Source organism: Mya arenaria, chromosome 9 (genome assembly GCF_026914265.1).
Source record: "Mya arenaria isolate MELC-2E11 chromosome 9, ASM2691426v1".
Classification (NCBI taxonomy): Eukaryota; Metazoa; Mollusca; class Bivalvia; order Myida; family Myidae; genus Mya; species Mya arenaria.
The window spans coordinates 20,462,430-20,606,608 of record NC_069130.1 but is presented as its reverse complement, the minus strand read 5'-3'; the positions used below and the strand labels follow the sequence as shown (position 1 = coordinate 20,606,608).

At 33.5% G+C, this 144,179-nt stretch overlaps 2 protein-coding genes across 2 annotated transcripts; one reads left to right on the top strand and one right to left on the bottom strand.

Annotated features, from left to right (window-relative positions):
• Positions 1 to 51,659: 51,659 nt before the first annotated feature.
• LOC128245843 (putative nuclease HARBI1) lies at positions 51,660 to 53,225 on the bottom strand. Its single transcript, XM_052964067.1, has 2 exons — positions 52,912 to 53,225; positions 51,660 to 52,821 (listed from the first exon to the last, which is right to left on the bottom strand). Exons 1-2 carry the CDS (start codon positions 53,223 to 53,225, stop codon positions 51,660 to 51,662), a joined length of 1,476 nt encoding a protein of 491 aa, XP_052820027.1.
• A 15-nt stretch (positions 53,226 to 53,240) lies between these two features.
• Positions 53,241 to 113,900, top strand: LOC128245842 (calcitonin gene-related peptide type 1 receptor-like). The gene is made up of 14 exons (XM_052964066.1): positions 53,241 to 53,414; positions 93,496 to 93,949; positions 98,335 to 98,448; positions 99,360 to 99,461; positions 102,459 to 102,555; positions 102,921 to 103,047; positions 107,425 to 107,578; positions 109,063 to 109,129; positions 111,309 to 111,372; positions 111,555 to 111,634; positions 112,072 to 112,207; positions 112,884 to 112,925; positions 113,304 to 113,453; positions 113,787 to 113,900. The coding sequence occupies exons 1-14, from the start codon at positions 53,241 to 53,243 to the stop codon at positions 113,826 to 113,828; spliced, it is 1,803 nt and encodes a 600-aa protein (XP_052820026.1). The 3' UTR covers positions 113,829 to 113,900.
• The last annotated feature ends 30,279 nt before the right edge of the window (positions 113,901 to 144,179 follow it).

Sequence of the window (144,179 nt, the reverse complement as noted above, 5' to 3'; positions counted from 1 at the left end):
TTAAGCTGTGATGTGAAAATTGTAATTGGCCGAATAGGGGATGATGCTAAAATTGGCAATTATACATATTATTCGGAAGCCGGTAATAGTGTAATAGATTATGTTTTGATTTCCTCGGAATTATTTCCGGTTGTTAATAATTTTAATGTACACGATTTGCAACGTTTTTCAAGACATGTAGCTGTTGAACTTGTACTCTCAGTTGACATAAAACGTAAAATTACAGATTTTGTATCTAAAACAGTTGATATACTGTCGTGGAATCGTGACAGTATAGAATGTTATAAAAAAGCAATAGTTTCAAATTCCACTGAATTTTGCAATATTATAGACAATCTTGTTGAAAATAATTGTAATATTGATTCAGGATTCGATGATTTCGCTAAGTTATTATATGATAAAGCTTTTAAAGCTTGTGGTAGAACCTTAAACGTTGAACATAAAGCACCTAAATTTAAAAATCCATGGTTTAATCAGGAATGTGAAAAGTCTAGACGGGAATTTCGTTTGGCTAATAGAAATTTTAGAAATTCAAATGTGATGATAACTGTAGAATATTACTGTTAAAGCGCAACCACTATAGATATGTAACACGCAAATCAAAGAACATTTATAATGCTAATAGGAAAGATGTTTTACACAATTTAGCTAAATCATAGCCGCAGAAATTCTGGTCAGAAATTAAAAAACTTCGCAGTAGCAAATCAGGCATTTCAAAGTTGTCAAAAGACGATTTTTTTGACCATTTTAAGAATTTGTTTTGTGATAGCACGATGTTTAGCGATGATGAAGTTGAAAGATCTATTTTAGATAGTAATGATGTTGTTAATGTTGAGCAATTAGACAAAGAGTTTGATATTGAGGAAGTAGGTAAAGCTATTGCAATTCTTAAGCGAGGTAAAAGTAGTAGTACAGACAAGTTAACTGCCGAAATGTTTATCGAACGTATAGATATATTTGCTCCGATGTTAAGCAAATTATTGAATTATATGTATTTCAACTCTCTATATCCGACTAGCTGGACAAAAGGTATTATTGTTCCTGTACCTAAGAAAGGTAATCTAAACGATGTAAACAACTACAGAGGCATTACCCTCACAAGTATTTTTTCGAAATTATATTCAATTATTCTAGATAATAGGCTGCGGCTCTGGGCGGACAATAATAACTTACTGTCAGACTATCAATATGGCTTTAGAAGTAAACGATGTACTTCTGATTGCATATTTGTTTTATGGTCTATTATTAACAAAGTAATTAACAATGATAAACGAAAGTTGTATTGTGCATTTGTTGATTTCCGTAAGGCGTTTGATGTTGTTTATCGGAATGGTATTTGGCTTAAGCTTATTCGCTACGGGGTTTCTAGTAGGATGGTATCAATGCTTAGGAAAATATATGATGTCGTTGCTTCATGTGTCAGAGTAAATTCAGAGTATACGGATTTCTTTGAAAGTCATATGGGTGTAAAACAAGGGGAACCACTCTCTCTACTTTTATTTCTGTTTTTCATTAACGATATGCAACAGCATTTGGATAGCGATGACGTAGATGCTGTTACTATTGATGATATTCGTATATTTATGTTGTTATTTGCAGATGATACTGTGTTATTTTCATATTCTGCTGATAGTCTGCAAACATTGTTAAATAATCTGTATAATTATTGTAAGACATGGGGTATATCTGTCAATATTGAGAAAACTTGGGTTATGGTTTGTAAAAAAGGCAACCATTTAGAAAACGTAGATTTATATTTCGACGGCAAGAAATTAAATGTCGTTGATAAATTTACTTATCTTGGAGTAACGCTTTCTCGCAACGGTACTTTTTTGCAGGCTCAAAAGCATTTATCTCAACAAGCCTTAAAAGCACTTTTTTCTCTTTCTAAATTATTTGAGCCTGTTGTGCTTGATATAAGAGATAAGCTCAAATTGTTTGATGCATTTATTAGTCCAATACTTAATTATGGCTCGGAGATTTGGGGATTTCATAAATCGTCCGATATAGAACGTGTTCATCTTAAATATTTAAAACATATCCTATGTGTAAGACAACAAACTAGTAATGTCGCTGTATACGGCGAATTAGCAAGATTTCCAATGAATGTTTTGCGAAAAATACGTATTGTGAAATTCTGGTTTAAATTAAAGAGTAAACCTGATTCACTTGAATACATAGTTCATAATATGAAAAATGACCGCGGTCAGTATATTAATACATGGTCTTTATCTGTACAAAAATTGTTTAATGAACTCGGGTACTCGTTCTTATTTGCACTTGATGTTGTATCACAAGCCCAAGTTTATAGTGTTGTAAGACGAATATATGATGTATATTTACAAGATTGGGGTGATAGTATTAATTCATCACCAAAGTTAGATAGCTACAGAATTATCAAATCAGAATTTGTATTAGAACAGTATCTTTTATGTATTAAAAATGATAATAATAGAATGATGATGACGAGGTTAAGGTGTTCAGCACATACTTTATTGATAGAAGAAGGCAGATATAAAAATATTGAAAGGGAAAATAGAATATGTACTAAATGTAATATGAACTGTGTTGAAAATGAATACCACTTCTTACTTATATGTCCATTTTATCGTGATCTTAGAACATCCCACTTGCCTAAGTGTTATGCACGTTGGCCATGTTTGTCCAAATTTGTAACCTTATTGTCAACAACTAATGTAAATATTATCAACAAAACCGCAACTTATTTATATCAGGCTTTTAAACGACGAGGTTAATACTTTTTCATGTTAATACATGACTTAAATGATGATATGCTTAATTATGAAGATGATCTTATCAACCCATATAGTTTGCATATTTTTCTCCATAATATTATACTAAAATTATGCTGATTTATTTAAATTTCTCCACCATGCTTGTTTATTCAGTGTTGTGGCAATGTATTTAATGTATTTGCCAATAAAATATTGACTTGACTTGACTTGGTCCCGTACATCTTGAATATACGGGCGTGTTCGGACCCGTACACCCAACGTGTACGGGACCCGTACACAAATACGTATACGGAACACCACGTGTACGGACTTCCGTATATCCATCCCCGTACCCGTGGATATACTGAGTTATCAATGTATATAAAAAATGTTTTTTTTTTATTTCTTTCATGTATTTTTGAAAAAAATACTTATTATTAGCATAGCATTTTTGGGCAAAAATGGATGAACGGAGCCCGTACACGCGCATGTTCGGGATGGATATACGGACCCCGTACATGCACCGTGTACGGGATGAATATACGGACCCCGTTCATGTAACGTATACGGGATGGATATAAGGACCCCGTACATGCAATGTGTACGGGATGAATATACGCACCCCGTACATACAACGTGTACGGGATGAATATACGGACCCCGTACACGCAACGTGTACGGGATGGATATACGGACCCCGAACACGCAACGTGTACGGGATGAATATACGGACCCCGTACACGCAACGTGTACGGGATGGATATTGGACTCTGTACATGCAGCGTGTACGGGATGGAAATACGGACCCCGTACACGCAACGTGTGCGGGATGGATATACGGACCCGTACACGCAACATGTACGGGATTGGAATACGGAACCCGTACATGGATGAATGTACGGACCTTATACGGACCTAGGTAGGGTTTGACCTTGATAGACATGGATGATAAGAAATAACAAATACATGCTCTATTTGTTTTAAACGTTATTTATAGACAGCGGAAAAAACTACTATTTATATAAATTCGTAAGATTTAAAAATGGCATGTTTGAATTATCAATGTTAAATGTCATTCTAGGTCTGCCTTAACATAATCATTTCATTGTGGCATTTGCTCTAACAAAATGTTGTATGATTAAAATACCACTGTCTTGTCAAACAGCATTTTATACAGGGTGTTAAAACAAACATCAAGAAAACATTTCAAAACTAATATGAGTTCCATTCTGCGATTTCTTGGCTTCAGGCATTAGGTCAAATTGCGTACGGACATCAGGTCATTGAAAAAAGAAATTATACAGACACAACAAACTTATGGCTTACAGACATTTGAAATGCAGATTTGATATAATTCAGCAATATGGCAAATTCATCACCATGAAGTTAGAAAACCCCGTGATAGAAAAACCATTAGAAAATGTGACACAACCAATATAGGTCTAAGTCTAAACTTGTTAAAGATGCACTCTCAAAGCATTAAAAACTGTAATCTTTGGCAGTTTTTTAGCAATTTACTGTGATCTTTGTGCTTGAATTGAAGGAATTTATACAAAAGTTAGCTAAATCTGAGACAAAAATATTTTATGTCAAAACGGTATATCAGTGAGAGTGCAGCTCTAAACAATTCAACTAGTCCATTCCCAGATGTGATGATAATACATAAACATAAATCCGTGTTGTACATGACATTTTTATGAAATATTGTCAACGTATGCCAACTTATATTTAATCAAAGTAAATTCAATACATCACTTGTATTAATTCATAAAGGCATACATATTTATTATTTTGTTTCCCCTCAAAATTGTACCAGCGAGCCAAAAATTGTCTAATGTCAAAATGTCAAACCTTTTAGATTGCCATCTTTATTCTAATGTGTATTTATTCTACTTAAGAATTATTTTAAGCTCAAAATGCTGTACCTTTATTAAAATAACAAACCCACATTTCATCAGAATTAAAGTTTATCCGGTCGTTTAATTGTTCACGTTCGAATTATAAATTCCAATGCACGGTTGACAGACATAATAACTAACTAATACTCGCCCATTATATCTTATAATATGCTAGCTCGTAGTCTTACCTCATTATTGTTAGGTACTCTTCCTTGTTGCTATTTGGCTCATGTAGTGACACAGATGATATCTATTCCCGCGCTTTCTGCATCCCGCTGTTACGATTGGCTATTGATTTTACCCCCTTGATTGATTATTATCATTATTATTATTATTATTATTATTATTATTATTATTATTATTATTATTATTATTATTATTATAATTATTATTATTATTATAGTAAATTGATGATTATAGTCGCAGCTTTTCTCTGAAAGAAATTGTTGTAATGTTGATATATTTATATGCAAATTTATACAAAAAAACTGTATAATTTCCGTGTAATAATGTTCTCTTCAGTTCTTTTGAGTGTTCTGTTCTGTAACATACAAAATACTTGTATTAAAATATGTGTAACTATAATGCTGTTGTTTTGTATTGAAATAGGAACAGTGGCATTTTAAAAATGAGTAGAAGTCTACAAAATAATACAGTCTCAGTTTTGCAATTTATCCTACATGGTACATGTTATTCAAGTCTTTCGCGCACTCCATAAAGATAAATAAAACTCTAACGTACAGGCATGTGATATCTTTTATTAAATGCATACACTTGCATTTTGTGTATAAATGCTGCCAAAAATTTTATTTTCCAAGTGATCGCTTTGTGGGGAGTTTTCTTGAAGATGTTACTCTCCAGCCATCAGATGATAATGGGTCAGGGTACTCTTTAGATGGTCCATTTCCCCTATGAAAGTGCTTAAATATGCATAATAGTAAAATATAATTAGTGTGACAATACTTCACAATGCCAGTCAGTAACATATTATACAATAATACAGTAGTTTAAACTTGACACATTCATAACCTGATGGAAACTGTTTAAGGTTTCAACTAGCATGATCATGGAGGTCAATATTTAGGACACAAGAAAGTAAACGAAATGAACATTTGCAGAATTCAGAATTATAATTGAAATGATTGTATTTTGATCGTTTAACGATAAAACCAAATTTTAATTTACTAACCTTCGAGCAGACATCTTCGTGCTGGTTTATCCTGTTAACATTCAGTTTCTCGTGTGGCCGTCCACAGGCTTTAATCCAGCATTTGCACTTCTCAATGTCGGATTATAGGTCTGAGATCGTTTAAATCGACCTCCATTTAGTCCCTCCGGATACCTTTCATCCGCATAACATATTCCCCTTCCGCATCGTTTAACCATTTTCACAAATAAATCTTAAAACTTCAATAAAATGTCCGGTTGTAAACAGTTATCGCTGCTGTGTGTGTGGATAAAGATAGCGGACGGGACTCGGTGAATAATTTGCAGCTTTCTCATTGGTCAATAATGATTAGTTTGATTGACAGGTCGGATCGATGTTTACGTTTTTTTTTATTTATTTATTTATTTATTTATTTATTTATTTATTTATTTATTTATTTTTTATTTTTTTTTTTTTTTTTATTTTTTTTTTTTTTTATTTCATTTATTTATTTATATATTCATTCATTCATTCATTCATTCATTCATTCATTCATTCATTCATTCATTCATTCATTCATTCATTCATTCATTCATTCATTCATTCATTCATTCATTCATTCATTCATTCATTCATTCATTCATTCATCCCATCCGTCCGTCCGTCCGTCCGTCCGTCCGTCCGTCCGTCCGTCCGTCCGTCCGTCCGTCCGTCCGTCCGTCCATCCATCCATCCATCCATCCATCCGTCCATCTTATTTTACTTATTTTATTTATTTATTTATTTATTTATTTATTGATTGAGTGAGTGCGTGAGTGCGTGAGTGAGTGAGTGAGTGAGTGAGTGAGCGAGCGAGCGAGTGAGCGAGCGAGTGAGTGAGTGAGTGAGTGAGTGAGTGAGTGAGTGAGTGAGTGAGTGAGTGAGTGAGTGAGTGAGTGAGTGAGTGAGTGAGTGAGTGAGTGAGTGAGTGAGTGAGTGAGTGATTTTATTGATTGATTGATTTTATTGATTGATTTATTTATTCATTCATTCATTTATCATTATTCAATTCATGCATAATATGATAATAATATTTTCCGCAGTTTGTCGATTAAGATAATTAATAATTAATTAGTATTTTTGATAGTTTGTGTTTCGTAGATTTATTACCCACTGGCCATGTGGTTATAAAAACAAATGGTCTCCGCGCGACATGCACTAATTGGAAAGGCCAAACAAGTACCCGAGAAAAAGACAGTGATGACACTTCTTAAATATATTAGGTGCCACCTTTCAATATAAGAACAACATATATTAGTTATGCACCCCATTTCTTCGGTCACCCATAAATTGAAACAGTTGTCTGTGGACTTAACTGAAAATGTATTAGTTAATTCCTACGATTAACTAAAAGTGATATAGCCTTATGTGCTTATATATATAAGTCCTAACATTTAGGAGTGAACCCCTCCCCTCATAACGTATATACCCCATTGGTATATTCATCATATTCGGTTAAACTAAGCATTCCCGAACACTCAGTGTGTACGGGAAACACAACATTCCGTATTTCCATTTTGTACGGGTAATGTTACTTGTATATTTCCGAACATCCATAATATACGGGATTAGTACACGCCAGTATATTCATCATGTACGGGAAACTGAACATTCCCGTGCCCTAGCCGTGAATTTATCCACCCAACATTGTCGAATTCAATTATTTTGTATGATATATATGTCATTGTAATTTCTTCAACGGCTGTTAAAACATATAAAAGCGGTATAATCCCGTACACGATGAATATACGGAAGAACATTTTCCCGTATTTTCCACATGTAATGAGACCGTATATGCCCGTACACACAAGATTACGGAGATGTACGGTGCCGTACATCCATCAAAATAGCTAAGTACTAGTCGTTAGTCAATCAACTCAGTATTTATCTATTTGTTATCATTTAGACCTTTTTTATTTCATCAAAAGCTGTCGAAACCCATTAAAGCATTAAATTTTCTACAAAGGTGATTTTTACTGACACCATCCTGTTTTTCTACGTTACAGTGATTTTTTAAGTCAATGGTATAAATGTCGTTCATATCATATATGCTTTCAAATTAAACACCCAAAGACCTAAATTGATTACAGAATACATTTTTCTTTATTATAACACGGATGTACGGGTTAGTACACGCCCGTACATCGAATCCCGTATACTCAAGATGTGCGAGTTTTATGAATATAAGGGGCCGAACACACCCGTTTATTCAACATCCCGTACACTTACCGTACACGTTGGATGTACGGGTTTCAGTACATTCCCGTATATTAAACCATTTTCCACAGTGTCTATGGATTGTTATAATCTTATTATCAGTAATTAATAGTTTCCATAAATGCATTATTTAGGAAGTAGTTAAAGGGTTATAACTCAAAAGTTATGTTTGTAATAAATGTGCATGTATTGATTGTGAATAAGAGTGTCACTTTAACACTTGGTCCTTCAGGCGGTACAATATAACTACTGCTAGCAGAAACAAAGCAATCTGATACAAGGTAGCGGGTAAATAATTATATATGTCAAAAGTTTATATATTAAATTGATGTACAATCCAAAAAAGTAATCCCATAGCATATAGTTGTTTTTACAATTAAGCTAAAATTAGTGCAAACTCGACTTGTTATCTTATTATATCTGCATATGCGAAACCTTTCGATGCATGACAAGAGTAAATGTTCCCGTATGTTAATATGTTGCATATGCAAGTAGCTAACAAACAATCACTGAAGACCTTTCTAAAATACTTAGTGAAAACAGTAATTAACACTCTCATATGATCAAATTAATCATGTTCTCAAGCTTGATACATCGTCAATCATCAAAAAAAGCAAACACACACATCGGTGTTTAGAATTCTTAATTGAATGGTAACTTAACAATTGCCTTATTTGTATTTCTAAATAATTTACATTTATAAAAAAATGCAATTAATAAATCTTTAAGCCTTTATAAGATATGTATAATATTTATTTCCTCCGGTTTAATTAATAACTTGAAGACAATGACAACAAATAGTATACTGTTATTTTTGTGCACGGTTATTTAAACATGTATTCTGAAAATGGTTCAAAGACAAGTGAATTAAACGTTCGAAGTTGTAACACCACTACATTTGTCCTTATTGTACAATTTGAATTAGCTAACAAAGCACTGCAATGAAAAACTGTGTTCAATTTATAATATCTTAGTCACCTTTGACCAATTGTGGTTGTGAACTTTGTGGGTTTACACAATCTCTTGAATTCATCAATAATCTGCTGGAGCCGCGGATGAAACTCATTAATTTTCTTTTTTTCCTAAAGTTCGGCAGATACGTTTGTGATAATTGTTTGATGTGCAGCATACGAAGAAGTCACGTCCATTGTCGACATGGAGGCAGGTCATAGAATGACTCATCGGTGTCTGTCTGGTTTATTACCCTTAAATCTATGTCCGGAATCCCATAATTATCGAAAGATATCTTAGACATTTAAAAGGTTAAGTTATGTAAATGAATTTTAGACAACAGTCCTAGAAGAAATTTATGTCTGAACATCAGATGTTCTGTTTATTGCATGGCAATTATAGAGAAAAGTAATTTCGTCACGTTTCTTAAATAAGACAGAGGGGTATAAATCCAAATTATATCCAATTTAATTATGTCATTTATTTGTATAAGTCCTTCTAAATGATGCATGCGGCACAGAAGTTTAGTTGCATCCGATACAGTGATTTAAAATGTCAGATATCAAACTCACCCCGTATCTTTACTTTATGTGCGGTAAAAGAAGAAAATCATATTTCAGAAAACTATTACTAGCAAAACCAAATTATATGCTAACACTGTTAACGCGAGGTGTATTTTCTTTTCATGTTTTTATAGGTTATAAGTACTTCCTTACTCTACCAGCTTAAACATTATTTCATTTAGTTACATTAAGGTAACATTTGTATCTCTTTCTTCACAAGCATATTCATTAGCAAGATGCTCGTGTCGGTTTGATGCCAGCGCGAGTGGTGGTCTGGTTAATTGGGATCGATTTCACAGAATGAAGTATCAAATAACGGCACGACGGTAAGCTATCTTGCAACCCTCAGTAGGGTACTGCTGTCAAAACCGATACTACTGATCTTACGTGCATTAAAAGGTATTGTCATTGTAGTTTTCCTTTGAATTAATGATAAACACTTGAAGAAGATGAAGGGTTGTTCTTGGCAGTTGTCATTTTTATGGCCCCGAAGGTGGGCATATTAAAATCGCACCGGCCGTTCGTCCGTCTGTCCGTCCGTCCGTCCGTCCGTCCGGCTCTGTAACTTTCCGTTGTATGGACAGATTTTAAAATAACTTGCCACATGTGTTCCACATACCAAGACGATGTGTGGCGTGCAAGACTCGTGTCCCTACCTCAAAGGTCAAGGTCACACTTAGTGTTTATTCACAATGAATGGAGTGCTGCATATAAGGACATAGAGTATAGGTTGTCGTGTCCGGGCTGTAACTTTCTCTTGTATGGACAGATTTTAAAATAACTTGCCACATGTATACCACATACCAAGACGACGTGTTGCGTGCAAGACCCGTGTCCCTACCTCAAGGGTCAAGGTCACACTTAGTGTTTATTCACAATGGAGTGCTGCATATAAGGACATAGAGTATAGGTTGTCGTGTCCGGGCTGTAACTTTCTCTTGTATGGACAGATTTTGTAATAACTTGCCACATGTGTTCCACATACCAAGACGACGTGTCGCGTGCAAGACCCGTGTCCCTGCCTCAAAGGTCAAGGTCACATATGGTGTTTATTCACAATGGAGTGCTGCATTTAAGGACATAGAGTATAGGTTGTCGTGTCCGGGCTGTAACTTTCTCTTGTATGGACAGATTTTAAAATAACTTGCAACATGTGTTCCACATACCAAGTCGACGTGTCGCGTGCAAGACCCGTGTCCCTACCTCAAAGGTCAAGGTCACACTTAGTGGTTATTCACAATGGAGTGCTGCATATAAGGACATAGAGTATAGGTTGTCGTGTCCGGGCTGTAACTTTCTCTTGTATGTACAGATTTTAAAATAACTTGCCACATGTGTTTCACATACCATGACGACGTGTCGCGTGCAAGACCCGTGTCCCTATCTCAAAGGTCAAGATCACACTTAGTGGTTATTCACAATGGAGTGCTGCATATAAGGACATAGAGCATAGGTTGTCGTGTCCGGGTTGTAACTTTCTCTTGTATGGACAGATTTTAAAATAACTTGCCACATGTGTTCCACATACCAAGAAGACGTGTCGCGTGCAAGACCCGTGTCCCTGCCTCAAAGGTCAAGGTCACACATAGTGATTATTCACAATGGATTGCTGCATATAAGACCCATGTCCCTACCTCTAAGGTGAAAGATACACTAACTGTTTATTCACAAGGGAATTCTGAATATAAGGACATAACAGTGTAGGTTGTCAAGAATGGGTGGTATTATTTTATGTACAGAGGCAATTTAAAATAACTTGCCATATGTATTTGACACGTAAAGGCAAGATCAACTTTTCATGTACTGACCTTGTTTTTAGGTCAATGTCACATTCGGGGGCATTCGTCACATACTGTGACAGCTCTTGTTTCTTTCTAATGTGCTAGAAGCATAACATTTCATGTCGAATTCAATACAATTATAAAAAAATGTGCAGTGCCATGAAAAGTGTTGGTGTTCAAAAGAAATCAGACACACATTTTTTACCCTTGAGATCCTTGTTAACCCGTATTGTTTTGGAAGAATTTTGTATTACGGTTGTATTTCAATCATTTTACGAAAGCTATAAAGAAAAAAATTAAGTGAAATAGCAATTAAGTAGTTTCTCGCCAATTTCAGTGAAAACGAAGAGCAAGAAATATAAACTTTAGATTTCTTGTACTTTCGATATAAATTTAATGAAACGATCATGTCAGTATTTAAAGGCATAATGTTTATTTCACAAATTGTACACAGTATATATATTTTAGAGTTAAAACATACAAACTCAGAAAGAGACAACATTTCAACTCAAGTTCCAATATGAAATATTCCTGTATAGATAATGAATATTGCACGTGCTTGATTGTTTCGGATGAAGAATATTGGGTAGCTTCAACTCCAGAGAAACTCAGTAAAATATGACTGAATAATTTGGAATGACAGACGCCGTCGACACCATCAATAGATCACCCATACGGAAATACATTTGGCTAATATAATTTGTTTAAAACATCTCTTACTGTCATGGGAGTAGTTTACTGTTTGGTCGACTTACAATCAACATATGTACGCCTACAGAAGGCGTAACGCCTGTGTCAAAAAAGGTTGCAGAGAAGTAAACCAGTTAAGGTAAATATCTCGCAAAATGATTACAGAAGATGTTTGTTTATTTGTTATTATTGTAGTTCGGACCGCTCGGACACTGAAAAAACTGTTTTGTACATCGTTTCCAATGACAATGCTCCATAACTAGGGCGTAAATTAAAGTAAAAAGGTGCTTATTTATCCGAATGATAGTTATTTTACGCGTTTCGCAGTAACTTTTACAGTTAAGATAACTTCGCACGTCATGTTTTTGACACAAGCAAAAACATTATGAAATATCAATACATGTGTCACCAAAATGTCATACACACGATCAGCGTACTATGAAAGAAATACAGGGATTTTCTCAACAAAAGCGAAGCATTACTGACTTATTTTTATCTCATTACTATAACCGTTATCATTATCATAATTATCATAGTTTTCATCATAATGTATTTCTAAAGAAAGTAATTGATATTGATGTAAACGTTATAAGACCAATGCTTATCTCCGTCGCTACAGACTTATAATACTGCCAGAAGTTTTGGTACTTTCTTGGTCATAAAACGGCGTTAGAGCATCTGATTTTACCGGACTAAATCAGCAAGCGATCGTCGGCGTTCCCTACGCCGACGCATGGGTCCGCCATCTCGGACCGGCTCTCTGTTTTCCTCGTTTGAATCGTTAAGATGATATGCAACCATTGCTTCTCTCAAATCCAGAGTCGTGTACGAGGCAGCACGCACAGCAGCGGCATTCCTACGTGCAAGCTGGGCGGCATGCAGGGGGAGCGGCGTTCTGCTGGTTGACACGTAGCTGAGCGGCGTTTACGGGCGTATGCTGGACGGCACGTGTTGCAGCGGCGTTCAGGGGCGCAAGGTCGACGGCATGAGGTCGAGCGGCGTTCAGAGGCGCATGCTGGACTGCATGTGGTGGAGCGGCGTTTATGGGTGCAGGTTGGGTTGCACGCGGTGGAGCGGCGTTCATGGGCGCAAATTGGGCGGCATGCGGTTGAGCGGCGATCATGGGTGCAGGTTAGGCGGCACGTGGTGGAGCAAAATTCATGGATGCAGGTTGGGCGGCACGTGGTTTTTTTGGTATTTCGGTATCAACCATTGCAGATGAGTTGTTAAAGTAACTACCATTCTTAGAACATCTTTTAGGTCCTTTAGTTAAATGGCCGTCTTGAGATGAGTGGCGCTCTCGAATGGACCTTTGGGATTTATACCCAATAGTTGGAGCGATCGACAGCACAACGCACGCAATACAAAGACCAATGAATGAACAACAGCAAAACTATTTTTTGGACACCGCCAATATCATTGTCTACATTCACGAATCATCGTTGACAATCAAGGTCTGATTTGTATTGTGGAGTCTGGATTCATAGGGCATCTAAATGATGCCCAACAATTAAACTTAATGACCAGCCTCGGCGGGCCACTGCTGCCATTTCCCTATGAGTGTACCCTGATCGGAGACAAAATATATCGAAATAGGAAATCTAAAGTTATTCAATGTACGAGGGCACAACTGAACAACCGGAACGGGATAGAGAGAATGAAGTGTTTAAAATATAATACAATAGTGTGCTAGTGCAGGGTAACTGTTGAACATTCAATAGTTGAACTGAAGTGCTATGTGTGCTAGTGCAGGGTAACTGTTGAACATTCAATAGTTGAACTGAAGTGCTATAAAGCTGTGGCATCTGAAATGATACTTTAATATATATTGTATATACTAGTGCAAACAACGACACATCCTTCCACTAGTAGCTAAACAATTCTGCGGGTTAGTTCGACGGAGGAAGTCGCTCGGTTTGGTGTTTTGAGAAGCGTCTTATCTCTTCCATGTAACTGTGTTCGTTGGAAAGGTCTATTAATAAGCTATTCCATATGAATTTTCCCTGTTGTTTTCGTTGTATTGATAATGACGTTTATAACATTATAGGCTGTTATGGGTTATGATAAGGCCCTGATAAGGTGTTGAAACCAGCCGTTTAAAATGTGTTTAGTTGCCTTATTAATGATTATAGTATTTCTACTTTGTGTGAACTCTCTTCTCTCCACAAGAGCGGTGAGCAAAAGTTGAAGAAACTAGCGCAACTTATTGATTGTGTAATGATCCCCTGTAGGCGGCGGATGTGTGTTTATAGTATTATATCCCGTATATAACGGTTATAGACGGTTATAGGTTGTACGTTCAAAGTACGTATGTTTTCTTCGTTGGTAATATGCAAATTAGCAAAGCCCGAGATCCGTGTGGATTAGGATTTTACTGTATATAACGACCAATGGACCACTTTAGGGTCGAGTAATGCATTTTCTGAAGGGATCTGTTGTGTCTTTGACGTCGCACGTTACAAATGGTGGCACCGGTTGGATGTTGACAGCAACCAAATTGGAGTTGCCTTACCCACAGTTCCCCAGGCTAATACTCGGAGGAGAAAGTAATGTAACGGTCCGCTGTAGGCGGCGGATGTGCGTTCATAGTATAACATTCCGTTATAGACGGAAGTACCTTTATAGTACGTATGTTTACTTGGTTGGTAGTATGCATATAAGCAAAGCCCGGGCTACGTGTGGATTGAGAATTTACTGTATATAAAGGCCAATGGACCCCTACATGGTCGAGCATGCTTTTCTATGAAGCGATGTGTTGCGTCTTTGACGGCGCACGTTACACTGAAAACATGGCCATTTGTGTGACTCTATCCATTTAAGTGTGACTCTACCCATTTGTGTGACTCCACCCATTTGTGAGTCCTCCATCTACTAATGCCGACATCATGAAAGCCGTATGCTACAATAATCAGTTATAGATTTTAGACATTATCTCTGACTGAACCTTCTCACAATATTAATTAATGACAACGTCTTCACGAGTGATTATCTCTTTTCCCGTTCAAATATTTTTTGGTAATGTGCGAGCAAACTCTAAACGAAAACTGAGCATTAAGATCAAGAACAATTATCCAAATTTTGCATTAATCCTGGATTCCTCACCGTTAAGGCCTGAGCAGTAGGTTTATTCTGAGGTTTGAATTATTTAGAAACGCGCAGATTTACGATCGAACTGTCTTTTTCTATTCTAGTGAATGTCTTAGGAAGCCTAATTAAATTTGCGACTGCTAGTGTATTTTTATTATCAAGTTAACTCCAATCTATAGATCTAGATTTTGTGTGCTTGTAAAAACTGATTCGTGACAATATGTGACACTTTCGCCTGAAATGATACTTTTATATATATGGTATATACTAGTGCAGACAACGAAAGCTCATGGCATTTTTTCTGACCGTTTATTATACAAAGAGACGTAGCAAAATACATAATATATGCGCATGGAGCCTTAATGTGCCATGTATGTCGTTTTTACATTTCGCCGCTGTTTGTCGTACCACTTTTAATATTTCAACATTATTATTAAACAATCCACTGTTTTAACCACATAAAAAAGGCTCCATCACTAGCGTCATACTTTGTTAAGTGCTGTTTGTTATGTTTTTAACTTTAGTTTCGCTCTTTAACTTGTCTGAGGCTGGTTTAGTAAAAACCGAAGTCTTTTCATTCAGAATGTTACACTTTGTTTTATTGGTCGCCTTATTATTAATATTATTATTATTATTATTATTATTATTATTATTATTATTATTATTATTATTAATAATTATTATTATTATTATTATTATTATTATTATTATCTATTTGTAACAAAATTGTCAACTTGCCCTAACCCAAACTTTATGTTTAAACTTTTGGCCCCTCAGCTTGTTTCTGTTGTTTTTCACAGAAGTATTGCTTTAAAAATGTACGTTTATTATAAAATTTCGTTTCATACAAACATTAAGTTAGAAAAAAACTGTTCTTAGTAAACAAAATGATTGACTTGAATGAGAAGTACCGATTAAGGTATTTTATCTTTAGATTTAAAAAATCAAACATGTATGCGTCCAGTATGTTGCGAAAAACATAGTTTGGAATCGTAACTTAAAACGCAAAACAGTTATTGAACAGAGTGCCTTAGGAGACAATGTTTACAAATAAACGTGTTGATTTTATCCAAAATATTTTGTATTTTCTCGGCACATATGGAATATCTGTTCATGTTGCATATATTCCTCTTTTTCAAACTTGTTGGTTATAACTCGACAGTACGAGTTTCTCCAAAAGCGCACAATGTGCCAAGACAATAGTTCCTCTCGAAAGACCACATGAACCGAAGCAAGGGAATAAATTTACACGACAGTCGTGTAAATAAGGACAAAAGAAAACAATGAAAACGTAAAAAGGAAGGTCATTGGCCTCAAATAACGGTACACATCACTTACCATTGTGAAGTTCAAGTCTATTCCTGAAGTGAAAAGGTCGTTTGCCACAAATAATGGTACACATCACTTATCACTCTGAAAAACTCATGATCATTAGCATTTCTCAGAACTAAAAAAGTATCCCCTAAACACCTAACAGTGTTGCAGACGTTTGTTTGTATTGTACCAAAATGTGGGTTAATGCGCTTGAAATAATCAAAATGGCGGGGCAGGGATAAGGAACAAAGAAGAATGGTTAGGAAACGTGTACAGTCGAATTATAACCTTGAATTTTGGGAAATAGGAATAAATACATACAAGCCCATTGACAGCATACACAGATATACCATATTTGCCGAGAAAATATAAAACATTTTTGTTACACCTTTATTTGTAAACATTGCCTGCTTAGCAACATTCTGTTCATTAGCTGTTTTACCTTTAAAGTTATGATGCCAAACCAAGATGTTGATCAAACACATGGTACGTTCTCTTACCAGACAAAAGTTGGTACCTAAATCGGTATTTTACAATCTAAATCCAACAATTTGTCACGAAATATTTTTTTACTTAATGTTTGCATGGAACAAAATTAAATCCTCCGCCTAACACTGATGAAACAAAACGGTCTGGGGCATCTCAAACTAAATGTTGCATTCGTGTGATCACTAACTTTTCTTAAAGTTGACCAATATGTAGGATGCTGGCAAGACATCACCTATAAACAAATGAACCAAGCAAAAGCTACAGAAATAAAGTATACAGACGAACTTTGTCTTTTTAATGTTTTCTAGACTTATCGGATAAATATATCAACTTTAACCTATCCTATGTGAAGAAATAAAATTGTATCGCTTAGCCTAATGGATTGTAACACGGTGTAATAACGTTTTATTCTTAGTCTACAGAGATTTCAATTCGATTAAGTGCATCTCTTTTACTGCTAATGTCAGACGATTCAAGGGTATATTCTTCTTTAACACATTGATACAGAAAAATCTACTTAGTTTCTAGTTCCGCTTATTTCTTCTTATCAAATGGTTAATGAAATGAGAACATTCCTTGTATCATAATATTGACACATGTCCAGATAAATAAAAATAAAAATTCTACAGTGTTTATGGGTAAGTTCCTGAAACTCGATAGATATGATCAGCGTGGTTCATTGTCAAGTTATTCTTTGATAAATGTTTTTTTTTATCTGAATATTTATCTTATTGGTAAGTACAGTTATTGCCGTAATCACCTACAAATAAAAAGAAATTCGTTGAACAACTATACAAATTATCACCATGATTTTTTAAAGCATGTTACTTAGCGAATTGCGTGTATATTCCGATGGTCACCGTTTATTCATATCAGAGTATCAAGAGGCTAAAAACTTATGAATGTATTGACGTTTGGAGCAAAATACTAGGGTTTGAGCACTGATAACCTCATATTATTTTAAAATATAATCAGAAAATGATTAGCATTATATTTTCTATCGTTTTTAATATGTCCTATGTCACGACGGCTTAGAAATGCTGTGATAGCTCTTGCTAGTTTTATCTAAAGGATTTGTGTACTTGAACGGCACGAGAAACGGGACGTGGTTTGTAAACTAACAACACAACAGCGGCGGGTTAACTACAACGAATGTGTCAACAAACACTACCGCCAGATATCAGAGCAGGTACAATTATATTGTGTTTCTCCATAATTCAATACCTAATAATAATAATAATAATAATAATAATAATAATAATAATAATAATAATAATAATATTAATAATGTGAAGGTTTCAAAAAATAACAACATCAATGAATTAACATGAAACATTGTTGTGTTCTGTATGTTTGTAATTCCTAAATCTAAAACTTAAATAACTCCTCAAATAGTATATATGACTTTCATTACATTTCAATTGAATATGATGATAAATGAAATTATTTTCATTCCGCAAATAATACGAATGGCAATCATTACCTATCAACTAGATCTTGCCAATCTTGAATTACGCATACTTTCATCTATTAATTTCTATATGGTCAGCTAGTCGTTGATTGTCATAATTCCCTCGTATTTTTATTTGATTTCTTTGATATCTTCTTCCTTTGTTGAGATCCATCTAATGCATACTTGACACACAAAATATTACACTCAGAAACAGGGGATGCAGAGCAGTACGGAGGTAATAGCAAGGATAATTATTATTCAGATGTTGTCATGAACATTGCAGTTGGTTCAATTTAATCACATCTGCATTCCTTCCTTCTATCAATTTGAGTAATTTCTCTGGGAAGCCATATAATGTTAATTATAGAGCACTCAATCAATTAATTTTGACATAATTTTTCATTATGATGCATTTTACTTGAAATATCAATTTCAATTGGACGTATCGAAGTAGAATTGGATGTTAAATCATTTTGGTTAGTACAAGACTTTGTAAAAACATCACAGCTTATTTCATAAAATTAACCATTTCTGAATAACAATGCATATTTAAGATGTTATTTTTACTTTCAGTTTCACAGGCTATGACTGCTGCAGATCCAGTAACTTACTTCAATGTCTAAGTACATAAAACTGTATTTATTTGTTTAAGTAGTACACTGTGGATATTGTGAAGAATACGAAAATGAAAAATACGTTCAAAAAGAAGAAAACAAACAAGAAAAAACAACAACAAACAAACTTATTTCGTAATGCTAAAGCCTCTTTACAAAATGTGGCCAAATCTATATAAAATATGATGTTTGAAAACAAAGTCCTCCTGTCTTGCTCATTTGTAAATTTACTTTAGGTTAGTGTAATGTCATGCGTGATATTTATGTACGAACCCTGTTTATTCGCTATTCCAGATGACGTAAAATTCAACATAAGTTTTCCCCTTTGGAATTATTTTAGCTTAATGAAATATGTTTATGGCTTCCTATAATGCAACAGGCCATAGAGATTCTACATAGAATTATTTAAGGAATGAATTGCGGGGTTGATGTCATTATGTGGGTATGAACGCAATAGGGCTTGTCATATCCCAGATAATGACATCAAACCCACAATTCATTAGTTATATTTACCCCAATCGTTCATAATTTCATTCAAGGATTGTTAAAACAATACTTCATTTCAATTAAGTAAATCGTTCAGTTATCCTTTCTTACACATTCTGTAAATGGAACGATCCGACTGTGACCGGAAACATTTTATCAAATGACGTCACAATAACGCGGGAAAAGCTAAAATAACTTTTAAACGTAAATTAGAAACACTAACAACCACAATACATTTAACATATCATAAATTAACACTTTCTAAAATGTTGATTTATACTTTACGGGAGGTGCTGAGACAATACAAACAATAACAAGATAAACAATTTTCTTGTATACTTTTAATACGATAAACTGCGATCCGAACATATCCGAAGATGTTGCGTTCATCGGATGATAACCGCAATTGTCGGAAGGCAGTTCATTTAAGGAATGGAAGTTGAGTTATAAATATAGCACAATATACTTCACAATTTGACAAAGTCGCTATTATGTTACATCAATGTTATAAAGTTTCTCACCGATTCTCTCGAAATGTCTGCAATATACAAGAACAGTTTTTCCTATACCTTTTTTTTAAATTATAGTGACTATGTCTCCTAATCGAAAAACTCTTAAGTTATTTATTTAAATGTGTACTTGTTTTTAACCCTGTTATGTGTTATAACCGATAAGGTAAACTTCAACCAAATGTTTCCACTTCTGAAAGCATGTAATTTATTATTCAGCTCCGTGTTACTGTACAATATACTTCACTATTTCAATATCATGCAGCGTTCATTCTAGCAAATCCTGCAATATCCAGGAACAATTTAGCGCAAAGAGGATGATAATCTGCAATTATTTCATGTTTAAAGGTGATTTTTTAATATAACGTTGGGTAATATCTCAATAAAAGCTCCGTTTGAAACAGGGAGTCTATTTTATTATTAATCAACTTTTACGTATTTGACGAGATGCAGAGACAATTGCGGTATCAATACCAGACAATTGAAGACAATATATGACAGAATTCGCTCAATATCTACCAAACTCGGCCAATATCAACAAAACTCGCCTAATATGAGTTTCCTCCGTTTTGATTGGCTACAAAACTCGCCTAATATAGGATTTGAAAAATGGGCCATTTTCGTTGGCTGTCGAAACTCGCCTAGTATGAAAAATATGCTCGAAATTATTTTTAAAGGTAGCCATTTTGTTTTCCGTTTTCCGACTATTTTAATTTTTTTCTGCTTCGTATAACTGTATTTGGAATACTTGAACCTATTGAATGATTGCACCACTTTGTACGGTTTGATATAACAGTTGTATTTAACCCATCGGTGGATTTTACGACTATTGTGATTTTGTACGCCGACAAAATGGTGGACGAAGGTGAAACATTTGACGTTTTGGCAAACGATTTACAAAATTAAGAGGAATAGACATGCTACCTTACAATGTACAGTGCTTTATTCATAAGTATGTTCAATGTCACTATAAGGATGCATGTCAAAATCAGCAAAGTCAAGTCTAGAAAATCAGACACCATGAATGAATAAGGGATAAATACGGCTTCAATGTGAACTAAAGGTAAGTTATAAGAATGTTTTTAACCAAAACGGTAATAGTTAATTAATAAAATACTTATTAATTAGGTGATTTCATATTGGCCTAGTTATTTGTCCGAGGTTAGCTGTATTTGCCTGAGCCCGAAATATATCTTTACTGTTAACAAACCGCAATACAAAAAAGGAAAACGCAACTTTCCCTTTTCAGCATTGTTATATTTTAATCGAACAGAAACCGTTTGTACACTCGTCAAAGGGTTTATGTAGGACTTGAAATATTTCAAGGAATTTTACCAAGCTTTTCATATAACAGTATTAAAAGTAATATTGGGGTTTTCTGTATTTTTGGAAAAATCTGAAATTCACCTTGAATATATTGTCCAGGTTTTCTGGGAATATTACCAATTTGATCTTGAAATATTTGGTAACATCACCAAAACAATTTGGGAATATTACCAAACAATTCATAGTGAAGTATTGAAAGTTAAAGTGGGATTTTGAACATTTCTGTGTACATTCCCAAAACTATCGATATTAAGCCGAGGAATATTTTTTAAAAGATTCTAAAACTAGGAATAGTCAGAAATATTTAGTAATATTCCAATAATAAATTATGAACATTTTCTGCTAGCATTCTGAAATTCATCTTGGAATTAATGTTCAGGTTTTCTGGCAATATTACCTATTTGATCTTGCAATATTTGATAACATTATCAAAACATTTTAGGAATATTACCAGATGAATTAAAACAAAATAATCCGACAGAAAGCCAGTGAAAACTGCACAAACACTTTCTGAAGGACTTAAAATATTCTTGGGAATATTACCAAACATAGTATAGTATTGAAAGTTATAGCGGAGTTTTTCAACATTTCCTGACACATTATTCCATATCATGTCGAGAGATTTCCAGGTTTCTTGGAAAATTATCAACTGGATCTTGTAGTGTTGGTAGCATTACCAAAACATTTTGGGAATATTACCAGATGAATTGTAACAAAAATACAATTTTATACACATTTCACACATGCTGGTTAACGTTTATGTTTCGTACTCATATACTTTAGGATATATATATGCTATAATATGTCATATGCTTTGTTTACCAGGCTGTTTCTTAGTCTAGGGCCACAACTTTGCACGTTTTGGCCACAGCAACCCATGGATCCCAAGGTGCATTTCTACAATTGCTAGTTAACATTCCTGTGAAGAATTTTGACTCTGGCTCGTAGGCTTTTAGAGATATCCGCAACACAAAATTTTGTGACATATAAACAGACAGACGGACAGACTGAACGAGAGGTGCAAATCTAAACATGCTTGTAAACATTTCTATAAAGCTATACAACACTAGCTCATTAATTGTTGGAGATATGTGTAACAGATTATTTTGTGACAGATGAACGGACGGACGGACGGACAGACGGACCAATGCAAATATATATGCCACAACCTCTCAGAGTGGAGGCATTAAACTGTTTGTGCAGTATACAAAATTAGTATGAAACTAGATAATTAATGTTTTGTACAATTTATTTATTCACAACATATATGATAACCATTCATTTTATGCTCTAAGACCTACAGTATTCATTTCCAAATTAGTTACTATAATATCAATAAAATGACAATACTAAAATATATTATAAACAAGCAGCAGATTGACAAAAAGTTTGATTGCCTTGGCACAGTCAGCTATCAAGAGACGGGTCTATAAATCTGGTTTTAAGGTTTTTATTTTTAACAATGTTTTCATCATTTGGTCCCAGTTTTAGTACAATGAAGCTTTTTATTATAAAACTCTATGATCACACAATCTTAAACCTTTTATTTTCTAAGGTAGACTGTGTGTGATGCTTATAGTTTCAAACAATAACTGCATCGTATCTTTGAACAATTTTGGCATTAGGTGCTCTGAATTACATTCCTCCGTCTGCAGATAGAGTTGGGATCCCCTATCATTGAAGTACTTGGGGTTTACATATCAGTTAATTATTATTTGTATTTTTATTAAGTTTCTTTGAATCATCTAGCTTCAGTATTTATTGTTACTAAGAAATATTTTGCAAATTATCTTTAGTAAAATAATCATGGAAAATAAACAATATTAACTTAACACCTTTGATATATTCAATCATTATTTCCATATCTGATATAAGTTTATGATATGATAATCATATCATAAATATCTTTCCAACTTCTGAACATTAAATTTAAACTTATCTTTGTAGTTAACACTTTTTTATTTTGCTTCATAACAACGTCATGAATTCGTCTACCAAATATGGTCAGTTATCTTTGTGTCATTTTTTTATTTACTCCAGTTTTTAGTAGTATATCATGAGAAATATTTCTTGAGATATGCATATCTTACATAACCTAGCATTGTTTACTTGTTAACCGATTGACATTTTTACTTACAATTGTTGCATCTTTTAAACAACCAGCGATTCATGCAATTGATATTATAAAACATACAATTATATTTGGGTGATGTTAAGGAAGTAGACTTTTTTTATAAATTATTTTTTTTTTTTCGCAAAGAAAAGTCCCAAAGACTATCTTTAAAATAGATTATATATATATATATATATATATATATATATATATATATATATATATATATATAATACTTGACAATATTTAGCACAATATAACTAGTTTAAAATGATATATTGCAAACAAAATGACGAATAAAAATCAATCATGTTTGAATGATATCAGGCTGTGCTGGCATATCTTTCGAAAATCATTTGCTTCTAAAAATATACCTTGTCATTTGATGACCTTTTGCTATATAAGACCAAAGTGCTTATACTAAATGTTTAGACTGTACTTTCGTTGTATGCATATCTGATTACACAAATTGCAAGTGTTTGTTGAAATGAACATAAATATATTGAGGACCAAACCATCGTCAGAAACCCATGGTCGATTCATTCTGAAACGTCGTTTGTTTTGTTTTCCAATTAGTATTTGTCATATTGACAATACAATTTGCATTCAATATAAACTCATTGGGAAAACTCCTTAGATCCTTGATGTATGAACGTATTGCGTGATACTTCATACTTCAGCGAGCTCTTTTAGAACGTGCTTTAATTAAGAACACGAAATGTCAAACGTATTAACTGTATTTTAGCTCCTATGGTATCAAAATTCTTTTGAAAATTGTCTATGGGAATATGGGATATCATGGGAATATCAACCATTAGCGTTGTAAAAAGACGTTGCACAAATGGTTGGAGAAAGGGTTAGAAGAAATTATCTCACAATTGTTCATTTGTAAGAATTTTTTTAAAAGTTATTGAAAAAATCTTACTGAAATAAACTAATTCTTTGACGAATATAACCCTCTCACCAAGGATATATTTTGTACTGCTAAAGGATCTTTACTTTATTATGTTTCTCGAGCGCAGCTTGACTAGTTGAAGTGTTCAGTAGACTCGTGTTCTAGTGAATGTGGTAATTTCATCACTTGTCGGTAAAGCTATTTTGATGAGTGGTAAATCTGTTTCTATCTCCCTTCAAGCTTGACATGATCTTTCTCGGACAAACATTAAATGCTATCACCCAGGATGGTTTCGGAAATTCATATTATAAAATATCATAAAACATTATTCGATATATATACATATGCATTGGCATCAGTGTGTTTTAATAAACAATAAGTTACACCTCAACAACAACTGAACATACTTAAGCTAGTTCTGAAGTATTGCGATTTCTTTAGCGCATTGTTTTCATTTGTTCGAACCGTCATTTGAAATGTTTATGACGCTCAAAGTGAAAAAAACTATCACATTCAGACGGTTGTGCTTACGTAACCAGCGCTTTGTGTAATATTTCTATTCCTCAAATTGATATGGATTTAATAAAAAGGCTTGGAAATTCAGTTTGATTATTTTTTAAACAAATATGATTGTGTTTTTTTTTAATTCTACTGTTGTTGGTACTTTTAAATTTTAATACTTAGTCACATCACTGCATTAATGTCAAATGGCCAATGGGATCGCTGTTTGTTTCAGTTTCATGACCATTTTTAATAACGGCAACATTATTGTGACATTCCATTTGTGTTTGTTTGGCTTTAAGAGTTAAATGGTCGAGGTGATGTTGCAAAAGGGCATATACGCACATTGAATACGGCTGTAAAAAGTTTTAATATTATGAATGTGATAAATAACATATGCCAACCTGCCTTAATATAACAACATTTTTGGAAAACTCATATAGATATGCCAAAATAAGTAACACCAAAGGGGAGGATCAAGGGCTTGACGTAAGAAGCTTGAGACTTGCGCGCTTCCCTCCTAACCGAAATGTATTAAGTTTTAAGTGTTGGCAGAGGGGATGGGGGGATTTCTCTCCAAAGATTTCTTTCATAATTCATAGTCTGAAAGGGTGCATTTTGGGCTTTTTTGTTACTTTTTATTTTCCTTTATTAAAATGAAAACATAACTTTGCGCCCCATCCTGTATTCGTTAGTGCAAATAGCAAGTGTTTGTTAACATGAACACACACATACTGAATAAAACCATAGTCAGAAACCGACAGCCGATACTCAATAAATAGAATATAAAGGAATGTATCTCACTCGAGGACTTGAGTATCCGCTGATAGCATTTAACAATACATTTTACGAAATGTCAAGTAATGCGTGAAACTGTATAACTTTATTTATTTTGTTTTTCAATTTTTTTTGGTTATATTCACAATACAATTTGCATCAAAATGGAATATCACATATATTGGAAAGACTGCTCTGATCCCATTGTATTGTATTGCATTATGCTTTATACTTGAGCAGGTTTTTCAATACGGGTATTAATTAAAAGCACAAACTGTTCAAAGTTATTATCTGGTTTAACTCGTATCGTCTTAATATTCTATGAACAAATGTCTTTAGGGATACCATGGTAATATCGTCGGAACAGTTCGTCGGAAACGAATGATGCTGAAATGCATAAAGGGAAATCCTTGCATTAGGTGTCCTTCTACCTATTTCAAAGATTAAAATAACATTTTCATATTTTAACTATTTGTTAAAGGTCAGCGGGCACATTGCTTAAGCACAAATTCAACAACTTCGTTTCGGAAATGCCGTTACGTTGGCATACAATTTGGCGCGTTTTCTAGCGAGAATAGTAAAATATTTATGTAATTGCGTTTGCTGTTTTTGTCTCGTTTTTGATTGCTTCGTCTGAGTTTTATCTAGCTATACAATGTCACAAAATAGTAAGTGAAATTGCTGTTCTGTACAAATTACTTATGTAGTTGTTGTTTAGCAATGGGCTATGTATTTATCTTGTATCCCTAAAACTTCAATTCTATTAAGTGTTCTTCAATATAACAGCGATCCTCTTTTGTGTGATTGTTCCAATGTAACAGCCTTTCCATATGCCATCGAGTGATGCAAAACGTAATAATGTTCCTGAGTGAACTTGCTTATTAACTTGCTTTTCCACATTCAGTTTAAATCAAACAAAGTAACATAGAAGTAAAAATACTTGTATTTTCAAAAAAAAAATATGGCAATTAAATCGATCATGTCATAAAACGTCGGAGCAGCACAAAGCGAGCAAAAACCTGAATTGCTACCGTCTGTAAAACCATATAGTGTAAATACAGTGTATTTATTCAATATATATATAACACAAGGAACATCACTGCGGTAAGATGAAATAAATATATAACATGTAATAAAATGATAACCCTACTAGGAATACACATTTTATTATTATAGTATATTAGCATAGCAGTGTCATTTCATCAAGCTTTTTTAAATAATTAAGCGAATGAGTCAGTTGAATGTTCCATTTAAAAATGATTCTAAATATCATCAAAAGTATTGTAATTCAGTCCATGTCCATATCGCTTTTTCGAATGCCCTTAATTATATACATTTATAGCGTTCAAACTAAATACATCTGAATTACAAACAAGACTTGGGGAGAAACCTTTTATGTCGATTGCTGGAAAAAGCTTTCCACGAATTTTGGAAAAAATAGTGCTCAGGCGAAATTTCATTCTTTGAGAGTAAACAGTTTATATATTTTATAACGCAACTTTGACTGCTAGGCTCCCGAGATTTCATGTTAAAAGTAATAAGTTCGCTCTTATTATGGTACTTTATCATTTCATTTTTTGATTCAGAATATATTCATCATTAAAGGGACTATACACCAGATTGGCACCAAAACTGTTTTTCTTCAGGACAATTATTTAATAAAAGGTTTTTCCTTTTGATATCATAATTGTAAAATGAAATACCAAAATGTGAAACAAATCGAGAGGGAGACCGGGTTCGAACCGGTGTCGCCAAATTTGGAGTCCAGTGTTGTATCCATTGTGCTACGAAGGCTTTCCCTAGACCGTTGGAATATTAAAGCTATATACCTTACTTGGTAATATCACGTGATAACATCGACTAGCCAATCACGCGTAAGAATGAATTCTACTAGGTAGACATACCTAGTAGTCTTTTTTAATGGAAAAATACGAAAAAACTGCGAAAATAAATTAATTGTGAACTATGTGGTACTTCAATTAGTTAGTTTCAATGCATTGTACACATCGATACCAAGTTTCTGTCAGTTTTCGACAATTTTCTTTTTTTTTGTTCGCAATTTCATCATACGGTGTATAGCCCCTTTAAGTTCTTAATGAATTCAAATATTTTGTGTTACGACCGACTTAGTTGCCTTGATGTTTCATCTATTCTCCAAGAGGTCTCAATACTGTGTTAAACGATTGCCGATTGACTACCACTGTACACCCGAAAACAGCGCTGATCAGTGATGATGCGATTAGCAAACATCGCTTCATCGGTGACTGGTTGCCGATCAGTTGAAAAATGATTGTTGAGCGTGCGCTGGTGACTCGGTATTATTTTTGCAATTTTTTTCCCTTTGTTTTACAATATTTGTCTGCGCATAACATAATTTTTTGTTCACAAATTTTGACAGAATTTTTATGAACGCACATGTATTATAAGCCAACAAAATGCCATTGCATTTGGTTCCTAATTTCTATTTATCGTTCAAAATGACTTGCACAGAAATGGTCAATCGCAAACAACACGTAAGTACATAAAACTATCTAGCTGGATTCAATCGTAAAGGCAGCTAATCATTATATGAACCATGTTCAATTCGTGAGGTTAGAGAGGGAACGAGACATTGAAATCGTTTGATTATCGAACGTATAAAACACACTTGCAATACTGACCTTCTTGTAGGAGGAAAAAGAACCTAAAAAGTGGTTTAATATGTCATGGAGAGTCGTAAGTGATATATACTATGTATTTAAAACATGACAGATAGCGAAATACTTCGCACATAAAAGACTAATTGGAATTTTCAATCACGAATTAATGTAGACTGTAAACGGATAGTAACACTACGTACTTCGCTATCAAAGCCCTCGAAAACGTACACATTTTAAGGCACTTTTATATGTTCAATTCATTCATCGACACTATTTGCGATGGTGGGTAAACCAATCTTGGGTGCACAACATACCTTAATGTGTTTCACAACATTTACAATAATAAAGCAGCAATGCATATTTATATTACTACTAGCAACTGTCATGAATGGGTTTAAACACAAATACAGTAATATATTATTATTATTATCAACCCAAAATCCGGTGTTCAGGTATACCCATAATAATGTGGTTTATCGGTACTTACGTTTGTCGCATTGCGTTTGTTTTAAAAAGTTCATTGTCGACCAAAAGAGTGGTGTTTTAACTCTATTTTTCATGAGAGAATGGTGATAATTACATGTCAAAATAGGGTTGTAATATGTGAAGTGACAGACGCCGTCTTTATACATGTCCTAAACTGAAACAGATTGACTAATAAATGTTCTGCCGAATTACCATCAACAGATGAAGCCTAAACAGCCGAGTCTATAGGAGGTGCTTTTAACTAAATTAATCTGCGGCACAATGTCCAAATGTTTTTGTCATATCGGATTTCCTTAAGTTCAAGCTCCTCTTTCAATCTTCTTTATAACCGAATGAAATACTGGAAACAATCAAAACTACAAATTAACCAAAGTATGCTTAAATCTATAACGACCTATTAAGGGTGAACACTACTTCAGGCTGAGGCCAAACTGAATCTCTCTTTATTAGTATTTGATATAAATTAGTTATACATGTACTTATACCGGAATGATATACATGTATCAATATACAGGCCTCAATTTCGAATATCTACATACCTCTGTTCTTCATAATTTATTTCACAAAAAACTATTGTTTTTAAGTTTAGAATAAAATGAAATTTATTTAGACTTATGATAGGTAACAATAAATACTCATTGGAGTAAGAAAACCATATTTTAATAAAATAAAAAAATAACTGTAAGTGAAAGGATAATAGATAAAATGGCAAACAATTATTTACTACAAATATTAACTATGGTATCACAAATGCATTTGTTTAAAGTTACACATTGAATTACGACTTAAACGAGTGCATTCTTTTCTCTCGGACGTGTCAGATTTGCTCATGAAATTCTCGACTGCTCTTGTGTTTTCTTTATTGAACTATAACGTATAGTGGATAGGGCTTCTGTGCTCTTAAATAACGACCAATTCGTATTATTTCGTTGTGATCGTCATATCCAATAGAACCAAAGACATAAGACATTGTCAAACCATAAACTCTATAGAGGAAATATGTAAATCTTACTATATTGGCATTGACACATCATTGCAAGAGACAGTAAGTGATATTTGACGGCAGTAAAACATTTCTTCCGTATTTCGTACATATCTGTGTTATATCTGGTGATTCGAGAGCTATACTGTCTGTTAATGTTCAGAATACTGTTAAAGTGGTTTTGTTAAACAAATAAATACATGAAATGGATACGAATGTCATTTCCTTAAATGCCACATATAAAAACAAAGGAAAGGAAATGGAAACCGTACACGAACTAATCTAACACTATACATCTTCATTCACTGTTTTAGCCCTGAACAGAGATTGCACCGACCCAATTACCTTCCTGGTTAATGCATCTAAAGAGATGAAGTCAATTTCTCGGTAATCCTTTACAAAAAGGATTCAGGCAAGTGCAAGCAATTTATTTGCAGAATCGTGGAAGAGCAATCTTTTCATCACTTAATTTCGATATCGTTTGGTTTTTGTCTTGTACTTTGTGTGATTAGAATAACCTCTTTGACATACGGGTGGGTCAAATACATAAGCAACCAGTGCCTGTATTTAATAAAACTTTGTTATCTTCAACAGATATTAGGATTTAATTAACGTCAAGGGTTTTCGTAAGATTAAGTGTTGAAACAACACATTCAAAATGCTTAATAATATCTTACCAATGGTCAGCTTGAAAAAGCTTTTGCACTGTTTTACCTACATAGTTATTGTTTTACGGCATACAACTATCATTGAAGTTCCGTGAGCATAGGGTGATCATTAATATCATCTGGCACAGCTCATATGTCATAAAATGATGTACATGGTAAAATAAATGCACAAATTAAAATGTGTTATTTTTTTTTATTTTTTTTGCTGTTTGCAATTGCTAATTTGTAGGTTTAACCTCACAAAACATCAAAATATACTATTGTCATATGACACGTAGTAAATACAAATCAACTTCCAAAGTAGTAATGCATCTATAATTAAACGCATTGACATACGCCTATCTCTATCTCAAAAGTAACTGCATTTATTCCACACTGTAGGTACTTTAATGTTAATTGACATTCCAAATATTTTTGCAATGTTTAGTACTGTGGAAGGCAACTCAGTGAACTGTCCAAGTTTACAACAAGGTTTATATTTTACTTGTAACATCACTTAGTCCTTCTTGCTCTCTCAACCTTACCTTTTATATTTTTATGAAAAACTACAGAAACAAAGTCCGTAGCCAAAAGCTTTAACAAAAACCCCGTTTAATGGCGAGGGTAACAAGGTCACACTTGAGGGAAATGTGTAATTATTAACGAGAAATCATTAATATATAAAATACGGTACCATGTTCAAGGAATAACCATCACACCCAACTCACAATAACCAACCCTCTTGGTAAGCAACTAACTTTGTTATAGAATGAAACTGTGTATAGTTGGCACCAATGAGCTTGACGTATCTTTTTAATATATATTTCTTCCATTTAGTATAACCTTTTATTCTTTAAAGTACCATTTTGTATTCTAGACCGGTGATAATTTGACAACCCATCATATTTCAGCATATATATTTCCAAGACGCACGTAAGTCTTTCGTCAATGATCCTTTCCGTGGCCTAGTGGATAAGGCGTCCGCCTACGGAGCGGGAGGTAGTAGGTCGATCCCTGTGCGCGTCATATCAACAGACTTTAAACTTGGCGCTCGGCAATTAAAGGATAGTGCTTGGAAAAGTGGTGCAATCAGTACTGGTTTAACCCAGGAAAGTTGTACCCGTGTATCGGTGCTTAACAGAGCATGTTAAAGCACCAAAAGGGTCTCTTCGCAAAGAGCTAGGATATTGCACCCGGATTTCCTTGTATACCACCACTGTCTCTTCCGGGTGCTGTCCTTTCAGCAAAAACAAAGGACCCCATTGAAAATAAGTGCTTGCACTTTCATGAGTTATCCTTGACCGCAAAGTCTAAAGAAATACAAACAGACAATCTTCGGTTAAAACACAGTTTACAGATACTTTACATATCATAGTGTATCTAAATATTTCACTGTTTCACTACTAAAACTATATTTCGAGAAAGTTCAAATACAATGGCAGACATGAATTCATTTTTTTTAAATAATCTAGAACCATAAGTGGTTCCATTTTCTGATATTAGAGTCGTAATATTGCCTTATGACAATCATTTGACAGTGGGTTTTTTCCAATTATAAGGCCCTTGTTGTGAAGGAAATATTCCATCTAAAAACGGGAAATGGTTCTCAGGAATTGCAGTTGAGCATGGCCCATATAATTAAAGATGTCTTCACATTTGAGCTTGAAAGAATAACAATAATTTTCTAAGCTAAAATAGTTTGGTTTAGATAAACATATACGCGCAAGTCCTTTTCATAGCCTGACAAGCGATACGATCATATGTAATTACATTTCACATGCCAATAACCTAGACTTGGATTTCCTTAGCGCCTTTTTTATATTTGCAACATTGTCAGTCTAGCTTACACGCTTATACACAAACACAATACATTTTCTCAGGCTGAAAATAGTGTCGAAAAGTAATCGGATGTAATCATCGCCAAGGATGAAATCAATCTTTGCTCCATAGAGTTCTACATTAATTGAATTTAACAATTTCCGGCTAAAAATTATGTTTAAGAAAACTATGACTTATTTATGGAGATGCGTACACAATGAATTTGTCAATGCCTCATTATATTTTACTTATTTGACATTAATAATCGAAACAAAAAAATATTATAATTTGTTAACAGATACAAATATTAGCGATTTTTAGCGTTTTTTAAATAGTTAAACATGTGTTAATGCAGTATGAATTCATATCCATGAAGAGCGCTAGTGTTTCTTGGTAAATTTAAAAAATCGCGTTCATACTGCATAAACGGATGAAAAATATTATCAAATCTTATAATTTTATTTCCCCCTTTTCATAACTTCAGTTTCGAGGTCACGAAAGGTCGACCGGCTCAGGCAAAACAACGAAAAAGTAATCGCACAGAAAATCAGGTGTGAATATATATTAAGTTTTAAGTTGAAGAGTCAAATATCCCATAAAAAGGCAAACGCATTTAACTTGAATGTATAACTATACTATCTACATTACACCAATAAATAAAAGCAAAAACAGGATTCTTTATGTGCAAACCCGAAATTACGCTATTAGTGATCTCACATTCGCCATAAAGTTGTTAAGCTAAAAACCATGTCCTTGATTTTCATCACAATACAAGAAGTCCTAGACGTTAATCAAAGTACACCAGTACCTAGACGTTGACACAAAGTGTACAAGCAGTTCTTAGACGTTCATCACAATACCATGTGCACAGGTAACTATTTACTTATACACGTGTTCATTTATGATCTGTGGTTACTATATCAAAGTACTTGAATTGTATTATAAACAGGTCAAATAGAAACATACATACATAGAAGCATATAAAAGAAAGGTAATATTTATAATGCAAAATTGTACTCATTAATAGCAACTATAGCTATAGTAAAACCAAAACCTGCATTTTAGATCTTTTAGATTTTTAGTCTATCGTGCTTCTTTTCCTTTTGCTCTTGCCTGTTAAATTGTGATTGTAGTTTTTGCCTGTATTATTGACAATTTTGAAACGATTAGATATTCAAGTCTAAAACGCAGAATTGAATAAAATCTGAAACACCGACTGACAGAATATCCCACTGGTAATCAAACTCATGATAATGCTAGTTTCAGGAAAAATCGTTGTGTAATGCTCTATATAGTGAACATTTTGAACGCCGCACAGATGTGTGCGTAAATGGAGATAGCAAGCTAATAACTGATTTCATTCAAGCTCTGTTCCCAACATAGAAAATTTCTTTTGTATTAAATATTTATTTGCTTCTAGGTCAATTCCCCCCGTAGCAGTATCACACACAATCGTACGCATAAACTCTATCGTGTTATCAGTGTCACCCTCAAGTCACATCCTGTTCGAGCAAGACTTTCGGGATAAATATAAACACTCTTATACATGAATTGCCCGTCAACATGCATGAACTTGTTTCCCAATTGAATATTTCTTTTGAAATGGTATGACTTTTGTGTCGCTTTCTCTTCGAAAACCTAAATTTTCAGTCATTAATGTTTCAGAGGAACATATTACTGAATATATTTTTATTGAAAGCATTTATTTCATATGTTTCACAAATTACCTACCTTATTTTTCGCAGTACTGAATTATGAAGCCTGCGTCTGGGTGACGGGTTCTATGGTTGTGTATGTGGTACCGGGACCTCCAGACGCCCTCAGCTGCTTCGGCTCATCAGTTTGTGTTGGTTCAACTCTCTTCGTAACTGCTGGATTACCCTTTAGTTTAATCAAAACCTAGGGTAACATTTTGGAAAAATAATGATTGGCATATCCCTTGTTGTTTTAATGTGCAAATTCCTTTTGTCTATTTCGAAAAAAAAAGTTAAAATGTGTATGTGATAAGCTGAAAATGAACATGAACATTAAGGAAATTTATCTTGTTTATGCTATTTAGGCAGGCATCTTTCACGCTGTTATTTTCTCTATACTTTATCATTTTAAAGTATTTCATTTATACAACACACACACATATCTGCATATACAGGTGCTCATGTTAAGATAACGCAAAGTATGTTGTGTTGATAGCAACATATTGCAAATGTGTATAAACACGTACCTCTCCGTTACAGAAACAGTACATCGTTGAAACAAGCACTCTGAAAAACAAAGAAAATGGAAAGCTTAATAATTTAGAAAAACATTCAATCTTTAAGATGTCTATCAACTAATGCATATGACAAGGGCCTTAAATGGCCTGTCACGCCTGGCCGAATTGACTCACCGGAGCTATATCGGAGTAAGAAAATGGCGATTTTCGGGGATCGGAACTAGTACGGCAGCGCAAAGTAATCACATCGTTAAGAACGGTAGGGTTAACAACGCAAAGCGACATTTTTAATATGCTCAAACAATCATGTAGATGCACGACCAATCTGTATAAATATGAGGAACTACATTTTCCTCCGGAGCTCTTCCGATTTTCTCGTCTTAATTACTTTTAAGCCCCAGTTTAGGTGCAACGGTCGTTTGTGAAATGCCCTTAAACAGAAACAAGTCAATGGTAGCTGCATAAATGTTGGTAACGCTCGTTTGCCTAATATAAATTATCCATATTAAGACGACTTGAAAGAACATAATTATGTTACATTATATGTATATAATTTTCATCCTGCTTATACTTCGGATAGAAAATGGAATTTACCTGAAGAGATATTATGATAAAAAGGTGATATAGACTTTTGTCTTTTGAACATACAGGGACTTGTTGGGAAACGATACAATAAATTGCAATCGAGTGATTTGAAAACAATTTTTGATAAACATGATATAATCATATTAACAGAGACTTGGTCAAATGAATATTTCGATTATGAGATAGATGGTTTTAATTATTATTTGTTAAATAGATCGAAACGACCAAATGCAGTTCGAGACAGTGGCGGCCTTATCGCTTATATTTCACAGAAAATTGATAAATGTGTAACATTGGTAAAAACTGTAGATGACTGTATGATATGGTTTAAGATTGATGGTCAGTTAGTGTGTTTAAGTGGGGACTTGTATATTTGTCTTTGTTATAATTTTCCAACAGTAGTCGTGAAGGTATTGCTTATAATGATTTGTTCGATAATATTGTGAATGATATGATTATTTTTGAAAATGATGTTCAAAATATAAATTATATGATAGTAGGGGATCTGAACAGTAGGGTAGTGAAACTACATGATTTTGTTGAAAATGAGTTTTTACAGAATTTAGACCTTATGCCTGACGACTATTTTGCAGACCGAAACACTAAAGATTTAACGGTAAACGAAAACGGAAGGTTACTTATTAATTGTTGTAAGCTGACGGGTCAACGCATAATGAATGGCAGGGTAGGAAACGATAAAAATATTGGAAATTTTACCTGTATAAAAGGTCAGGGTCGTAGCGTTGTGGATTATGTATTGTGTAAACCGAATTTAATACTCCATTTCTCGTCATTTGAATTTAATGACCCGAATATTTTAAGCGATCATTGTGAAATATCGTTTTCTTTGTCAATAAAGGTATAAATAAATAATGATAATAATTTTGCTGAAAGTAATCACGAAAGTGGAACGGTAGATTTTATATACAAATGGAATGATGAAATGTTGGATACTTTTAAAAGCACTCTCATTGAAGACTCGTTTGTTTTAAATTAGATTCGTTAACAAATAATCTACAAAATGTTAATACTACAGAAAATCTAGAAGCCAACTTCGATATATTTCATGAGGAAATGGGGTGTTTCTGTAATCCGCTATTCAAAAGAAATATACTGCATGGTACTACCTCGACTATCAAAAGTAAAAATAAAAAAAACTAATGGTTTGATAGAGAGTGTACAGAAAAACGAAAGTATTTCTTTTCACAATGAAATAGCTACAGAAATAACGACTCAGATGAAAATAGATCACTTTTAACAAATTTGCGAACAGAATATAAAACTCTTTTAAGGACAAAACGATACCTACATGATAAAAATGCTACAGAAAAACTGGTTCAAGCAAGATACAAAAATGCAAAACTATATTGGAATATGCTCAAAAATAGGCAAAATAATAACAATAATAAGTCATCGGGCAATATATCAATCTCGCAGTTTGAGCAATATTTTAAATCCATCAATAATCCAGATTCGGTTTTCTATCAGGAAGATGAAAAAACCGAATATTTTAACAATAGATTCTTAAATGGGGAACTACAAGTCATGTTCTCAGAACTAGACATCGATATCTCAACTAAAGAAATAAAGACAGCATGCTCCCAACTAACCAGCGGTCGCTCTGGTGGACCTTATCTTATCTTAAACGAAATTCTTAAAGATGGATTTCCTCATTTATCGGGATATTTTAATGCTTTATTTAATAGTGTCCTAAAACTTGGTTATTTCCCTTCGCAATGGACAGAGGGCTATATTGTACCATTATTTAAAAAGGGGGACCCAAATCTGCCTGAAAACTATAGGGGTATAACTCTTTTAAGCACATAAGGCAAATTATTTACCCGTATAATTAATAATAGATTGAATACATGGGCAGAAAATTACTATGTTTACACCGAGTCACAAGCCGGTTTCAGAAAAAATATGGGTACGATTGACAATATATATGTCTTTAGTAATATCATTGAAAGTATTCTTAAACAAAACAACAAACTGTATGTATGTTTTGTTGACTTTACCAAAGCATTTGATTTATTATTAAGGGGTAATATATTTTACAAACTAATTAAATACAGCATACGTGGCAACATGATGAATACTATACAGTCGTTATATTGCAATGTAAAATCAAGCATAAAATTTCAAAATGAGCTAAGTGAGACATTTAAATGTTCAACAGGGACACGTCAGGGGGACTGCTTGTCTCCATTTATATTTTATATGTATATTATATATATGTATATATGACTTAGAAGAAGAATTCTTACTAAAAGGGTTCCAAGGTCTTAATATTAACACACTCAAACTACTGCTAATATTGTATGCCGATGATATCGTTATATTTTCAAATTCAGAGGAAGACCTACAAAATGGCTTGAATATTTTACAAAATTATTGTCAGAAATGAAAATTAGTTGTTAATATTGAAAAAAACAAAGATTATGGTGTTTCGGAAAGGGGGCAGATTAAGAAATAATTTAAAATTATTTTATGATAATAAAGAAATAGAAATAGTAAATCAGTTTACATACCTTGGAATAACTTTTTCCACTGGGGGCTCATTTGATAAAACGTTTGAAGCCCTTGGAGGTCAAGCGCTCAAAGCCATATTTAAACTTAAAAAATACTTATCAACATTTACAAATTTGAAAGTAAGCCACGTCTTATCATTATTCGATAAATTAATAACTCCAATACTTAATTATGGTTCAGAAATATGGGGTTTTTCGAAAGCAGATGGACTTGAAAAAATCCACCTCCATTTTTTAAAAACACTATTAGGCGTTAAACTTTCAACGCAAAACAACTTTATATATGGAGAATTAGGTAGAGTCCCATTGTATGTCCATAGATTGACATCAATCATCCGCTTTTGGTTGAAAATAACAATGACGGATGAAAGAAAATTCATCCGACTTACATATAACTCGATGTTAACTGATATACAAAACAACGCAACGGAAATAAATTGGGCAATTAAAGTTAAAAATCTGTTAGAATCTATGGGATTCGCTGAAGTTTGGCTTAACCAAGGGGTTGTAAATACAAAATATTTTATACACACCTTTAAGATGAGGGCTAGAGATTGTTTCATGCAAAAATGGAATGAAGAATTACGAGAGTCATCAAGAGCGTCAACATACATACTATTTGCAAATTTTAATTATCAGTCATATTTAGACACCATACAAAACAATAAATTCAGAACAGATTTAACTAAGGCTTTAACTTTACGACTAAGAGTAGCATCACACAGATTAGAAATAGAAATGGGCAGATGGCACAAGCCCCAAATAATTCCAAGAAATGAACGAAAATGCCAACTTTGTAATACACTTGAAGATGAATTCCATTTTCTCTTAGAATGTCCTTTATATCATGAATTAAGAATCTTATACACTTTAAGCGATATTATTGGCGCAATCCAAATATTCCTAAATTTATCGAACTGATTTCGAGCGAAAATGTAACTACTATTAGAAAACTATTTTGTTTTGTCTATAAGGGCTTTGGAATGCGTCAGTTTAGACATTGGACACTTTTCTCCACTTACTATTTTTCAGTATTTTAAGCAAATGTGATATAACTATACTTTGTTTATACATTATGATTGATTTTGAAAGTTGTTTTATCGGAAATGTTTATATACTGTACATGTTTATATTATATGTAACGGATGGGCTGTAAGCTTATAGTTAATAAAATCTTCTTTTTCTATTAGCAGCGCGACGGCTGTGTGGCCGAATAGGAAAGAGTAGATATTGTAAACCTAACTTGGGAACCAGGATTAGTGTAGCCCTCGTTGCTTTCCTTCAAATTAATTGAGATAATATGGATATGCTTAACTTAATCAAATATGCAAACTGTGAGTACATATGGAATAGACAGAAGCAGAAAATATAAATATCAAACAAGTTTCCTAAATATATGTTTGTTAAATACAATACGGTTTACTTTAATAAGCTCCATCTTCATGCGGCAAATGATTGAATAGACATGTGCTATATGTCGGACTTGCAAATCTAAAACGTTTCTTATATGCCTTAGAAATGCTGGGCAGTTTTCAATAGAATTCTTATCATTGTCCTTATATATGCCTCATTGATTCCATTCAGTCTATAGGGCAGTTATGATGACTGTCAATCAAAGCACTAAGATTGTACTCTTAAGCTTAAAGATCTAAGTTTGTTATTGAATACGCTTCTAGGCTGATAAAAGGTCTTTTCAATTGTTGTCGAAAAGAAGAGTCAAGTACCGTACGGCATTTGTCGTAACTTTGTTTAACAGCCGGACAATATTCACCAAAAACAGTACGTTAACCTTAGTTAGAAAATTATCAAGTGCAGCAATAACAATACAATTCTGATATGTAAGACCTTACTCTGAATATTGATATAATCACGCCATTTCTATATATACTTTTAAACAAAGCTTTAAGGACATGACCGACAGTTTGCATTTACGTAACCTTAGAACTAATAACTCTACTTCGATTTACAAGTCATGTATATTATGTTAACGACACAATGAACAGATACGTTATTAAAATCAATAGCTACCATGTTTGGTAGTGTGGATCAACCTTATCCTAATTGAAAGCACGATCGGTCCATACATGATCCACTGTAACGCACTCTCGTTAATCTAACAACTACAAATACATTCATAAAATGCATGAAAGTAAAACGAATATAAATAGTAAAGGGCCGTCTTTAATTCATAAAACATCTTAAGTCATTATCTGATTGAAGACAAAATTCATGTATAGAAATGTATTGAACAATGAAAAACGTAATAGAGTGTATTTTGAATAAAATCGATCAAAATTAATGTAAATAAATATAAACAATTAATTAATTTAGACCAATGAGAAACTTTAATTAGGCAACAAATTAGGTTAAGAAAAAGCTTCCATAAATTCCAGCCCTGTTAAAATTTCTTCGTTCTATTTATAAAGTCGATCAGTGCGTATATCACAGTATTTTAATAAAAACAACCAGTTTTATGTAATCAGCGTTCGATAAAATATTTTTGCATGACCGGACATGTCCAAGAATATTTTATGGACCGATGACGTCATAACAATGTTAAGTGCGGTTTTGCAATTTTTTAAACTGAGAAAATTTGTAGTAAGTAAACATGGCCATAAGACAGCCGGGCGACATATTGCTTTTAAAATTTGTAATTGATTGGTAATATAAAAGGTTTGGTATAATGCAAGAAACATAACACCTTTTGGGGCTGACAGACCGATCATTATAATGTCAGATGACCCTCAGTGTATTAATGTTTCATAAATAACAATAACTCGATGCACGAATCAATTGACAATCAACATGTTTCGGTTTGAACAGACATAAATTAATGCAGTCGTTAACGAGAAAATAATATCTACATATGTATAGCATAAAATGTATTATTATACGAACCCTTTGGAAATGTTTGAACATAAATCATAAATCACACGGAGTACCTATTTTACCAAAAACTGTATTCGTTTTTATTTTCAATAAAACATGAATTTTTGCACTTCTGACATTTTCAATGTATTTAAGTTTTGTTTCAATACATTTCAAGTTAACACATCTTTACACGATTTTAACAATCAGATTATAAATACTTAGAATAAGGCCATGCTTCCATACGCGTCTCTTATTTGGTTTTGCGTTTATCTTTAAAGTGCATCATAATTTTGAACATTACACTTTTTGTTCTCAGAATTGCCACTGAAATTTTTATTGTATTGTTCTTCTATAGACACATGCATATTTGCATATTCAATCCTTGGCGAGATCTTTCACAAGCAGACAGGAAGTAATTAATTATGCATCCGGATATTTGTTAGAAACCTCTGTAGGAATTCATGTTAAGTCTTAAAAAAAATGCAAATACGAGTGATATGTTCACTTTATTAACACTAAGAGCAATGCATTGAGGTCCATTGTTCCCATCAACCTTGACCTGGTAACTTTCAATCTTCTAGTAATTATTTTCTTTTTTCACCTAAATACCATGGCAATTTCGACAAAATGATGGACACAAATCACGCTTAATATTCGAACTCCCATGAACAATTATCCTTCACTTTCTGAAGAAATTTTCCCTAATGGTTATTTGATGAGAAGGGCGTATGCGATAATTACTCCAGGCTGAGGCACGACAACATTGTCATTACAGGGGGAAACGTTTTATATTTATCCTGCATTGTTTGGTACTTGAGTAATGACCCAAAGTCGATCATGTTGTCCCCGTTGATTATTAATCTTAATCAGCCGGCTTCAAAATAAATTGCCAATTACTGAACTGTGCCTTCCAAGAAAAGATTCATTATTTTAGGAAATGGTGATGTATAATGGAATACGAAAATTAAGCTGTACAGCGCTTTTTAAAACATCAATGGTTTTAACCAATTGTTATTTAACCTAAAAATGTAAACATTTAACGTTTTTACACAACGGTTATTTACATAATGGATTAGTAACCGCTCTAGGTTTACCTATATCTGTATCGAAGCAATAACTAAGAACCTGCGAATATGACAGATTGATTCTTTATGTGAAGTTCATTCGACATTACCGATCCTAAGGTTCTAAGAGTTAAACGATCGAAAGAATTGTATGTAATTGATCAATTACAACACGTTCTAAACACAACACAACCAAGAAAAACAAACTTAAATACGACTTTGTAAAACCAAACAGGATCCAAAATAGTAAACATCTGTAAAAGCAACATGTTTTTTCCACCGAAACGCAAAACTGATTGGTGCTGAATCCGGGGCTTAATTAAGAAATTGTCCATTTGGACAAACAATTCAGCTCTCGTAATATATAAAATATATTTGACGCTTCGAAAACCAGGGGTGCATTTCAGAGACGATCGTTAAGGCGATCGTTAGCTTATTTTGGTAGTACGACCAAATTTCACTGATCGGCACCGTTTCAGAGACGCAACTTGCATCTGCATTATCGTTAATTCTGATCGTAAACCAACGACCGGCTAGAGGCACTCGTAAACTCGTTCAAGATGGCGGATAAAGATGTTCTCCATAGCAAAGTATATTTTTACTTTTTATCAACATTTGAGAGTTTAATATTGCGTGTAGCTATTTATAAAGCAAGACAGAAACCAAAATAGTTAACACCTGTAAAAACAACATATGTTTAAACCGAAAAGCAGAGCTTACTTAAGAATTTGCTCCATTGGTACATTAGCTCCCGTCATATAACAAAACATATTTGACGCTTCGAGAACCAGAGTCATTTTTTATTTGGTTTGATATCGCTTATTATGTATAGATTGATAAAACACTTGATTGACCAGCCCAATTGCGTTCATACCCCAATCAACCCTGCAAATCATTCCTTAAATGAACACTTATTTAGGAAACTACGAAAAAAAAAGTATAGGGTCGGGAGGTTAGGAAACAAACAACTTTTACGCCTTACTGATAGCTACAATTTAAACATGTGCACACCCTTATCTTCCCAAATGTTAATTAAGTAAACCCACGCAAGCCGAATAATTCAGACGAACATCTAATATTGAAGTTCATTTAATTAGGAATTTAACCGTGTTTGAGAACATAATTGCATAGTAAAAATGCATAGTAAAAATCTAAATCAAATTTGAGCTTACGCTTTCAACACCAGTATCAACACCAGGCATTGCTAAACAATAAATTCATCTAAATAAAGCTATGCATGGAAATTCAATTCAGCCGCCTGAATACAAGTAACTAATAATGTTTCATCGTGGAAATGATCTGCAACATTTACAACTGAAAAATAAAAGAGGTTTCAATGTAAATCGGATTGATGAAGTATTACTAGTCCATCTCTCAACTATTGATAAAGTCACGACAAGAGTAGTTCTAAGACATACTTCATCATTATAGGATCTACTGATCAATTACCGAGTGTCTTCAGTGATTTCATCAGATAATGGGACTTATTCTTACCATCTATGTACTAAATATGACCTCAAAAATTAGCAACTGAATTCGATTGGACAGTTGGCAACTGGTTTATTTGACATATCAAACTGAAAGTGATGAACGCGCACACTCGAAAATAAATACGACTATCGCCTTTACTATTAAATGAATATTAATATTAACTAAAATCAACTATTAGTAAAGCATTTTCATGTTTAACTCATTTTACATTCAAATAATCGACCCCCCCCCCCACAAAAAAAACATACCCAAAAAAACAAACAAAAAAACAATCATTATTTGTGAACAGGTACAAAATAAGCGATATTTTGGCTCTTTTTGAAGTTGGGTAATCAAAATAACAACTTCAGTAAGGCTTACATGTTTTATCTGTACATAAACATATGCTTTTTGTTTTGATCAACCTATATTGTGCGCTTTTTAACTATCATAGACATTGAAAATTGGAAATGGTATATTTCCTCCTTTTCAACGGCACAAGTGTTAAACTGACAGTGATGTTAGTCCTTATATTCAAATGTATTTAAGTTAAGTTCATTAATTTCTGACAACTTATGTTGCCCTTTTCCTCGAAGCGCTACAGTTCTGACCTATTTAAAATGGCCGATAAGATTAAATAATTCTCAAATGAAAAATGTATATTTATTCAATTAGTTGCTACAACTAAATTTTAAACGTGTTAGAACAAAAAAAAACGTTTTGAATATAAATAATCATAAACGAAACTATGAATTTGACGTCATAAAAGTGGCGACAACTTTGATCATCGTCCTCCACCAACATATGTCCTCCGGAGGTATTTTTGATAATCAAGCAATAGTAAATATTTCCATTTAGTTGTAGCAAAATGTGATCATTAAAAATATTATCGAGGAATTCAGTAATTTACGACCTGATGCTTCTCATATTGACTTTAATTCTCTAATGTGTACGCGGAGCAGTACATTTCAATCGGAACTTGTGACTGTTTGTGTGAAGTTTTAAATCCCTTTTCATTTATAGAATAGGTAATTAGTTATTATTTGCATATAATTACAGTATGTCAAAATGATTTACTAGTACTAACTATGTTTTATATTGCGTTTAATGCTGTAATGCGTGTGCAGATGAGTACAACACAATCGGATTTTGCGATTGTTCATACTATTAAGTTTAAATCCCATTTCATTTGTAAAATGTGCTATATGAAATGCATTTGATAATTGTAATACTGATAAAAATGATTTACTGGTACTAACACCAGCCAATAATGTAACAGGAGATGATGAGAATCTTCCCCGAGCTGAACGCGTACACCATGATCGTGTTGAGGTACAGACCATCACAGAACATCCAGAGGAAGTTGCACACAATGAAATACTGGCACATTATGTGCAGGGCTTGGCACCAGAGATGAAAAACACACAATTTGCTTCAAAGTTTAAAATGCAATTATGAACGAAAGCTGAATAATGAAAGACAGAAGCGTTAAATGCCTGTTGTTTACCATTGAACACATTTTTAATATTCATAAACGGTCATGTCTAAAAAAACAAGGTCAATTAAATTAAGCCTTTATAATAAAATAAGAGTACTGAAACATGATAAAATCAAATCATTTCAAGGAACCCGTTAGCCCTTGCATTGTTCTCGAACGACCCTAAATTGCCTGTAATTACCTTCATTAGCAAAACTTTTTTGTTTAAGAAATAACATGTTGTTGAACGATCCATAGTCGGAATTGTAATCATGACTGTTACGGTAATTTATTACATAATGTTGCCGTTTTGGGACTATTTCACAAGCATGATTTTTACTGGCATCTCGTATCGAACGTCAATGGCAATAACTACATTGCAATTGAACACAAAACAATAAACATTGTTCTGCAGAGTTCAATTTTAGCAAAGACAGATTTTCACATTGGAATTTCATCTGTGATAAAACAAACATGTTGTAATTAGAATTGAATGTCCCTTGCATTCATTAATATTAAATACATATACATTTGGAATATTATAAATTTTACTTTAAACCCGAAGCAATACATGTCATATGATAAAAGTACGCCTTTGCTTAACAACGACGATTGTTTCATGTTGATTTCCATCTGTGGGTGGATATGCAATGCAATGGAAACCATAGGGACAAGACAGATACACCATTAATTAATCGCGTTATTTCTATTTTGCATTATACTGTTTCGTAGAGATTCTTAAAATATCTGCCTTAAATGGTATTAGGTAGACAACCTTTAAAAGGCTCTGCAACCTGTATATTCATTCATGAATTTAGCTTGCTATACATCAATTTCTCTAATTTGTCTAGAAGGAATTAAGTAGACAGGATTATTTTCTGTACCTTTCATTGGATTTTAAGACTGAAGGATGCAAAAGGCAGAATGACATGTTTTTTCCACACCTTTCAGTAACCTTACAAAATCACACTGATATAAATATGCAACTAATATAAGTCATCAACATTTACCTTGTTAATACAAATGATGTAAATTATTGTTACGACATTAAATAAATGCCCATATACAAACCTATCCTTGTCGTTTGTTGATTACTTACTAGCTGGGGATATGAGAGTCATAGCCAAGCCTGGTATAATACATAATCACTATATTCAGTCGGCTGATTTAGTAACGTAAGAAAAACATCGTTATATCAACATCAAACTATCAATCACTATTCTGATGACAGACAATACGAACATGACAATCCTTGTTTTAAGACGGGACATGGCCAACACATATTTTCGTATTTTTATTATTTTGTATTCTTTGTTTGTCGTATAACATTACCATCGAGGTTGAAACCAGGTAAGGACGGGCATTGTGTCCTCGCTGTCTCTCCTGGAAGAGTGTCTGGCCAGCATCCCACAAAATTGTCCACTGTTCTGTTACAGTAAAGGGGCTCTGTAAATTGTAGCAAATCAAATGACGAGTAGCTTTGTATGAAGGTCTCAATTCGGAATAAAAAACACGAGGTAGCGCCTCCGTACAAAATTGTTTGAAATGGAAGAAGAATATAATCAGACATAATACACGTATCTTTTCGTTCGTGTTCTTATTATTTTGAGAGTATAACTTTTTCAAACGAAGATGTGAATGGAGTGTATTCCAAACATTTTTTACCCTGTCTATCATACTTTAAATAATGTCACGGATCAGTCGTTTAACAAACGCCTGAAATATATAGGCAATAAATTGTAGTTGAATTAAGCAGAACACAAATCTAAGACGCCCGATAAAACAAAAATAAGCATCCTATCTTGAGATATCTGTGTTTCTGAATTATTCAAACTATTTACCACTTGATTATTATTCGACCGAACATTTCACTCAGATTGCATTGTATAAGACATGTTTCAATTAGCCAAGATATTTTCGTATGGGACATTTAAATCATACGATATTCTTTCCTCCTTCAAAAAGCTTTAGCGGGAAGTGTTGATCGCAATACCGTAAGCTAATGCTCTTTGTAGTTGTTCAATGTATTATTGCTAAATACTTGCAAGCTGATTATGGGTTGTTCTTGACTCTTTTTATATTGTCTGTTGTGCTTGAGGTAAAACGTTTCATGTACAATATAATACAATTAAAGATTGAAAGAAACGGTGCAGTGTCAATCGGTGTGCTAAAAGAAACAGAAGAAAAAATAGTTGACCCTTGAATTACCTTGGTTACCCCGTTTTATTCTGGAAGGGTTTAGTGTGGAGAAAAATGAAAATTGTAGATCGATTTTTTACGAAAGCTTTATGTAAATATATTTTGTAAAATAACAAATAGGTAATATCAAGCCTATTTCAGTGAAAACAAAGAGCAGTAATAATCAACTTTGGGTTTCTTGTACATTCGATATTATGTTAATGAACCGGTTAAGCCGGTTAGGCATAACGTTTATTTGGCTAATTGTACACATTATATATAATGTACAGTCTAAACATGCAAATTCGGAAACTTTGACTTAAATTTCAATATCAAATGTTCCTGCCTTAATAATGAATTGCACGTGCTCGATTTTTTCCGACGAATATTTATGCGAAAGACTACAGAAACATGCTCAGTAGCAAAAAGTTTCAACATAAACCCGGTTTAATGGCACTGGGTAAAAGCCAAAGACAAAGAACATAAAAACTAAAAATCACAAACAAGAAACATGGAAGAACAGCACAAATCTCCACAAACAGCACATTTCATATATACTATATAATGAGTATATAATAAACTATGTCTTTTTATCAAGGAATGTAAGGTACCGCCTTGGTATGGTCAGTAAAATATAAATTTACTGGGGGTTTGGGTTAGAAAGACTATTGATAAGCTTCAACTCCAGGGAAACTCAGAGAAAATATGAGTTAAAAATATGGAGTGACAGACGCCATCGACAGAATCCATAGATCACCCACACGGAAATGTCTTTGGCTAATATAATTTGTTAGATATCGTATCTTACTGTCATGGGAGTAGTTTACTGTTTAGTCGAATTATCATCACTATATGTACGCCGACAGAAGGCGCAACGCGTGTGTCAAACTAAATTGCAATGAAACAAAACCAGTTAAGATAGATACCTCGCAGAACGATAACAGATCATGTTTTGTTATTATTGTGGTTACCGCTCGGACACTCCGATTTCTTTATTAATATACACGAGCCCGATGGGAGTGTATACTTTAAATCAAAAGGGTAAAACAAATTGTACATGGTTGTAAGTGGGCGTACATTTGTGAAGAACGTGCTAATTTATCCGAATGATAGTTACTGTGCGCGAAAGGTGAGCGTACTTTTTACACGTCAGATAACGTTAAACTTCGCACGTCATGTCTTCTGTTTACACAAATAAATATATTATGAAATGCCAACACATGTGTCATAAAAAGGCGCGGGTAACGTTTCCGTTAAGTTAAACACGCACAATAAAGAACAAAATATGCAGTAAACATATTCTTTCACGGGTGTTCGATGCTATATTTAAGCTATTTCACATTACTTTTCCCATTAGTTTTGAATGTATTGTTATCACGTTTATAAAGTTGTAGCCTTTTATAGGTTATGATATTGCCATTATGTTCGAGGTTCGTTGGAATCAACCGTTTTAAAGGTATTTATTTGTATTCATTCATTAATAATTATAGTATATCTACTTCGTGTGGACCGTTTTTCTGCAAAAAAGCAGTGAGAACGTTTTCAGACTCTAGCGCAACTCATTGCTGGAAATATTCCCATTTGTGTGACTCCACTCATTTGCGAGTCCTACTTCTACTAATACCGACGTCATGGAAGCCGCATGTTACAATACTCAGGAATATATTAAGGAAAACTTTTCTGACTTAACCTTCTCACAATAATAATCAATGACAACTTCTGCACGAGAGAGTATCTCATTTCAAATATGTTCGTAATGTGCAAAACAGCTAACAACAAACGGAAGCTGAGCATTTAAATCGAGAACAATTATCCAATGTTTTATTTATCCTTGTTTCCTCAACGTTAGTGTTTCAGTCATGAAGTTTGCATTATTTAGAAACAAGTAGATTTACGATCGAACTGTCTCTTTATATTTTGTTTAACGTCTTAGAAAATCAAATAAAATTTGCAACTCCTAGTGTATTTTATTTCTTATCGAATTAACTACAATCTATAGACCTAGATTTCGCGTGCTTACAAAAAAAGATCGATTCTTGTAAAGTTGTGACAATCTTAAAATCCGAAAGAATAATGACACCAGCATTGTTCGAGGTTTATTTGAATGAGGCGGGGAAAGAGAAATCTCTTTCTTGAAATTGACACGTCAGTAAAAAAAGTTTTGTATGACGGTCTTGAAACATCGCTACGTACGTCGTCCACAGTGAAGTTATTCAGTTTGGTCCTTTAGATGCATTAAATGTGTGCTTAAGGCGTTGGTTCCTGGACTGATACTTGTCTCTGTACTTTAAATTATACGTATTATTCATGACTCCAATTACGCCGACGTAAAGTTCATTGCATTATTTGTATATAAAAGCGCAGTCAATGAAAACTCCATGTGTATTCTGATTCTGTGTTTAACTTATGATTTGTCCTTATTTGACGCCCTGAACCGCCGCAATCCATTATCATTGGCATTTTTTTCTAAAAAGAAAATCTTCTCAACGTTTATTATACTCAGAGATATAGCTAAATACATAACATATGCGCGTGGACTCTTAATGCACACTGTATTTCGTTTCTTCAACTTGCTGTTTGTCGTACCCCAGGTACCCCAGAGCTTCGTTCACACCTTTCGCCCTAAATGATGAAATTGTCTGCAACAATTTTTTATACTTCATCTGTACATGAACCAACATCATTGCATTTCCTCCCACTGTTTTATCCACATGAACAAAGAAACTGTTACAAGTGTGTTTTGTTACTCATTCTGTGCTCTTTGTTTTTTTAAACTTTAGTTCCGCTCTTCAACTTGTCCAATTCCGGCTTCGAAACTTCAGATTGATCACTTAATCCACGGCAAAATTTGTATCAAAATTGTCATTTATAATCTCACCTTTTGGTTCGTAAACTTATTTTAAAACTATAAATGTAAATTAATATAATTCTTCTTCGTTCATATTATAATTCCTATAAAGATTAAATAAAACGGGTGTTTGTACCGTAAACTGAATTTACATTATGGTGATCACTGACTGTTTCCTAAAGTGGAGCAAATTGTAGGATGTTGGCCTGAGAGGTATACCCTACAAACAAACGAATCAAGCCAAAGCAACAGTAAATTTTTGACATTCATAAGAAAAATATATTTCTAGATTAATCTTATAAATTTATTAGATCTAAGCACCATTCAATCTATCCTATGGAAGGAAATACAATTATATTACGTAGCTTAATGGTTTGTAACATAGTGCAGTGCAAAAACGTTCCATTCTTATTTTACAGAGATTTCGTTAGACAATTCAATTCGACTAAGTGCATCTCCTTATGGCTAATGTCAGAGGATTCAAAGGTATATTATTCTATAAAACATTGCAACAGGAAAATCCACTTAATGTTTAGTTCGGCTTATTTATTCTTCTAAGATGCTATATGGAATGGGAACATTCACGGTATCATAAAATAATACCTTTGAAGTTGAATATTAAATTGAATATTTATGCGAAAAGCTACAGAAAAAAGTACAGTAGCAAAATGTTTAAACATAAACCATGTTTAATGGCACTGGGCAAATGCCAAAGACATAGAACAAAAATTCACAAACAAGAAACATGGAAGAACAGCACAAAACTCCACAAACAGCACAGTGCATACATACTATATATAAAACAACTAGGAATGTTTATCAAGGATGGTTAGGTACTGTCTTGGAACGGTAAGTAAAATGTAAATTTACTGGGGGTTTAAACCAGTTTGTGTGCACAAGCTCACTCTTATGAAAACATATTTATAGTATGTAATTTATAATATAATTTTCGTTTGTTATTTCATTTGCATTTCTTAAACATTTTATCAATTGCAATATTCTTCACATCATTGTCATTTCAATGCAAACAAAAGTTTAGTGGGTTTATTGGAGCTAACATACGTCGTTATCGATTAGTCGATGTGTTTCGAGGTCTGTTACAAAACTTTTGCGACGCGTTAATATTTCCCTGTGTTTGAAGGAAAAATCCTGAACAATTGGTTGATATGATTAGCGTGGGTCATTGTCAAATTATTTTTAGTAAATGTATTTTGGGTAATTTAACTGCAATATAAAACTTTTAAACAGGAACTTGTTTAAAAAATGTAAATTTTTACCTTGAATGTTTTGAAATATGGTACCTTTTTTATTATATGTAATATATATTCCGAGGGTCACCGTTTAATCATCGTAGTGTATCGTGAGGTTAAAAACTTTTGGATCAACTTCTTTAACAGATAAACAGAAATTGGTCACTATTGACGCATTTAATTTTTTATCACAAGTTTCCCGTTTAATATAAACATATGTACTACAACATTACTCTATCAATATTGGCCTGAAAATATATCACCCAGCACGTCTGCAAACAAATAAATTGGCACATATAACTGGCAATATTCTAGCAACCCATCAGAGAATTTCTCACATGGTATTTATGATAAAGTTTGCCAGATCATGTAACTTGTGTTTAGGTACAAGAGCTTCATGAAGGCAGGGATATTCTGGATGGATATTTTACAAGCATATGGCAGTCGTGTGATTCTGTTGTCAACAACAATTGTGGAAGACTGTAACTTAATTTTTGCATGTCATGCTCTTGATTCATTTTGAATAACGACGTCTTATAGGTAATGTTGGTAGTATATATTATAACTGTACATATGTTAGTCAAAACGAATATAGTGTATTTGATCACTGTATTGGTACACTTTTTATGTAGAAGAGAACTTTGATGTTATTAAAAGGGTTGCAGATTGAAATTATAAATGTCACATTTATCAAACAATATACTATGAACAATGATACAAAACCTAAGTTTATTCCAGAATCCTCTACAGGCAATGAAAATTGCATATCTTATTCGTTAGAGTGTTGTATTTAATATTAATAAAGTGATATTGTTTTTGATATAGTGGATAAATTATGACTCAGTCACATAGCCCGGCCGATGAGGTTCCGATGAGCCAGCGATGCGATTTTCACCGAACACCGGCCGGACACCGGCCGGACATCCGTGGCGTTTGTTGCTTAAAACCGCATCGGTGGCAGCTCGGTGAAATTTTAACTTCGGAGCTAAATTTCACCGGGCTCTCACCGAGCTCCCTCATCGCAGCCCCATCGTAACCACATCGGAAAACACGTCGGCCGGTGCACGGCCGAGTATCGGCCGGTGTCCCGTGCATCTGAGACAACCAGAGGACGAGGTTTTTTTAACGGACACCGGCCGAGCTCCGACCGAGCTCCAGCCGATGTGGGACAGAGCCTTGGAAAGAATAGTACCGGTGGCTGACCGATGTAAGGGACACCGGCCGATGCTCGGCCGGAACTCGACCGGAACTCGGCCGTAACCCGGCCGGATATCTCTGCTAGTATATATATATGGTCCGTTCCCTGCTGCTTGCACATCTTCGAGCACGGTTTGGTCTCGCCATGCACTCGCGATGAACTGGCCCTGCTCATCTTCCCGGTCGAGATCGGCATTCTGGATGTTGGGGTAACGAGTCCTCATGAGGTTGTGTAGGGTCATGCAGGCCATGACGGTCTTAGTAACTGTCGACGGTCTCATTTCCAGGGTTGTTAGAAGACATCTGAAGCGATTGACAAGTATACCAAACGCATTTTCAACCACACGGCTTGCCCTGGAACACCGGTAATTGAAGAACCGCTCGTCCCCTGCCAGGTGACGATGAGGGTAGGGCTTTAACATGTATTGCCGAAGGGGGAAGGCGTCGTCTCCGACCATGTAGTAGGGTGTGTCCCGGTCGTCATTAGGCAGCGAATCCGGTTGGGGGAGTCCGATCGTTCCCTCACGAAGACCTGGCTCTAGCCGCGACCGGTTAAAGATGCCGGCATCGGAACACGACCCTGGTGACCCCACATCCACCCAGATGAACTTGTAGTTCGAGTCTACCACCGCAAGCATGACGATAGAAAAGAAGCCTTTATAGTTGTAGTAGAGTGAGCCACTCTTGGGGGGCTTCTTGATTGCGACGTGCTTCCCATCGATCGCGCCACAACAGTGGGGGAAGTTCCACCTGTCTCCGAATCCCTCGGCCACCGTGCGCCATTCATCTTCTGTCTGGGGAGTGGCCCACATCTCATCCTCGTATACGTCGTAGATGGCCTGACACACCTCGGGGATGAAAAGGGCGATGGTGTTGTGTGGGACACGAAACGCAAACGCAAGATCGTGGGACCTGCTTCCGGTCGCCAAAAACCTCAAGGTGATTGCCAGCTTCAGCCCAGTGTCCAAGGGGTTTCGATGCCTGCAACAGGAGAGGATGAAATATGATTAAACCTTAGCAAGAATATAATGTTTGGAGGGAATTTTGTTTGCAAAATACGGATTAACTTACGTTGTACTCTTGGTAATGCGGGGGCCAACTCGGTTAAGCAACTCATAGTACATCTGTGGCTCCATGCGGAGGAAGGCTTTGAAGTCGGCAGGGTGCTCGGCCTCGAGTTCCTTCATGAGAGTCTCGTACTGGCCGAAAAGGGCTCTGCGTAGGATCCACTCTCGCACCCACCAGCGTCTTTCTCTTCTGCGGGCCCTCTGTCGCTCCCTCTCGGCGGCTTTTAGTATTGCCGCCAGGACCAGGTTGTACTGGAACCTTACTTGAGCCAGTTCGTGTTCGAGCAGTGCCATTCGAAGTCTCCTCGGTGCAGCCATAGTGATGAACTGACAATGTCAGGTAGGAAGAACGGAATAGCTCGGCACCCAAGTCCGTGTTACATCGGACGAGCATCGGCCGGTCATTGTTCAAAGCCCGTTTACAACCCGGCCGGCGATCGCACGGTGTCCTGTTACCTGCTCGGGTACCGGCCGTATTCCTTCCGATGTCCGGCCGACCTCCGGCCGGTAGTTGCTGCCACATCGGCAGAAAAAAAACTCGCATTTTGAGACAGACTCCGTACGGTCACCGGCCGGTGTTCGGTCGGTCGCCTGAAGATGTCCGGACGGAGTCCGTTCACGTCACCGAGCTCTGCTTCCGATGAGGAGAGCTCGGTGGCACCAAAAAAATCCACCGAGCTCTACCGATGCCGGACATCGGCCGGGCTATGTGACTGGGCCATTAGAAAATGTTGCTAAACTATATAGTGATATTTTTTTTATATACAATAAAACCAGGGAAATTTAACCCATGACATAAGGATTGGTTTTATTACGAGTTCAAAAATGCGCAAAGAGAAACAAAACCTACATTAAGACAGTTTCGTCTATATCATTATGTCGTTGGGCTAAATAGCTTTTTACTTACGAATAAGGTATTCAAAGATATTTGTAAACGGAATAACATTCTATATGAAAAACATTTATTATTAAATATTGATAAAAATGTTAATATTTCAAAACTATTTTGAAGCAGTTAACTGAACATTAAAACCTATCCATAGAGAATAACGCATTGATATAGGTGTCTGGTATCAGCATTTCAAGTCTTTCTTTTCTTCTGCTATTTGTGTAACTGGCTAGCGTACATGATGTAAATGGTAATGACCTTAACTGAGATGGTGTTAAAAATATTTTTGAGGTCCTATATCGCAAGCAGAAATTATTGATACTGTTAAAAAGCTGAAATTTACTAAAACGAGTGGAGGGTTTGTCTGCACAAATTGGTATGGTATTTACGTTTTATTACAATTTATTTGTTAATACATTATTTGCTTCAAGGTCATTTCCAGAAATAATGGTTTCAATGTGTTATTGTAAAATCCCACAAGAAGGGCAGTTTGATAAAAACCAATCATTATGGAGGAATTTCACTTATCGATGTGTTAAGTATGATTCATATAACTATTGTAACCGCTCGTGTGTCCTTTTATGATGAAGTTTATAGTAGATTATCAGAAAGTCAAGCTGGTTTTAGAAAAAAAATCTACTACTGATAATGCATTTGTGTTTTAGGCTGTTATAACCAAATACATACAAAGAAAAATGAAGCCCGTTTCTGTTGCTTTTATTTATTTCAAAACAAGCATTTTACAATGTTAACCGGTAATTATTGTATGATGTTTTTACGTAAGATCAATTTATCAAGGTGTTTGTATAGAACACTTAAGTCAATATATGCTTTTCTTAAAGCTGCACTCTCACAGATTGAACGTTTTGACAACTTTTTTTATTTTTTTTGTCTTGGAACGAGCAAACTTTTGCGTAAATATCTGCAAATCAGAAATAAAAGATTGCTGACAAAAGATTAGATCGCAACTTTACATATTTTAGTCCAAAAATGATGTTTTATGCATTTTTCTTAAACTGTTAGTAACGGTTAAACCTCTAGTAACGGTTTGTGCCATAAAACATTAAATTTGGAATGGAAATATGAAAATCTGCGATCTGATCTTTTTCACCAGTCTTTCATTACTAGTTAGCAGATATTTACGCAAAAAAATCCAAGACAAAAAATAAATAGTTGTTTAAACAGTAAAACGGTGAGATTGCAGCTTTAAAGGTGTTGTGAAGACAAAATCAGGACCCTCCAATAGTTTTGAATATCCAATAGGATTACGTCACGGTTACAGTTAAAGTCAAATATTGACTACCCCGTTAATAAATAAATTTCATTGTTTGTTCTTACACAATAATGTAAGAGGTTTACAATGTTGACCTGATATTTACTGTAAGTTGAGATTATGCTGGCAGATGAAATTGCCTATCTATATGACATCTTTGTAGGTCTACAAAGAAAGGACTTTTGCAATAAATTCAAACTCGTTATTTATATAAGTAAAATGAAAGTAAGGGTATTTATGTATGGTTGTCAATTATCAAGAGATGAACAATTAGTACACTTGATGTTAAGAAGTGTTTTGATTATTTTGGTGTTCAATATTCAATTTATATGAAAAGCTACAGAAGTCAAATATCAGAACAGAGTTTCTGTATAAAATGGCCGAACATATGTCAGGAAAGGCAATACGAGTACTTGTTTCATGTTCGATTCAGAATTATATTTCTTTACCATATCAGATATTGTTAGTATTTAGAGACTACTGTAAGAAAATATGTATATAGATACAGTTTTATTTGTATTCGGTAGAACATATTACAACTCCATCTTATGATAAAGGTGTTGTATTTCGGTTCTTGATATATTGAAACTTGAAATGACGTCATGAACATATAACATTATATTACGTCATCTTACCGGATATGAAATCAAATAATAAAACATAGCAAATTTCATTAAAGGTATAATTTTTTGTTGTTATTCTTATTGGATATCTTAGTACTAATGCATCAACAGTAATCAGAATTGAATCAATCGGGAAGCTGTGATTTAAAATTATTTCGAGTGTAATACATTTAGCGCAGGAAATGGGATTGCTTTGTGGTATTCGGCTCATAACTAGAGCAGATAAAACAGAAATATAGTTTTGGCTATTTTATACAGGAAAAAGCATGTGATTAAAAGAATCTGACACGTCATCGTCAACTCGTTAAAGGCTCGCTTAATATATATCTTATAAACTCATTGAATTAATGTTGTACTATATAACGTATCATGATAGATCCTATAAACAATATCTACTAAAAATAATTATCATTATATTTTCTACCTTTTTTAAAATGGCCTGTGTCAAAACAGCTGTGTTTTGAAAAGTTTATTTAATAACTTACAACTACAACTCATTCTCTTTCCATTACATGTATTTGATTTGTTTGATATATTTATACATTCATTGATATATAAAGCTATCTAATGCATATATGTTACACAAAATCAAACACTCAGAAATAGGGGAAGTAGTGCAGGACGGAGATACTAATAATAATAATAATAATAATAATAATAATAATAATAATAATAATAATAATAATAATAATAATAATGAGATCAAATATAGCCTCATATCCAATGACTGGTTTCCTCTCTCACTACTTATGTCGGTGGTGATTCTTATATTTATACTTCGGTAAGTATGTAAGTGCGAAATCAATGATATTTTGTATTCGAAATGTAGCAATCGTTCGTCCAATTTTGTACCGTCTTTAATTTAAAGCCGCATGGAATCAGTGAGATTAACCTATTTTTCTCAAGCTTCGAAGGTTGGTGTTATTGCATGGCTTACTGGTTGATATTTATAAATCCACTGACAAATAGCATGCTCACATTGCATACTTATATACTTAAACACTTATCATAGACCACGACGATTTTTTTAAACGTAGGGGAGTGGTGAAGCGTTTTTTTTTGCATTCATGATATAAACTTGTCAGACAAAAGTGTACCAACAACCAGAGTAGTCCCCTGTGTTAGAAGTTGATTAAAACTCCAATAAAGCCTAAACGGTTTTAAGCTCACACGACTCAAATGTTGCGCTTCATTGTGAAAATGGTTACCATGTTTCAAATCAATCACAACTAAAACAATCCCCGTTAACTGTAGCAATTACGTCATGTTTATATTGCAGTAAAGTTTGCAGTATGTTATTCCTGCTTAGTACTTGCCTGAAAATGATGCCATTTGGTCGTGTTAGGAAAAAATAGGCCACTGGTCTTTTTCCTTCGGAATGGTTGTTTATTTTCATACCTATGAATTTAGCAAAATAGTTTTAGGGCACTCTTAAATGTATTTAAAATGACCCATTATAAAGTCAATTCGTGCTAGTTTATTTCAGGCCTAACAGGCAGGCCAAACTTCTGAAATTTATATTTTTTCTCGGGATTTTCCGTTTGAATCTAAAAGCCAAGCCAAGTTATATGTTGTTAAGGTAATGGACATGTCGCTTCACAATAAAAACGATTTACCTCCTACTTATACCATTATATGACATATTGAACTGACATTGAACGTATAGTGGGTAATTTGTTTGTTTCAGTGTAAGATCGTAAACTGACAGTGCTCCAAAAACTGTATTTCCTGATTGGCATATTCAAAAGTGGAGAATTGACGTTTAAGTGTTAAAATATTTTACGATCTTTCACTGAAACAAACAATGTTTATTTCTATTATAGATATAAATAAAACATATTATGCCATTTAATTGTAGTTTTCATAGATATGCCATAATAGTGTGAAAACGTAACGTAATTTTGGAAATTACCTCGTTGAACTTTGTATTCCAGTCTTGAGCGTTCGAATGTATGAAGTGGACATGAGAAAGGGCTTAAAATGTGTAACGCTTGTCATTCCCTTCAACAATTAATATTTCAACAAACTTATTGCAAAGATACTGAACATAACAACATTCCTTTAAAAAGGGTCGTGAACAACACGTGGGTATTTGTCTCAAGTTACAAACTTTGTTTTAAAACACGTTTGAACAGTATGTTCCCATTCCCTCACATACGTGCATCATAATTGATGCGAGCTCATTCTTAAAGCATAACTATGCCACATTTCGTGAGCATTGATGTTCAAATCAGTTAAGGGCGGACACTGTATTCCGGCTGTATTCTCCGTAAGTTTGTCTGGCTAACTTATGAATCATTCTCTACTGTTCTGTTGCACTGAAGAGGTCTGTAAAATGTAGACACTTAGCGATCAGTTATATGGCGTGAGTGAAACAATGCACAATAAGACACATACAGTGATCACCTTAAGCTTTAAATGGGTTGGAGGTGCAACTTCTTCAAGCTTCATAAGGCACAATACGCATATCATTTTACAAATGATGGAAAAATATAACCAAGTCCAACTATCTTATCGGAATGGCAGATTATTTAAAACATTAACAAAACACAGTATTACAAGTACATTCGGTCATTGACTGCACGGTTACATATACGTACTGGCATTGACTGCACTATTACATGTACTTACTGTCATGGAGTACGCTGTTACATGTATAGACTGGTTTTGCCTGCACTGTAACATGAACATACTGTTATCAACTGCACTGTTACATGTACCTTCTGTTATCGACTGCACTGTTACCTGTTCATACTTTTATTGACTGCACTGTAACATGAACATGTAAGTGACCGCACCATCATTGACACATACATTCATTGACTTCATAATCACATGTACCTTCTGTCATCGTCTGCACTGTTACATGTACCTTCTGTCATCGTCTGCACTGTTACATGTACCTTCTGTCATCGTCTGCACTGTTACATGTACCTTCTGTCATCGTCTGCAATGTCACAACACGTACTAGTAACAGTGCCGTTCGATGACAGTATGTACAAGTAACATTGCAGTCGATGACAGTCTGTAACATGTGCATATTGTCATCAACTGCACTTTTACTTGTACATACTGTTATCGACTGCACTGTTACTAGTACGTACTTTCATTGACTGCACAGTTTCTTGTTCATACTTTCATTGACGTCACACATACTTTCATTAGTTGCTATGTTACTTACACATAATATCCGTGCCTTATCAAAGCCTTATGGCATTTGTATTTATCTAGGCATAAAACATATACAGAAATCAAAGCCTTGATGCAAACTCGAATATCTAGTCGCAAACTCGATTATCTCAGCATAAGGCCTACTCAATGTCTTAAGCATATTCACTGCTCTAAACATAATCACACTTCATGATCTGATCCTAAGACATACTCAACTATCTATGAAGTCTAAGACATATAAAAGGACCAAACAAATAACTTAAACTATATCAAACACGGTTAAATAACAAACTTAAGCTTCCAGTCAGCAACTTCTGTTCATGTAACTAAGCTTTTAAACACATCTGGTTCGGTTGTTAATGTTTCTTTTTAAACTCTGATGCTTGGGTCGATAATGAGCTTAACGAAACAGTTCTAAGCGACAAACTTGTATACCAATTATCCTCATAAAGATTTGGTACACGTGAACTAAGGCTTTTTTAATTATGTTGTAGAAAAGATTGAAAGAAGAACAAGCATGTTCAGCAATGAAATCGATCTGCGCGTCGCCTGGTCTCGCTAAAGCTATTAAATTGCATTCGAACATGAGCGAATTATGATTTTATTGCGTTTAAACTGATTTATAACGGTTGCATGTACTAATATAAATTCATTGTGCTCGTCATTTTTGGTAAATTTGATAAAATTGGCGCCCAAGATCGGTTTACCTGCTTTCGCAAAGAATGTCGATGAATAAATTAAAGTCAATATATTTCTTATCTTTGAATTTACGTAAAGCTTTATTTCCCAACATGCAGAATCAGATCGAATAACAGAAACGTATTATCAAGTTTTCAACTGCCAAAATCGCAGTTAATCAATTGTTTCCCGTGTTTCCACATAAACTGTCCTTTCAAATGTTGTTGAATACATGTATAAGGAAGCACAGCTGGTCCTATCTGGTTGACCAACAATCACACAACCTCAGAATCAGCAAGTTGACATGAGAAAGTTGTTATATGTAAGAATCTGTTGAAAGAATTTTCATAACGCTTCGTCTTCGATTAATATGAGACGCTGTCGTTGAGACTAAAGAACAATTTGCACCGATATATACAAGGTAAAGCATAATAACTCAATTCCTCAATCCGAATTCAATACACCTTAGTAACAGGTGCATCATATTCTGATCATTTTAGCAAGCACTCATGTATTCAGTTTCGATAAATAAATGAAATATAGCTTGTAATGTAATGATGGCAATAGGAAAATACATGTTGTATTCAATATATTAATGAGACTCAAAGGGTATCGTTGCACAACCTTACGCTTAATTCAAAAGCAAACTCGGACTGTACATGATCCACTAAAAACATTTGTTCCAGCGATAAAATGCTTTTCAAAATTATTTCTAAAGAACGAATAGCGAAATAAATGATTTGTTATATTTATTAAGGCACTACTTATAACTTGTAATAAAATTGTAAAGATAAAAAATGAGTTGACGTTAAAAAGGTCTTGATGCCCGGGAGCTCAAGTTGATAACATACATATATAAACTCGAATTAATATATTTGGGGGTTCGGATCTCTCGTGCCAAAGGTTTGACCTTCTGTAGTTTAAAATATGATTTTTGGTGAAATCTGTGGCTATATTTTTCTACAATATCGCCACTAAATTTCTATTGTGATAAGTTTCCAGTGACCCACTCTCCCTCCTTTGTATCCGCTAATGGTTTCATATTGCGTGCGTCTTTGTTCATTTGGCGTTGAAAGTTGTGCCATTCAACACGAACTTGCAGGATTTTGACATCTGTGATAGAACCTATAGTTTATAATGTAGTATTGTGTCTAAGACCTCATTGATGTTTGTAAAAATCGAAACATCTGACTAGTCTGGGAAAAGATATTTCTCAGAACAGAAAGGAAGAATTTATTATGCATCTGGTTACTGTAAGAGCTTATTTAAAAGAACATGTTTAGTTGTCGAGACATCGCAACACTGGTAATATGTCCTCTAATAACTTCTTAGGGCAATGTAATGAGACGTATTTGTAAGCATTGAAATTGCTTTTCTGATCTTGAACTCGCTTTAATCTAATTAGTATTTTATTTTGTCACCTCAAATCCTTTTCAATTCCGACAACATGGTAGACACTGGTGAGGACTAAAATGCGAATTTTCATTTATCTTTGAGTTCTAAGAAGGTAATCTCCAATGGTTATTTGATGAAATAGTAGTATGCCATTATCACTTCAACCTTAAGCACGATAAAATAGCATTTTTAAGAATGTGCTTTAGAATATTAGTACAGTGGAATGGCCAGTGAAAATCGATACAGTCAGCGATAAAGAAGAGTATTTATTATGGGCTATATACTGGAAGTTGTTCATATTTCAAAGTTTTCAATGTTTATCAAAAGCAATATTTCCCACGGTGTTTTATCGGGTGTCGGTACCAACATGCCTTTACAGGCAGAGCTTGGTATATATTCTGCCTGCAGGATGGCTAAAAGGTTTGTGCTCCATTCTCAGTGTTGAGATGTTAACCCATTAATAAGCATTGCTCCATTCAAATGGAGTGTCAATCGATTAGCGCAAGTAGTATCAATGCAAAATTAGAAGACAATATTATATATATATATATATATATATATATTAATTAGAAATGTTATTTAAATGAGTTCCCCCACAGACCTTTTTATTAAGTTTTGTACACCTTTTGATATGTATAAAGAATAGAATTAAACATTGTACAAATAACCAAAAATACGCAACAGACGATGTTCCAAAAGACTGGCCATTCTCCTTCATATTGTTGGAACGCATAATTCCATAGAAAGTGCTCACATGGAGTAACATTGCTATAGCGTGGCCGTGATGGGTGGACACATTGCGGGAAGCAGCTACTTTCTGTGTGACCTGTGAACCTTAACATTACGTTATTATGTGTTAACTGCTGTATAGATGGTGACTCATTGTAACCTGTTTATATTTTGTTTCACCTAAATATGTCCATATTAAATAAGAATTATTGAAGTACGAAACTACAATAAGAATCAATTACTTTTTTCTTTGCATTCCTTGTAATTTGTTATCATTTTGAGTGAGGTTTTCTTCTATATGTCCTGAAAATATCTCGAATAAAAATACATCAATGGTGAATGAAATACTAAAACCACCCATCCTTGGCCCATCACCTTAAGCCCGACATCCCTTCATTAATCTTGGGGGAAACACTTTTAAAAGTTCATTCTCATGGACTGTCCATTTATTACTTAGAGGTTAATACACGGCATAGCCGGGTCGTTGAGTGATAATTGGCCCGTGTGACTCATAATGGCCCCAGACCTTGTCGAGGGACACTATGAGCACGAGGGACAATTTTCACTCAACGGCCCGGCTACGCCGTGTATTGACCTCTTTAACACATATGTTTTTTTTTCTTCTTATTTTGCAAGTATAAAGTTTTCTTTTTAAAGTTTACCTACAATCCAGTTGTGCATTCTCATTTCGCTCTGGCTTGACAACGATGAGTTAACTCACTCTAAAATTAAATTTTCTTTTATTTTGTTTTTAGTTTTTTAGGGTGAGCAAAACAGGCAAACAACATTTTGTTGTCAATTTTATGTTTCCATTTCAATTTCAATTGATCACCTTGAAAATTCAACAACACATCTATCCGATTTTTCTGTAGGAATCACTGACATATATTTGTTAATATCCTGAATAACTGAATTCAATTCAATAAACATGAACACTTAGCAAGTAGAACGACTGTTTGTAGTTAAATAAACCAATACTTCGTATTAATGATGTCAACATGTATGAACAGTTGCTGTTTTTTAAGTAAATTCAATTTTGCCGCTTCCTTTGTTTGTTTTTTTTTTGAATATCAAAAAATCGCCGCCCTAACGGTCCACACTGGTTATCAAACACTATCATATCTTCCTTACCTACGTTCGCGTTTGCCTCCCTTTAGGATTTTAATAATAAATTTGGTCAAGCAGATAATCAAATTTGATTTATTTAGTCAAGAAATTAATTTACAGTCGCCAAAATTGATTTTAAGGCGAAAATGGAATTTACATGCGAACGTTCTACGGGCCGCAAAATAATAATCGAAAATCGGTCCGGGTCGCAAAACTGATACACGCTGAGTCATGGGAAATCGCAAAATCCCTATACAAATGTGTTACAATATATAGTAACATAAGTATTATTAATAAATTTATTATCCACTAGCCTTGTTACAGTCAATACACAATGCAATATTAAGTTTTTCGTTGGTATAAGCCTACGACCGCAAGCATACATAAAGGTGTATATAATTATAATGATGATAAATTTAGTACTTCAGGTTCAATTGGCCAAAGCTCTATTCTATATTCTGAGATCATTGTAATAAGTTTATGTATCGCTTCAATATTTTCATGTTTTACTGTTTCGCGACATCCTTTGATTATGACAAAATTATTTTTGGGACATTCTATGTTTTCTAAAAAAATTTATGTTTTAACCAAATTGCTGAGAATATTGTATCCGTGAAAGGATGTATAGCAATGTATAGGTTAGAGATAATTAAGTAATTTCTTCATGAATAAGTAACCTAAGGAAGCGGAGCGTAGCGAAGTGTGTCTATGGATATATTTGTCAACAACGTTCTGCAGTTCGAAGCCTGGGTTTTGTCGATTGGAGATTTAACATAGTATAATAAACAAAATATGTATGCATTATGGAAAGGGAAGATACATTAATTTATATATACATTTTAAACATTTATTCAATAAATGTGTTCATTGAAAATTCAGTTTTTCTTCACGTCATGCAGAAAATGATCGAATAGTACACATATTTTATCCCGGCTCACTGGCAAGTATATAATTGCCGAAATAAATGCCAACTGTATGCTATGTTTCCACAGAATTTGACCTATCCAATAGTGTTGAATAGAAGTATAAAAACACAGCGATCTGGTACGATCTGGTTAACAAAATACCACACAATGTTTACCAGACACATACAGATGACATGAGAAAGTCGTAAAATGCAAGAAGGATAACATTACAATTTCGAAATGTAAGACCATGTTCAGATAATTTTATAACACTTCGTCTTTGCTTCTCTTTAAACATTTCCTTTGAGAAACAGTAACAATTTGTTTATATATATACACAAGGTTAAGAATAATAACTTAATCCTTAAATCCCAATTTACTAAACCTTAGTTACAGGTGCAACAAATGTTAATGCTTCAATGTTAATTTCAAGCAAACATTTATGAAATCAGTATTGATGAATAAGAAATATATAGATAGTAATATTAAGATGGCAAAATGTTGTAATGGATATATTGATTTTAAGCAAAGGATAGCGTTGAACAACCTAACCTCCTATTCAAAAGCAAGATCGTTCTCTACAGTCATAAGAAGAGCACTTTTATTAATCCAGCAAATACAATTAAATTATGAGCATACATCTTTTTAAGCGAGTGAAATCAAAACAAGTGATTTGTTATATTTCGTTAAACACAACGGAATCAAATAGCAATAAGTAAGATTTGTTTGAGGAAGAAACATGAGTTTACTTTAGAAAGGTCACAGCCCGGGAACGTAAGTTGATGACTGAAAACAATTTACTCAAATATTTGCGTTGGGGTTCGGGGACTTCTCCAGAGTATTGTTTGAATTATTGTGTTCTGAAATGATGGATTTTGGTTTATTTTGAAGCTATATTTGTTGTACAATTTTGCCATGAAAAGTTTTTTTTTTCTCAAAACAGACGAAAAGTTATTTATCGGGTTATCGTAAGATCCTCTTTGAAATAACTTGTTAAGTCGTCGAGATATCAAATAATATGTATATGTTCACTAGAATTTTAACATTTGAGGGCAATGTGAAAAGACGTATTTGCAAGCTTTGAAATTATTTATTCCTGGTATTTTTCCCCTACAAACTATTGTCTTTCGTCACCTCAATCCCTTTCCCGTTATAAGCTGCTGAGGAGAGTTTCCCAAAAATTGTATTTTGATGAAAATGGCGTATGCAATAATCACTCCAGGCTCAGGAACGATTACATTGCCATTAAACGATAACCATGACATTAAAGGTGGACACGTGTGCTCCTTATTCTGCATTGTTTGGTACTCGAATATTAATCCATAATCGAGCTTGTTGTCTCTATAGACCATTAATGAAAATCAGCCGTCTTCAAAACTGAACCAATGTTCAAACAATTCATTATTGCTTTAAAGGGAAATGGCGCGAAGTTGGAAGCAGTCAGCAATTCATAATGTGAAAATATTTGTATGAATAAAGGGCTATTTACTGAAAACAGTTATTTTGTTTCAAGTGTTTATCAAAAGGTCAATCAGGAATTGTAACAATTATCCACTTACCTAGCATGATTTGATACAGAATGCAATATTAAGCTGATTGTTTTGAACGGCTGCTGCGACAGCATAAGCATACATATTAGTATACATATAATAAGGATCAGTTCTGTAATTAAGTACATTTTCAAGGTGGTCGATGCTTGCAGGTTATCTTTAAGGTAGCCATATAGACCCGCGAAGATGAGAGTTTGTTTATAGCAAATGTCAAAGCTAAGCATTTTGCTGATCAAAAGATTTACGGGATCTAGAAAATGGTTCTGGCGGTCATCTGTCAACAACAACACGTCCTTGAAAAAACTTAAAACATACTCGTGAGAAATGATGTGATCATTACATGTTTTAAAAAAAAAACATCCCGTGTGTTTTGTTCTTCTTATTCTATATGTAGTGTCGTATATGCCGCGTTCATCAACAGCATTCGGGCACAGGTAATGACTTTTTTCCAAGCATAGACGATTGGTCTACTTCCTATCATTTTGGTTTAATTCACACAATTAATGTAGTTGACTCTTCAAAAGCAAAAATAAATATAATACTCTGCCTCTTGGTTTAAACAATATTTATTTCGATATAATATGTACAATTAGTTTAGTTCAGCGGATTTGAACATAATCAAAATTAACCAAGATAAAATATGTAATGCATTGAAGCAAAGAACATGTAAATTATGCACAGAACATTTGTGTATACAGAATTGAGAATTAAGCCTTGATGCTTATACTACGTCTCACTTCTGTAAGTCATTACGCTACTTAGGCTAGTGCGCAAGTTGCAGTGGCTCGAATAAATATAATCTCAAGTCGTATGTTGTAATATATGGTATGTAAATAGAACTTCAAGTTGTTTTTGTCTGTAATCAATTAGTTAGAAGGAAGAAAGGATAAGGGTAGAAGAAAAGGAAGGTGAAATGAGTGGGGTAGTACAGGAACTGGTAAGATCGGGATCGGGATAAGGTTTGATATAATTTGTACTCAAAAACGTTATGATTGACCTATATAGTTCTGGACGTGGTCAAAGATTAGATTGTTCGTTTGATATGAGGCTTCCTTCGGTCCAAAGAGTAAAAGTTTGAGAGACAAATGACCAACGGTGGATAACTGACCATTGAGATTATTTCTTTGGACCTTTTACGTATAATGGAAAGGTGAAGAAATAGTGGAAAGTGTCCTCGATTTCACCGCATTGACCATGAGGACTGTTGACAATATTTTTTGAATATATGTTCATTAATATTGCTACAGTGCAACCGCAACCTCGCGTGACTGGCACAAGATTTGTGACCACCTTCGTAGTAGAAGTCGGGAACTTGTTTCATGTTCTTATTAAGTTTGTATTTAAAAGAAGGCACGGATTGCGATAAACGAATTTCTTCCGGGAGTGCGTTCCATGCGGATATAGTTGATGGCAGTATAAACTCGTCAACAACTGTAATTTGCATGAAATGTTCCGAAGGTTAGCTGCATTTCGAAGGTTATACGAAGTATTGTCGCCAACTCTTGTTGGAATCAGTGAAGTTAGAAATGCTGATGTAAGAGAGTGAAACATCTTGTAAAATAGGATAGGTTTATGTTAAGTCGCCTTTCTTTGAGTGGTTCGATTTAAGATTCAACATGAAGATTTATCAAAGATATTAGTCGAGTTGCACCGGATAAATTTATGGTCGCCTCATGTTGTACTTTTTCTAATTCATCCCGTCAGCTTGCGTCAGATTATTCCAGACAACATCGGCATATTCCAACAAGGACCTAATAAATGTGAAATACAGAACCTCAAGCGATTTACGATCAAGAACGTATTTAAACGATCACATCAGTTGAACTCGCTGCCAAGCCTTCTGATTGACGGATTGAATATGATCGCGCCAGATCCGCAGCAGGTGCTAGAAAGTGTGACGCCAAAGTGTTTATTATCTGTTACTTCGGTTATTTGGGTATAATTCATGAATATTGAGGGATGCACATGCCCATTAGACTTTCTAGTGAATAGTAGCTCTGTTTTTCCATGGAGTTTTAAGTGTGAAAACAAAACATTCAACATCTAATTATCTGACATCATAGTTTGATAATGTTTGTAAAAAGTATGTTATAGGCAACTCATTTGTTAATGCGTCAGAAAGAGCTGCTACTAGTTAAGCATTTTTATTTTTAAATAAGTTCAACACGTATCTATATAATATTATGCAAGTTGTATTTGGGACCCTTACATAAAACATCTGAAGTCATATCTTAACTTCATACATTTCCTAATCCTTTCATAATCAAAGTAAAAGAAGAGCATAAGTGTTAGTGTGACCTGAAAACATTATACAGATAAGGTATAACATTCTAACTATAACATCTTCAAAAAACTTACAGCATCCCATTCAATGACATGCAATGAGGTGCTTGAGATATGTATTGCATTAGCTATACACTATATTGTGTTAATCAGACATTGTTTTAATGCCGGTTTTTAAATACAAATACCCTCTTTCTCCTCTCTTATCCTCTTTTACCTTTTTTATTTTGTTCCCAAACAGAATTTACGAATTTTGTATTCGATAAGTGAACATAAACTAAGCTTACTATAGCATTGTTAATCACACAAAATGTTTAACTTTCAGCTATTATCTTGTCTATGTACTTCGTCTGTAAAATATCTTTAAATATTAAATAATATTAAATAAAGCCAAACCACGTTAAACACTACCACTTGATTCAATTCAACAATATCAATATTATTGTGTTATCTGCATTGTAAGCTGTATAAATGTCCGTCATTAAATATGTACTTTTGCTAAGGTTTGGAGAAGAACTTTTTAAGATATATGTATCTTTCGTTCTAATCCTTTTCTTGATTATATATGTGTTTTCTGTTTGTCTGTGTATACTCTGATGAATAAAATATGTTTAAACTAAGTACAAATATCCAGCTTGAGAGGATTAAGTCACCTCAATATAAACAAATTTCTAATTGTGGAAAATGATAATGTTTTCCGGGAAAACCGTTCACTTAATGACCAAGCTAGAACAGAAATAATAAACCAGTATTGCCCCCTACAGTTTTGGGATAGTCTTTCAAGAGGTTTTCAGATAGACTATGTGACGATTGTTATTTTTTTTTTAAATATCAATTCTTTATAAGGCAACTGGATCCCTTTTGTTGATATTGTCTGTTTTATAATATGTCAAAAACAAATTCCCTGTAGCTAAGTTGTTAAGGTACATAAATTTTATTTTTTGTCCAAAAAGCTAAGTTTTAAAACCTAGCAGATCTCTTTTTCCGTGTCTACAAGTGATAAACACAAAATGTAATGATCTCCAATTGCAAGAATATGTAATACTGTCTTTAATCTACTGTGAATAAAAATATAAGAAAGCAACTCACTACAAAACAAATAATAAAAACTAAGTCATCTGCTTTAAAATCTGCTTTTAAAAAGTTTTAAACCAAGCAGTCTTTATGATATTTAAATGGAAAAAAACAACACAGAAACAAGTACAATAGTCGAAAGTTTAAATAAAACCCCGTTTAATGGCACAGGGTCAACGCCAAAAACATATCACACAAAAACAAACAAGAGCAAAGAACCAATTTTATCAACGGAATACAAATGAAAACGGGGCTTTTATGGCACAGCTTCCAGTAGTGGATCTCTCTCCTCAATGTTTGGAGCAACTCCGAACCCCATAACGGGTTCACTTCTGTAGTAAAAGGCAATGCAAATCGCATTACTAAGTAAGCCAGCACTTGCTACACTAGCGCTAGGTGTTTGTTTCCAAATAAATACTGTTATGGTTTGTACTGCATATACAACAGTCAGATTGTAGCAATAGTAAATTCGCACAAGCAGAACAATATGGCTGGCATGCTCTGGCATTTTTTAAATCTGTTTTCATCAGATACAGTTTTTGAAATACAATTCATAAATATTATTTACTATAATCTCTTTCTTTACAACAGTCATTGAACATTCAAGTACATGGAATGTTGTCTGCATGTTTGAGGGTTTTTTTAAATTTAATTTCATATATAATAATAACTATATATGATAATAACTCTAAATAAAACTAAAAACAGTGATAAAATAGTCAATGCATCCAATGTTAACTACATATCTATGTTTTAGAACAAAGGGAAATAATATAAACAATAACAACTGCTTGTAGTATATATAAATATTTCACTACATACTACTTTTAATTTCAATTAACACTGAAGTAGAGATTTCCCTGATCATATTGGAAGTTTATTCTTGAGAAAGAGAGATATTCAGTTCTAAGATAAATAGCCATTATATTTAAATGAACCTATATTTTAAATGCAAAACTATGATTAGAACTTTTTACTTAAGTCTTTCGACAAAAAACGACTTACATTAGTTAATGCGAATAACAACCACTTATATATCATGTAAACGATACGAAAGTATTTTCCTTCAAACTGTACTGATGTAAGAGCTATTGGCGTGTCTGCCCTTTCTGTATTGGGCATTTTAATAGCTAATGTTTCTACTACAGGATAATTGTCAATAAGCTTCAAGTCAGTAATGGTTTGGTCTTGTCAGACAACAAGGGTTTACTGGAACACGAGTCTAATTGGGTCTTAAACAAAATTTACTATACACGATCGTATAGTAACTATACATTGCACATTGCAACGGCATGTGCATGTCTCGTTCATTCCGACACCGTCACAAATTTACACTGTATTTCAAAAAGTAAAAACCAATCTTATTGAATATGTGGCTAAGTCCTATGGTTCGTCGATGTGTTTGTTCATGTTATGAAAGACTGGCGATTTGTGTAATCATGTTAGCAAACAAGGAAATATTATTGGTCTTAACCTTAAGTTTTAATACTTATAGCGCATGCATAAAACGTGTATACCTGTAATTATGATCATTACACACATGAGAAAATAAATCAAAATATCGAATACATGCACACAAGAAAAAAACACGTCCTTATGGTTCGGCACACGGGCAATGTCCTTCTTTAAGATTGCCTTATGTGTACATCTGTACATATAACGGGCTTCCTCAAACGATGTATAAATTCCACATTGATACATTATTATAAATGTGTATTCGATCACATCGAAACTGACTAAAAACGTTTTTGATAATAAATAAAATCGTAATATTTTTCTATTGCGGTGTTATTGCATTTGTGCTTTGACTGGCAGTCCACAAAACTGTTGTACATTTCTGGGAATTATATGTTAATATTCAAACTCTTTTGATTTAATGCTCAAACTTAATATAACAAAATAATTGAGGATAGGAGTTTAAATGAAAAAAAAATATCTTAGTGTAATATACACATTTCAATGAATAAAACGATTTCCGTGTCCCATTGGTTCTGCTCTCAGGTTGCCCAGTCGCTTAAGTTTAACTACTTCGAGTGCATTATTCAGTAAATACTGTAATTAATACATTGGTCTATGTAATATGTATTGCTATATACGTACACAATGTCATCATATTTTGTCATAAAAAATAATTAATTATTTTGTATGTAGAGTCGGTGCCTTTGTTCTTTGATTAGCAGTGTACAAAACTCGTTTGCATTTCAGAAAATCAATTGTGATAATTCAATCAATTCTGCTCAGAATTAATATAAAATTTCAGTGTTTTCAGTCAGTAAAACGATTGACATGTTTTACGAGGGTTTTCTGTCAGGAGCATACTATTGGAATGCTTAAATGAAGTTAACCAGTAAATGAAGTTTTAATTTTTCTCGTGCCCTATGCGGGCCTTAGTCAAGGAAGAATGCATTTAATACATTTTTCTCCCACCTCAGATAAATAGATGCAATAGTTTAACCATGCTAGATAAAATGCCCGTAAGGAACTTCTTTTTAATGGTCACCACATTGTAATTACCTCCTTTGCTGAAGACTGTCGTCTGTAGCATCATGGACATCTTGTCTTGTGACAATATTTAAAACGCTGATTAATTATTTCTCGCTTCAAATGTAACCATAAAATAGTTGTTACGCCCCTTTCAAGAAAGAATGCTTCACTTTCCTAAGATCTATTTAAAGACCGATTTGACTATTAACATAATCTGAATCACTGCGCGCATATCCATGACAACCACGTATTATCGCATATCCATAAGCAATTATTTTCACTAAGCACAAAAGAGTTCCAGCAAAAATAGATTTTTACTTAATTGTGTTTAACTGAGGTGGGAGAAAATCATCTACGCATCTACCATAGCCGCTCGTGTAATATAGGTTCATCCCGACCCTCGCGCAAACCTCTTTTCCGCAAAACACCCTACGCTCGGGTCGGAATGAACCTATATTTCACTCTCGGCCATGGAAGATACTTATATTCTAGTATGTACCAGGTTTTATTATTTTAGCCAACAGACAAGATGTTCTGTTACTCAGACTTAACGCTTTTCAACAGGTGATTTTATTAATGTAACGTTCATGTGGGTTTAAAAATAATTTCAAGATGATCGAGGTGACATTTTGCAGAAAATATATTTTTGGACCAACCATCGACTCCGTTGTGAAAAGACTAATTGTGAACTGATCTACAAACTTGTTGATTTTTCACTAATTGTTTAATGAAATAAGTTACTTACTCTGTCTGAGTTGACTTTATTCATAAATAGGCGAGTAAAGATGCGAAAATAGAATCTCGTGTTAAATGACTCCAAAATCTGAGAATAAAAAACCCATATAAACTAAAAACAGATGCTATGGTGGGTGTTTACATATAACGCTTAACCTCAATGTCAACCTCGGTTAACGCCTCAGTTGGAAGATACGTGCTCGGGTTAAAAGTATATTATATCACCCTCCATGGCATCTTATATCTATAGATTATATACGTACAAAATGTGCATATATTTTTAGCCGACCTGATTTATATTTGGCGACCATTGCATTACAAAAAAACACAAAGCTTAGTAGCATGAGAATATAATGGCACGAATTCTCTGCGGCTTTACATCAAAGACGGTACTCAAATGGACCATCGGTTACATTAAGAATACAATATGGTTTAACGAAATATAATGAAGACTGTCAAAGGCACAACCGACGTCAGCCGTGATAGAGGAAACACGCAATTTGAGATGTACATGTGATTTATCATCCTCCGCTTTCAGTAGAATCAATAGAAACATTATACAGCAATTAGTGTAATGCATGTTTATCAATTGGAGTCATGCACATTCAGCATGTTTTGTTGGACATTGAATGACAAATCAGTGATGTTGAGGCTGTTGTGGGACATAAGCTTCAATCAAACATGACTTTCCCCAATCACGTTATGTTCGTTTTTGTTTGCGTTAGGCTTTTAAGAATCATTTTAATAATACACTAAGACCAATGATGTGTACATCATTGCTGACAGATATGTCATGTATATAACCAATTACGATTTTCGTTTTCGCGTTTAAGCATGCATTACCAGTTTAACGAAGCCATTTCATTTACACTCCCTCACCCTCTGAATTGTCTTTTTTACTAATCACAGGTGATTTTCAGCACTATTAAATGTTTCTTAAAGCACAGTTGAAGATTTGGCACAGGAAGTATATTATCCGAACTAACAATCCTACACTCTTTCCTTCTCCTTCGTCAGCATTAACTTTCTCAATCTTAAGGAAATTTGCATTCGATGTATGGAAGAAAACTAAGATTTCTTTAGCATCTTATTCGCACAAATTATGTTTACTTAAAACTACTTTTAAGTGCAACTCGTCTGTAAATAATTCCCTCATAATATCTTAAAGAGATAATAATATAAAATGTTCTTGCGTACTTTTAGTTGAAATATGAAATTTTAATCTCGGAAAATTCACACATCAATTTACAGATTCAATGATATTTCTTTACCCTACCCACGCTTCAAAATATGTCAGCAAACGACCTGTCTTCAAGGGAAGCAGACTGCTCTCTGATAGTAAGATGACTGAATTTCCATTTACCATAAAACACAATCTAAACTAAGAAAAGTATTTTACATCCGATAATTATCCGCAATGGGTTTGCTAACACATTCGACCATTTAAATGTTCATCAAATAAATGGCGTCGTAGTAATTTGGTAATGTATTCATGCCCCGCTTAAATTTGTTGTGTTTTCGTTTTTTGGAGGGACAAAGATGCACTTATTAAACATCATTCATAACTGTTCATTACATATGCAAAACGAGCGATTGATTAACTTTAAAAAGAATTTCAGAGAACTTGTTCTCAACAAATGCAAATAAAAATGGAAAAAAGGGGTAATTAAGAAAATGAATTAAAATACTATAAAACTCCAAAAATAAGCATAAAGAACCAGAAAATTTGTTTATTTCAGTGAAAGATCGTTTTTTTCACTTTACTCGGGATAATAGAACGACTATACGTTCACTCATCGCTTCGCCACCTGTTTTCTATAACACTCATGAAATAAAATACGATCTTAGACTGAATTCAACACATGTTCTCTATATAATTCCCTTTTAAGTGTCAAATCACACCTTTGATAAATTCAACAATATCAATCTCGGTATGGCATCTATTTTGTAAGCTGTAAAAATGTATCCTAGTATCCATGTAATTTTGCTTAGGTTTGGAAAAAAAGTTTGTAAGATATATTTATCTTTTGATCTGACATTTTGTTCTAGATTGTACTAGTGCAGATGATTGTATGTATGTTATGAATGAATACGCTGATGAATTAAATATGTTTAAAAGATAAGTTATAATAAGGATATTTTTATTTATTTATAATAAAATAACTTGTAGTAACAACTATAAGAGCAATCCCCGGTGAACGAAATTTGATTCAAACTCCATTGTAGCCTCCAGAGTTTAAGTTCACACTACTGAGATGAATATAGCACTTTATTTGGATAATGATTACCCCTGTTAATTGTAGCGGTTTGTGAAGTAAATTTATGAATTTACAAACAAGGACATGTTGATAATGTGTATTGTCTGAAGTAATTATAGCTGTATGTCTCTTGTTTGAAAGTCCATGATACTTATGCACTTTTGAATGTACAAGTTGTTTTAAAGGTACAACCAAAATAGTTTGACTGAAATATAAACAGTAAACGTTTGGTATCGGGTATATAACAATCCCGACTGTTGAAACTTGAAACATGAAATGAATGGAACTATTATAAGTATATTTTGAGGATGTAACACTATTTAACATTCTAAATATGGTGTTCCGATTGTATTATGCTAGGAATATCCCCTGCCATGTAGTATTTTATAACAATAAATAAGCAGAACTATAGCTAAGTAAATTTTCTTGTCAAAATGTGTTCAATACGAATATACTATAGAATCGACTAATTCCAGTTATAATTAAATGCAGTTACCAAACAAATAGATGCTTAAACGCTTTACTTATTTAAATCCTTAAACGTGTTTTTTTATTGCGCACTATTCTAAACCATTATGCTAAGCGATACAAATATGACAGGTTGAACGTTGTTGTTATCAAAACTTTTACTTTAAAAAAGTCTGAGCCAGGTTTTTTTCAATTCAATTTAATTACACATACTGACGACTATATATTGACATCGTGGTTTAAATGTGAGCAAGCAATCGTAGATCAATAATCGTAATGTAAAACAAACACTAAAACATATCTTAATGCGTCATAATTTTTAATCGCTAAGATCCAGAGTATTGAAATGGCTTGCTTCAAAAGGGCACCTGACCATGACGTGGATATGTGACGCGAATAAGATACTTCGTTTCAAACTATCTTTACTGGAACTGAATCAGTGCATGAAATAAAATACCAAGGGCATGAGATAAGGGTGGTACTGTATCATTGCAGTGTCTCCATCCGGAAAGGTGTCTGGTCATCAAACGGCATCCATCTATTCTGTTCTGTTACATTGAAAAGGGTATGCAAATTGTAAATACTCAGCACATTGAAAACTACGAATGCACTGTTGCATATTCTTAACGCCTCTTTCATCGACTTTTAAGTGATTCACTAATTATATAATCTAAACTACAGGGAAACGTATCTGTTAAAGGGCATGATGATCTAAGCCTACGTCATACTCAGTGGTCCCAATGGATCAGACAATAAATACCTAAAATATATGAAAAAGTCTGGAGAGAAGTTTTACGGCGTCACATAGCACTTAATGTTGCTCGTAGTGATGTGTCAACGCCAAGATAAGATATATCTCCATAGTTCCTCTCATACAGCTTAGGCTTCGACAATGTCTGATGTCTCTTGTTTTATTGGATATTAAGATCAGCACGAAATGTAACGAAATCACACGCAATCTTTAGCACTTTATATCGGAGATAATTTAATAAGATAAGAAGGTGTCGTATATTGTATTTACAAACCTGACATGTCCTCATGAATATCTAGATATCGTGATCGTAGATTTCTGTGTAACATAATAACTCGATCTTCATAAACAACAACGACCATCTGTTCCATCTTTCATAGAATGCATTTACAACACCATATGTTAAAGTTGTTTTAGAAAATTGGCCTCAATGTTCTTATCATTTAAATTCATGTAAATATTTTTTTTTAGTATGAGCGCTATCATACATCGCATGCGTATTCATTGTAACTCAAAAATAAGCAGTTAGTTCAATGTTTAAATGCAATTGTTATCGTGGGAGAACTTAAAAGGAGAAACGATTTATAGATATCCGAGATTGAGATTTATATATATCATTTCATAATACTGTAAATACAACTTCTTTATATTTAAACCGTCAAAAATAAAATCTCAGTTGGTCCTTAGTATAAGATGTTGTTCCTGTTAACAAGGTTGTAGATTATACTAGACTATAGAGCCCTGTTTAGATAAGATACCTTAAACAGCTGTTGCCTAAAAGTGCCTTTGGACACCCTTGGAGTTACGCGCAGCATGTATGCGATCAACGTACTACATTTTCAAAACGAGGTTATGCTTAGAAATATACGATCTTAAGCCTTAAAATCTGTATGTCAAGTATTTCCTGGTGTTCCTTTGTTGTTTTAATTGTATAGTTCCTTGATCAGGAAATTTATAAGAGGAAGTTGTTCACAGGAATTTTTATATAGACAAAAACATTTTGACACCTTTCTGCAGTTAAACTTCTGTTGAAAAAAACACGTCGTATATGCTTCTGTTTTGGCGTCATGTGTGTCAGGTAGTTCGACAGATCTGTTTCCGTTTGTATGATATATGTACTAAGTCGACGGCGACTGTCACTTTATATAATTCTTTCATATTTCGATATGCTATTCTCATCTGGAAGTAACTTTGGTTGCTGTTGGAATAATCGGAAATGAGCATCGCAAATGATGGCGCGTATTGGGCTAAAACCGTTCTCTTTTACGTAAAATTGACACCTTGCAAACAGTTCCAAAATAGATATCTGCAAAAGGTTCTATCGACGTTTGTTGAAAAATTACATCCTGCAGTGAACGTATGAACGAAGCATTGAATACAAGGACCCGGGTTACCATCACACTTAACTTATATATACAATACTATTTGTATTTAATATATGCTTTAATATATGCTTATTAATCGGTGAATTTATTTTCACTGTTTTAAAATTTTAGCCATTATTTCATATCATTTTAATGCATATTTAAAAAAGGAAACATTGTTTGATTCATAGTAAAATTTCACATTCTGAACACCAAACGTGGCTATCCAACTCATGAAATCAATTGTAATAAGAGTTACACCTAACCTTATATCAAGAACTTTTTAAATTATCGATTAACTTAATGATATATTTTACCTTTGGACTTGTATACCATCCAAAGAACGATATTGCACCAATAACATACGCTGCTTCCATCACGTCACTTTATAACAACTGGACACGGTGGGAGCATGATAGAATTATACCACTTAATAAAACGTTAGCCTTTGTAACGTTCATAAGAGGCCAACTATTGCCTGTAATTTCCTTCATTCGGAATATGAGTTTCCATTAAGATATTCTAAGGACTCGGAAGCACCATACATTGCTCTGTAATTTCGACTCCAACGTTAATTAATTACGTAATGGTTCCATTGATCAGTTTATTTTCCAAACAATCACATCTTTTACTGAAATCAAGTATCGAACGACAAGGGCAATGATAAGATTGCAGTGCAAACACATTTACTATTTCTAAGAAGATTTTAAGATCACTTAAGACATGTTTTTGCATACTTGTCAAGAGTTTTTGGCTAGGCCTATGCTTATACGCTCTTTGTTTTAAACACGTCGGACGTTGTTGTAGTTGTTCACATATTCCATTATCGTTGCAGAAATGAATACAGCTATAAACCAACGAACACACACACACATATAATATTTGTTGATCTTTGTAGTTCCGTCTAAACCATCCCTGATCGACTGACACAGGTCTCTAACCAGATTTACATTGATGCGACTGGGGAAATACGCAAATACAGTTGTGAGCTTGCTAGATCACTACAGCTCTATGGTGTTAGAGAAGAAAATGCAGTAGAGCGTTTTGTATGTTTTAACTGCAACCCCTGATCGTTCTAATAACAATGTCCGCAGCGTCGCTTGGTCTCTATGGCTCAGCTTCCGCCAATGTTCGGAGTGACTCTTTACCTTAAAAACGGATGCACTACCTGTACCGACTGGCCATACAAAACGCAATACTTTGTAAACAAGCACTTTCTATACCGCCGAGAGTTTTTCGTTTCCTCAAAATTGACGATATAGTTGTGGTAAGTTCTGCCAGTGCAATAGCCAGCCTGCAGCAATATGTTTTATTCGCTCTAGCAGAATACTTTTTCTGCTATGCAAGCTGGCAAGTTCTGTCATTCAATACGGCTCGTAAAACAGTTCCTAATATCCACTGTGTAATAATAAATATGTTAACATATATATATGGCATAGCAAAAATATGCTACCAAGAATTATTATTATTATTTAATCATTTAATATCGTGACCTTAGTGCAATAATGTAATAACTGCATATAGAATTGGATGTAGATATTGAGTTTTTGCACTAAAGTGACGATATATTACTATAATTAACAAGAAAGTACGGAATGGACAATAGTGATTTTAATCAAAATTAAAAACATGGCTAAATTAGGCAAAGCACCCAAAATGAACTACAAATCAATATTTAGCATAATGATAAAACCCAAGAACATTGCTTATTTCAAAATTAATACTGCAGCCTTTTATATCCCAACACCTACCTTTAATTCTTATTTACACTGTAGTAGAGTTTTTCCTGATCTGATTTGAATTTTATACTAAGAATTCAAAGGTGAACTCAACCATAGTGACATATATTAACAGATAGCAACTGTTAACCATAATGTGTCATTATCACATCTATGCCACTGAAATTGAAATCTAAATTGTGTTGCAAATGAAACTCAAATTTAAACAAGGCCTTACATGTATTGCATCAACAAGTAACAACAAAAAAACGAAATGCTACAGTCTACATTATTGTTTTTTCACATGTAGTCAGACTTTATCACACGGCTTTACGCTTGTGATTTAAAGTAAACCTATCATTGTGTTCGCAAAAGGCTATTTAATTCAAACTATTTTCGAGAATATTTTTAAGAAGTAGATCCATCGGAAGCACACAATTAATTCAAATTACGAGAATAATAATCTCGATTTGGTTGCAATTGTATATTGAAAATTACAAGTGCAGTTTTGTCAAAGGTTCCGCCCTCAAACGCCTTCACTAATGTCCATTGCATTAACAAAAAAATCATTGACATGGTAGCTAAATCTAAAACAATATGTATATTTAACACATCCATTAATGTGATAATACTGACAGATCGCCAAGATTTTATCATGTTCGTTGTATTTGAAACTTTGTAAAGAAATAATCTGTTATTTCATACCCAGTTATGGTTAAAGTGTGATTAAACAATTACAGCTTTCTACATATTTTTATCTTAAAACTTGAAAAAGAGAACTGAATAATTTGATAATTTCAAATGCAAGAGCGGGGAGAGGTTACGCATTATTGAATAAAACGTTCAACATTTTAGGGTCATATATCGAAAGAGAAAACATTCGTACTAGACGTGAACAAAATGATTGTTTTATTGATGATATATCATCAGGACAAAATTATTTGCAAATGCTACAAAATATTCTCCAATAAGCTGATAAGGGTAAGTCATGCCAATGGATGTTAGACTACTAAAGGCTTGGATTTACAAAATTGTTTTGCGTTTGTTTAAGTAAGTAAATAACTGCATTCATATTCACCATTTCCAATAATATGTGGGGGAATCCCTTAAGGCATTTTTTAATCGATTTATAATTTGCTGTTTTCTGTTCAAACCCATTTTATTACTATAAGGAGATAGTATCCTATGATATTCTTTTATGCGTATCAGCAACGTCTCTTTTTGTCGATGCAGATGTCTGACATTTACAGGTTTTCCCTAAAGGCATTCTACAAAACATTAATGATATCATTGAAATATCGTGTTTTAAGTTTTTGTCCATTCTGAAATAGCTTGCTAAAGTAAAATTCATCATGCACTACCTTCATGAAGCTAGGTCTATGGGAATAGTTCAAAAAAGCAAATTGTGATCTTAACATGACGTTTACTATTTAGAACAACAAAACAAAAACAGTTTTATGGTCATGTGCATAACTCGTAAAATGTATCGTTTGGTGCTATTATCGGATACACAAGTGTGAAACATTCCGTTATTTTTTTTTCAACGGAGGGTATCGGAATGAATCGACAATTGGATGACTATGGTTTGGTACTTCTTATGTGATATATGCGACACTTGCGATTTTTTAGTCATGGGTTCATACTAATACTTATTAGTCTTAAATGTAAGTATTAAGACTCAATGAGTAAATACAACAAAATAAGAAAGACATGCATACGTCAACAAAAAAGTCGTCATATTTAGGCGTTTGGGCAATATCATAAGTCAAAATGCTTCATCTGTACACATACCAGATTCGAAAGAGTAACTTTGCTTTCCAAATCTGCCAACACGTAGTACAAAATCCAGAATGTCTCAGTTAGTCCCACTAGTATATTCTTGTATTTTCGGTCATATCGAATTTATATGAACAATTTCTTTTTCTTCAAACGAGTTTGAATTACCTTTAAATAATTAAACACGGGGTGACAAGGTTCTCAAAATTCATAACTAATTGTTAATGTTATTCCAAATTATATAAATATCTTGGTGTTACAAACAAATTTCATACAATACAAATATTTCAATGCAATGATTATTTATGCGGAGTATTCGTGCCTAACTCAAAGAATAATGCATTTAATAATTGGTATGTGTGACATATATTATTAGAAACGTATGTAATGTAAACATATACAAGGTATTGTGGATTAACATACAGCGACCGGTAAACTACTGAATAACAGCAAGCTTAGAAGCATGAGGACAACATGGCACAAATTCCATGCGGCTATACATAAAAAGGCATCCAAATTGACACTAGGAAGTTACATTTTGAATACAATATATCACTGAATAATCAGTGACTAACTTTCCGAAATATTAAGAAAATAATACATACCACCACCGACATCAGCATTGAGAGAGGACATTCGGTAGATGTGTCTGATCTCATCCTCCGCTTTCTGTCGAATCAATAGAAACATCATACAGCAATTAGAGTAATGCATGTTCAGGATGTGTTTAGACATTGCTTGACAAATCAGTGATGTTGAGAATGTTGTGGAAAAAGAATTTCAATTAATCAAGCCTTCCCCAAATCAAAGCAATATTCTTTTACTTTGCGCAATGCTTTTTGGAAGTATAATATAGTTAGGCAGGATATGTGTACGTAACTGCTGACAGATATGTCCTGTATAATCAATCACGCTTGTCGTTTTCATACTGCTTGTGAGCAGCCATTAACAGGCATTAACGAAGCAACATCAATCACGACTTACATGCAAGTACTGGTGAAATTAGTGAAGGGCTCAGCGCCCTTGTCATCTTGATATCACATTGCAGTAGCTTGTGCAACATTTTGCAATCACATAAGTGAGTGCAAAGACATTGGATTCTATTTATATAAACTTGCCTAGTTTTGAATGTGCGTTTCAGGCATCATAAAGCTTATGTATCCATGTTATAGTTGCCTTTATTCATACCTATGCTACTTTTATGTCATTTTCTACATGTATTAACCATTATGTTTATTAATTAACACACACTTTTGCATATTTTATATCGTACCAAAATGGAATGATAAAACAGAAATAAGCTTAATTTATTTTATCCTTTCATGACATGCATATGTTTATTAAATTAAAGACAATAGTAAAACCATTTATGCCATTAAAATAACTTCAAAGTAAAGAAACGTTCCTAACATGTAACCATCATGTACACTCAAAACAAAATGTATTGATTTTCCCAAGGATTGGAAAGGAGTGATAAATGAGGATAAATGTTTACCCAATTAGTTTGTTTCAACAATTGAGAAGTTGTATACATGACCATAAAACAATATTTGGGATTAAAGTTTTTCCTACCCGTACATCAAGAAAACATTTTCACTATACTTGTGTACAATATTTATATGATAAACTATAGAAACAAGTCCAGTAGTCGAAAGTTTAAAAATAAACTCCGTTTAATGGCACAGGGTCAACGCCAAAGACATAGAACATAAGAACAAACCATCAACACCCAAACACATGTAAAAATAGCCCAAAACACCACAGTACATATTTACTATATAATCATTAAGGGGTGTTTATCAGGGATTGTTAGGTACCGCCTTGGAACGGTCAGTAAAATGTAAATTTACAGGGTGGTTTAAACTAGTTTGTGCACACAAACTTACTCTTATCCCAACAATCTCGAATGAAGTAAAAACGTAAATGGTAAATCTTACCAATGTATGCATCAACTTAAGGGAACTAAATAATAAAACAAATAATAATAAACTTATAGGTAAACCTCAAGTACTTGATAAGGGATCCCGACACTATCTGCAGACGAAGGAATACAATTCAGAGTACTTAATGCATTTTTGTTTTAAAAATATGATGTAGTTATTGTTTTTGTAACCATTTAAAACATCCCACACAGTAAGCCTTAGTAAATAAAAGGTTTACAACTGTGTGACTATGGAGTTTAATAATGAAAAGCATCATTGTACTAAGACAGGGAACAAACATAGAAAACATTATCAAAATAAAAGCACATTATATGTTTGCTAAATTCATTCAAAATAATTTCTCTAATTTTTGAAACAATGTAACGTCACACGCTGAAACATTCCTAGCGAGCCAAAAACGGTTTTAAAGATAACACGAATCTGCTTATATTCAATTAAATCAAAGGACTGAAAGCTTCGTTATGTAAGGACGCCATATTCAATATTTATGCGAAAAACTACAGAAACAAGCTCAGCAGCAAAAAGTTAACTTCATATTTTTATGAGGATTTCACCATCAAAACCCAGGAGGCAAGTTCTTACCATTATATCAACGGTTTAAATAAGATTTAAGCAATTCAGTGCGTGTATTTGCCCAACTAGCTGCTGAACACATTTTAATTTTACGAATTTTCTTCAATAAATCACCATCACAATCGGGATGAGCAATTCTATTAGCAATCAGCTATTTAAGACTACTATTATACTTTGAAATAATAACATAATGACCTTAAACAATTTTTTAGAAAGTGTTTCTATTTTTTCCGTCATAAGTTTATTGCGTAGCTGAAATTTGACATGTGTGCATGTTCTAGCGAATCCAATCAACTTTACTATAAAAACACCATATGATGGTGATTAACTAGGAGCATGTGCATTTAAGGAAGGGTAATTAATTATTTTGAAATTACAATCGTCACTTTATTATAAAGATTGATGTTCACTTCAATTCGAGTTGCAGATCTATATGGGATGTTTTTAGATTGGGTGCATTGAATTTATTAGTTTCAATTGTGAATGGTATATCTAGTTAATATTATCTGAGAATACCGGATTAGTCAAACATAGAATATCGTCAATATATCTAAAAAAATAATTGAATTCATCAACAAGGTTGTTCTCTTATAAAAAGAGAAAAAAATGTTTTCTTATTTGAAACTTCATTTTGTTGAAAGAAGTTATGCCCATTTTATTATTGAAACTATTTAATGAATAGACATACATATTAATTCTCATTGATGAAACCTTTCTTTGAATGCACGGGGATAAGAGAAAAGGTGTTTAATATAGAGTTAATATATGTTAATTCATATATAAGATATAGTCGAAATATAATTTGGAACTAAAATTCAACATATTGTGAATATTAGACATTGTAACCATTGAAACGTTATATATTTTACACATGTAAGTATAAATAAAAATGATTTTGAATGTTTATTTTTCACAATTATGATACATTGTATATAGTTTCGGGTGCTTTATTGTTTATTTAATCAATATAAACCACATGGACTATGTTAAGTTTCTATACATTTAATACATATGTTAAATAATTAAAGTTGAACAATTGTCATATACCATTGTCATAACATTAATAATGTGCTTTGATATTTGAAAAAAACACTATGGCTTTAGTAATTAATTATATCATTGATAGTTTACGCACAAAGATCAAGTTAATTCAGTTTCTTTCAATTAGGAAGTAGTATCGCTATAAATTCACTATAAAGACATTATTTGCATATAATGTTTGTTTGTATATATGCGATGAACTGTTCTTGAACATTGTAGGATTTTCAAAAAGACTTGCTATTTGTAATGATGCATGATAGAGAATTTGTCAAGTATATGGTGCTGAAGCTAAACTTGTAAGCTTCTATGTTGGAATTCTATCGCCTGTTGCATTATGTGAAGCTATCATGAATCTAAATATATAACAGAGGAATGAGTTAGTTTCAATACACGTGTATATATTATCAACTACATGCAGTAGATTTGACAATATACGTAAATAAATATGCAGTGTTAAAAAGGTTTGAACAAAGTTATTATTCCATAGAGGAATCATGGTGAAATTTTTGTTATCAAGAACGTCACAAAACTGGGTTTTATAAATTAATTTTATCGCCGACATAATGTGAAGATAATGTTCACTGATATTATTATTATTATTATTATTATTATTATTATTATTATTATTATTTACCAAACTTATATAGCGCCCTTTTCATCTACATGTTCAAAGGCGCTTTACAACGATATAATCTGATAGTTAACTACAAGTAATATCATTAAAATACTAGACAGCTTTTGAACAATAAATGTACAACATACTAAAAAATATGAAACACAATAAAATGAAATATGGTATTTAACTGGTTATATACAAATAGAAATGATGTTGTTGTTTTTATTTCAAACTTCATTCTGTTAAAAATATATGTCCGCTCTTTATTGAAGCTATTTAATTAATAGACATAGATAAAAATTCACATTTATGTAATCATTTTGAAATTCTTTTTTTCTCTTCATCAAAATATCTTTATTATGATAATAGAACAAATTAATAACAATAACATATATACATGTATTTTTGAATCTAGATCAGTCAGATGATAGTGAAACTGAAAGTAAAAAGAAATAAATTCAAGACAAATTTCTAAACAGAATAGGACAAATACATAAATGAGGTGCGATGTCTTTACACAATCTTGTACAGACCAAAGTCATTTTAAGTGCCAAGTAAATTTTACTCATTTTGGAGTAAATATATTGACATTAATATAAATATAAAACTAACCAGGAATAAAGGGTTAATGTTGAAAAGAACCGCAAAAAATCAATACATACAACTCGTAAAATTCAAGTTCTTTACGGGCAGACTCAAAGTGCCTTTTTTACTTAAAGTTGCACTTTTATTTAAAATCAATACAAACAAATGTATAACAAACAACAAAACATGCGTTATAAACACTATAACCTGTTTACACTCAAAGATTGAAATTTTTCCCACCTCAGATAAGTAGATCCATTAATTTTACCATGCTAGAAATTCTTATCTTGCCCACGGGCGAAGATAAAATGCCCGTATGGAACTTCTTTTTATGGTCGCCACATTGTAATTACCTTCCTTGTTGAAGACTGTCGTCTGTAGCCCATCATGGAAACCTTGTCTGGTGGCAATATTTAGAACGCGAGTTAATTATTTCTCGCTTCAAACGTCATCAGAAAACAGTTTTCACGCACCTTTCAAAAAATAATGCTTCACTCTTCTTAGAACTATTTTAAGACCGATCAGACCATTTACATACTCTGAATTACTGCGCGAATATCCATGACAACTACGAATTATTGCATATACGTACGCAATTATTTTCACTAAGCACAAAAGAGTTCCGGCAAAAAATACATTTTTACTTAATTTTGTTATCCTGAGGTGGGAGAAAAAGCATCTACCATAGACGTTCGTGTAAGATAGGTTCATCCCGACCCTCGCGCAGGGTGTTTTGATCTTACACTCTCGGCCATGGAAAATACTTATAGTCACCTCAGCACTATTTTTATCTGAATTCGTAAAATGGTCTTTCCAGCAATCGACTTTGAAAGTTTCTCCGCCCAGTGGTGTTTGTAATTGAGACTTATGAAGCTTGGATGATATAAATTAATAAAATCTAGAACCTTCGAAAAGCGATATGGACTGAATATTAATACTTTGAGGATATTCAGTAGTTTTCATTTGGAAAACGAACCTTCGACTGACGAATTCGCTCCATTATTTAAAGAGGCTGGTGATATGATACTTATATTGCTACTATAGTATACTATCATAATGACTATTGTTAATAGTGTTATCCTTTATTACATTTTACAGTAGTGATGAATTATGTTTTATATATTGAATTAGTGTCTTTCCCAATCAATTCACATGACGATTATTTTATAAACGGTAGCAATTCAGAGTTTTGCTCTTTAAGTGTTGTTCCATTGTATTACAACTTTCGTCTTACCTAGTTTGGCATATTTATGTAGGTCTACCTAAATTGTTGTGAAGTTTTGGCAGGTTGGCACATGTCTTTAATTAAGATACTTCATTTAAACACACAGAGTCCTCAAGAAGAACTATTTAAAGCTCTTTTCACACTGTTTCAAAAGACATTTCCCTTCTGCTGCGGGTGTTTGATAAAAATTGCATTATTATTATTTTGTTTCGTTTTTAGGAAAGGTTTGTTGGTAACAAAGCTAATATTAACCGAGACATTCACGTTTTGAGGGTTACATGATATGCTATCAACCTTCATGGCATTGGATATTTATTTTATTGTACTGAACAATTGCTAGTATCGCAGGTTAGGTCTGCAATTGTATTGATTGATTTGACAGGATGTCACGACATCAATTGACCTATAAAGTGATTATTATTTTCCTTCGTTATTATGACGTCATATGATAAACTGTTACCAGTTTATATTTTGTTTTTTTAGTACTTTTGCGTCTTAAACGTATTTTAATTTTATCTAATAAGCGCTTATTGTGTAAAGGTGATTAAGAAAGCAAGGAATCGATGTTTTGATTGCACGCAAATTGACGTACAGTTTTTTATTATAGGTATTGACTAAGAGTGTAATGATAGATATTGTGGAATAGTTTTATGAAAGCCATTTGAGTAGATTGCATTGGCAGCTATGAGTACACAGTTTTATGCAAGCTATTGTAGAATTGTGTTTTGATAGGTTTTGGTGTAGGGTATATATGTATTTAAATACGTATGTAGAGATTTTTGATAGCTGTAGGTGTAAAGTGTAATGTAAATTGTTGGTATAGCGTGAAATAATATCTACTGATGCAGAGTGAACTGATAGCTATTAATGTAGAGTGTGATAAAAACTATTTATACGGAGTGTACTGATAGATACTTACGTGGAGTGTAATGAAAGCTATTACTATAAAATGAAGTGATGGCTTAAATAGTGTATCATAGCTTTTGCATTTGTGTGTAATGATAGCTTTGGTTGCAGGATGTTTTGATAATTATTTCAATAAAATGTAATGAAAGCTATTGTAATTTAATTGTTTTGATAGTCACTGATGCAGAGTGAAATGATGGCAGAGTGTTTGTATAGGTAGTGCTAAAGAATGTAAGCATCTGATGCAGTTTGTAATGATAGCAGTTGATGAAGTGTTTAATGTAGAATCTAATTGATAATAGTGTTATGATACTTTTAATGCAGAGTATACTGATAATAATGGCTATAGAGTGTAACACAGTAATAGACAACTTTCCGGGTTTTAAAAAAAAATCATAAGACTAGGCGACATTGGTATGTCAATTGCAAACTTTTAAACTCTTTCTCTAGGCAACATATTTAAAAATTGATTACTTGTTATCAAAATATAATGTCCGAATACATTCAACTTTATCTTGACCACTATGCCTACGTGACTTTGGTGAACAGTTGTTCTTAAACATGTTATAAATCATGTAAAAATGAGCATTTTCCTGTAAATAAGCTATTAACATGCAGAAATGTTATGCCCAGAAATGGTTTGCATACTGGCCCCAACGTTTTCATGATTTTTACAACTAATACACACAATAAATGAACATAACTTTGCGAGCAAGCAAAAACGTATATAATATTATATTGCAATAAAATATCATGTTCGTTTTCAATATAACATGTCAGATAGAAATCCACCACAAGAATAAATGATAAAAGAAAAGTCATATGCTTTGAAAACTGCTTTAGAAGGTTTAAACCAATAATTCGATATTATAGTAACTAAGTAACCATTTTTTATTATCAAATTACAGTAAAACAATTTACACAATGACCGGAGCGTCTCGAGACTCTATGGCTCAGCCTCCAGGAGTGGATGTTTCTGAATAATGCTATGAACGACTCCAAACCGCAATGATGTGTGCAATAGGTATATGCACCAATTGGCCAGAGCGTAGCAATAGCTTGAAGTGCTTACTCAATCAAGCAAAAAACTATGACTTTGCACAGCAAGCTGATTAGTTCTGTCGTAATTGTTCAGACCTGTGCCCAATTAATCACAACCACTTACTTATCGTGAAAATGTATTGCTTTAACAGCCAATGGCGTATCTATCATTTCTGTATTTGGCATTCACAGCATATGTGTCTATTACATGTAACTGTTAATAACAAGTGCGAAATGGTTTGGTCTTGTCATATAACTGTTTAAGGAAGAATTACTCTTCTTGAAAATACAGGGTGCCATAGATTAACACAAATCGACCAAAATTATAATGTTTCATTATTATAGCTATGGCAAATTTTATAATATGTTATCTTTAAATTATGTTGCAACTTAAAATCTATGTTAAACTGGTCCCTGCTTCTCTAGTTAAAAACGTTACATTCTAATGCCTAAACTAGCCTTTTTTCTCATATAATCGGGTTGTAATATGCGTCTTCATTCTTTGGATTGACAGTAATCAGATCATCTATTGCAAGTGACCATTGAATAAAATAATGGAATGAAAACAATAAAAACAAGGCCAGTAGCTGAACATTAAAGGCAAAAACCCAGTTAAGAGGCTCAAGGCAAGATCCAAAACGACAATTAACTGAAGACACAATCCATTAACACTACATAGCACTTATTTTATCGAAAAGTGATGGGATTACCACCTTCATTGAAACATTAGTTTACTTGGGACTTGAACTCGTCGAACTGCTCTCGAAAAAATATTACAAAAAGATTCTTTGGCAGTACGAAATGCATCCAAAGAATGAAAGGGTATTTTTCTTTTTTTCGTGTTCGGTCATAAAAGTTAGTAAATTTATACATTTTCAACAGTCATCGTTTCCAATGTAAATTTGAGAGTGAATCCCTTCTTACAGTATGTGTTTTTTGTAGAGTTTTCTGCTTTTGAATTCCACAAAGTGATGTGTCCTTCAAGAACTTTTCAAGGAAATGGCTGCTATTTTCAGTGTATCGGTCGATATATTTTTTAATAGATTATTGGCACTATATGAGTTAAAACACAGTTGATAAAGTTTGACATTTCATGTTCAATTTAAGGTCACGTTCTAAAAGAGCTGTTTAAATATAACGTATCACGCACTACCTCCATAAATCAAGGCGTTTCCCCAATGAGTTTCTATTCAATGCAACTTGTAATGTCAACATGACGAATTATATTTTAAAAAACAAAACAAAGTTTAATAGCTACTTGCATAACTTGGCTACTCGTAACAGGAATTGTATTATGCTATCCGTATATTACGTTCCATTTTACTCCATTCTATGGAAAGGATCGGAATGAGTTTCTGGCGATAGTTTTGTACTAATTATGTGTATGTACATGTAAGCATAGCCTTGCGATGTCTGTAAACATGGTAGCATACACGGGAAATGTATCCAAAGTGGTTAAAACTCATAGTATAAACACTTTGGGCTAGCATAGAATGAATATATTGAAGAAATAAAGCATATGCCCTTGATTAATACTAAGACATACCGAAATCTGAAAATGATATTCAAAAGCACCATCGACATAGGTAGTGGGAGAGGAAGTCCGCCATTAGATATGAAGCTGTATAAAATCTCATATTCCACGCTAGCTACAGAAACATGCTCAGTAGCAAAACGTTTAAACATAAACCCGGTTTAGTGGCAATGGACAAACGCCAAAGACATAGAACACAAAATCACAAAGTTTAGAATGTTTTTTGACATTACATGACAATTCCAAGATGTGAGGGAATGTTGTGGAAAATGAATTTTAATTAAACAAGAGATGCCCCCGATCAAAGATTGCCCTTTTTGCGCGAGGCTTTCTAAAAGCATTTTTCTAGTATAATTATACCAAAAACGATAACGTAATTGCTGACAGGTATGTCCGGTATAACCACTCACGTGTTTCCTTTTCAAATAGCTTTGGAGCACGTAATACCAGCGATCCACTTCGCCTTCTAATTTTATGTATGTCATTTTGAAATTATAGAAGGATTCTGTGCCCTTGTCATTTTGGTACAACCTTCTGGCATGTATCAATTTTATGTTACCGTGAATGTTCCCATTCCATATAGCATTTTATAAGAATAAATAAGCGGAACTAAAAACTAAGTAGATTTTCCTGTTGCAATGTGTTAGAGAAGAATATACCTTTAAATCGTCTGACATTAGCTATAAAGTAATGCACTTAGTCGAATTGAATCGAAGGAAATCTCTGTAGAATAAGAATGGAAAGTTTTTGCACTGCATCATGTTACAAACCATTCGGCTAGCGATACAACTTTATTTCTTCCGATAGGACAGGTTTAATTTTGCTTGGTTTTAATACATTTATAAGATTAGTCTAGAAACATTAAGTAGACAAGATTTGTTTTTATTATTTATTTTGAATGTTAAAATGGTACTGTTGCTCTGGCTTGATTTAATTGTTTGTTCGAGATGTCTGTAAAGACAGCATCCTACAATGTGCTCGAATGTAAGAAACAGTCAGTAATCACACCTATGCCAAATAAGGTTTAAGGTGCAAACACCCGTTTTGTTTAAAATTTATAATAATTAAAATATGAAGAAGAAGAATTAAAACTCTCGACTACTGTGAATGTAGGTGGATGGTAACGAATGTTACCAAAATGTTATATTCTGAATAAAACAAAATGAGTTTCAAAGACGGCATTGGACAAGATGAAGAGCTGAACTAAAGTTTAAAATAAAAGAGAGCACCAACAAATAACATCTCACACTTGTGACAGATTCTTTATTTTTGTGAATACATCAGTGGGAAACGATTATGTTGATACATGAACATATGAAGTATCAACAATTGTTGCAGACAATTTCGTCATTTATGGCGAAATGTGTGACCGAAGCTCTGGGGTACGACAAACAGCAGCGAGTTGAAGAAACGAAATACAGTGTACCTTATTTAATAGTCCGAGGGCATATATTTTGTATTTTCCTATGTCTCTTCGTATAATAAAGTTGAAAAATATCTTTATAGAAAAAATGCCAATGATAATGGATTGCGGCGATAATATGCTCAAGGTGTCATAACAGTTAATCATAATACAGAAGCAGAAAACATATAGAAACCTCAATTTGGAAATGAGTTTTCGTTGAGTGCACCATAATACACAAATAAGCAATGAGCCTAGCATTGGCTTCAGTGAAGGCACTTATAATACGTATAAATGAAACTACAGCGACAAGTATGCGTTCAGGTGTAATTATCAACGCCTTAAGCATACACTCAATGGATCTGGATGACCAAAACGAAATAACTTCACTGAGGGCGAAGTACAGAACGATGTTTTAAGACCTACATACAGCACTTAGAGCCGTCTGTATTAACGTGTCATTTTCAATGTGGATATTTCTTCTTCTCCGCCTCATTCAATTAAGTCTCGGGCAATGCTGGTGTCCTTGTTTTATCGGATTTTAGGATTGCCAAAAAAATTCACGATTCGATCATTTTACAAGCACGCGACTTCTACAGGGAAAAGCCATATGGAATAGTTTATAAATAACATCTAACACCAGTGTTTAAAACCTGATATTTACTGCAAATTTTGATCTTTATTGTGCGTGTTCAATTTAACGAAAACCTAACCCACTAAGTGTTGTTGACACGTATAACATATGTTAATGTTAACAAAAGACATGACGCGCGAAGTTTAAACGTTATCTGAAATTTAAAAATTTCGCTGACTTTACGCGTACAATAACTATCATTCCGAAATATTAGCACGTTATTCACTAATTGACGCCCTAGTTAATGAGAGTTGTCATTGAAATCAATGTACAAAACAGTTTTTCCACCAAATATCCTTCTGATTTAATTCTTACACTCGCACTTGGGCTCGTGAATATTTTAAAGATATCGGATTATCCGAGCGGTAACTACAATAATAACAAATAATCAAACATCTTCTGTAAACATTCTGCGAGATATCTGCCTTAACTGATTTTACTTATCTGAAACTTATTTTGACACAGGCGTTACGCCTTCTGTAGGAGTACATATGTTGATTGTAATTGGACCAAACAATTAACTACTCCCATGACAGTAAGAGACGATATTTAACAAATATATTTCCGTATGTGTTATTGATGGATATTGTCGACGGCGTCTGTCAATCCAAATTATGTACTCATATTTTCACTGAGATTCTCTGGAGTTGAAGCTATTCACTATTCTTTAGCGGATAAAAATAGAGCACGTGCAATATTAATTATTTAGGCAGGAACATTTCATATTGAAATTTAAGTCAAACTATGGTCGCTTTCCAGATTTGCATGTATAAACTGTACATTATATATAATGTTAACAATTAAGCACTATGCCTTACCGGCTTCACCGTTTCATTAAAATAATATCGAAAGAACAAGAAACTCAAAGTTTATTATTCTTGCTCTTCGTTTCAACTGAAATGGGCTATAGTACTTATCTGTTATTTTCCACAAAAAAAAAACGGTTTTTCATATAGCTTTCGTAAAATCAGGAACTGAAGGGTAAAATATCTGTGAATTCTGTAGCGGACTCAGACTTTATATGGCTGTGCAAAATTTATTTTCTATCGTTAATTGTATTGGATTTTAAAAGACGTTTTACATCTAGCACAACAGAAAATATTAAAACAGTAATAAACAACCCTTCATCCACATGCAAGTGTTAAGCAATAACACAAAGAACAACTACAATGACAAAACCTTTTCATGCACAAAAGACCAGTGGTATCGGTTTTGACAGCCGTTCTCTACCGAGGGTTGCAGGAATGCTTACGGACGTGCCGCTATTTGACACTTGATTCTGTGAAATCGATCCCCAATAACTAAACTACCACTCGCGCTGGCATCAAAGAGACGCGAGCATCGTGCTAATGAACATTGCTCGTGAAGACACAAATACGATTTTTACCTTAATGTAACTAAAAGACATTTAATTTAGGTTTTAGCTGGATGAGTTAGGAAGTTCTTTTGTTTTTACTTCAACAAAATGAAAAGACAAAAATACGTCGCGTTAGCATACACCTTGGCTGTGCTGGAAATAGTGTTCTGATAAGGGATTTTATTCTTCTACTTTTAATACCTCACTAAAAATAAAGATAAGGAGTGAGTTGGATATTTGACATTTTAAATCACTGTATCAATTGCAACTAAACTTCTGTGCCGCATGTATCATCCAGAAAGACAGGACAAATAAATGACATAATTAAATTGGATATAATTTGGATTTATACCCCTCAGTCTAAATTAAGAAACCTGACGCAATTAAGTTTTCCTATAATTGGCAAGCAATAAATAGAACATCTGATGTACAGACATAAATTTCTTCTAGGACTGTTGTCTAAAATTCATTTATATAACACAACCTTTAAAACATCCAAGATATCGTTCGATATTTTCGGGAATCCGGTCACAGATGTAAAGGAAACAAACAAGACAGACATTGAGGAGACATTCTTTGATCTGCCATCTTCTGATTACCTTGATATAACGGAAGACGAAGACAATCTTCGCAATGGCTTGTTCAGCGAAAAGCCGACTTTGAGTGTTCCATACAGCTTATATCAACACACCACAACTGAAACGACACCGACTGGGTTTGTAAGTGAGTCAGTTGTAGCGAGTGATTTTGACTTTAAACGCATACTTGAATCAACATCGAGAATGGCAGTGACTTCTTCGTATGCTGCCCATCAATCAAATATCGCAAACGTATCTGACGAACTTCAGGAACAAAAGAAAATTAATGCCTACCATCCGCGTCTTCAGCAGATAATTGACGAATTAAAGAGCGATTGCATGAAAAAACATAGATCACAACCACAATTAGCCGAAGGTGAGTAAAATTTTCTAAATTGGTGTCTAAAACGATGTTTTATGTGCTGTGTTATCTAATGTAAATGGTATAATATGGACAAATACAATTTTGTAACATTTTCGAATGCTTTAAACCTATGTTTGAGCACACATTTGCAGAATAAATGTTTTATTAATTGTGCACAAGAAAATAATAATATAGATATCTGTTAAAGATTTAGAGAGCATTTATATGTAATTAATAACATTTGTAGAACATAGAAATCTATTCAAAAAAGAATTCAAAAGTTGTCATGAGCTAAATTTATTGCAATGTAGTCAAATTCAACGAAACAAATGTCAGGACTTAAACAAATGATTCGATCATATTTAATCCGTATCTTAGTCATAAATCAAGATTATCTAGAAATGACAAAATAAGGGAGTTGCAAAGTTACCATTCACTTAAACAGTGTTTTTGCTTTGTCATGACATTAAATGAAGCTTGAGAAGATGTTTTATTTGATCATTTGAGAGTGTAAATTACCGTTCTTACTAAGTCTGAATGACAAGTATTATAGAAGGGTCTTCAGGGATTGTTTGTAACATACTTTAAAAAACAACATATAAACATACAGAATATGTACTCTTGTCATGCATTGAAAGGTCTCGCAAATGCATAGAATTAGTGAACGGGATAAGTATAAATATCGTGTTTGCTGAAGTCTTCATGGAAACCAAAGCATATATCAGTTAGTATATTGGCGTAAACAAAAAAGTTTTAATCATGCAATTGTTTGTTGTCTTAACGAAAAGGTCTTGTTGTTGTAGCATGCACGAGTCACGGGTTTATGTTTAATTTTTTTGCTAATGAGCTTTTCTGTAGTTTTTCACATAAGTATCGGTACAAATTGGTCATATATGAAACTAGGGATTATTTCAATAAAAGATTTAAATCGGTACTCCAATTATCTTATAATAGTTTAAACGTCACAAATGGCATAACATCGATAAATCTTATTTCCAAAACTTCATATTCATTTCTAATACTGTCACAAAATAATTTGAAATGCGTATTTATGCATTGAAAAGTATATATTGCGATCCATCGTTTTTCGAACTGTCTGAACTTTTTTGCCGAAGATAAAATGATCAATTATTACTTTAACTCTATTTACGTGTTCAAATATATTCCTTTAGATCATTTGCTGGAATGGTAGTTTAAAATCGCGTTTGAGTATCTTTATTCAAGAAGAATATAGAATATATGGCTGTGCTGATTAAAATTTTACAAGTGATTAACAAATTACATTAAAGTCTGAGCTTTTGAAATACATGACTAGTGTTTTTAACAATAACATTTATCTATCCCGGCGAGGTAAACTATATTGAAAACCATCGTTGGAAATATTGCATTTTCCGGTTTAGATGTTTTGTCATAATGAAATGGTATAAAGCCGAAAACTGTTCATTATGTCTGAAAAAGAAACGACTGAGGGACGAAGTGCCGAAGTTTTTTGCTGACAAAGAGGACATCTTACATCATGAATTTCATGGTGTTTTTGTCAAATTATTAAACACTATCACGCCCATTGAAAACTACTAATCATGTTAATCAAAATAATTTCCCGCTTTAAACATATAAAGTGTAAATATATATAAAAAAAGTATTAAATAATCATCACTAGAATTTAATTTCTACGAATACATTACAAGTGCAAAACGTGTTATCATTGTGCATTTTTCGCATAATACGATACTTTTTAATAGTTTAGTTGCATTTTCTAACATTTAAAGACATTCAACCAAAAAACTATTTCTTTTTACGCCAACGGCTACGCAAGCCTCAGTCACATCGGCATTCAGTTAATACAACCTTAAAATCGTACTTGTATGCAATGCAACAATTCTGATAACATTGACAAGAAAAACAAGTTCTTGAATTACTTCTTTGAAATTCCAAATATTCAAGCCAGATGTTAAATTTCTAATGTATCAGAACGCTACAGGTATTTTAATCTGAAGGTATAAAAGGATATGGTTCGGTTTCAATCATTTTAATTTCAATAATGAACTTGAAAGCAATATGCTCTATCTTTGAGAAATAACATGTTAAAATGTTCGTTCTTCGATGTTTCACTTACAAGATAACTTGTTTTTGCAAGCATTGGACATGTCTGCAAATAAAAGTAAACATATTGGGACAGGTTCTAGAACGGTAACTCATGAACTAGTTTAAGCCCCAAGTGAACTGCTTCAATTGAAATTCATAGGCGGTAGCACCAACATTTGTTAAATCATGTCAATGCGTTGCATGTAGGGCATTGTGATATGTTTTGGATATGTCTGTGTTGTTTTGCACGATTTCGTTTAAGTCTATTTACCCTTTACCTTGCTCCTTATAAAGGGACATCATAAATTGGTTGGCTACTTGGCTTTTGCCTGCTGTTTTCATTGTATTTTTGAACGATAAAATGGGTGTGTTATGCAATGCAATAAATATCTTTTGTATGAACATTGGCGCCAACCTAAATAAAACACATAGGCAATTTGGTTATGATTAACATTAGCTTTCAAAGGCTCGTTTTCGCAATAAAAAACGATTCTACACGTACGATTTTTTTATATTAGGTACTCGCACATCCGTTTCAAAATACCAGTGCTGCATGTATAACTAATACTCCGCCGTCAGTCAAAGTGATTTAAAAATAATTGTGACAAATGTTTTAAAGTAATGTAGATAATTAATGATTTTAATAAGTTCTTACATTTTTAACGATTTTGTTTTCAATAATGGAAAACAATTGTGAAGTGATGGAGAAATTACTGTACTTTTTTATCTTCACAGGAATTGCTCGATATTTGTGAGAATCATTCGAGTTAATTTGCTTCTGAATTCTTAAGGAATGTATCCCGACCGATATTTTTTCTGTTCCATTTCTGTTCTGATCTTTTTTCATGAAAAAATGTAATTAAGTTGTTAAATAAAGATTTCCTATACTGTTCCTGCTTCACATGTTATAAGAGGTTTATTCACTCTCTCCCTATTGATATGTGATAACATATTAATTATGTTCTGATGTTCCTTTTCTGGTTATACTAATATTGATTGTCCCAACACAATAACACATAAAAACTGGAAATAAGTGCAATATGATGTGAACAATGATAACAATAAAAATTGCACAAGAAAGTTACTAGAACGATAGAAATGGGGTTTAAACTTTTCATTTCTACTCTTATTTATAGCATTAGATTCTTTTCAAAATCGGGCGGAAATACCAGAGTTGACATGAACTACTTTATAAATTAACCATTTCAGATCGAGCATTCGGAAAGCAGTTGTGTTTTTAATACCTGAAACATTTTTGAAAGGCATTATATAGGAACGTTGTATATTAGATTTAATTGGTTAGATTGCATGACAATTGTAAGAAAAATAATGAAACAAACAAGAGGAAAACTCACTAGTTCTGGTCAGAAACGGGAATGTTTGGCCATGAACTCTATGTTCTAAACGTATTGTGTTTGCTCTATATGTATGATGTAAGAGGTAGAATATATGCTTGTTTAACATTGCGGTGAATATTTGTTTCCAAACAATAGAAGCTGTAGAATAATTATTTTTAGGGTCATTTAGGCCAAACAAATCCCTTCTTTGGTGGGCACAAACAGGCATGTTAGGAATAAGTATAATGATGATATTTTCCATCACATGATAATTTCTACAATGTAGAACAGATAAGACGTTATGTTAGTACCTGATAAAGGGACCAAATTAGGAAGGGTGGATGCGTGACTCATTTAATATGGGGGATGAAGGTTTTGCTTTAACGTCAGTTTTTGAGTGGCTCGTTTGATTTGGTAATGCAGTTTCTGCTTTTAACGTCTGTTTTACGTTGTCACGTTTTATACAAGAAATAAGTTAATAAGTTAATATGTTTTAACGTCTATTTTAACTGCACGTAATATATATAACTTTCAAACATTATAAATTACTTTTTTCTTGAACAAGTCTCATTTTCTATGGCGACGTCAAAGGTAGAGTTTGTGTTCATAGTTTGAATAATTTGGAAACACTTGGATTTACGATCAATGCTCAGTTCTGATATATCGGGAGTCTTAGATTTGTGCTCTAAACATGTTTCTGCTTGTAAAACGACTGATCTGTAACATTATTTCAAGTTTGATAGACAGTGAGAAAAGTGGAATATACTCAATTTACATTTGTCTTTGAAACAATATAAACTCTAAAAAGAATATAAAAAAGATCGAAAAGATACGTGTGTTATGCCTGATTAAAATTTGTTTAAAAAAATGTATCCCAAAACAAAGTTAAAATTGATGCGTTCACTTCGTATGTACTTATTCCAAATTTTGACCATAATGCAAAATGACTGATCACTGATTTTCTACAACTTACAGAGCCCCTTTACTGTAACAGAACAGTGGACAATTTTGTCGGATGCTGGCCAGACACCCTTCCAGGACAAACAGCGAAGATACAATGCCCGTCCTTACCGGGTTTCAACCTCGATGGTAACTTTAGGTTTCAATATAATATTTAAATGACAAAAATGCTCATTGCATACGTCAATCTCAAAAATACAATTGGAAGAACAGACACGAATCCAGTCTACTTAAACCCTTCCAGACCATGAAGAGAAACTTATATATAGCAAGCAAAAATCAACCTATCATCTGGGAAAAGTTATTTATATGCAAAATGTCTGCAACATGGCGCAATGCAAATGTATTCATTATTCCTTACATTATATGTCAATTCAACTGAGTGCATTTATGTGTAGCTAATCTCATACAAGTAGTATATATTTCTTTTACACATTGCGAAAAACACATTCGATATTTTTTCATTCTACTAATGTAAATGTCCCTCAAATAACTGATATCCACGTGGTATACATTAGGCATCCAACAATTTATTTGTCGGTTTCTCGCGTTGTCGTACAATTAAATTGTGGCTTGAAGAAACTATACACATTCAAACTTGGTACACGTAATTGCATTGAATATTTTCAATTTCAATTTTTGCAAGCTAATGAATAATTCTTCAGAAGCTAGTTTTTAAGTAGGGATTGTTAGTAAACGATATTATTATTATGGCCCTAGTTCTTTAAAATAAAACTTATCTAAATAAAGTTCACCGTAACTGACCTATTATCGCAACAGAGTTTACCGTGACTTTAATTGTGTTCGTTAGCCATAGTTATTTAATCTTAGTATTGCATGAGCTTAAGCATTTAGAGCAAACTTATAAGACATATTGTGACGGATTTTACGAGTATTGACAAACTGATGCCTGATGTGTATTGTATCAATTTGTATACTAGGAAAAACTTATCATTACAAATTCAGCAAAAAACATTTATAATAAAAACTGTAAAGACCACGAGCAAGATATGATACCGTAAGTTTTGTTTTATTTTTAGCATTTGCGTACCGGGAATGCACGAGAAACGGGACGTGGTTTGTGAACCAGACAACAGGACAGCGCTGGGCAAACTACAGCGAGTGTTACAACTCACACTCCCGCCAGATGTCGGATCAGGCAAGATTATGTGTTATATTCTGAATGTGATTTGAACTTCATTTTAGTTTTTGTCATTGGGCATCGTCTCACTAGACAAATCACAGTAAATAGACCTCTGTATATACCCCAGATTTTTTAAAATAAAAAATGGTGTATGGTTATTACTGTTTTAGTTTGGTAGAAAAGTATTGTTTTGTCCACATTACTCGCAAATCTTGCACATTTGACAATTATACAATGGAAAGTGCAACCCCTGTAGTTATGGAAGGTTCTTATACTTACCATTTCTAAAGGCTATAGCATGTCCTTGCTGTACAACTAAAACCGACGTAGTTCTAATGCTGCAAGTTTTCCCCTGCCATTTGTGTTATGTAAACAATCATATTAAGGATTCAAAGACCACATTTATAATTGCAATTACAAAATACTCAGGCAGCAAAATCTTGAATCATTATAATTTGAAAAATGCACAAGAACAACGTCACACAGTAGACACGTTAAGAGTGACACGAAACTTCACAAAACAACACACACTCATAAATAAATGTTTCATAATCATCATGCAACAATCTTACAGACCAAATTCACAATAGTATTATTTTTGTCAAAATAGTTACATTGACCCTGATCCCATCACATTTAAGAGCAATTTCTAGCTAGCGCTTTAGTTAAGCTACATACATACAAACTAAAATTACTTTCCGTCAATTTTAACTGGATTGGGCAGAATCCAATGTGTGGCGCCGCGAAAACCATCTTTTTCTATTTAAAGTAACAGTGATCTGTGAGCCATTCCCCATTAATGCAAACCCAATCTAGCTCATTAAAAACACTACCCTCAAAGAAATTTTCATTACTATTAATTAATTCCTGCCTATATATTGCGCGGAGACCATTTATCTATTTCAAATAACAGTGACTTTCACCCCAACCTTCTAAAATCACATCATTAGCTATCTCTTCACATATAAAGGTAACTGCAAACCAACTTTCACTGCTTTTATCAATTCTAACTGAAATCATTGGGCGGAAACCAATATTTGACACCAAAACCATTTATCTATTTTATAATAATAGTGTAACGTGTCGGCTGTATGTTCAATCGGTGTCGCAGAGCCTATCAAAATGATTGGTGAGTTAAAACATAATCAACCAAATAATCAGGGTTCAAAGATTATGCATTGGTTTATATAAAGTTCAGTCACTTGATGAATGGCTTTCTCTTACGGGAGCTTGTTTATTAGCGATGTAAAATACATGATCCTTTGTCAGTGCACAGATCGCAATGCTCTGTGGCCAACGCAGATGCCAGGTATGAAGCTTACTAGTGTTTCTAACCACCAGCTCCGTTCACCAGACTAGATCGCAATGCTCTATGTATCTGGCTACTTGAACTGGAACGCTAGATAACCCTATAGATGTCAAGTTCCTGGGGCCTTTTTATCCCTCAGATCGCAATGATCTGTGTTCAATAATAAACAGCCAGAAGGTCAAGACTCTAACTATTTGCCTTCGAAAGACTATTTCCGGTTAACTGTTTGATGTTACCTCGACGGCGGTCAATCACAGAACGAATCTTTCAGCTGAGCGATGCGCTAATATACTCACCGGGCGGACGAGTTCATTATTAAGATGGGTAAAACGGGTATATTCCACTTTGCGAAAACATGAAGGGAGACAGCTTTAATTTTACTAATACTCTTTATAAAAACAACTACCGATTAATAAATAACGTTTAACATAATTCCTTTAATTATTACTGTCGCTAATAAAACATTTGTTTGGAATAATAAGTCTAAAAAATAAAACTAATCTTTGAAAAACACCGCGAGACATTTAACTTCGTTAACGCAAATGGCCAATTTATAACAAAGGGCGGTAATCGTGCAAATATGCGGTTACGCTACAATAGTGATTTTGACTTTGACCCATCCACATTACTGAAAACCCAAGTTAGCTCTTTACATAAACTACCTACACCAACTTTCAGTATTACCCATCAATTCATACTTAGGTTATTGGGTGGAAAATCACTTTTCTATTTTGAGAAATAGTGACCTTGTCCTTCAGCAAAACCTCTCAAAAGCAATCGTATGTTAGCTCTTTAAATAAGATTCAAACACACCAACTATCATTACAATTGATGAATGCTAGCTTATGTTATTGGTTGGAAACAAATGTACGGTTTCGCGGAAACCATTTTGCTATTTAAAGTAACAGTGACCTTAACCCCAACCCCTCAAATTTAATCCTAAGCTAACTTGCTTATAAGCTTTCCACCATCACCCTACATCATTATCCATCATATTTATTGTTTTCTATTTTAAGAAACAGAGACCTTGTTTTTGAACACATTCCCCTCAAAAGCAATCCAACGCTAGCACATTACAAAAGCTACGTACTCAACAAGATTTATTTCTATCCATCTATGACATCGTAAGTTCTTGGAGGAAAACCAATGTTTAACGACCGACCGCCTGTTCGCCCACCTAACGGCATGATCATTCCAATATCTCGATTTTCGGTGAAAACCGGCTAAAAAATGTAGTTTGTTTTAAAATTTCGAATATTTCCATATTTCCACGATATGTCTAAAGAGCATATTTCACTTTTTTCTTCAAGTTCTTCCTAGCTCCGATTTAGCTTTCTTTCTTTTTTAATCGAGTCCTGATCGCTTTTGTGAGAAGTGAGTGAACTCACCACTGCGCTAACCGGATAACTTTTTATAGTTAAATTGCCGAATATATGTCATTCGTTTGTATTTACAGTATTTCAAAAAAATACTGAAGAGCCTTTTAAAGGTTGTCTACCTAACATTATTTTAGGTCCATTGTTTTTTAAGAATCTCTTCGAGAAAGTTTAATGCAAACTAACCAGAATAACGTGATTGGGGTAAAATCTCGTTAGTTAAAAGCAATTTCCATGAGCGTTCAGATCAACATCCTAAACATGTGTAACACTAACTGTTGTTCAATGTTTCCATTAATATTACAGCAAGCAGAGGATGATACAAAGCACATCTACATATTCATTGGCGGTTTTTCACTCTCACTTCTCATGCTGGTGGTGTCATTGATTATTTTCTTTAGATTCCGGTAAGTCAGCAAATATTCAACCACAGATCTACATGTGAATGATGTTAAATATGTCAACCTTTGGTTTGAAGTCGCTTAATATTGGTGCTATCGTATATTTAATTGCACTTTACCAGTCGCATTTCATGAAACTTACTTACTTGAACATTAATATGATTGTATATTGTTATAATTAGTAGAACCAAATGTTTCAATATTACATAAATAATGTCTGTCATAGGATTTCCCCCAGAAATGGCTGGACATGTAGTTATATTGAAACGTATGCGCTTATAAAGTCCTCACATTGATAAACAGTATGTTTTTGATTGTTGTCCCAAATAGATGCATAATGCATATATGTTAATATCATTTTAACATTGTAGGCAACTTCGATGTGACCGAATAACTATCCACAAGAACCTATTCCTTTCGTATGTGTTCACTGGGATATCCTGGATTTTATACTACGTGTTAGCGGCTTTGGATGGCGAAGTTCTCCTGTATAATCCGGTATGAAGTGATCTTTGTTGGTTTACCATTACAATAGCGTTATGAAATGTTCTTTTTATTTTTTTAAAAGCAACGCACCCATGTTATTTGTTATGATACCAATATTTACGTTTCAAATCAGTGGTAGTGGGTTTAGTGTCTGTGAAATAGTTAGATGACACGAAGTAAAATCGAAATAATTGAAGATGGGCGGATTAAGAACTGCGAACGAGCCCTTCTTTATCATTAAGATATCACTTCATGTTATCTTAATAACCTAACATGCAACCTTATTGTCAACGCAAAATCTGATGAAGGAAATGTTTATCGGATGAGTGGGGTAGGCTTACCGATAAATACCCGCGAAAAGTCTTCATGGTTTAGCAGTGTACTCAATATATGTCAACTTGCAATTTCACTGAAAGTAGAGGTTTAACCCTAAAGTAGTCTTTCGGGGAAGTCTACTTACACGCTAGAATATGACGACGTTTTTGTTTGTCTTCTTTACGGTGAAATGGAGTTTTATCAGTGTAATAACAACAGTAAATAAAACTTAGTATTTTCTCTGCAAAAGGCAGAAGTGAAATATTTTTTAAATCCTTTTTATAAAATCAATTGCAGAAACTAAATTTTGAGCAAAATTAGTAGCTTCACTTTAATGCACCAAAGTTTGTAATTAATAAAATTAAAACAATTGATATTTGTTTAAATAAAGAATGTTATGAAATTGAACAGAACGGGTAAGGAAAATGTTAGGAAATGTTAATCTTGTTTTTCAAAGGTTTTCTTGGAATTGCTCTCACATTTGCCCTCACACGCAATTAATACGAACAGAATTAACTGACTAATAATCTAAAACACAAAACTTTAAAATAATTTGAAACAGTGACAATAACGAAGCGTCTTCCTCACTCTTTAAGTGTAAACAATATTGTCTACAAGCAAATTAGACTGAGCTCTGACAATGAGAGAGATGGAATACTATAATGCAAACACGAACAATAAATACAAAAGTAATGTTTTTATCGAATGTTAATCCACATTTGTGTTTACCTTTTTACCTTAAAATGTTTCTTTCCGTAAATAGTGACCTGTATACAGTTTTTATATTAAGCCATGCACTGTTCAATAAGGTTAATTTTTTTATTTTTGGAAAATATTTGCGAATCCAATTAGTAAATATTTATAAATGCTTGAATTGAAATACTTCAATTTATGAGCCTTAGATAAACTATTTCTCTACAAGCGGATGGATCAATAGAATCACATTTTACATTATCGGCGTTCAAAACGGAAATTGAGGGGCGATTCACAATTAGTTTAGTACCATTGTGGTATTCAAACAAAGGATTTTTGAAAAAAATGAATTAAGATACCAACAATAATTTGAACGTATGCAGAAAGCTCGTGATCATACAAAAACGATATTTTAACACATATTAATACAATATGATAATTATATTATTTACTGATATCATCAAATGTCTTCTATCTCTTCCTTATTTCGTTGATGATTTAATATATATAACCGATCTTAATGATATAGTCGTTTTGAACCAAACATGAACAGTTTCGCAATACATGGGCTTTATCTTGATTATTCGGCGGTACTGCATGAAGAAAAACATTTAAATATTAAGATTGAGATATTGCACAATTCTTTATAATTACCACAACAACACTCTTTAGTAAACCCAAGTTACGATGAAACTTAACAAAATATATAGTTCAATGTTTTCCAATGTCTCCAAGAAACATATGAGACCATAAGTTCACTGTATCAACCAGGGATGGACTTAATTTAGGTATAAATAACTGAATTCATAATCACAGCTAAAAGTTGTTTTAATTGTCTCAACATGATAATATCACTTATGTAATAATACAATGGACGCTTCATTGACAAGCTCAGTATCGATCAAATCTACGAATACCTTGTCTTAAGTCATTAGGCTAGGCTTAATATAGGTTACACGTGATTAACCGCACGTGCATGGAAATATAGAATGAAATAAACGCCTCGGATTTAAACTAGTGATCGAAAACATATCTGTTCTGTTGTAGGTGTTGCTCTTAACGGAAATGTCCTTATAATGTAGCAGGGGAATGCATCGTTTGGTTCGTATTATTTTGACCGTTTCAGGTTATTGGCTTGCCCTTTGTCAATCACTTTATAATATAACTGTAAAACATTATACTAATATATACACAGACGAAGGATCAATAATAAACAGAGGAACATATGTCAAGTAAAGGCTGTAGCTACACAAAATACAATATATCCCGAAAATAAATAAAGCAATGAATAACATAAAATCCGGAGGCAACGATAGCAAGTGCGCAAGTACGTATTGTTATGGCCTTAACAGGCTAGACACATTAAATACAAATCGTCAATGGTGTGAAATGATCGATCCTCAGGTCAGTACACAGAAGACAAATGTACAACATGTGGCGCTTTTATTCATCAATGCCAATGTTACAAATTTTACATATATTTTATGTTTTCTCTAACAGTAGTGTCTTAAAGGTTTCATGTATAATGAATATGCACGCAATCTACATCTGAACCAATCAGTTTGGTTTGATATCTGAGTACAATAGTAGTCTTAAATCGCTGACTAATTTTCATTATAAAATTATACGATCACACAGTTTTATATTTTTATGTGCTAATGCAGACTGTGTGAGATTTTTATATTTTCAAACAATAACTTCATCATATCTTTGAAAAGTGTTTTCATTTAGTACTCTGAATTATATTCCTTCGTCTGCAAATAGAGTTGGGATCCCTAATCATAGAATTGATTTTTTTTTACCGTTTAGTTTATCATTATTTGTTTAATTCTTAAGTTTCTTCAAGTTAATGTATACTTTGATAAGATTTACCATTTACGTTTTTACTTTATTCGGAAAATTTAAGATAGGAGTGATGTAGTGCACACAAACTAGTTTAAACCCCAGTAAATTTACATTTTACTGACCGTTCCAAGGTGGTACCTAACAATCCTTGATAAAAGTCCGTAGTTGTATATATTCTATACGCAGTGTGTTGTTTGTGGAGATTTGTGTAGTTGTTCCACGTTTTTGGTTTGTTATTGTTTTTGTGTTCTATCTCATTGGGAAAATGAAAACGGTGATTATTTAGAGAATGATACTTTTTTATAAACTGGTAAATTGGTTTTCTTTTAATTGAAAAGTGTAATGAGTTATAAGATTTTGTATGCTTTTGGGTACCACCTACGTCTTTTTCTTTAACTATTATAAAAACTATTTACGTTTCCTTACAACTAAAATGAGCTCAATCTTAAACTCACTGTCTGACATGAACAAGGCATTACGACATTACAGAATAAACCGTTACCGTATGTTGGAAACATTTACAGAGGAAACGCCAATTGCAGAACAGCCAGAAATGTCAATGGCTATGACAACTTTGCGGTTTAAATGCGAGTGGCATGGCAACTATTTGGAGATAAATAAGTGGTTGTCAATAACAAAACCCTGTGTTAACTATTTTCTGACAAAAACAGTGGCATTCAATCCCTTTGATTAAACAAACGTGAACATTTCTTTTTTTTTAGATGTATTTGCTTTCGGTCGTGGTTTGTGTGCCAATACGAATTGTGTATCTGTCTTGTCCCTGTAATTTCCATTGAATTGCACATCTACACACAGGTGGAAATCAACATAAAACAATCGTCTTTATTTAGCAAAAGCGTACTTTTATCATATGACCCTTATTGCTTCGGATTTAAAGTAAAACTATAATGATGTAATTGGATACGGATTTAATATTCATGCAAGGAACATTCAATTCTTATTACAAAACGTTTTATTTTATCACATATGAAATTTCAATATGCAAAACTATCCTTGTTAAAATAGGACTCTGCGGAGCAGTGTTTATTGTTTTGTTTTCAATTGCAATGTAATTATTACTATTGACTTTCGATACAAGATCCCAGTAAAAATGCCATGACTGTACAAATTATCCAAAAACGGAAACATTATGTAATAAAATACCGTAGCAGTCATGATTACAATTTCGACAATGGATCGTTCAACAACATGTTATGTCTTAAAATAAAATAGTTTCCCTAATTAAGGAAATTACAGGCAATTTAGGGTCGTTCGATAACAATACAAAGGCTAATGGGTTCCTTGATATGCTTTTATTTTATCATGTATCGGTGCTCTTATCTCATTGTAAGGGCTTGAATTCAATTGACTTTGTTTCTTTTAGATAAATGGCCGTATATGAACAAAACAAATCTGTTCACTGGTAAATTAAACAAGATACAACATACATTTCGTCGCTTCTGTTTTTCGTTAATCGGTTTTCGTTTGTTCGTTCATAATTGCATTCCATTTTTTAAAGAAATGTGTGTTTTTCAGCTCTGGTGCCAGGCCCTGCACATTATGTGCCAGTATTTCACTGTGTGCAACTTCCTCTGGATGTTCTGTGAGGGTTTATACCTCAACACGATCATGGTGTACGCGTTCAGCTCGGGGAAGATTCTCATAATCTCCTGTTACATCATTGGCTGGGGTTGGTACTTGTATATCATTTTGATATTCTTATATAATATACAACTTATGATAAAAAGAGCATTCTATAAATGAAATGGGATTTTGATTAAAATAGTATGAACAATCGCAAAATTCAATTGATTTTTACTCATTTGCGCACGCATTACAGCATTAAACTCAATATGAAAAAAAAACACCTTGATTAGTCTCAACTTACTTATTACTCATTTTAATGTTCATCTTTTGTCAAATGGACATGTTTATAATTGTACCAAAATATCAGAAGCTTAGAGATATGATATGCTCTTCACTGTTGGTACGTAAGCAGACTATATTGCTACTAGTAAATGATCAAGATAACCTTCGCTGAACAGATGATTGTTGGGGACGATGATAAAAGTTGTAACTTTTTTATGAAGTCACATAAATAGTGTCGTTTATGATTAATAATCTTTAAAAGTGGTCTCTTGTCATGCTAACACAAATTGAAGAACTTGTGGCAAGTAAATGTATGAATACACATTTTTTGTCATTTTAGAATCACATTTTGACTTATCGTTATAAATTGGTCAAAACTGTAGCGGCATTGAGGAAAAGGGCAACATTGTCTGTCAGAAATGTATGGACAAAACTTTAATACATTAGAACGTAAGGAATTACATCTCTGTCAGTTTAAAAATTTTGTTATAATGTACGCTGATAAATACGAGTTTAATGTCTATGAAAGTTAAAAGGCGCACACTATAGGATGATAAAAACACATATGATTTCTGTACATATAAAACATGTTAGCCTTTAGCGTATCTTGTAAGTTAGATTGTCACGTTTCATTCGTGTTCTCAAACAGGTTTCAATTCCTAATAACATGTATTTCAATTCAAGATGTTCGACTGAAAAATTCGCCTTTAAATTAGTGCTAACTTGATTAGTATTTCTGAAGATTAGGGTATGTACCTGTTTAAATTCAATCTAAGGCATGCAACTGTTTGTTTCCACTAACCGACCGAGCCTTATTCCTCCAAAGTTTGCACTCTATTGCCTTAGCGGGACTTTGTTTCGTTATATCCTGAAACATGTTTATATATAAATGAACATGTTCAAATTTGACCAGGATATATTTAACACTTTCTACCTTAGCGATATATTCTGATATAGGTCAGTTTCGTACAGAAATCCGGGTTGTCAAATCGAAAAGAAGTTATGCCTACCTACTCCCCCTATTTGTTTTCGAGTTTTTAGTGGAAACAAAGAACTTTCTTTAAGGGCCTAACGAATGAATGCATTTCATTACAACATCTTATCTGATGTAGGCTTAGTATAGTTAAATTTTCTTCTGTTGCCATACCTTATAAAATATGCGTGTATAAGTCTTTGCCTTGCTGTAACATGTTATTTTATGTTTATAATATGATTATTTATCATAAATACCATAAAGTAAAAGGTGATGCCTTAGTAATTTCCAACACCGTAAAGAAGGAAGGCGAAATCGACTTTCTATTTCAGGTATTCCGGTCGTATTAACACTGGTGTACACGTTGGTTCGTGGATCGGACGACTATCTTACCATGGAGTAAGTGTTTTATCAATTTATACACGAAAAACGATCTCCAATCACAAACAAAATAAGTAGTATCAGATTTGATTTTTGGAGCGACAAATACGCTTTATACATGACGAGAACTGAAACTCGACCAATATCTTAAGTAAGCCCTCACGTGTTGTAATTGATAAATGACCGCTTATACAATTCCTTAGATCGTATCACTCTTAGGATCAGCAATATACAGAAACCTTGCGTTTAAAATTTTAAGAAACCATTAGACACGTTTGATTATGGCTTAAATACAGATATATATATCGTATAACCCTAATATGGTTTATTTAATGCAGCATCATTGTATATATATTAGTAAATAAGTTTTCGATTATTTATGTAAAGGCAGAGTACTTACATATTATGTAACAAACAGTTATATGTATTATAACGTTGAATGTTTAGGATTTCGTTGTTATATCTCAATTGGTAAAATCTGTGATTTTTTATAAGCGTTATAAAACTAAATTAACATTTTCCTCTTTTACAAATCCCTGCAATAAGTAATCTTATCTTTTCTTTGTCAGATTTGTTCTTTGTCCATAAATTGGCCATTTTGTGTGAAGAAGGCAGATTTTGATTAATACTCAACGGAGACAACATGATCGACTATGGGTCATTACTCAAGTACCAAACAATGCAGGATAAATAGAATCCGTTTTCCCCTGTAATGACAATGTTATCGTGCCTCTGCCTGGAATAATTATGGCATACGCCCTTCTCATCAAATAACCATTAGGGAAAATCTCCTAACGGATACATGTTTGTGGGAATTCGCATATAAAGTCTGATCAATGCCCATTTTTTTGTCGACATTGCCAAGGCATTGAGGTGAAATTAAAGGAAATAGAAGTTAGAAAACTAAAGGGCACATCACCAAGGTTGATGCTAAAAATGGTCTTTTTTTCATCGCTCTTAGTGTTCATAATGTGAACATATCGCTCGTATTTGCATGTTTTCTAGACTGTACATAAACCTAAACAGAGGTTTCTAACAGATATACAGATACATAATAAATTACTTCCTGTCTGCTTGTGAAAGATTTCGCCAAGGATTAATTTTACAAATATCCATGTGTTTAGAGAAAAACAATACAATAACAATTCCATTGACAACTCTGGGGACAAAAACATCTTACATCTCAAGGTTTATGATGCGCAGATCGACGCTTATGACGTACAGAAAATCTTAACAAGATACGCATATGGAAGCACAGTCTTGTTTTAAACATAAATCATCTAATTGTTAAAATTGTCTAAAGTTGTTAACTTAAAATGTATTGAAACAAAATTTAAAACACATTTAAGACGTGAGAAGCAAAAACATCATGCATTATGGTAAATTAACACAAAACAGTCTATCAAAAGTAGGAACTTCATAACACCATAATGTGGTCTATGACTTTATGATCAATATGTTTTCAAAGGGTATTCGTATAATCATACATTAAATTTCCATGCTTTACATGTTGATAATATTTAATTAATTATTTTTAAACTGAAATATATTGCTTGTCAAATGATTGGAGCAGCGAAATAATGTTTATATTTAAATTCACACCATTGAGGGTCACTTGACATTAAAAGGACCGGCCAGTCAGCCCACAAATGTGTTTCATTTCTTTTATATTCCATTTGATACTTTAGAAGCAATCTGTTCCCAACAGTCTTCTTGCCATGTGTGCTTGCGAGTCTTTCGGCGTTGTTAAAATTGCACAGCAGCACTCTTTAGTTTTATAACGTGAACAGTCCATAAAATATTTATTTTTATATGCATAAAATATTTATGGACAGGTCCGGTCCTGCCGAAACTATTTAATCGACCACTGATTTACTGGATTTTTCTTAATGATGTTAAGAAAACTAGTATTTATAAAAGTCATTTCCTAACCTAAGTCATTTGTCAACATTTGAGTTTATTTAATTAGTAATTGATAATTTCTGAATTACTTTATTTCAATCCATTTCATTCAAAATACACACTTTTAAGTTAATCATTATTCTATACATTTGTGTGCACGCTATTTTGACCTCAATTATAAAATGACTTAAGATGTTTTAGGAATGAATGCCGTCCCTGAACCATCTATCTTTGATATTTATATTCATTTGTATTTCATTCATTTGACATATGTCTGTCGTGTTTTAATTTGTAGTTGCTGGATTAACGAGAGTGCGCTACAGTGGATCATGTATGGACCGATCGTGCTTTCAATCGGGGTAAGGTTGTTTCACGCTACCAAACTTAATAATATATTATTATGGATGTTGATATCTTATGTATGTAAATAACAATATATGTACATTGTGTCGTCTTCATAATATACATGATAAGTAAATAACGTCTTACATATCGAAACTATATTGTTATTGCTCTACTATTTTACTATTTTCTTACTCAGGTAAACGTACTGTTTTTGGTGAATATTGTCCGGCTGTTGATCACAAAGTTACGACAAATGCCGGAAGCAGATCAGACCAGGTACGCTACTTGATTCTTCTTTTAAACAGCAATTGAAAAGACTTTTTCTCAGCCTTGAGGCGTATTCAATAACAAACTTAAATCTTTAAGCCTAAGAGTAGAATATGATTGCACTGTAGTCGACTGCCCAATGGACTGAATAGAATCAATATGGCATATCTAAGGACAATTATAAGAATTGTATTGAAAACTGCCCATCATTTCTATGACATATAGGAAACGATTTAGATCGGCCAAACCGATATATAGCACGCGTCTGTTTAATCATTTGCCGCATCTTGATGGAACCTATTAAAGTAAACTGTATTATATTTAACAAAAAAAATATTTAAATAAACCGTTTGATATGTATATTTCTATTTTCCGTTTCTTTCCATTCCAAATTATTTTGTATATTTGAGTCAATTTATATTTATAGTATCATAATTCATTTGAAGGAAAGCAACGAGGGCTACACTAATCCTGGTTCCCCTGTTGGGCTTACAATATCTTCTTTTTCCTATTCGACCAGAACCGGGCTCCAAACTGCAGGACGTTTACCACACATCCGTCGCGCTGCTAATATCTCTTCAGGTAAATTCCATTTTATATCTGAAGTATAAGCAGGATAATGAGAACATTTTCTTTAAGCACTTGTCGCATCAACATATTTTATTTTAAGTCGTCTTAATATGGATGTTTGATTTGAAGTAAGCTAGCTTTACCAACATTTATGCAACAATCTTTGACTTGTTCCTGTTTAAGGGGATGTCACACACTTCTGTTGTTCCTACCGGAAAAAAAAACTTTTGAGAAAGGCGAGAAAATCTGCGGAGCTCCGTAGCATTACCGATGTAGTATCTCATATCATTATTCTGAAGATTGGTTGTACATCTTCAAATTGTTTGAAAATGTTAAGAATGCATAACCACAACGGAGCACAACACGTGCTCTACCGACATTAACGAAGTCCTATTGCTGTTCTGTTGTTGTTCTAATACATGTTCAAATATTCAAACCGTCGCCTGGCGTCGCCAATGTTGTAAGACTGGCGATGTTCTGACGACTAACTACCATTCTTAACGATATAATACCGTTGCGCTGCCGTACTAGTTTCGGTCCCCGAAAAACGTCAAACTCGTGCTCCGGTAAAGCTCCGGTGAGTCAGGTCAGCAAGGTTTGAAAGGCTCGTCAAGGCCCTTGCCATATGCATTCGTTGATATTCATCTTAAAGGTTAGATGTAAGTTATTAATTTTCTTTGTTTTTCAGGGTGCTTTTGTTTCAACGATGTACTGTTTCTGTAATGGAGAGGTACGTGCTGATACGTCTATGCAATATGTTGCTACCAAAACAACATACGTTGTGTTAGTGTTATCCTAAAATAGATGAGCATACATATATATTCACGTATGTGTTTTGTATATATGATCTACTAAATGCTAAGGACATTATACCGTGTTCATTACATTCTAAACGAAAATAGTCCTGTGTCACTTCATTAGCATTAACAAGCATCAATTGTCTTATTTTCATGTTCATTGCTTGGTCATCATATACGAGTTTCTACTCCTTTTACGAAATTCCGAAGGTAATTGACTTCAGCGATTTGCATATTGAAATACTAGGGATATGCTGATCATTTTTATGCCCAAACTTTATCCCTGCAGCTCCTTTGATTTTTACTAAAAGGTTATCCAGGTGTTACGACGGAAGTGGAACCAACACAAACTGATGAGCCGAAGCAGCCTGAGGGCGTCTGGAGGACCTGGTGCCACATACACAACCATGGATCCCGTCACTCAGACGCAAGCGACATACTTCAGTACCGCGGAAAATAAGGTTGGTAATTTGAGAAACATATTTATTAAATAATTTCAATGAAAAGATATTCAGTAATTTGTTCCACTAACACAATAATGACTGAAGTTTTATGTTTGTGTAGCCGAAGCGACACACAAGTCAACATGTTACTATTATTCTTAACTATCTCTACTCTTTATTTTCAAAGATAACCTAATTTCTGTTGAAAAATAAAGTATATTACTTGAAGAACAAAGGCTTAATTTAAGTCAAATACAAATTTGAGGTTTGTGAACACAATGAGGTCTGTGAATAAAGCACGTTTTAATATATGTGATGTCCTTCAAAATATTCCATTGCATCTCCCTTCAGGACCCTCCGATGGAAATGGGGAAAATGGAATCATTGGATTAAGACCGAATGACAATTAAACAAAATACAGAAACACGGCGACGACACAAATTTAAATATCACCGGAGAAGAAACATCATCATAACTACTCATTATACTTGTCTACAAAACATCAGTTTAATTCCCATACCATTTCCAAAGAAATATTCAATTTGGAAACAAGTTCATGGATGTTGATGGGAAATTGATGCATACGATTTTTTATATTTATCCCGAAAGTCTTACTCGATCAGGATTTGTCTGGAGGGCGACACGGATAACACGATAGAGTGCATGCTTAAGATTGTGTGTGATACTGCCGGTGAATAGTTGACCTAGAGACAAATAAAAATATTGGATCCAAAATATATTTTCTAGGAACAGAGCCTGACTGAAATCAGTTATTAGATTGCTATCTCCATTTACGCACTCATCTGTGCGGTGTTTAAAATGTTCACTATAATAAATTGTAAGGAAAGATAGGTGATTTTGCCTCAAATTAAAAATTAATGATTTTGATATCCAGTCAGGTATTCTGTCAGCCGGTGTTTCAGATTTTATTCAATTCTGCGTTTTAGACTCGAATATATTATCGTTTCAAAGTTGTCAATAATACAAGAAAAACAATCACAATTCATTAGACAACTTCAAAAGGAAAAAAAAGCACAATTGATTGTCTAAACAGCAGGTTTTTGCTTTTACATTTTTGTTGCTATAGTTGTTATGAACGGGGAAAATGTTGCTCTATATAAAATACCTTTCTTTGATAGGCCTCTGTGTATGTAGGATTCTCTTTGTCATTTTTACAATACAATTTGAGTGCTTTAATATAGTAACATTTGTGTTTTGGAAATTTACCTGAAGTCTAAGACGTAGTGTTTTGCTGTTGTTAGGTAAAATTGTTGTAAATATTACTGGTGTACAAAATCAAACTATTTTGTCAAGACAATCAACTGTGTTTGTATTGTGGCTGAAAAACCTCTTTAGATGCCATGGTGTAGCGATGTTATAGCGAAGAATAAATATTTATTTAAGTATATAATTACGTGACTGGTCATTTATTGGTTTATGTTTTCTGAAATAGTGTATAACCAGATTAAGTAGCATTTAGTGTGTGCAGAATATAAAAGTTAGTAAAGCAGAATAATACAGAAGATTTGGGATACTTGCAAACAATGTTTAAGTCAACTAATGGTGTATGCATTTAATTCATCAAGCTGATGCTGGTTTATCTGAGATTGATATGCTTGTCTCAGCTTTGCATTGTGAAACTGTCAGAACATCAGAGTAATGTCGGACAAAAGTATTAAGCGAACGATCGGGCAAGTCCTGTAATGTCGGGTATATCCACAATTGAACATCATTATGTCGGGTAGGCACCCAGTTTTACAGAGTTTTGTCGGGTTAACGCCATTAAGTACAGCGTAAAGTTGGAAATGCAAGTTACGGGGGTAAACGAAAATATAAGATTTGATAATATTTTTCGTCCTTTCATATGCAGTTTGAACGCTCGGCCGCGGATTTATAAATTTACCAAGAAGCAGTGACGCGCTTCATGGATATGAAAAATCTTTGCCAAGAATCAAAATGCATTAATACACGAAGAAAAGGAATCGTTTGCGCATAATTTCTGCTGGAATCACATTATAAAAACTATTTGCTTGTTTAAATATATAAAACTTAAGAGTACTGATACTTTACTGAAGGTTTGATTCTCTAAAGAAAACATTAATACCTTGGTATATGTTGATAAAAAATGTACAGGATTTCTTCATAGCTATTTTTTAACAAATTGAGTTTCTGTTAAAATAGAAAAACTCTTTTTAAACTGGCGTAAAAGAGTTGTCAACTTTAAAATTCATATTAAAACAAATTATTAACTATGTTCAACTTATTTTACTTTCATGATTAAATCTCAAAAGCTTGTGATTTGTTTACATATACTAGATTATAGCCTTTATATCTGATGTTTTCAATAAAGAGCTACATGACCACACATTTTCCCATTAAAAGAGCTCCACGATTCACTTACTATACTATTTGTATCTGTTTACATATCATATGGATTTTTTTGTTTTGATCATTAAAGTCAAATGTATTAAACATAACGATGTATTGAAACAATTGAATCAACCTTTATTGTGCGCCTTTATATTTGATTGATTTCAAGCAAATAATAATGTGACATAACTATGGCAAAAGTGTCCGTATCTCCGTCAATAAGTCATTGTTTTCTAAACATTATTTTTAGTCGGAAATTGAATAATTTCCAATCAACGTAGAACTCAATAGATCAAAGATAGTGTTAAGCCTAGGCGAATATTATATCCCATAACTTTTCGACAATATTTTCAGCATGAGAAAAGGTATTGTGTGCGTCTATATAAGCGTGTAAGCTAGACTGACAATATTGCTAAGATAAAAAAGCGTTAAGGAAATCTAATTAAGCTATTGGTATGTGAAATGTAATAACATACGATGTTAGCGCTGGCTAAGCTATCAAAAGGACTTTCACTTGCATGTTCAACTACGACAAAGTACGTTAGTACATTGATGTTATTCGTTAAAGCTAGAATATGAAGTCTTTAATCTATATGAAACATGCTCAACTCCTTTTCCTCATAACTATTTTTCCGTGTTGAGAGTGTATGGGAGCTTTACAACAACGAAATTCACTGTTCAATCATTATCATATTATATCATTACGACACTAATGTAAGGAATTGAAACTTCTAATATGGTAGTTGATTTATTTACAAAATAATTATTTTTTGTCTGCCATTATAGAATTTGAGTTTCAGTACTTAAACAGCGAGGAAGATCTGTCAAATTTGAACTGAAGATTATTGACGAAATATTTTGAAATACATATGATGAAATATGATGTGCTGTACAATTATCACCGATTTAAAATAAAAAAAATAATAGGTTTTAATAAATGGAAGAAATAAACAAATACAAGATTCGTACAGGATACCGACGCTTATATCTATAGCTCATTAGTGCCACATTTTGAACTCGTTCTATAATATAGTGAGTTGCTTACCAAGAGGCCTGGTTATTGTGAGTTTGTTATTCGTATACATGGTACTGTATTTTAAACACTAATGATTTTTCATAAGTCACACAGTTCCCTGAAGTATGATCTTTCCTGTTAAAATCACTTATTACCCCACAATATGCTGGAGATTTTCCTTACAAATAAGGGTATTATTTTAAGATTTTTGAAACATGAGGAATATTTTAGGTTACAGTTAAATTACCAAGAAGGAATTAATAATGTTTACAAGTAAACTTTAAATCTTGTTGTAAATTTGGACCGTTGACTGAGTTGTTTTATAACATAACATTGTAAACATATTTGGAATGCCAATTAATATTAAGTTACCTACAGTTGGGAATAAATGCAGGTACTTTTGAGAAAGAGATAGGCGTATGTCACACGTTAAGTTATAAATTCATTACAACTTTGGAAGTTGATTTTTATTTACTACATGCATTGTGAGAAAACTATGTTTTGATGTTAAACTCATAAATCAGCAATTGCAAACAGCGAACAAAATAATAAAAAAACTAGCACATTTTAATTTGTGCATTTAGTTCACCCTGGACATCATTTTATGAAACATGAGTTGTGCACGATTATACCATTGCTAATCAACCTATGCTCACGGAACTTAATGAAAATTCCGTAAAACATTAACTGTGTAGGTAAAACAATACACAAGTTTTTTTCAATCTGACTATTGGTGAGATTGTATTAGTATATTGAATGTATTGTGTCAACACTCAATCTTACAAAAAAATCTTGACGTTAATTAAAGCCTAATATCTGTTGAAGATAAAACTATTTTATTGAATACAGGCATTGTGTCGATTTTATTTTTCATTTGACATCGGCGTAGCTCCAATAGGCACGGTAGGCCCGGGCCTACATTTCGTTTCCAAAAATGAAAAATACAAAACGTCCAAATCTGCAATAATTACTGAAAGGAAAGGGGGTGACAGCTTAATTAACATTCAAGTAAACACTACAGGTTAACTAAACATAATTTCAAATCAGTTTTGAATTTCAGTTCTGTTATTGTACATCATAAACAAGACAACAATAAAGTTTAGTGAAGTGCTATATAAAGCAAATTTCGATGACTAAAAAGGCTCCAGATTTACGCTAAAACGCACCATATTCGATCTGGAGTAAAAAATATATCCCGGGGGTGGTCCCCCAAACCCCTCTATCAAGTGGGCCTATACTTTTCAATAGGCCAAGCTACGCCCCTTAAGGTAATATAATAACTAGACTGAACAACTTTTTATCACCACATTGGAACTTTTAATTTAATGTTTTATTGGTTAATGACGAATAAATCAATCACACGCCTAGCCACAATCATTTTAATTTTATCATTTACATAAATTTCTAATTTTAAGGCAATATTCTAAAACGTTATAATCCACATACATGTTATAATCCAAATTGAGAACTCTAATAATAAATGAAATACGCATGTATTTATACAACTTGAAGTGTCATAAATCATGAAAGTCACTATTTAGTGCAAATATTCCGTCCGTCGTTAATTCCGTGAAAACCATGCGCATATACTCTGCTAAGAAAATAAAGCTCCGCCAAATGTATAATACAAATGCTTCGCCTGCCTGTCAAGTCACAGAACTCAAAAAAAAAAAAAAAAAAAAAAAAAAAAAAAAAAAAAAAAAACTTCAGTTCCTTCGTTCACGACAGGCACTGGTTAATAATGTTTCGCTGAGATATGCCTCTGAGCCTTTCGAATATCAAAGAGGTTATTCGAATCACAAAAAGTAGAAGACAAAAACCAAACGATACCAAAATTAAGTGATCAAAAGATTGCTCTTCCCCGATTCTACAAATGAATTGCTTGACACTTGCCTGAATCTTTTTTTGAAAAGGATTACCGAGAAAACTGACTTCATCTCTTTAGGTACATTATCCCTGAGGGTAATTGGTTCTGTGCCATCTCTGTTCGGGACTAATATCTTAAAACAATGAATCATATTGTATTATATTAGATTTCCTTGTGTACGGTTCCCATTTCCTTTCCATTTCCTTTCCATTGTAATTATACGTGACATTTAAGGAAATGACAGTCTTATCCATTCGATATATTTGTTTCTTTAACAAAACTACTTAAACAGTATTATGCACATTTTACAACTGCTAGCGTACAAATACCACAAACAGACCCCATACCCATCAACATAGCTTTATCAATCAATATGCGGGTCACCACTTTTGAACTGTCAATGAAACATGGAAGTTCACGGGAACACGACTTAACACTTGGCGTTAAACATGCGCATAACACAGGATGACGTATTGAACTCGAGTTGAACCACCTATACAATCCAGTTCGTGCTGCGGAAGAACCTGAAAGTAATAATGACATTGGTGAACATTTGTGATGATTCCATGTTATGCAATAAAGTGTTTTTATGAACAATCAGTACCTTATATATCTGGGGGGGGGGGGGTTCGTAACAGCGACAACAAGTGTCTATTTATTGCACTGTTACCTTCACAAACTTCTATTGACTGCACTTTTACATACACATACTGTCATTGACTACACTGTAACATACACGGTAATTTACTGCAATGTAACATACACCGTCATTGACTACAATGTAACATACATTGTCATTGTCTGCAATGTAACATATACCGTAATTGACTGCAATGTGAAATACACTTTCATTGTCTGCAATGTGACATACACTGTCATTGACTACAGTGTAACATCCACTGTCATTGGCTACAATGTAACATACACTGTCGTTGTCTGCAATGTAACATACACTTTAATTGACTGCAATGTAACATACACTGTCATTGTCTGCAATGTAACATACACAGTTATTGACTGTAATGTAACATACACTGTCATTGATTACAATGTAACAAACACCGTCATTGACTGCAATGTAACATACACTGTCATTGGCTACAATATAACATACACTGTCAATGATCGCAATGTAATATACACTTTCATTGTCTGCAATGTAACATACACTGTCATTGACTGCAATGTAACATACACTGTCATTGACTGCAATGTAACATACACTGTCATTGACTGCAATGTAACATACACTGTCATTGACTGCAATGTAACATACACTGTCATTGACTGCAATGTAACATACACTGTCGTTGACTGCAATGTAACATACACTTTCATTGTCTGCAATGTAACATACACCGTCAATGACTGCAATGTAACATAGACTTTCATTGACTGCAATGTAACATACACCGTCATCGACTGCAATGTAAAATACACTGTCATTGACTACAATGTAACATACACTGTCATTGACTGCAATGTAATATACACTGTCATTGACTGCAATGTAATATACACTTTCATTGTCTGCAATGTAACATACATCGTCATTGACAGCAATGTAACATACATCGTCATTGACTACAATGTATCATACACTGTCATTGACGGCAATGTAACATACACCGTCATTGACTGCAATGTAACATACACTGTCATTGACTGCAATGTAACATACACTGTCATTGACTGCAATGTAATACACACTGTCATTGACTACAATGTAACATACACTGTCATTGACTGCACTCTAACAAACACTGTTATTGAATGTAATGTAACAACCACTGTTATTGATTGCACCGTTACATATACTGTCATTGACTGCACAGTTACATACACTGTTATTGACTGCACTCGTACAAATACTGTCATTGACTGTACTTTTACATACACTGTCATCGAATGCACTCTTAGATACACTGTCGTTGACTGCAATGTAACAACTACTGTCATTGACTGCAATGTAACATACACTGTCATTGGTTACCATGTAACACACACTGTCATTAGCTGCAATGTAACATACACGGTCATTGACTGCAATGTAACATACACTGTCATTAACTACCATGTAACATACACTGTCATTGACTGCAATGTGACATACACTTTCATTGTCTGCAATGTAACATACACTTTCATTGTCTGCAATTTGACATACACTTTTATTGTCTGCAATGTAACAACCACTGTCATTGACTGCAATGTAACATTTACTGTCATTGACTACCATGTAACACACACTGTCATAATCTGCAATGTAACAAACACTGTCATTGACTGCAATGTAACATACACGGTCATTGACTACCATGTAACATACACTGTCATTGCATGCAATGTGACTTACACTTTCATTGTTTGCAATGTAACATACACTTTCATTATCTGCAATGTAACATGCACTGTCATTGACTGCAATGTAACATACACGGTCATTGACTACCATGTAACATACACTGTCATTGACTTTAATGTGACATTCACTTTCATTGTCTGCAATGTAACATATACTTTCATTGACTGCAATGTAACATACACTGTCATTGACTACGATGTAACATACACTGTCATTGTCTGCAATTTAACATACACTGTCATAGACTGCAATGTAACATACACGGTCATTGACTACCATGTAACATACACTGTCATTGACTGCAATGTGACATACACTTTCATTGTCTGCAATGTAACATACACTTTAATTGTCTGCAATATACCATACATTTTTATTGTCTGCAATGTAACATACACTGTCATTGACTGCAATGTAACATACACTGTCATTGACTACGATGTAGCATACACTGTCATTGTCTACCATGTAACATACACTGTCATTGACTGCAATGTGACATACACTTTCATTGTCTGCAATGTAACATACACTGTCATTGACTACAGTGTAACATCCACTGCCATTGACTACAATGTAACACACACTGTCATTGTCTGCAATGTTACATACACTATCATTGACTGCAATGTCATATACACTCTCATTGACTGAAATGTAACATACACTTTCATTGTCTGCAATGTAACTTACACTTTCATTGACAGCAGTGTAACAAACACTTTCATTGTCTACAATATAACATACACTTTCATTGTCTGCAATGTAACATACACTGTCATTGACTGCAATGTAACATACACTGTCATTGACTTCAATGTAACATACACTTTCATTGTCTGCAATGTAACATACACGTTCATTGTCTGCAATGTAACATATACTGTCATTGTCTACAATGTAACATACACTGTCATTGACTGCAATGTAACATACACTGTCATTGACTGCAATGTAACAAACACTTTCGTTGTCTGCAATGTAACAACCACTGTCATTGACTGGAATGTAGCATACACTGTCATTGACTGCAATGTAACAACCACTGTCATTGACTGCAATGTAACATACACTTTCATTGATTGCAATGTAACATACACTGTCATTGACTGCAATGTAGCATACACTGTCATTGTCTACCATGTAACACACACTGTCATTGTCTGCAATGTAACATACACTGTCATTGACTGCAATGTAAAATACACTGTCATTGTCTGCAATGAAACATACTCCGTCATTGACTGCAATGTAACATACACTGTCATTGACAACAATGTAACATACACCGTCATTGACTACAATGTAACATACACTGTCATTGACTACAATGTAACATGCACTGTCATTGACTGCAATGTAATATACACTGTCATTGACTACAATGTAACATACACTTTCATTGACAGCAGTGTAATTAACCCTGTCATTGACTACAATGTAACATACCTTCTCATTGACTGCAATGTAACATACACTTTCATTGTCTGCAATGTAACAAACACCGTCATTGACTGCAATGTAACATACACTGTCATTGACTGCACTGTAGCATACATTGTCATTGACTGCAATGTAACATACACTGTCATTGACAGCAACGTAACGCACACTGTTGTTGACTGAAATGTTACATACACTCTCATTGACTACACTGTAACTTTCACTGTCATTGACTACACTGTAACTTTCACTGTCATTGACTACACTGTAACTTACACTTTCATTGTCTGCAATGTAACAAACACTGTCATTGACTGCAATGTTACATACACTGTCATTGACTACAATGTAACATACACTGTCATTGACTGCAATGTAGCATACACTGTCATTGACCGCAATGTAACATACACTGTCATTGACAGCAACGTAACGCACACTGTTGTTGACTGAAATGTTACATACACTGTCATTGACTACACTGTAACTTTCACTGGCATTGATTGCACTGTTTCACACACTGTTATTGTCTGCACTGTTAAACATTTTTTTTCAATAAGGATTTAATGATGAATATATTCTGAAAATAAAAAAAATGATATGATAATTTACCATAACTAGAGAGAACGTTTTACCTCTTACGTGAAATCTCGAGAGCCTAGCAGACAAAGCTGTGTTATAAATGTTATAACCTGTTTACTCTCAAAGACTGAAAATGTTGCCACAACACTAATGTTTTCTAAATTTGTGGAACGCTTTTCCAGCAATAGACTTTAAAAGTTTCTCTCCAAGTGTTGTTTGTAATTGAGATTTATTAAGCCTGAACGATATGAATTTATACAACCTAGGACATTCGAAATTCAATTTGGACTAAATTAAAATATTTTTCAGGGATATTCAGATTTATTTGGAAAAACAACCTTCGGCTGACTCATTCGCTAAATTTATTTTAAAAAACTTGTTTCTAAAAATACTATGATAATAAAAGTGCATTCCTAGAAGTGTTATCATTTTATGACATGTTATATATTTATTTCATTTGACCGCAGAGAGGTGTTTAATATATTAAATAAATACACTAAATGCAAATGAAAATATGGCTTTATAGACGGTAGCAATTTAGATGTAGATTTTTGCTCCTTTTGTTTGCTTGTCTGACGTTTTATTACAAACTTCTTTCATGTTCGTTTTAATTGACATATTTTAATTTGTTACAACATTCACTCAGGAACATTACGACGTATGACATCCCTCGATGGCATATGGAAAGGCTGATACATTGGGTAAATCACACAAAAGAGTAACGCTGGTATGTTAAAGAACACTTAATATAATTGTTTTTAGGGAATCAAGAGAAATGCACAGCCCATTGCTAAACATCAACTTCACAATTATATGGAACAGAACAACAATGTCATTTACTTTTTTGTCACAGTGTAGAGCTAGATAGCACTGAGACGAAGCAAGGAAACACGAGACATAAAACAGTGAACGCAATTATATTTATATTATAGGGTTAATACACATTTTTGAGGTCGTTACCATCTGCAAAGGCCCGCAAAATGGTTTACAGCCCGAGTGCGTCAAGCCCTGGATCGTCCCCTTGGTATTACTTATTTTGTCATATCTATGTAATTCTACCGAACACGTAGATTTATTAAGGCAGGTGGCATATGTTCCTTATCGCATTCATAGTATTAAAACTTTTTACAGCCGTATTCAATTTGCGTGTCCGCCGATTTGCAACATCACCTTGACCATTTATCTCGTAAAACTCAATCAGCCATAACCGAAATGTCACAATACTCCTGGCCGTAATTATAAAAAAAGCCACGATGCTAAAACAAACAACGAACCTAATTAGGTCATTTGACATTAATGGAATGATGTGATTACGTATTAAAAAAAGTATCAAAAACAGTTAAATACAGAAAACAATCATATTTGTTTAAAACAAAATGAATCTGAATTTCCAAGCCTTTTTATTAAATCCATATCAATTTCAGGAATAGAAATATTACACAAATCGCTGGTTACTTAAGCACAAGAGTATCAAGGTCATAGCCTTTAACTTTGGGCGTTATGAACGACTAAAATGACGGTGTGAAGAAAATGAAAACAATGCATTAAAGCGATCGCAGAACTTCAAACTTTGACGTTCAGTTACAGGTGTTTATTGACGTCATTATGAACATTCCTTTTTCAAAATGGTTTGTAATATGCATTTATTAAAACACACTGATTCTATCAGTGCATATATATATATACAGATAATGGAATTTAAAATTTACCCCAGAAAGTTATTGTCAACCATAACGGGTGAAAGAAACAGGTGTACCACTCATCAACATAGCTTAAACGATAAGTGATGAAATTACCGCCTTCACCAGAACACAAGTCTACTGGGGACTTTAACTAGTCAAACTGCGATCGAGAAACATTATAAAAGAAAGATACTTTGGCAGTACAAAATACATCCTTGGTGGAAGGATTATATTCAATAAAGAATTCATAACAGTAAGATTTTTACAATAACTTTTAAACTCTTCCTTACAAATGTAAATTTGTGAGTGAATTTCTTCTAACCATTCTCCGACCTGTATATGCATTTTTGCGACGTCTTGTTTCAACGCAAATGGTTGATATTCCCATGTTCTCCATAAAGAATATTGATACCATAAGAGTTAAAACACAGTTGATAACGTTTGACATTTCATGTTCTTAATTAAAGACTGTTCTAAAAGAGCTCACTTAAGTGTAAAGTGTCACGCGATATCTCCATACATCAAGGATCTAAGAAGTTTTCCCAATGAGTTTCAAATTGTTATGTTAATATGACAAATCCTTTTTCGAAAACAAAACAAATAGGGTTAAACACATACATGCATAGCTTGGCTCCTCGTAAAATGTATTGTTTATGCTATCAGAATTAAATTCCTTTATATTCCATTAAATGGGGAGTATCGGAATGAATCGACCATGGGTTTCTGACGATTGTTTTGTACCTAATATGCATATGTTAATTTTAACAAACACTTGCGATTTTTGTAATCAAATGCATACCAGGAAAACTAGGTCTAAACTTTTAGTAATATCACTTTGGTCTGATTTATTTGGGCAAATCTATTATGTAAATGCATGATTGTATATTTTACCATTAAACACATGTGCGTAAATAATTAATACTACAAAGAAGAAAACCATTTATAAGTAAATTTAAACGTCGTGATTTTGAAGCAATGGAGCATAAGTCCTCAAATGAAATTCTTAATTTTGACACATACTTTGTCCTCAAGCAGAACATTTCCATGCACTTCTGTAAGCAAAAGTAATAAAACAGGAATTTCCTAGTGTATACGTAAAAGATGAATGTATCATTGAGAATGTTTTATTCGACCATAACAAGGGCAAATGACATGAACATTCAAAAAGGTAGATTTATTCAAGAAATGAATTGCGGCGTTGATGTCATCATCGGGGTATGAACGCAGTTGGGCTGGTCAACGTACGCGTGGAGTCCTTCGGACTCCACATACTTTGACCAGCCCAATTGCGGTCATATCCCCGATAATGACATCAACTCCGCAATTCTTTACCTATATTTACACCAATAGTTCATTATTTCATTCAAGAATTGTTTAAAAAAAATATTTCATTTCAGTTAAGAAAACATTTCAGTAATCCTTTATTACCCATTTTGTAAATAAAACGACCCGACTGTAACCGGAAACATTTTTTTCAAATGACGGTACAATAACGCGGGAAAAGATAAACCACTCGAAATCACTTTTAAACGTAAAATTGAAACACTTATGGCACAATACATTTAAAATATAATAAATTAACACTTTCTTAAATGTGGATTTATATTTTTCGGGTCCTGCTGACACAATAAAAACAATAACAAGATCAATAGTATTCATGTATATTGTTATGCGATGATTTGCGATCCGAACATATCCGAAGATGTTGCGTTCATCAATTGATAAACGCAATTGCCGAAAAGCAGTTAATTTAAGAAATGGAAGTTGAGGTGTAAATGTATAATATAAATGTGCTTTGTTGGCAGTCCACAAAAGACATTTTGCATTTTTGAGAATTATCTGTGATTATTTGAACAATTGTGACAAAGTGCTCAGAATGAATATAAAAGTTTAGATAGAATATCAATCTTAAAAAGAAGTATCGTAGTCTCATAACCAACTTATAGTCCCGAATGCTCATGTGTTACAACATTTTTGTTATTCATAACAAACTCAAATACGCGTTTTATATAACAAACGTTCGCCAACCTAAAGCATTTCATGGTATTCTCATTGTCAATCAGGGATGGTTGTTGAGCCGGAACTACAGAGAGTTTAAAAACTAATATTATATGTGTGTGTGTGCGTGCGTGCGTGCGTGCGTGCGTGCGTGCGTGCGTGCGTGCGTGCGTGTGTGTGTGTTCTTGGGTATATATCAGTAATCATTGCTGATAATGGAATGTGTGTATAAGCATAGGCACAGCCAGAAACTCTTGATAGATATGCAAATATACGTAATAAGTAAGCTTAAAATCTTCTTAGAAATAGAAATGTGTTTGCACTGCAATGAAATCATTGTCATTATCGTTCGATACTTGTTTTCAGTAAAAGATGTGATTGCTGGGAAAATAATTTGATAAAAGAAACCACGTAATTAAATAATACTGGAGTCAAAACTATAAAGCAGTGTATGGTGATTCCGAGGCCTTAAAATATCCTAATGGAAACTCATTTCCCGAATGAAGGAAATTACAGGATATAGTTGGCCTCTTGTGAACGATACAAAGACTTACATTTTTTTCAAATGTTATAATTGTATCATGCTTCCACCGTGTCCAAACGTTGAAAAAGTGGCATGATGAGAGCAACATTGGTAAGTGGTGGAATAACACTCGTTATTGGGTTGGTATATAAGTCTATAGGTAAAATACATCATTAGGTATCTCATTAAATTGAAGAGATTTTTTACATCAACTATTATTACAATTGATTCCATTTTATGCTGTGGTATACGGATTTCGCCGAATATGCTGGTTGCATGGTGTTTTCAAATTATGTTCTTATAGAAATTTGCCAACCTAATTATTTTTGAAACACGCTCTTAACTTTAAATCAAACCTCAGCACTCACAAAGCTTGAACATAAAAGTAAATGACGTAATTTCCGAAATGACATAACGTTCGTATACAATTTGGCGCGCTTTTCATAGAAATCAACACAATTTAATTTCAGATACAATCATTTTAAGGTATACAATAAAAGAAAACAGTTCGCTTCAGTGAAAGATCGCAAAATATTTTACCTTGTTAACACCGAAAGTCGATATTTAACTCGTGGCTACCTAACTCTGGAAATGTAGCTTTTGGTGCCCGCTCGGTGTATTGTATTACGATCTTACACTTAAACACATTATTAACTTCTATTTAGTCTTGCAAAGAATATCATTTACTATTTTGTTTGCTCACACAGCACATGATAGCTATTGTGTATAACACGAGTTAATAATGAAAAAGGCGGGTATGGATTTAAACCTTTTTTCTGGGTATTAGGTTACAATATCGTGGTACAACTAAGCTACAATGAATAGTACATTACAGCGCGATTTTCAAAACGTTGAAGCATAATTGCACAAAGGCATGTCAACAAAAGAGACTTATGCATAAAGATCAGGATCAGATAAATGTGTTCGGACAATGTAACAAAAATAACCAGGCACCAATTGTCATTAAAATCAGTTGCTCAATAAAAGTTAATATTTTGAAAGTGAAGACAGGCTATTGTCTAATGAATTATGGAAAACCTCTTGGAAAAAAAAATATCTCGGAAATATGGGCCAATACTGGTTAATGATTTCTGTCGTAGATTGATCAAAAGGGAACGATTTTCTAGCATAGGAACTTCTTTGATACTTTAATAGAAAACTTGTAATTTCCACATGTACAAATATGAGGATGGATATTTAGGCGACACACATTCTCACATCACATCACATTCACTTATTCTCAAATCTCAAGATTAATACATGATTTTACAACACGGCGTTTAAACAATGTCTGATAAATGTTTTGAAAACATTATTGTGTTATTTTTTTCGAAGATGATATAGTATGGCAGTATTCCACTCATACCTACACTCTCGTAAACGTTGGTATCAGACGTTGGTGAAGGTATCACAGCCAGGAGATAGTGTTCCAAATATGACATAATACCAATATTTATACGTGTTTGAATTTTAAAATAATGGGTTGCTTACAGCAAACATATTCTTTTTAAGAAACATACCAAACCCTTTAAATCATATATTAAGATATTTAAAAAAATCTCTTCACTCAAATATCTCCAGAAAGAGAAAAACAGCAATCTCTATTATGTTGCTTTTAAATTGTCAAATACATTAATTTCGTACACGAAATCAACAGAGCTTACATTTTAATTAAAATAGGAAGTAGACCAATCGTATTATTCCAGAATCCTGTTGATGAAAGTGTGTTTTTGCAATGTGTGCTAACACCTTGAATACTGTTTTAAATCGCATCAATAAATTAAGAAATGCAATACAAAACAAACCGGCTGTGTATTTTTTTTCAAATATCCTTTGGGCGCATCATTTTACATAGTGTATTAAAGCTTTGTAATGGGAGTGTTGTTGTTGACATATGGCAGATGGCCGCCAATCCATTTTTAGATCGTCTTAATCTGAGGATCGGTTAAATGCTCAGCTTTGACAAGTGTAAGAAACGAACGGGCATATACGCGGGAAGGACATAGTGAACCTTTTGGTTCTCTGACAAACAATAAATTGGTTGAGAACACCCTTATTACATGTCGCACATTTAGTATATGGCTAGACAAATATGACAGTACTGAAGGGAAAGGATAGTAAAATATTTTAGAGAGTTGACTTTTTCCGCCATTTATGTCCAAGCGATAACAGAACAGTCAAAATCTATGTAAAATGTTGATGAAAGTGAATATAAAACAATATTGAAAAAAATTGGTCATAACTAAATATGTTTTCATCATCACGGAATGTAATCTTTATTAATTATCACCAAAATGTGTCTATCATTTTGCTCTTCATTTAAAAGTATACATTATTGGATGATTCTTACGTTCTATCTAAGTGGTCAAGTCCTTTTATACATGACAGGCGACTTTTCATTAGTCGTAGTTTCGAGCTGCCCCCCCCCCCCCAATAAAACAACAACAAAAAAATCTACTTTCACCTTTAAGATGGGACAACACGCATTTGTATCAAAACAGGCAACCGTTTTGATCGGTTTAAAGTTTATGTTCTTCGATTTTATGTTCTATGTCTTTGGCGTTTACACAGTGCCATTAAACCGGGTTTATGTTTAAACTTTTTGCTACTGAGCTTGTTTCTGTAGCTTTTCGCATAAATATTAAAAGCAAATATACTCATTCATGTTTATGTTCGATAGAAATTCAAAATCTAAAGCGAAAATTGGGGACAAGCCAATCGTGTGTTTTGTTAAGCATGATTGATTTACTTTCAAGCTTTTACTACACCACAATAAAAATACATTCTTAAAGCCTGTGATCAAGTATACAAAATATATACATATATATTGGTTTACGGGATAAAATTTTATCGCTTTGCACTGTTTTTGAGAAGTATATTTGCCCGAATGGATTATCCAAGGACATCATCGACACAAGCATAGGCGTTTAAACGCTAAAAGTTAAAACAGTAAAACTAAATTTACTTGTAAATCTATCGGGAAGCATATATTAATTATGAGTATTATACAGATAACTAGAGTGTGATGGTAACCCAGGTCCTTGTAGTCAATGCCTTGTTTATACGTTTACTGCAGGATGTCATATTTTAACAATCTTAGACATACCTTTATGCAGATATCTATTTTGAGACTGCTTGCAAGGTGTCAATTGGTTTCAGCCTAATACACGCCATCATTTGAGATGCTCATTTCCGATCTATCCAACAGCAACCAAAGTTACTTCCAGATGAGAATAGCAAATCTTAATATGAATTAACTATAGAAAGCGAAAGTCGCCGTCGGCTTTGTACATATAGATATGATCAAAACGGAAACAGATCTGCCGAATTACCATCAGCACATGACGCCAAAACAGAAGTATATACGACGTGCTTTTCAACAGGAGTTATACTGCAGAACGGTATCCAAATGTTTTGTCTAATTGGAATTTCTCAGAGAACGAGTTCCTCTTAAAAATCTCCTAATGAACTTATCAATCAATTTAAACTACAAAGGAAGCCCAGGCATAGTTCAAATATAGATTGTAAGGCTTAAGGTCGTAAAATTCTAGGCGTAACCTCGTTTTTGTTTTGGTGTAATCTGCGATTAGATGCAAATGTCGTCAGTACATTAATCGCATATACTCTTAAGCAACGGATGTTTTAGATATCTTATTTGAACAGGGCCCTGTAGCCTAATGTAAATTACAAACATTTAAACTGGAGCAATATCTTAGGCTAAGTACCAACTGATATTATTTTCGATTTTTAATAATAAAGCAGTAGTGTTTGCAATACAGTCGAACCTCGTTATGTCGACTTTTTCGGGACCTAGTGAAAAAAGTCGAGATAACGAAAAGTCGACTCATCCGAATTACAAAAAATATCACCAATCCCAATACGTTTGAGTTGGATTGTACTAGTTTTACTTTACAATTGAACGGTCTTGTTAAATATTTTCGTCGTGAAAATAGCAAACTTATTATTGAAAAATTAAGTGAAACAAAAGAAGAATTATTTGTGTTAAATTTATTTCTTTTACGTTGATGGATCACACAAAACACATATAAAACCATAATTGCATACATTTGTACATTGTAAGATTGTATACCGGATCCTTCTCTGAATTGGTCGACCAGAGCAGTGGAACTAACATTTGACATTTTGAAGTTATTTTTTCTGTTCCAATTCAGGATTCTAATCAATATAATGTTCATCTTTTATACAATACCAAAGAGCTCGAGCAGTAAATGTCTCTTTAATTAAATACATAAACAAACAACTTTAATTATTCGCACTTACCAATTACATTTTTGTATCCCCCAATTATGACAGTTTGTTATATTGACACGCACGGTATTTTGCGACATGCCGCAAACCGTCATGAATATTTTCACACTTACGTCTCGATCTACAGTTCGACATAAAGAACATAGGAAATGTGTGAAATTCGGCCACTGGGACTAAAAAACGAGGACGTTTATTGCCAATTATTTAAACGTATTATAAGTTACAATGAATACGCATTAGAATTATGATAGCGCTAATATAAAAAAAATGAATAACACTAATTGTAAGTTAAGAACATTGGGGACAATTATCTGAAACAACTTTGCACTCATTTAAAGATGGAACAGATGTTGTTGTTTATGTAGAATGAGTAGTTAAGTTACACAAAGACCTTCAATCAAGGTGTCGTTTTTCAATTCACAAGGACATATCAGATTTGACACTATGCGACACCTTTTATCTTATTAAGTTATCTTAAATATAAAGTGCTGTAGATTGCGTGTGCTTTCGTTACATTTCGTGGTAATCATAAAGCCAATATGACAAGAGACATCAGACATTGTCGAAGCCTAAGCTGTATGAGAGGAAGAACGGAAATATCTCTATCGTGGAATTGGCACATCACTACTGGTGACATTAAGTGCTATGTGACGCCGTAAAACTTCTCTCTAGACTTTTTCATATATTTTAGGTATTTATTGTCTGATCCATTGGGACCACTGAGTATGACGTAGGCTTAGATCATCATGCCTTTTAACAGAAACGTTTCCCTGTAGTTTAGATTATATTATTAGTGATTCAATAAAAAGTCCATGAAAGAGGCGTTATGAATATGTAACAGTCCATTCGTAGTTTTCATTTTTTGTACTATGTATATTTAATTTCATTATGCAATTTTACTGATCGCTGAGTATTCACAATTTACATACCCTTTTCAATGTAACAGAACAGTAGAGAACGATGCCGTTTGATGTCCAGACACCTTTCCGGAGGTAGACACAGCAATAATATATTGTCGCCCTTATGGTCACGTTTTGTGTCATCGTAACACTTCAAGAAACAATTATGGTATTTTAGATCATGCAAAGATTCAGTTCCAGTAACGGTAGTATGCAGTCTGTAACTCGAGTCACATATCCAAGTCACAATCCTCGCCTCTCTTGAAGCAAGATCTTTCAATTTTCTGGATCTTAGCAAATAAAAAAGTAAGGCGTTAAGTTTGTTTTCATAACGTTTATTGCTCTACAATTTATTGTTCACAATCGATCCACGATGTCAATTTTTAGACGCCAATATATATAATTAAAATGATGGTAAATACTACTGGGACGGGACCAGTCTTTAAGACTATTCAGAAAAATGTATTGACGAAAAAACGTTCAATGTATACAACATGGCGAAATGAAATCGCAGTTTAGAGATTTAATTAAGATAAGCGATTAAGCGACTGTCCTTTTAATTCAAGTTGAAAGTAGATGTTTCAATAGTATATTCGTTTTGAGCCCATTTTGGCAGGAACATATACTTAGTTAAAGTTGTTCTTACTTTTTTTATAAAATACTATATCGTAAGGGATATTTCTTGGATTATATTATCGGTACACCAGATATGGAATTTTAATAAATGTGAAATACTCAAAATATACTTATTCATTTTATTTTTCAAGTTTCACCATTCGGGATTGGTATATACCCGAAACCAAATGTAAACTGTTTATATTCTTGTCAAAATATCATTCGTCGATTGGTTGAACGTTTGAAACAACTTGTACAGTTCAGAAGTGAATAAGTGTCATGGCCAATCACGCAAGAGACACAAAGCTATAATTGTTACAAACAATACACACACAATTAACAACATGTCGTCGTTAGTAAATTCAGAAATTTTCTTCACAAACCGCTCCAGTTAAATGGGATTATTTTCAAGGTCATTGTATTGAATCAAGGTAACCATTTCCCAACAACGTGCTACATTCGTCTCAGAGTTGTGTGAACTTAAACACTTTAGGCTATAATGGAGTTTGAATAAAAATTCTTACACAGGGGATTGCTCTTATAATTGTTAATACAAAGGGTTTTTTTATAAATAAACACAAAAGTTGTTATTATAACTTATTTCAAATAAAATATTTAATTCATCAGCGTACCCATTCATAACATACAGACAAACATATGCACTAGTACAATCTAGAGAAAATTATCAGATCGAAAGATAAATATATCTAAATAAAACTTTTTTTTCCAAACCTAAGCAAAATGACATAATGACTGGGATACATTTTTTACAGCTTACAATGCAGATGCCACACTGAGATTGATATTGTTGAATTTATCAAAGGTATGATTTTAGAGTTAATAGTGAATTATTATTTTATATTTTAACGTAAATATTTTGAGGGAATTATTTACAGACGAGTTGTATTAAAACAGTAGTTTATAGCAAACAGAATTCGTGTTATTTTGTTATTAAAAATGTTAAAGTAGTCTTAGTTTCCTTCCATAAATCGAATACAAAATTCCTTAATATTGAGAAAGTTAATGCTGAAGAAGGAGAAGGAAAGAGTGTAGGGTTGCTGGTTTCGATAATATACTTCCTGTGCAAAATCTTAAAATTTGAATTGAGAGACGATTTATAGCGCTGAATATCACATTTGCTTAGACGAAAAGACAATTCAGGGCATGTGGGAGTGTAATAATAAGTAATTTGATGTTGTTAAACACTGCTTTTTTGACATTTAAATAATAAATAAAATATGTCAAACAATAACCTGCTTTGCTTTTCTGTCAGGGTAGTATCACCATATAAAATATTGTAAAGCATAAGTCTCCTTAGATCAGTTAAAAAGGACCGATCAGAAGATAATGATATGTTGTCTCCTGACTCACACAGGAACAGAGGGATTAGAGAACAATATTTTTAAACAAAAAAGTTGATGGTTTAATGAACTGCATTCGTTCCGTGAATGACCTTCTGAAATTTTCCTTTTTTGCTTTCTGTTTTACTGTCAACTGACTGATGCAGATCCAGTTATTACTTGTAAGTAATTGTTTATGAAGTTGTACTTATCTTTTTCTATAATTAAAATGCAGATGTTTGGTAAAAAAGAGGTAAAAACTTAACCATGAATGTGAATTTCGATTAAAGAAGAAATAGCTTATATAAAAAGCGGGCAAATATGTTTTAAAAATGCAGTGTTTAAAACATGACAAAACGACTAAGCCTTATATACCAGTGAAGTTTATTTCAATAGTATGAGTCTACTGAAAGGTGTTACAAAAATTAAAAGGGCGCGAAACTCTTCTATAATTCAACAATTTCATATATGTAGGACGTAATTGAAATGGTTTCGTTGAACTGGTAATGCATGGTTAAAAGCGAAAACGAAAAGCGTGATTAGTTAGACAGGACATTTCTGTCAGCAAAGACGTACAAATCTTAGGTCTAACCGTACTATAAAATGATTCTTGAAAGCCTTACGCAAGCAAAAAGAACATTATGTAATTGAGGGAAGTCTTGTTTGATTGAAACTTATTTCCTACAACATGCTCAACATCACTGATTTTTTCATTCAATTTTGAAATAAAAACATGCTAAATAATGACTGTAATTGCCAGTATAATGTTTCTATTGATTCTACAGAAAGTGGAGGATGATTAATCACTTATACAACTCACGGCTGACATCGGTTATTCCTTTGATTATCTTTTTTATATTTCGGTATACCAGTAAGTGCTTAATCAATCATATATTGTATTCACAAAGTAACCTTCGTATGTCCATTTGAGTGCCGTCCTTGATGTAAAGCAGCAGAGAATTTGTGGCATTTTTTCTTATCATACGTATATAAAATATAAGTATAAGATGCCATGGATGGTGATATTATCTACATAGCACATTCCCGTGAGGGCGCCAGATTTAAAATGTTGACCGAGGTAGCACCAGGATCAACATTATTTTTCGAAGGTTGACAGCTTTCAAAAGTGCCCTCACAGTAATGAATTTCCAAAAAAAGCAGAAATGCAAATCAACATTTTTTACAGCAATTGTCATATTTAATTTTCAAAATAGCAGAATAGCTAGATCATCATATTAGTTTACATTTATTCATTACATTTTTAGCATGTAGGTTATAAAACAGTATGAAAATTAAGAATAAACTTAACAAATAAGCAAACTATTTTGTTGCAAGTTTGCATTGGAACTGTTATCGTGCGTGGAGCTCAATGTTTATTGTCCTCTAAAATGAAAATGCACTGTGCAGTTGCTCATGTTGGGTTTAATAAGATACTGTGGGTGATCTTCTAGTTGCGTGGACTCCATTGGGGGCCTGAATGGTCTGAGGTTCTATAGTACGAACGTCATTATTGCTTATGTTTTCAGTACTGATTGACCTTGACAATGGCTGCATGACTTGAAGTTGTTTCTTCTGGTACAGAGGCAATGCGAGGTTCAGCTTACACTTCAACAAACTAATTTTCACCAATTCCATAACCTCATTATGAGTTTGAGGTTCTAGTTCGTTGATTACAATGTTCTATTCACTGGTTTTGTTTGTTGAAATATGGACACTATTTAAACAGCCAGACATTTGGCGCTGTTTGTCCTACAAATAAATGTCCCATAAATAACTCCTTATGGAAGACTCATAATTATGTCCAGATGTACGCATAATGTGGAGCGCCACATATACTATTTTGGTGATGTATGCATGTATTCCATTTTTTTATATTGACACTCATATGCGTGTAATGATCGGTATAACAGGCAAACACATAGATATGCCACAAAAGATAAGCCAAAATGGTTAAAACTTAAGGTCAAATACTATCTTGGATGTTACCATGATAACACAAATCGGAAGTGTTTGTTTACATGAACAAACACATCGACGATATTTATTAAGTCTTTCCGATTAATAAAAGGTTAATACACGGCGTAGCCGGGTCGTTGAGTGATAATTGGCCCGAGTGACACATAATGGCCCGAGACATAGTCGAGGGTCAATTATCACTCAACGGCCCGGCTACGCCGTGTATTAACATCTTAAATACATAATATAAAATATTAAACAATATTGAATGTTTGCTTTTCTTATTTTGTAAGTTTAAAGTCTTCTTTTTAAAGTTAACCTTCAATCCAGTGGTACATTTTTCTTTCCTTCTTGCTTGAGTACGGTGATTAAACTCACTCTCAAATCAAAATTAGTTTTTGAGAGTAAGCAAAAGGGTAAACACCAGATTGTTGCCATTTCATGTTCCCATCAATTTCAATGGAATACCTTGAAAATTCCACAACACGTCCATCCGAATTTCTGTACGAAAAACTGACATATGTCTGTTCATGTCCGGAATGTCTGAATTCTATTCAATAAACATGAACACTTAGGAAGAAGAACGACTGTTTGTACTCAAATAAACGCATACCTCGTATTATTGATATCAACATTTATGATCAGTTGCTTTTTCCAAGTAAATTCGATTTTGCCGCTTCCTTTGTTTTGTTTTTTGAATGGCAACGCAGAATAAAAACGCCGCCCTAACGGTCCACACTGGTTATCAACACTAGCATATCTTCCTTAACTGCGTTCGCGTTTGCCTCCCTTTAGGATTTTAATAATAAATATGTTCGAGCAGATCGTTAAATTTTGATTATTTAGTCAAGACATTATTTCACTCTCGCCAAATTTGATTTGAAGGCGAAAATTTAATTCACTTGCGAGCGTTCTACGGGCCGCAAAATGATAATCGATAGTCGGCCCTGGCCGCAAAACTGATAATCGCTGAGTCATCCAAATAATTGCGTAATCCCTGTACAAATGTGTTACTATATATTGTTACATATGTATTGAATGGATTATAACGGAATGAATCGCCTTCGAGTATCCGACGATAGCACTAAATAATACAGTTTACGAGTATTCAAGCTATACATGTAACTGTTAAGCAGGTTTTAATTTTCTTTCAAAGTATAATTTGTCATATGCACAATACATAAAACAATAAATAGATAGTGATTTGAAAAACACACACATTATATCCTAATTGTATGGAGTTATTGCGTGATACTTACCAATGCATAGGTACAATCAATTTGTGTATACTACTTTTAGTTTAAGATCCCATTAGACTCGTGGTCCAGTGAACTCTTGTTGTCTTACAATACTAAACCATTATACACTTGAAGCTTATTGGCAATTCTCCTGTATTAGATACATTAACTGTGAAAATGCCAAATGCACGAAGGGCAGACACGCCAATAGCTCTTTTATCAGTGCAGTTTCAACGAAAATACAATTGTATCATTGCATGATATATAAGTAGTTGTCAGTTGCATAACCTTATGTTAGTTGTTTTTGTCGAAGAAACAATGTTAGAAATGTTATCGTTATGTCATTTAAAGTAGAATTTTATTAAAATGTATTAGCCATTCAATCTTGGAACAGAATACCCCTCTTTCTCTAAATGAAATTTCGAATATGTATATATATATTGCATGCAGTTGCCTTTATTCTTATCATTTTTATTACTTCTAAATATAGTCATGTATAGACATGTATTTAATATTGGATGCATTGACAATTTCAGCACTATTTTTAGTTTTAGTTTTATTAATAGTTATTATTATATATTAAATGAAATAAAATAACTAGAACATGCAGACAATATTCCATGTACATATACGTCCAATGATTGTTATAAAAAAGAGATTATAGTAGCTGATATAAATTGTTTTTCAAAAACTGTATGTGATGAAAACTGATTTAGAAATGCCAGAGCGAGCCAGCTAAATTGTTCTGCTTGAGAGAATGTACACTTCTAACTATTGCTACAGTCTGACTGTTGTACCGGCAGTACTAACCATAACAGTTTTGCGATTTATTTGGAAACAAACGCCTAGCGCTGGCATAGCAGGTGCCGGTTTACTAAGTATTGCTGTTCGCATTGCCTATCAGTACAGCAGAGCACCTGTAATACGGAGTTGCTCCAAACTTTCAGGAGAGGCATCCACTACTGGAAGCTGAGCCATTAAAGCCCCGTGACGCCCATGGCATAAGCATCAAGAACAATTACTGCGTTTGACGATATGTGGTGAGAGACATATTGCAGTCAATCAGGGTGTAGTGAAACGGAAGTACAGAGAATTACAAATACTTTATGGTTGTGCTCGGTTGTGCATAGCTGTAAATATTGCTTCAACATCGATGAAATGTTGAACTAACACAAATGTCACAAACTCTTGACAAATATGCAAATGTATTATTACAAAAGAAAATGTTGAAAAAAGGCAAGCTATAATTAGCAAACACTATTTTTTATTTTGATTAATGTTTTCTTCATGTTCGTTGGCAGTTGAAATAAAGACAAAAAACAAACTACAATTATTTTGTGTATAATGCATGTGTTTGTCATTTTTTAAATAATAGTAATTAATAATCAATGTGCCTTCTATTTTTTTTCCAAAATGACATGGGGTCACCGTGATTTAAATTTTACATTATGTTTATTGCATCTATCGGTGAATCAGCTGATGTTGTTGGTCAGACTCCCGAGCATTAGCCATTTAAAGAACAACGACTTTATTGTAATAGAGCTGAGCATAGAAGAGGTCATAGTACGTAAGAATATGTGGTAAGGAATATTATACTATATCACATTCATGTGGTAAGCTGTTAACATGATTTATGAAATGATTTGCGCGACTATTTATCGACTGATTCAATAGCTAACTGATAACCGTATTTGTCTGTCAAAGTCATAATGATGCCTTTAATTCACTGTAGTTTGAAAATGAGCAATACATATTCTTGCAATTTGCTATGGTGTATATCATTTGTAGATACGGAAAAAGACTGTTGCTGGTTTTCAAACTTAGCCTTCTGTACATACAGAGTAAGGGTCCCAAATACAACTTTAAACAAATATAGATACGGGTTGAAATTTAAAAGAAAAACAATTAACTAGTAGCAGCTCTTTCCGTTGACAAATGAGTTGTAATAGCAAACGTATTGTTTATAAGAAACATGACCAAACTTTGATGTCAGGTATTGAATGTTTTGTTTTCACACTAAAAACTCCAAAACCAAAAAGCAGAGTAATATCTTTATTGTTTCTTTTGTAGAGCCAACTACATTAATTTGGTGAAATTTGCTCAAATTGACAGGCTAATGCTATTTAATTATATTTAATAATGCAACATTAAACTTAAGAAAAGGAACATAAAACACAGGATGCATTTTAAACATCAAATAATCGCACTTTTTCCCAAGAGTGTATTTTAAGTTTTGTCAATGACGTATTACTGTTGACAGATGACCACCTGAACCATTTTCTTGATCGCGTTAATAATCGGAAAAATGCTTAGCTTCGACATTTGCTATAAACAAACTCTCATCTTTGCGGGTCTATGTCGCTACGATAACGATAACCTGCCAGAATCGATCACCTCGGAAATGTACATAATTACAGAACTGATCATTATTATATGTATACTATTATGTATGCTGGAGCGGTCGTAGTAGCCTTACAAAAACAACCAGGTTAATATTGCATTCTATATAAAATCATACAAGATTCGTGGATAAGTGTTACACTTTATCATTGACCTTTCGATAAACACTTAAAACTAAATAACTTTTTTCAGTTAATAGCCCTTTAATTATACTATTATTTACACATTGTATATTGCTCACTGCTTCCACCTTCGCGCCATTTTCCGCAATAATGAAACATTTGTTCAGTTGTGAAGACGGCTGATGTTCATTTATGGTCTATGGAGACAACAACATCGACTGGATCAATATTCGAGTACCAAACAATGCACAATAAGGAGCAAACGTTTCCACCTTTAATGGCAATGTTATCGTTTCCTGAGCGGGGAGTGATTATTGCATACACCCTTTTCATCAAAACACCATTCCGGGTAAATCTCCTTAGCAGCTAAAATCGGGAAAGGGATTAAGGTGACGAAAGACAATAGTTTGTAGGGAAAAAATACCAGGAAAAACAATATCAATGCTTTCAAATACGTCTTATCACATTGCGCACAAATGTTAACATTCTAGTAAACGTATAAATAGTATTTTGATGTCTCGACCTTGTTATTAAATTCTTACGATAACCAGATGCATAATAAATTACTTTCTGTGTCTTTTGAGAAATATTTTGAATTTCTCCTGGTGAAATTGTATAACAAATATAGCCTCAAAATAAACCAAAATTAATCATTTCAGACTACAATAAATCAAACCATACTCTGGAGAAATTCCCGAAACCCGAATGACAAATATTTGAGTAAATTATTTTAAGTCATCAACTTACGTTCCTGGGCTGTGACTTCTTTCTTAATCTTAATCTTACTTAATGTTATTTGATTCATAAGTGTTTAAAGAAATATAACAAATCACCTGTTTTGCTTTCACTCGCTTTCAAAGATGTATGCTAGTCATTTATTTGCATTTGCTGGATTAATGGAAGTGCTCTTCAGTGGATCATGACTGTGGAGACCGATTTTTCTTTTTGAGTTTGGTGGTTAGATTGTTCAACGCAACCCATTGCTTAAAATCAGTTTATTCAATACAACATATGTCTACATATTGCCGTCGTAAGATTACTATCTATATTTATTTTTCTTATTCATCGATATTGATGTCATAAATGTTTGCTTGAAATCAACATTAAAACATCGAAATTTGTTGCACCTGTTACTAAGGTTTAGTAAAATGGGATTAAGCTATTATTCTTTACATTGTGTATATATAAGCAAATCGTTACATTTTTTTCAAAGAAAATGTCTGAAATGAAGCAAAGACGAAGCGTTATAAAATTACCTTAATAGAGTCATACATTTCGAAATTGTAATGTTACGTCTTTCTCATGTCATCTTTATGTGTCTGTAAAACATTATGCTGTTTTTGGTCCACCAGATCGTATCAGCTGTGTTCCTATACTTTTATTCATCAATAATTGAAAGGTCAATTTCTGTGGAAACATAGCATTCAATTGACGAACTGATATTTCGGCAATTATATACTTGCAAGTACGCCAGGAAAACATGTTTCAATTATTCGATCATTTTCTGCATGAGGTGAAGAAAAACAGATTTTTATTGAATAAATGTTTAAAATGTACATATAAATTAATACATTCCCTTTCCATTATGTATTCATATTTTGTATATTATACTTTGTTAAATATCCAATCGACAAGACCCAGGCTTCGAACTGCAGAACGTTTGTTTTTTAATCACTTCTCACGTTTACTACTACAAGGATTACGGCGTCCAAACTGGGTTTATGAAAGTCTGGGTTTGTTTTGTTTTTTCGCTTCAACCCGTGTTTGACAATATATAGACACACGACCTATACGTTGAATTTTATTGTTTTCCATTTCGATTATAGTTTAGGGTGTTTGGTTTCAAATATGCACTGTTTCTGTAACGGAGAGATAGCTACTTATACAATTAACCGATGGTTTGCCACCTAAGCAGCATATTTTATAAAGGGGCTACCTTCCAAATAGCATCTGTTAAATGCTGAAACTATATAGACGGAATTACAATAAAACTACATTTGGTGATACCGACCAATATTTACATTAACACTTCATTCCTTAACGATGGTTGTTGTGTATCAATTCCACATTATTTCTGTATAAAGTGAAATGGTATTTCCTATCGAAATCGCGTGCATTTGTTCGATACTCTGTCCTGTCATTGGGTGCAATAATACTAATGGGCGGGGCATATTTACTACGGAATTATTTATTTTTTTGACATTGACAATGATGATGACTTATTTTGGAATTTGGAATTGACATTTGGTAAAAACATGAAATGACAAAACATGAAATAGTGGAAATGAAACAATAACATATTGTAGTGCACCAAGCTACGTCCAGAAGAAAGATCTCAGTTCAACACTAAGTATTCTCGCGTCCTCTGGCTTTCCGTCCGCAAAAGTTCCCATTGCTAAACTCGTTTCCCCATCCACCACCACTGTTGTTTCATCCGATGTAAACTTCCAAAGAAATGACAATGCACTTGCTGATTTGTCCAACAACGTATTCCAACATGGTTCTTACACCAGTTGATCATCCTTCAACATAACGCCCAACAAGTAATTGACTGTAATTTCTCTCCAATTTGAAAACAAGTGATTAACAAACGCTAGTATCGCCTATTACCGCGAGATATAATGAGAAATTTGTAGGTGGCGATATTTTTGTTGATTTCTTGTAATTGTAATTTTGCATAACTCCGGTTGTATTTTTCTAGCTGTAATACAGTAATAATACGTTGTTTAAATACACGTTTTCTTAAAAATATAGAAATTAAACCCATGAATAAGGAACTATTATTTCTGTGCATTCATTGTTTTATAGATTTAGGTTACCGTAGCTGTTCGAATTTACCCACCGTTGAGAACAACGAGAGAAAGACAAAAAAAGAAAATGCTTTCGAATAATATATTTCTTTAAGCAGAAATGTACATTTAAATAAATGTAAATATAAGTTTTAAAATTCGACCTTTTGCATTTTATTGGGTTATGGTATGCAATGGCGCAATTCAAAATGTTGGTGGAGTCCGAATTAAATCATGTTATTATTATTATCAACTAGCCTTGGTACTTTGAAAACAACCTTGAAACCAACAACAATAAAACGCTATGAAAACATGCTTTTCCTTTGAATCAACCGACTGAAAATCGCTTCATGACCATGTCAACCAGTTAATAAATGTAGTTGAGCAAACTTATACTCTGTGACGACGACATCGTTATAACGCACCTCCACCAACCAACATAAGACGATGATGAAAAAATATTTCCATATGCCATCGCAATGTCCATCATGCGTATTTAGACACTTTTTAATTGCATTTTATATCGTACAGAAACAACCTTTAATAAAAAATATTAACAGACTTTGAAAATTAAGAGGAAACAAATATATCAAGCATAGTTACTTGAAATTTGATGATTTTTCGTTCCTATGCATACCAAGGTCTTTGCAAAAGCATATGGACACAAATAAACTTATAACACCAATTAGCGAACAAATCGGTCGCAACTAGTCACTGGCGCTGTGAACTATTTGAGGTCTCGTAACACGGTATAGAAAGTGAAGATTAGTGATGAGGCGGTAAGCGACCGACGCTTCATCAGTAAATGGTTTTCCATCGGCTGCAAAATTATTTTCCAACGAACGGCGGTCAATCGCCGTTGGGTTTTCAAATATTGTCCTAGTCAATTAAAGGACTTGTCAGTGTTTTACAGCTCCATTTTGTGACAGATATCCACACATTTTACATGAACATATATTTTACTTTTGGCGTATAAAATGCAATAATCGTTTTTTATCGATAACAAGAACTTGTTTACAATAACAAGTTACGCTCAATTGTGACTTTCCATTGTATTAACCACGTTCAAATCTAGGTTTTTTTAAGGGGACATACAAGTCACATACTAATTAGTGTATGGCTAAACAAATATGACATTACTGCAAAGAGATGATAATAAAATATCTACGGAATGCGCGCTTGGTCTTTGAAAATTACTTATAATCATCGAAGGCTCTTTTAAATGTTGGTAGGGAAGTGAGTGTCAACTTCATAATGTTTAAACCGATGTT

Coding starts and splice junctions, on each gene's coding strand:
- LOC128245843 (XM_052964067.1), bottom strand. CDS start 53,225: ATGGCTGCACCGAGGAGACTTCGAATGGCACTGCTCGAACACGAACTG. Junction 52,822..52,911: donor CGCATTACCAAGAGTACAAC/GTAAGTTAATCC, acceptor CTCCTGTTGCAG/GCATCGAAACCCCTTGGACA.
- LOC128245842 (XM_052964066.1), top strand. CDS start 53,241: ATGTCAGGTAGGAAGAACGGAATAGCTCGGCACCCAAGTCCGTGTTAC. Junction 111,373..111,554: donor CGATCGTGCTTTCAATCGGG/GTAAGGTTGTTT, acceptor TTTCTTACTCAG/GTAAACGTACTGTTTTTGGT. Junction 112,926..113,303: donor ACTGTTTCTGTAATGGAGAG/GTACGTGCTGAT, acceptor TTTTACTAAAAG/GTTATCCAGGTGTTACGACG.